The following is a 142439-nucleotide window of genomic DNA, read 5'->3' as shown; positions in this document are numbered from 1 at the left end:
GCTGTTATAGCTGCAAAGGGTGGTCCAACTCAATATTGAACCCTACGGACTAAGACTGGGATGTCGGTGAAGTTCATGTGAGTGTAAAGGCAGGCGTCCCAATATTTTTGGTAATATAGTGTATCCTGGGAGTAAGCTAGAAATGTCACCAGCACACCATGGATCTCCAGAACCAGTCCAAAGCTTTATTCAGCGATCACATTGTTAGAGCAATGTTTCGGAGCCATGCAGGACCCCTTCATCAGGCTTGTGACGTCACATGCCTGATAAAGGGGTCCTGAGTGGCTCCGAAGCGTTAAACGTTAACGCTTTGGACTTGTTCTGGAGATCCATGGTGGGCTGGTGACATTTCTCACTCTGACTTTTCACGGTTCCAGCCGGTGGTCGCTTCAGCACCCACTTATATACTCAGTCATTTCTATAGGAACGTGTGCGTTGGGAATAGTGTGTAGAGATATTATGGGGTGTTGCTCCTCAGATGGCTGTTTATCACACATTGTAATGTTGCTGTGTTTTCTCTGCAGTCAATGAATATCCTGTACTAAAGGCAGATGGGATCAAATATATCATGATTTTCAGGAATCAGGTGAGCGGTTTTAAAGGAATCATCTCATTCCTGCTTTATATCATCATTATTATTATTATTATTATTATTATTATACAGTATTTATATAGCGCCAACAGTTTGCGCAGCGCTTTACAACATGAGGGCAGACAATACAAATCAATACAGGAGGAATCAGGCCTTATCATAAACACGAAGCACTGTGTCCAGCTGTGAACTCAGAAACTGACACTGGCTGGAAAGAAGTATGTACACTGGCTGTAAAGAAGTATGTACACTGGCTGTAAAGAAGTATGAACAACCAATAGGATTCTCTTTTTTATGAAACACATCTTTCGCGGCAAAGGCACATAGGTATAAAATGTACCTAAGATTTACCAAAGATAAATTGTACAGGAGGTTGAAATTACTACCGTAAATCATAAAAAACACACATGGGCATATCGAGGAGAAACCAGAAAATTGCTGTGAGTTCCCCTGTTAGTTTATTTACAACTTTAGTTGTATCTGCTTATCTATTGCCTTCCCTGCCCTCCCTTCTCCACACCCCAATTAACAAGCTAATTCATTTTTGTAAATAAAACTTTCTGTTTTTGGATTACATATTTTTAGAGCAAGTGATGTCATCAATGGGTCTCTTTGCTTTTCTTTGCACTGTATACAGATCGTGGCTGGTGGGTGGGAGGGGTCGGCAGGGTGCTATTACAAAACTTACAGAAAACATCACAGCACTCTGCCTCAGCCTTAATGTAAGCAGGGGATTGGTTCTTTGGAAATATTAAAATACCCTAATGGGTGGGTGTCGTTCTGTAGGAGTGGGGGTCCTAGACAGAGTATATTTACATGCAGTCTGCCCTTACCGGCACTTTCACCTCCTTCCTGCCCAGGCCAATTTTCAGCTTTCAGCGCTCTCACAGTTTGAATGACCATTGCGCGGCCATGCAACACTGTACCCATATGACTTTTTTTTTTTTTTTTTTAATGTTTTTATTTCCACATAAATTGAGCTTTCTTTTGGTGGTATTTAATCACCGTTGGGTTTTTTTTTTTTTTTTTGCTAAAAAAAAACTAAAATAGACCGAAACATTTGATGAAAAAAACGGTTTCATAGTTTGTTATAAAATTTTGAAAACTGGTAATATTTCTCCTTCACTGATGGGCACTGATGGGTGGCATTGATGAGGCACTGGTGGGCACTGGCAGGTGGCACTGCAGGCAGCAGTGCCTCTCACTGATCAGGCCCGATGTCCCTCTGACAGAAGCTGCTAATCGGCTTTTTTTTTCTTCTCGCGCTGTCAGCATGAGGAAAAAAAAGCCGACTACGTTGCTCTGTTTACATCAAGTGATCAGCGGTCGTTGGCTGACAGCTAACCACGTGGTAAAGGGTCGGGATCTCATGGACTTGCTGATTGTAGAGTGTGGCACACGTGCCCCATTTCCGGGAGGACGTGCATGGACGCCCTTCCAGCAATTAAGGCCTGCGCTGTAGCCGTCTTTCGGCTATAGCGCTGGCAGGAGGAGGTTAAAAGAACTGCAATCTAATTTATTAATAGGAGTGGGCCAGGGACAGGCTGAGGAGGAAAAGTTGTTTACGTAGGCAGATCCCCGTTCTGAGTCTCTGCCCAATGATCGGTGAGTGCCGGTGGATATCGAGTGCCCAGCACCCGCAGATCAGCTTCTGCTGTGAAATCTCACAGCAGAAGCGTCACGCTGGCGCCGTGCGCCCCCTGCAGGTGGGAGTGCAGGATAACGTGTATATGCGTGATCCTGCACCCGTAAAACTGCTATAGGGCAGCAAACCTTACAGGCTCATGTTGGAATTTGCATAATAGATTGTCCCAAGTTTTGGGGCTTCCGATGCGCCCTCAAAGAGAACTAAATCTACATGTAAATGTCATTTTACATCAAGCATACTTGTGGGCTTTTAAAGTGAATCCTGACTGGTTGTTGGGTGGGCACTTTAGCTTTACACTTTGATTATATTGCCGTGTAATGTGATATGAGGGGGGCTGGATCCAGCTGCGCTGTTACCATATTGTCTGCTGTTATCAATGTCACACCTTCCCTAAAGCCCCTTTTAGACTTGTACAACCTGAAAGTTGCGACTTTGACGTGACTTGAAGTAATGCCTGTGTATTCTTGAGTTGTATTTGGACCTCAAGTCGCATCAAAGTCTGACCAAAGTAGTGCAGGGACTACTTTGAAGTCGCACAGATATGAGTGGTACTCATTGGAAATCATGGGGTACGACTTTGCAGTCCCAATTTACACAAGTGTGAAAGGGGCCTAAAGCAGAATCCTAATGTCTTTGTGGCAGGTACCTAAAGATCAGGTATTGGCAGCCCTTCCCCTCCTGATTTCCCATCTGCAAGCGGAGAGCGTTGTGGTTCACACGTATGCAGCGCACGCCCTGGAGAGGCTCTTTACTATGAGAGGAGGATCCGCCAACACCACCCTGTAAGCATATCTCCTGCCCCGTTTATAAGACTGCTGCGCTCTCTGTGAATGTCATGTCATCACATTCTCCCCTCTTCCTGCAGCATCACTGTAGCTGACATGTTGCCGTATGTGGAGGGGCTCCTGTCCAACCTGTTCAAAGCTCTGTCATTACCTGGCTCCTCAGAGAACGAGTACATCATGAAAGGTAGGAGATGGGGCGGAGGAGGGGGGGGGGGGGGGTGTTATATAGTTATATTATATAGTGTGTGCCATAGTGCAGAGATGATGTATTGTGTCCTTCTGTCCCAGCAATCATGAGAAGCTTCTCGCTGCTGCAGGAGGCCATCATCCCCTTTATCCCTTCTGTCATCTCTCAGCTCACACAGAAGTTGCTGGCTGTCAGTAAGGTAAGTCCTGACCTACCATATTTCTACTACAGCCGTGGCCAAAAGTTTTGAGAATCACACAAATATAAATTTTTTACAAAGTCTGCTACTTCAGTGATTTTAGCTCCTTTTGTCTGATGTTACTATGATATACTGAAGTATAATTACAAGCATTTCATAAGTATCAAAGGCTTTTATTGACAATTACGTGAAGTTTATGCAAAGAGTCAATATTTGCAGTGTTGATTCTTCCTTTTCAAGACGTCCGCAATTGGCCCTGGCATGCTGGGAATCAACTTCTAGGCCACATCCTGACTGAAGGCAGCCCATTCTTGCATAATCATTGCATGGGTTTTTGTTCACCCTCCTCTTGAGGATTGACCACAAGTTCTCAGTGGGATTAAGGTCTGGGGAGTTTCCTGGCCGTGGACCCAAAATTTTAGATGTTTTGTTCCCCAAGCCACTTAGTCATCTCTTTTGCCTTATGACAAGGTGCTCCATCATGCTGGAAAAGGCATTGTTCCTCACCAAACTGTTCTTGAATGGTTGGGAGAAGTTGCTCTCGGAGGATGTTTTTGTACAATTCTTTATTCATGGCGGTGTTCTTAGGCAAAATTGTGATTGGGCCCACTTCCTTGGCCGAGAAGTAACCCCCTCACATGAATGGTCTCTGGATGCTTTACTGTTGGCATGACACAGGTCAGATGGCAGCGCTCACCTTTTCTTCTCCAGACCAAGTTTTTTCCAGATGTCCCAAACAATCGGAAAGGGGATTCATCAGAGAAAATGACTTTCCCCCACTTCTAGGGCTGGGGGAAAAAATCGATTTTAATCTTGAATCGAGTTAAGAGGTCAAATCAATTCAAAATTTCAGCAAATTGATTGTTTTAGATTTTTTTTTTTTTCCACCAGGACTAGCGGGCAGGAAATTTTAGGTGAGGCCGCGGCTTCGGCCTAGTCCGTGCGAGGCCGCACACCGCGGACTAGGCTGAAGGCGCGGCCTCGCCTAAAAATTCCTGCCCACAGCTCCTCAGGACCGGCACGGTGTCCAAAAAAAAAAAAAGAAATCGTAGATTTTTTTTTTTTGAGAAAATCTCCCAGCCCTACCCAGTCCCCAGCAGTCCAATCCCTGTACATTTTGCAGAATATCAGTCTGTCCCTGATGTTTTTCCTGGAGAGAAGTGGCTATGCTGCCCTTCTTGACACCAGGCCATCCTCCAAATGTCTCCTCCTTCCTGTGCATGCAGATCCACTCACACCTGCCTGCGGCCATTCCTGAGCAAGCTCTGCACTGGTGGTGCCCCGATCCTGCAGCTTAATCAACTGTAGGAGACGGTCCTGGCACATGCTGGATTTTCTTGGGCGTTCTGAAGCCTTCTTCACAAATGCAATTTTTTTTTTTTTTATGGGATTAAGTTCATTTTCATTGCAAAGAAAGGGAAGGGACTTTGCAATTAATTGCAATTCATCTGATCACTCTTCATATTAGGGTTGTCCTGATACCGATACTAGTATCGGTACCGAGCATTTGCCCAAGTACTTGTACACGGGCAAATGCTTCTGCCGATACCTGGAAGACAGCTTTGATCGGCGCATGGGGGAGTTACAAGATTCTCCCCCAGCGGCTTTCAGCGGCTTTAGTGACATACAGCGGTGATCGCGGTGTCTCTGTGCCTCTCCGGTGTCCCCCTCCGTTGTCCCCTCTGTTCCCCTCTCCTTCTCTGTCCCCCTCCGTTCTCCCCCTCCATTCCGCCGTCCTCCTCCTCCTTCCTTTGTGTATGGACAGAGTCAGCTGACTCTGTCTATTCACATAACTGAAACATTGTAATCTCCTGTGATTACGATGTCTCAGTTTATGAATGGAGAGGAGCCGCTGTCTTCTCTCCATTCATTCTCAGTGCAGCTGAGGCTGCAGAGAAAGGGACTGGGGAATCTCTATCCTCGGTCTCTTTCTCTGTCTCAAGGGGGAGATATCAGAGGTCTGTTAAGACCCCTGATATCTCACCAAAGCCCCCCAACAGGGCTGATTAAAAACAAAAAAAAAAAACACATATTGCAATAAAGAATAAAAAAAAATTATTGTAAAAAAATAAAAATTGTAAAAAAAAAAAAACATACACCGTTCACCCCCCCCAAAAAAAAAAAGCACTGTCATGTGACATTAAAAAAAAAAGTATCGGTATCGGCGAGTACTTGAAAAAAAGTATCGGTACTTGTACTCGGTCCTAAAAAAGTGGTATCGGAACAACCCTACTTCATAACTTTCTGGAGTATATGCAAATTGCCATCATACTAACTGAAACAGCAGACGGTGAAAATGTTATATTTGTGTCATTCTTGAAACTTTTTGCTATGGCTGTACGCGCTTCTTGGTCTTTATAACTACCTACAGATCCAGAATTACATAAGAAGTAATTGTTATAAAATGTCATACTGACGTCTCACATTGTGTTATAACTATCTTGTGATCACCATCATTCAAGGAATAAAAAACAAATAAATCTGCTGATTTGTCTTGGATGATTTGTTTTACCCCCCCAGAATCCCAGCAAGCCTCACTTCAATCACTACCTGTTTGAATCCATCTGCCTGTCTGTGCGCATCACCTGCCGCTCCAACCCCGGCACTGTGAGCAGCTTCGAAGAGGCCCTGTTCCTGGTCTTCACTGAGATCCTGCAGAGCGATGTACAAGGTACATAGTCAGTCAATGTGATAATAGCTGCAAATTGCTACCGCTGTGAATCTGTTCCAGGCCATATTATTGAACTAGTAATTGAATAATGAAATAATTAAAGTATAACAAGGCAAAACTTTTCTTTAGTTTTGAATACAGTGGTGAGGATTTGAACACCTGTTAGGGTTTTATTGTGGTCTGTGCCCCTCTGTATTTGCCCCGTTTACTGTGGTCATCGAAAGTATATGATAATCCTAAAATTTGGGTTGTTCCCAGAACAGGAATAGAGAGGAAATGTTCCAGTGGGGACACTAGTTCTGTTGACAACCAGGGATTTCTTCACTTGGCGGGATTTCCTTTCATTTCCTGTTTGGCTAAGGGAAAGGAAGTGAAGGGAAATTTCTCTAATGGGACACAGATGGGCTAAAAAAAAAAATACCTGACAGGTTATACACCTCTTTATTCTATCCAAAGGTAAAGGATAAGTTCACTTTTAATGCACACTTTTAATTTCACTTTTTTTTGCAGGTAAAAAAATTAGCATTTATTTATTTTGGAGCCTGTAAAGCATCAGCTGATCACTGGTGCCATGCGGGTCTCCTGCAAATTTGTCACTTTTTCTGTGTGCTCGTACATCCCATCCAGGCAAGCAGATACACTGACAGAATCAATTAACTACCATAGTGCTCTACAGCAACCCGGTAGTTCATTGAGAACTACAAGCAGACAACCACAAAGGACACGGGGACTTGTAGTTCATTCACACACAGAGCTCCGGTAGATTTACCCCCTTCTTCATGACCAGGCCATTTTTTTGCGATACAGCACTCCGTTACTTTAACTGATTATTGAGCAGTCATGTCATGCTGTACATAAATTTACATTTTATGTCCCTTTTTTCCCCCCACAAATAGAGCTTTCTTTTGGAGGTATTTGACCACCTCTGCGGTTTTTATTTTTTGCACTATAAACAAAAAAAGGCTGACAGTTTTTGGGGGGGGCAGCGGAGACTATTACTTTCTGCTATAAAACATTTTAAAAATCAAATTTCTTCAATTTAGGCCAATATGTACTCTAATACACATTTTTGGTTTAAAAAAAAAACCCACTGGTGTTTTTATTTATTTTTTTACTAGTAATGGCGGCAATCAGCGACTTATAGCGGGACTGCGATATTGCAGCGGACACTTTTTGGGGACCAGTAACATGAATACAGTGATCAGTGCTAAAAATATGCACTGTCATTGTACTAATGACACTGGCTGGGAAGGGTTTAGACATCTAATGCGATCAGAGTGTTAAATGTGTGCCTAGCCAGTGTTTTGGTGTACTGTGCGAGGTGCTTTCACTAAGGGAAGACATGAATTTTATTCCCTGCTTTGCCGGGAAAGAAAATCCATTACTTCCTTGCTGACAGAACAGAGCTCTGCCTTGTTTACATAGGTAGAGCTCTGTCCTGTGTGTCTTCACGACGATTGTTGGGGGTCATCCTTTGGCCTGCACCCGCTGATCGGCATCTGCTGTGTATAATCCCAGCCCCAGCACAGGCGGGTAGCCTGGCGGCGCGCCTTCGCGTGTCCTCGACTCCAAAAGTGCCAAATCACATACCTAGTACATGATCCAGCACAGGAGAGGCGCCATACATGTAAGTGATACGGTTGGCAAGCGGTTAAACAAGCAGTCTGATGGTAGCTGACAGTGTGTCTGTATGATATGGCGACAGGAGCTATAAATCTGACATAAAACATTGACCGACATGATTGAAACCATATAGACACCAGGGATTACAGATTTATTTCACTTCTCCCCTTCTATGCAGAGTTTATGCCGTATGTCTTCCAAGTCATGTCACTGCTCCTGGAGATGCACAAAGATGAAATTCCCAACTCCTACATGGCGCTCTTCCCGCACCTCCTGCAACCTGTTCTGTGGGAGAGGACGGGCAACATCCCGCCTCTCGTCCGACTCCTACAAGCTTACCTGGAAAGAGGATCCAACACCATAGCAGCCAGCGCCGGCGATAAGATTGTAAGTGGTCGTTTACTCCCCCTCGGTGATTGCATGCAGAGAGGCCCACTGATTGGCCATGATAAAACAGAGGGGCCCCGCCCGAGCGGCCTCGTTACTGCAGAGGCGGGGGCCTCACTCGAGGGGCCACATTAGGGCAGAGGTGGGGGCCCCTCCATATGCTGGAAACACATTACATGCTGTGTTCTACAGTATATGCCTCTATGAACTATACAAAAACATTCTGATTCTGTATGTTTTTTTTTTTTTCAGCCCGGCCTTCTTGGAGTCTTCCAGAAACTCATCGCCTCCAAAGCCAATGATCACCAGGGCTTTTATTTGCTGAACAGTATCATCGAGCACTTACCTTCGTAAGTAGCACCCTGGGGCAGACACCATCATTCCTCCAATGTTCAGAAACGGGTGTATACACCATGCTGGAATCAGGCGAGCTGCATGTCAAAAACCAGCACCATCTCCTATGCAGGAGATTCCGAATCCCCATAGAGTGTATGACTTGTTCAACTCAGAGACTCAAGTGTCAGCACTAGTAATTCACCCATCAACAATTCAATCATAGGCACTAATCAATACCATTTTTCAATCCGTATTTGCATGACTGCTATGTCTCCTCCGTCTGCAGTGTGTACCTGGGCTGTCGCTGAAGCTTCACACTTCAGGACAGAGGGCATGTCAGCCAGTGATGTCACAGACTGCCAACACAGGTCAGAAAGCACATGGAGCTTTGGCATGGCTCCCTGCAATCACTGAGGGCATGATGGTGACAACACTGCAATGACATTAGCTGCCTGGGGTTAGTGTTGTCAGCTTGGAGTAGAGCTGCACAATTAATCGTTAAAAAATCAAGATCTCGGTTCAACCCCCCTGATGATCTCTTTTGCAGTGTTTGCCGATTCTTTCATATAACAGGTGGAGAGACTTATCTGCTCACTCAGCTGTCAAAAGAAAACATCCAGGCAGTCTGCCAAGTTTTTAACATGAAACATTGTAACTAACTCTTCCTTCTTAGATCAAAGGGATAAACTTCTGTGTGTAAGGCCGGGTTCACACTATAACACGCTGCGGATCGCACAGGAGCGCTGTGAGTCCCTGTTCCCCGTTTCAGGGCCGATTCTATGCCTGAATTCGGACCTAAAGCGGAGCCAAAGACGCACAGCGTTTTTGTGCAGTGCGCTCTGCAGCCGCTCCCGGAGATATGTGAACCGGCTCCATAGGGAGCCAGTCACATTCTCCTGCTATGCGAATTAGATGCGGAGAAACACGCATCTAATTCACATAAGTGTGAACGGGGCCTAAAGAAAAAAATCCAGGCAGGCTGCCAAGTTTTTAACAACGTGTAAATGCAGGAAGTTTAATCACTTAAAGTCTAAATCTTTTTCTGACACTTGTTTCTTAAGTTAAAATCAATATTTTTTGCTAGAAAATTACTTGGAACCCCCAAACATTATATATATTTCAGCAGAGACCCTAGGGAATAAAATGTCAATTGCTGCAATATTTTATGTCACAATGTATTTGCCCAGCGGTCTTTCAAACGCAATTTTTTTGGGAAAAAATACACTTCAATGAATTAAAAAAGAAAAAAAAAAACAGTAAAGTTAGCCCAATTTTTTTTGTTTTAATGTGAAAGATGATGTTATGCCGCGAGAATCGTGATCTATCTTCTAAGCAAAATAATCGTGATTCTCAGAATCGTGCAGCTCTAGCTTGGAGTAGGAAGTGGCATAAGCACCTAGAAAATGGCAGGATCTGCAGATACTGTTTCAAAAGGAGTAAAGAAAATAATAGATTGAACTGTATATAATAAACAAGACCAATGTATATTGAAAGCTTTCATATGTTTTAAACGCACATTGCACATAGTTTGTAAACCCTAGCCTGCACTCTCCCCTGATTGTGATACCATTAATTCTATATAATACACAGTGACAGATCCTCTTTATAGATGTAATCTATAGCTGCATGTTACATAGTGACAGGGCCTCTTTTATAGATCTTATTTATAGCTGTATCATGCATGGTGTCCAATCTCATGTACAGCTATGATACACAATTTTGTATCATACACAATGACCGGTTCTCTTTATAGATCTGATATTTGTCTGTTATGTCTTGCAGGGCGTGTTTGGAGCAGTATAAGAGACAAGTCTTCATCGTACTCTTCCAGAGGTTGCAGAGCTCCAAAACCACGAAGTTTGTGAAAAGTGAGTTGTGTCCCTGACACACAAGGCGGCTTCCTGTTCAGGCCGTGCGCGGCGGTGATCTGCTGTTCACATTGCACGCTGTTTTGTCACATTCACTAGATTAATGAAATGGTGAGATTAGACCAAGGAGACACAATGGGAGAAAGCAGTGACCCCTCCAAGAGAAGCTTTCTGCACTGTGTCCCATTAGCTGATAGTAATAGATTATCACCAGTAAATTACTGGTAAAAAGTTATGGTAATTCTTCAGTAATAGGATTTTTTAACAGTGAAATACTCTGGTGTGATTTACCTTGGTGCAAATATGGAGAAATTAGAAGAGAAATCGTCCAGTGCAACTTTATAAATAGAGTAATCTAACAGAATCCAGAAAAAGCGAAAATAGTTCTTGTGCCCTTCAATGGAGGCACAGTGCCCTGCTGGTAGGAGACGGAACAAGGCTGAGAAAAGATGACCCTCCCCCTTATGGCAAACACCGCCACACCAGACACCCAACACAGTCCATTGGAAGTTGGTCATGGAGGAAAGGTGCACCTGCCCTATGGGCTGTAAACCCTACACCTGGCACTGAGCTCTGCCCTCTAGTAGAGTGGACACTGATAAAAGGTGCCCCTCCTCTGTGGGTCCCATAGAGTCTCGGCAAAACGTATTTTGCTGATTATATTTTTTATAACAGCGGTTTCCAAACTTAACAAGCAAAGGGCCAGATTCCTGTCCTTCAGACTTTAGGGGGGCAGACTGTGGCCAGTGGGAAAATGCCCCAGTGTTAGTGGGAATAAACAATGTCTCAGGTTTGGTTGCTAGAAGTAGAAAGAAAATTTATATAGTGCCTTTGGTCAGGAGGAGGAGGAATAGTGCTCCATCGTTGGTGGAAAGAATAGTGCCCCTCATTGGCATTGTTGGGAGCAATGGTGCCCCATCATTGGTTTTGTTGGGAGGAGTGGTGCCCCATTATTGGTATCAGTAGAAGAAATGGTGCCCCATCATTGGTATCAGTGGAAGGAATAGTGCCCCATCATTGGTATCAGTGGGGGCAATAGTGCCCCATCATTGGTATCAGTGGGAGGAATAGTGCCCCAACATTTGGTATCAGTGGGAGGAATAGTGCCCCATCATTGGTATCAGTGGGAGGAATAGTGCCCCATCATTGGTATCAGTGGGAGGAATAGTCCCCCATCATTGGTATTGTTGGGAGTAATGGTGCCCCATCGTTGGTGTCGGTGGGAGGAATGGTGCCCCATGGTGTCGGTGGGAGGAATGGGTCCCCATCTTTGGTGGGAGAAATGGTGCCCCCATGGTGTCGGTGGGAGGAATGGTGCCCCAAGGGCCGGATAAAAGCAAGGAAAGGGCCACATTCAACCACTGGGTCGCAGTTTGGAGACCCCTGATTTACAACATCCTACTACCTTATTTTCAGCAGAAAAGGGTGGGGAAGGACAACAAATAAATCACATCCACATTTACATGGACTGTTTTTTTTTTTTCTGTCAGCATTATTTCTTCAGGTTTATGATGATGTGATTTGCTGAAATTCCTTTTTTTTCATGCTCTAGGCTTTTTAGTGTTTTTAAACCTGTATTGTGTGAAATACGGAGCCATCGCCCTGCAGGAAATGGTGGACAGTATCCAACCCAAGTGAGTGGGGGGATCTTTTATATGGCTGGGTGTGGGTGGAGTGTGCGTAGTGACGGGGAATGCTTGTATGGGGGGGGTGTTGCCTGAGAGGACAGAACGCCGTCCAGGGCTCTCTGCTGACCCGGTAGAGTAATTGAGTTTTATCCAGGAGTGACCTGTGATTCTTTGTGTGTGGCAGGATGTTTGGCATGGTGGTGGAGAAGATTATCATCCCTGAAATCCAGAAAGTATCGGGTCCCATAGAGAAGAAGATTTGTGCTGTTGGGCTTACAAAAGTCCTGACGGAATGTCCCCCCATGATGGACACAGAGTACACAAAGCTCTGGTAAGATGGCCGCCTCTTCCTGGAGGAAATCTAGTCACTGTTGTCTGATTCCTCTGTGATTGCGAGTAATATGTTCTTGGGCCCCTTTTATCACTCCCAGGACGCCTTTGCTCCAGGCTCTGATCGGCCTGTTTGAGTTGCCTGAAGATGACACCATTCCAGATGACGAACATTTCATCGACATAGAGGACACCCCCGGCTACCAGACCGCCTTTTCCCAACTGGCATTTGCAGGCAGGAAAGAGCATGATCCAATCGGAGAAATGGTTAATAATCCCAAGATCCTCCTGGCACAGTCTCTTCACAAGCTGTCCACAGCCTGTCCCGGGCGGGTGAGTATCCAGAAATACGTGAGGACATAATAGCTACTCATTACACACAGACCCATGGCTTCCTCTGTCCCTCTTACAGAGGAGAAAGAGAACCATAAATGTAAAATTGTGTAGCACTACACATATACCATCATGGTGTACCACAAATCAAAAATCTCATTCTCAAAGTAGCATACTCCAATATTAATAAAAACAATAGCCAATGCACATAACTGAGAAAAATAAATCCAGAAACAAAAATAAAGGAAAAGTCCACAATCTCAGTGCTGTTGGTCGGAGAATAACCATGCAATGAAACGGACCTTCCTAAAATGTAAAAGTACGTACACAGTCCCAGTATTAATAATTTAAACCGCTACCAGCCCTGAGGAAGTCACGTGATCTTGTGACGCAACTCGTTGGAAGGAGCGAGGTGACGTCGCTCCCGGTTTTGGTGAAACCCAGAAAAGAGGTTGTAAGAAGCTGTTTTGCATATCCATGATGTCTTTATGCATTTTTAACGAGCTCCATTTTATGTAAGTGCATCTTTAGCAAATAAAAGGTTTTATGATATAGCATGGGAAAGACGCATATAAAGAGAGGTAGTAGTGCTGAACACCCTAACAATGGTACAATGTGGGCAGGCTCCCCCAGGGGGGGTTTTAGGCAGCAAGGCAAGTCATTTGAGTAAGATAGATAGATATATAGATATATATATAGATAGATATCTATCTATATATATATATATATATATATATATATATCTATATAGATATATATATATATATATCTATATATATATAGATATATATATATATATATAAAAATTATTTCTTTATTAAAGTTTACATAGAATAATACCATGGTAGTTAAAATATGAGCTTTGGTAGGAGAATAAAAACCATTCCAAATACATAAAATGCTAACAGAATTATACATGGCATTACATAGGTTGTATAAACGGCAGACCGTTTCGACCCGCGCAATTAGGGTCTTCTTCAGAGGATTTGTTTGCTGTAAAGACATTTACATATACACATGTCAAATTTTAACAGGTGATTCATAAATCATAATGTCTAAAATATAAATGTAACACATATTTACCCAAAGGGGGTTGTATTCGGAAGAAACCCTCCTAACCAGAATTCCCTTAAAATCTGTCAGATGATCCTGCGTGCTCCCTGACCAAGGTTTTATGGTATTAAGCAATTATATTGCGCTATGTTTTTTGTCTCTGTGTTTTGGTTTGGAGCAATCACGTCCGGCCCTATGTAATGGAAAAGAGGCTTGGTTAATGAGTGTGTTGAGGACCAAAAAAGGAAGTCCAGCCCTGTTCCTAAAGGGAAAACTAAGCGCAAGTAGACCTGTTTTTTTGGGTCTTTGCCCAAGGTGAGTGATGAATTCACAATGAGGTGGAGCACTTCGGTATTCTAAAGTTGTGGACTGATGGTGGCACTTGCTTTTTAGCTTTACACTGGATTTAGCCAGTTCGGCTCCGGAGCAGGTTTTTATTTGTCGCATACATGTAAAAATCCTAATTTTTGGCGATAAAATTATTTAAGACCCACGAACATTATATGTTTTCTGAAAGCAGAGGCCCTGTGGAATAAAAAGGTGATAGTTGCAAATTTTTATATCGCATGATATTTGCGCAACTGTTTGTTAAACGCAAATTTTCAGGAAAAAATATAATAAAATTAATGAGTGTAAAAACACAGCAAATACCTATTTCTGGTTAAAATATAAAAGATGAGGTTGCATTGAGTAAATGCCTATTCCAGGTCTTAAAATTGCATACGCCCGCGATTTCGCCAAAAAACTATGGTGCCCAAAAATCACCATAGGTAAGATTTTATAAGCCTTTACAGCTCATCAGGTTTTTTTTTTTTTTTTTTTTTTAAACAGTAAACAGCTCATCAGTTTAGAGTTAACTAGGAGCTCTTGTGGTAGAATTATTATTCACGGGGTTAATAAACCCCTAGGTCAGTGATGGCGAACCTTGGCACCCCAGATGTTTTGGAACTACATTTCCCATGATGCTCATGCACTCTGCAGTGTAGTTGAGCATCATGGGAAATGTAGTTCCAAAACATCTGGGGTGCCAAGGTTCGCCATCACAGCCCTAGGTGATAGCATTGGGCAGGTGACAGGTACCCCATATTGGAGACATTAGGTGTGAAGGGCAGGGGAGACATTGGGGTCTATTAGACCCCTAAACGGCTTGGTTAGATGCGTCCCCTGGCTGTACTGGCTAGGGCAGTGATGGTGAACCTTGGCACCCCAGATGTTTTGGAACTACATTTCCCATGATGCTCCACTACACTGCAGAGTGCATGAGCATCATGGGAAATGTAGTTCCAAAACATCTGGGGTCCCAAGGTTCATTATCACTGGTCTAGGGAAATGGTGGATCTGAAAGCGGAAGTGACATTATTTCTGGCTTCATTTTTTTGCATGGGAGATTGAGGTATGGATTTGATCAGCCTCGGTCTCACAGCCAGTGGTTGTGTTCCGGGGCTCCGGTAAGAGCAGGAGAGCCGGGGAACCGCAGGACGACGAGGGGGACAAAGCACTGCGCTGCCGGCTCTGAAGGTTATCGGCAGCTATGAAGCTGCCACATCTCTTTCAAGCCAGGAGCCGGCTACACAAAACCCACACAAGCTTCATGACTACTCCTGCCATCCGCTTGTGATTAAAGGATTCTCTCTTTGGACTTGCGTAGTACACCCAGAGAGCTGAACTGGTTAAGGAGTTGGTGGCTGTTTGAATTATTATCACTGGGACTGTGTTGTACGTACTTTTACGTTTCCAAGAAGGAACGTTTCGTTGTATGGTTATTCTCGGATCGACAGCACTGAGATTGTGGACTCACTTTCCTTTTTTATTTTTGTTTCTGGGTTTATTTATTTTTCTCAGTTTTATGTGTATTGTTATTGTTTTTTATTAATATTAGAATATGTTACTCTATTTGATTTGTGGTACATTATGATGGTATATGGGTAGCGCTACACAATTTTACATATAATATTTTATCACTGTGGAAACACATGTTGGTGTTTTAGCAGCACCCTTTAAATATAGAACTATATCATTTTTGAAATGCTCTCTTAACCATTTCAGCCCCGGAAGATTTGGCAGCTCAATGACCAGAGCATTTTTTTTTTGCGATTCGACACTGCGTTGCTTTAACTGACAATTGCGGGGTCGTGCGATGTTGCACCCAAACAAAATTGACGTCCTTTTTTTCCGCACAAATAGAGCTTTCTTTTGGTGGTATTTGATCATCTCTGCGGTTTTTATTTTTTGAGCTATAAACAAAAAAAGCGACAATTTTGAAAAAAACACTTGTACTTTTTGCTGTAATATCCCCAATTTTTTTCTTTTTTAAAAAAAGCTAATTTTTTTTTCTCACTTTAGGCTGATATGTATTCTTCTACATATTTTTTGTAATTAAAATCGCAATAAGCGTATATTGATTGGTTTGCGCAAAAGTTATAGTGTTTACAAAATAGGGGATAGATTTATGGCATTTTTGGGTTTTTTTTACTAGTAATGGCGGCAATTTTTTTTTTTTTTTCATTATTGTGACTGTGACATTATGGCGGACACTTTTGACACATTTTTGGGACGATTATACAGCGATCAGTGCTATAAAAATGCACTGATTACTGTATAAATGTCAGTGACAGGAAAGGGGTTAACACTAGGGGGCGATCAAGGAGTTGACTGTGTTCCCTGACCTGTTCTAACTGTAGGGGGAGGGGACTGACTAGAGGAAATGACAGATCGTAGTTCCTGGCTATTAGGAACTCGCAAATCTGTCTCTCCTCACAGAACAGGGATTTGTGTGTTTACACACACACACACACACACACACACACACACACACACACACACGTCCCTGTTCTGCCTCTCGTGCCCACGATCGCTTGTGGCCGGCAGTCATAGCGACCGTCGGCCACGAGCATCGCCACCCCCGCAGTGCAGTGGGCGCATGCCTGCTATCCCACTTAAAGGAGACAACGTATAGCTATGACAGCTCGTGGGAACGTGCCGACCTGCCGCAGTATAATGACGACGGCTAGCCGGCAAGCTGTTAATATATATTATCTGGTAAACATTTATAACGTAAGTAGGTAGTGGCAGCGCAGGGTTTCTTTCTAGTTTCTTTATTGGAACCACATACCTTTTTTTTTTTTTTTTTTGTTTTTTTTGTTTTTTTTTTTTTTTTTAGTAAGTTTCAAAATATTATTGGCTTTTTCAGCAGCCACTTAACATTGAATGGTCCTGCTGAGATTTCTATTGACTAGTGTTGGCCCAGGTTTGCTATTGTAGTAGTTCTTTGTGTCCAGGGTGTAAGTGATGATCAGTGAAGCGTTCCTGTGCTTCTGTCATAGTTGCGTAGTTGTTTAAAGTCTTACTAAACCCAGGAGCCTGCATTCACTATATCTGATCTCCTACAGTACACAGAACATGCAGATACAATTATTTTAGTAAATATAAATTGTTAAATCCCTTTTCTCATCAGCAGTATATAGCAGTCTTGTGACTTCTATCAGTGTCTGGTTAAAGCTTGTAGGAGGAGCTTTCATGTTGCACTGGCTGTCCTATCAGGATGGCAGGACCCCTGACCCTCTGTCTGGACAGTGCTGATTGGCCCTGTGCTGATCACATGCACCCTCCCAAGAGAAAAAAAAATTCTAGCAATACACACCAAACTGAGCATGTGCAGACTGACTCCAGTAACTGTTTTATCTGGACATGTTTTGGGGGCAATGCAAGAAGGGGAGGATCTGTGCATACAGGATCAAACAGCCTTTTTACACAATGCAGAGCATTAACCCCTTAGGTTCCACAGTGAGTATAACAAGCATGCTTTACTGCATATACAGACTGATTTTACTTTTTGTGGGTTTAGTAACACTTTAAGGTTGAGTAAAGACACCAAGTCCACCCAGTTCAGCCTGTATGTGTGTGATTTTATGTCTCTAATATGTCCCATATCCCTGTATATTGCGATCATTAAAATGCCCATCTAATAGTTTTTTAAATTGACACTCCCTGCTAACACCACCGCTTGTGGAAGAGAATTCCACATCCTTACCACTCTTACAGTAAAGAACCCTCTATGCAGTAAAACCCTATCTTAATATATATTTTTTGGTACACATTTCTAATATTTTTAATCCCATAAGTAGGTAGTGACAGCGCATGGTTTCTTTCTAGTTTCTTGGAACCACATACTTTCATTCTCATTTTTATAGGTTCCAAAGTATTTTATTGGCTTTTTCAGCAGCCACTTAGCATTGAATGGTCCTGCTGAGATTTCTATTGACTAGTGTTGGCCCAGGTTTGCTATTGTAGTAGTTCTTTGTGTCCAGGGTGTAAGTGAGGATCAGTGAAGGGTTTGTGTACTCCTGTCATAGTTACATTAAAGTGTTAAACCCAGGAACCTGCATTTACTATATCTGGTCTCCTACAGTACACAGTTTTAATGAATGGCTGCTTGTCATTTCTCCCTATACTAGAGTCACCATAGCGGTATTTGTGTACCACTATCATATCTCCTCTCAAGCGTCTCTTCTCCAGGGAGAATAAGTTTAATGTTTTGTAGTCGTTCCTCATAATGACTACAGTCCCTTTTATTAGCTTTGTCGTCCTTCTCCGGACGCCCTTCAGTTCCAGCACATCCTTCCTGAGGACTGGTGGCCCAGAACTGAACGGAATACTCCAGATGCAGCCGGACCAGAGTAAAGTGGCAGAATTATCGTTTTTATCTTTGGAGTGAATCCCCTTTTTTAATGCAAGCTAGTATTCTATTTGCTTTGTTAGCAGCAGCTTGGCATTGCATTCTATTAGTGGGTCTGTCCTCTACTAGGACCCCCAGGTCCTTCTCCATCCTGGAATCCCACAATGGTTCTCACCTTGCAGTCGTATTTTTAGTGCATCCTCTGTGTATTGCATATTTACTGTGGATTCTGTATTGAAACAAGAGCTCTCAATATAATGTACAATGTATATGTAAAGCGCTGCGTAAATTGACGGCGCTATATAAGTACCTGAAATAAATAAAAATAAAATAAATATAATATCTGGGCCTTCTTCAGGGTGGAAGAAGGGTCGATTTTTAAATCATAATTTTTAAAGAGCAACTGTCATCTCTGTCCCGCAGCGGCTCCTCCTCTGACCCGCTGTTGACTCACCGACAGTCCCATTCACTTTAATAGGACGGCTGGTGATGCGGCAGTGACACAACAAGGTGAGGGACATGGCGGCAGCAGGTGAGTGGATGCCCACTAACAGGCGCTGCCATGATGGATCTGAAATGACAGGTGCTCTTTATATGTAAGGACTCGTTCTTGCTGGTAGTTCGAATTTTTAATATTTGCAAACAAAGTGAAGGTTTCCTATTTATAATAATAAGCTGTCAGGTTAGTAAAACAGCGATATCAGAACCGATTTAATCATACAGTTTGTAGTGAACATAGATTTGCAAAACAATGGGTTAAAGGAATATTCCTGAACTTTGTTTTATCTCATGGCTACTGTGAAATTGTGTGAATGCATCAATGCAGTGCATGTTATCTCAGCTTGCAGAGCTTGGATTCATTGAATGAGTTAACCAAAAATGTAAATATTGCAGAATATACAGCCTCATGCTACATAATAGCTCATTTTAATTATGTCACCGTATGGAAATTTTTCAATAAAGTAAACTTATTCTTGTGAATACTGACAGTTCCTTTTTGAATTCTTTTTGGGAAATTTCTCTCCTTTTTCCCTCCCTTTTTTTCTTGTATACATAACTAAGCTCCATTTCATGCTGAATAAACTAAATGATTAATGTATTTTAAATAGAAAACTATCTTTAGATAGTTTTTTACTCCAAAAGCATTTTATTAAAATAAATTTGATAAAAATTGATTTTAAATAAACAAAAATCATATTTAAATTTTAAAAAAATCAGATTTTTTTTAAGTTTTATTTTTTTAATCATTGATTTCTATCCACCCTGGTCTTCTTTCCTTTCTCAGGTCCCTTCGATGATTAGCACAAGTTTGAACACTGATGCTCTCCAGTTCCTTCAGGGCTACCTGCAGGCAGCCAGTGTTACCCTAGTGTGATGGCTTTGTCACTGGTTTGTATGAGGAGCCAGGCGCGGACAGTCGGGGACTTCAGATGTGGTCATGCTGTTACTGTAGTGATGAGCATGAATTGGACATGTTCCCATGACATAGCCGTTAATTTATTGTACAGTTTAACCATTTGAGTCTTTTTTTTTTTTTTTTTTTTCCTCATTTGCTGCACTTATTAACAAAACACTTGTAATGTCTGACCCTGTCCCAGGGTGCCGGAACTTTTCTATTTTCAGTCTATGTTTGTGTTTTTTTTTTTTTTTTTTCTTCTCTGAACTGTGAATAAATGAGAAGCATTTGCTTAAATCGGTTTGGCGACGTGTCATTCTTTCCTTCACAATGGTCATCCACTATAAATTATTGTGTGACTTTCCTCATCTGTGCTGTCCTGACACACAATAGTGACGGTAAATGCGCTTGGCTGTACATCTCGATTTGCTGCCGGTATAACCACTTCAGCTTCAGAAGATTTTACCCCCTTCATGACAAGGGCATTTTTTTGCTATTCAGCACTGCGCTACTTTAAATGGCAATTGTGCGGTTATGCAACCCTACGAAGTTTATAGCAATTTTTTCACACAAGTAGAGCTTTCTTTTGGTGATATTTGATCACCACTGGGTTTTTTTTTTTCTGATATAAACGAAAAAAGACCAAAAACTTTGACAAAAAAAAACATTTTTTTTTACTTTTTGCTATAAGATGTATCTAAATAAAATACAGTGGGGCAAAAAAGTATTTAGTCAGCCACCAATTGTGCAAGTTCTCCCAGTTAAAAAGATAAGAGAGGCATGTAATTGTCATCATAGGTATACCTCAACTATGAGAGACAAAATGTGGAAACAAATCCAGACAATCACATTGTCTGATTTTTGAAAGAATTTATTTGCAAATTATGGTGGAAAATAAGTATTTGGTCACCTACAAACAAGCGAGATTTCTGGCTCTCACAGACCTGTATCTTCTTTAAAAGGCTCCTCTGTCCTCCACTCATTACCTTTATTAATAGCACCTGTTTGAAATTGTTATCAGTATAAAAGACACCTGTCCACAACCTCAAACAGTCACACTCCAAACTCCAATATGGTGAAGACCAAAGAGCTGTCGAAGGACACCAGAAACAAAATTGTAGACCTGCACCAGGCTGGGAAGACTGAATCTGCAATAGGCAAGCAGCTTGGTGTGAAGAAATCAACTGTGGGAGCAATAATTAGAAAATGGAAGACATACAAGACCGCTGATAATCTCCCTCCATCTGGGGCTCCACGCAAGATCTCACCCCGTGGGGTCAAAATGATCACAAGAACGGTGAGCAAAAATGCCAGAACCACACGGTGAGGACCTAGTGAATGACTTGCAGAGAGCTGGGACCAACGTAACAAAGGCTACCATCAGTAACACACTACGCCGCCAGGGACTCAGATCCTGCAGTGCCAGACGTGTCCCCCTGCTTAACCACTTCAGCCCCGGAAGGATTTACCCTCTTCCTGACCAGAGCGTTTTTTGCGATTCGGCACTGCGTCGCTTTAATTGACAATTGCGCGGCCGTGCGACGTGGCTCCGAAACAAAATTGATGTCCTTTTTCTCCCACAAATAGAGCTTTCTTTTGGTGGTATTTGATCATCTCTGCAATTTTTATTTTTTGCGCCATAAACAAAATAAGAGCGACAATTTTGAAAAAAAACGCATTATTTTTTACATTTTGCTATAATAAATATCCCCAAAAAATATATAAACAAACATTTTTTTTCCTTAGTTTAGGCCGATATGTATTCCACATATTTTTGGTAAAAAAAATCGCAATAAGCGTTTATTGATTTGTTTGCGCAAAAGTTATAGCGTTTACAAAATAGGGGATAGTTTTATGGCATTTTTATAAATAATTTTTTTTTTTACTAGTAATGGCGGCGATCAGCAATTTTTATTGTGACTGCGACGTTATGGCGGACATGTCGGACATTTTTTACACATTTTTGGGACCATTGTCATTTATACAGCAATTGGTGCTATAAAAATGCATTGATTCCTGTATAAATTACACTGGCAGTGAAGGGGTTAACCATTGGGGGGGGGGGGTTAAGTATGTCCTAGGGGAGTGATTTCTAGCTGTCGGATGGGCTGGTGTGTGACGTCACTGATCTCTGCTCCGATGACAGGGAGCAGAGATCAGTGACACTTGTCACTAGGCAGAACGGGGAGATGCTGTTTACAACGGCATCTCCCCGTTCGTCCTCTGCGTGAGGCAATCGCGGGTATGCCCGCGGCGATCGAGTCCGCGGGACCCGCGACCCGACTCACGGAGATCGCGGCAGGCGCGCGTGTCCGCACACGGCAGCAAATTCAAAGTAACGTACGGGTACGTTACTTTGCACAGCCGTGCCATTCTGCCGACGTAAAAGTACAGGAGCCGGTCGGGAACCGGTTAAGCCAGTACATGTCCGGGCCCGTCTGAGGTTTGCTAGAGAGCATTTGGATGATCCAGAAGAGGATTGGGAGAATGTCATATGGTCAGATGAAACCAAAGTAGAACTGTTTGGTAGAAACACAACTCGTCGTGTTTGGAGGAGAGAGAATGCTGAGTTGCAACCAAAGAACACCATACCTACTGTGAAGCATGGGGGTGGCAACATCATGCTTTGGGGCTGTTTCTCTGCAAAAGGAACAGGACGACTGATCCGTGTACATGAAAGAATGAATGGGGTCATGTATCGTGAGATTTTGAGTGCAAACCTCCTCCCATCATCAAGGGCATTGAAGATGAAACGTGGCTAGGTCTTTCAGCATGACAATGATCCCAAACACACCGCCCGGGCAACGAAGGAGTAGCTTCGTAAGAAGCATTTCAAGGTCCTGGAGTGGCCTAGCTAGTCTCCAGATCTCAACCCCATAGAAAAACTTTGGATGGAGTTAAAAGTCCGTGTTGCCCAGTGACAGCCCCAAAAAATCACCGCTCGAGGAGATCTGCATGGAGGAATGGAGGAAAGTCTTGTGAAGACTTACAGAAAACGTTTGACCTCTGTCATTGCCAACAAAGGATATATAACAAAGTACTGAGATGAACTTTTGATATTGGCCAAATACTTATTTTCCACCATAATTTGCAAATAAATTCTTTCAAAAATCAGACAATGTGATTGTCTGGATTTGTTTCCACATTTTATCTCTCATAGTTGAGGTATACCTATGATGACAATTACAGGCCTCTCTCATCTTTTTAAGTGGGAGAACTTGCACAATTGGTGGCTGACTAAATACTTTTTTGCCTCACTGTATTTAAAAAAAAAAAAAATCTAATTTCTTCACAAATTTTGTCCAAAATGCATTTTGCTACATGTCTTTGGTAAAAAAACAAAAACAAAATCCCAATAAGTATACTGTATATTTATTGGTTTGTGTTTTATCGTCTACAAACTGATAAATACACAAAATTGGACAATAGAAGATTGGAAAAACGTTGCCTGGTCTGATGAGTCTGGATTTCAGCTGAGACATTCAGATGGTGGGGTCAGAATTTGGCGTAAACATGAAACCATGGATCCATCCTGCCTTGTATCCCCAGTTCAGGCTGATGGTGTGGGGTATTTTCTTGGCACACTTTGGACCCCTTAGTACCAATTGAGCATCGTTTATACACCACGGCCTACCTGAGTATTGTTGCTGACCATGTCCATCCCTTTATGACTACAGTGTCCCCATCTTCTGATGGCTCCTTCCAGCAGGATAATGCACCATGTCACAAAGCTCCAATCATCTCACCACTGGACAATGAGGTCCCTGTCCTCCAATGGCCTCCACACTCACCACATCTCATCCAATAGAGCACCTTTGGAATGTGGTGGAACGGGAGCAACTGCATGAGGCTATCATGTCACTATGGAGCAAAAACTCTGAGGAATGTTTCCAACATGAAGAATGAAGGCAAAAAGGGGTCCAACTCTAAACTAGCAGGGAGTACCTAATGCAGTGGCTGGTGAGTGTGTATTGTAATATTTTTGTATACTATTAATGGCAGTGACCCGCAACTTGTAATGGGAGTGTGATACTGAGGCGGGTAATCTGTCGCTGGGGGTGGGGGAGACTAACTGCCACTGATATAACCAGTGACTATAATACAGTAGAGCTGCACAATTCTGGCCAAAATGAGAATCACGATTTCTTTGCTTTAGAATAAAAAGATCACGATTCTCACGGTGTAAAATCTTTTACATTATACAAAAAAAAAAATTGGGCTAACTTTTACTGGTTATTTTTTTTTTTAATTCATTAAAGTGTCTTTTTTTTCCCAAAAAATTGCATTTGAACGACTTCTGCGCAAATACAGTATGACATAAAATATTGCAACAACCACCATTTTACTCTCTAGGGTCTCTATTAAAAACAAAGAAATATATAGTGGAGACCCTAGAGCAGTGATGGTGAACCTTGGCACCCCAGATGTTTTGGAACTACATTTCCCATGATGCTCATGCACTGTAGTTCCAAAACATCTGAGGTGCCAAGGTTCGCCATCACTGCTCTAGAGAATAAAATGGTGGTTGTTGCAATAATAAATATACACACACACACACACACACACACACACACACACACACACACACACACATATATATATAATGTTTGGGGGTTCTAAGTAATTTTCTAGCAAAAAGATTTTAGCTTGAAACCAACAAATGTCAGAAAAAGGTTTAGTGTTTAAGTGGTTAAACTTTCCTCATTTACACACCAAAGTGTATTCTTTTGATCTAAAGGACAAATGTTACAATGTTTATATTTAAGTTCCACTGCTAAAGAATGTTGTGGTTCTTGGCAGACTGCCCATTTATTTATTTTTTTTCTTTTGATGGCTTGGCTTCAGCAGAGCAGAGAGAATTCTCTGCATAGAAAGAATCGGGGAAATACTTTGTCAAGATCGCAAGGGGGAAAAAAAATTGCGATAACGATTAATCGTGTAGCTCTATAATACAGTGATCAGTGCTAAAAATATTCCCTGTTGCCGTACTAATGACACTGGCTGGGAAGGGCTCTAACATCCAGGGCGATCAATGGGTTAAATGTGTGTCTAACAATATGTAAAGCGGAGCGCGGCCGAAAAAATTTTTTTTAAAAGTCAGCAGCTACAAATACTGCAGCTGCTGACTTTTAAAACATGGACACTTACCTGTCCAGGGCGCCCGCGATGTCGGCACCCGAGGCCGAAGCGTCTCTCTGTCCTCGGGTGCTGCCGCCTCCATCTTCGGTAAGGGAATCAGGAAGTGAAGCCGTGCGGCTTCACTTCCCGGTTCCCTACTGCGCATGCGCGAGTCACGCCGCGCAATACGAATGCTCCCTGCTGCCTCTGGGACCCGTGTGTTTCCCAGCAGGCAGCGGGGAGGGAGCAGGAAGTGGCGTAAATAACCGCAGATTCTGCGGCTATCTACGCCGGAAGTGGGTACAGATACCTGTAATATACAGGTATCTGTACCCCCCTCCCCCCTGAAAGGTGCCAACTGTGTCACCGGAGGGGGGGAGGAATCTGATGAGTGGAAGTTCCACTTTTGGGTGGAACTCCACTTAATGTGTGGTGTTTTTACTAAGCAATGTGCTGGCTTTTACTCCCTGCTTTGCAGGGAGAAAAAAATAAACATATTGCTGCAGTCTGTAGAGAGCACTGTGTTGTTTACCTACACAGGGCTCTCTTCTGTCATTCGCTCAGCGGTTTCTGGCCATAAATCATTAGCTGGGACCCGCTGATTGGCCTGTGCTGCAACAAATGATTGCACAGCCGGGGCGGCAGGCGTGCCCCCTACCCCGACATATCAAATCACATACATGTGTGTGTTTTGACACAACGGGGTTGCCCTGTTTAAGTGCGGTGGGCTAATCTGAAGCGGTTTATAATCTGCTCACACACAGTTACAACTAAGGACACACGACAGCTGTCCAACAGAGTCCCCGAGGGTCACAGTCCTCCGTCAGTTATTATTTCTGTATTGTATTACCTCAATGAAGCTAAATGTCTTGGCTGTCCAAATCCCCCCCACCCTGTAAGGTCTCTACTATTCCCAGCGTTCATCTCTTTTTCATTATGATGTTCTTTTATACTGTATGACTAAAAAGTAATTTTTAGGAACCAATCACAAATCACAGTAAGCTGCCACTGGTCAGTCTTGCAAGCGGGATTCTGCCTCGGACTGCTCTTGCCTGGAATGAACACCTCTTCTGGGGATTCCTCAGTGCTGGATGGAAGACTTGGCTGTAAGAAGGTTTGAGAATGTTTTTCAATTTCATTCTTCCACTGAGCCAAGACAGACAGAGCACATTACACATCGAGGCCCCCTAGCCCTGGACACTCTCCATTCTTCAGCTGGCTGATACATGTCAGCAATCATCAGTCACAGGCTCATTTACCTTAAAGCGCAATGCAACACTGCAAGAGCAAGAATTGGCCAAACCAATGAAAAAAAAATCCCAATCATCACAGCCCATCTAGTTCTAGTATTTATCTGAAACGTTCACAGTGCCTAAAGATCATCAGTGCAATGATATGTACAATCCCCGAGGTGAAAAGGGTGCAGTGGCACATGAAGCCTCTCTAGCTCCCTTCTTACCTCCTCCAGGACTTTTTCAGAACCTCTCCCATCCTTTGGAACTCCCTACCCCAGTATGTCCGGTCAGCCCCTCCAATGGTCGCCTTTAGGCAATCCTTGAAGGGAAGCCTACCCCACCTCCACCTAAGAATCTGTACTATCACATCATCACTTGCAGCTATTACCTTTTGTACCATCTCTCTTTAGATAGTTAGCTCCATGAGCAGGGCCCTCTTCTTCCTTCTGTATTAAAGAGGAAGTAAACTCTCCCACTCTGACGCTTCTTTTCATTTAGTCCACTATAATAAGTAATTATCAAACTACAGCCACTGTAATCCAGCCCAAATCGCATATTATTTACTGTTTAAAGAAACTTTAAAAAACTTGTTTCCAGGGGTAAGATAGCGCCATCTTAAGTATTGTTTTCTGAGTCCACAGTAGAGTGTATTTCCACCCTTACATTGAGCACTTCCTGTACTGTTAACCAAGCCTCCTTCTCAATCCAACGTTTCTATGGCAACCCTGCTTCCCTGCTCATAGCTGACTTGTTTTATTTCATAGTATTTACTTGTGCCGATTATCTAGTGTTTGCCTATGTCAGTCTTATCAGCTTCAGCTGATAAGACTGCAGTAATGCTGTCTGATGCCTTTTTTTCCACTCCATGTGATGTCACGTGGGGAGTAGTAGGAAGCTCTGAGTGATTATGCAGTCTTGTTGGATTTCAGTGTTGTGCCGTGTGCAGTGTTGTGCCGTAGGAAGTCCTGATAATAGATAGACAAGCACACAGAGTGTGCTGTAAATCAGGGGAGATATGGGCCATGCTCAGTGACGTCATTCTAAAGAACAAAAAGGATTACAACAATACTATGCAAGTAAGGAGATATCTACAAGCGATGTTCTTTAGGGTTTTTTATGCTGATTCACATGGGGCCAAGTTGTGGGGGATAGTTTACAACCACTTTAAGCTGTGTTGTAATTGTACTGTCCCCCTTTATATTGTAAATTGATGTGCAAACAGATGGTGCTATATAAATCCTGTAAAATAATAATTTTAAGTGAGATTTCTTGACAATTTGTCTTTGAATTTGCTCCAGCAGATTTGGATCAGGATCGCTTTAGCTATGAAGCAGGACCTCTGGTGGTGGACACCGCCCATGGAAATATTTAGGTCCATATATATTTGGACACAGGCACAATTTTAGTTTTTTTTCAAGTAGTTACTAAAACATATCCAAGCTATAGTTAGATAATGGATATGGGCTGAAAGTGCACACTCCGGTTTAATTTGAGGGTATGTACATCCAAATCTGAGGAAGGGTTTAGGAATTACAGCTCTTAAGGACAGTCCTCCCCCTTTTTTTCAAGGAACCAAAAAATAATTGGACAATTGAATCAAAAGCTGTTTCATGGTCAGGTGTGGGCTATTCCTTTATTATTATTCCTTTATTATTTCGTCATCAATTAAGCAGGTAAAAGGTCTGGAGTTGATTCTAAGTGTGGTATTTGCATTTGGAATCTATTGCTGTGAACCTACATCATGCTTCCAAAGGAAGTTTTAATGTAAGTAAAACAAGCCATTGTAAGGCTTCAAAAACGAAACAAATCCACCAGAGAGATAGCAGCAACATTGGGAGTGGCCAAATCAACAGTTTGGTACGTTCTGAGGAAAGAAGAATGCACTGGTGAGCTCAGCAACATAAAAAGGCAGAAGACAACAGTGGTGGATGATCTCGGGATCCTCTCTATGGTAAAGAAAAACCCATTCACAACATCCAGACAAGTGAAGGACGCTCCAGGAGGTTGGCGTTTTCATTGTCAAAATCTACAATCGAGAGAAGACTTCACAAGAGCAAATACTGAGGGTTCACCACAAGGTGCAAACCATTCATAAACCTGAAGAATAGAAAAACCAGATTAGACTTTGCCAAAAAACATCGAAAAAAGCCAGACCAGTTCTGGAAAAGCATTCTTTGGACGTATGAAACTAAGATTAATCTGTACCAGAATGATGGGAAGAAAAAAGTGTGGAGAAGGCTTGGAACAGCTCATGATCCAAAGCACAACATCTTCTGTAAAACATGATAGAGGCAGTGTGATGGCATGGGCATGCATGGCTTCAAGTGGCACTGGGTCATTGGTGTTTATTGATGATGTGACAGAAGCACCCGGATGAATTCCGCAGCGTTTAGAGATATACTGTCAGCCCAGATTCAGCCAAATGCAGCAAAGGTAATTAGACAGTGCTTCACAATATAGATGGACGATGATCCAAAACACACTGCAAAAGAAACCCAGGAGATTTTGAAGGAAAAGAAGTGGAATATTCTGCAATGGCCGAGTCAATCGCCTGATCTCAACCCAACTGAGCATTTCACTTGCTGAAGGCAAAACTAAAGGCAGAAAGACCCACAAAGAACAACTGAAGACAGCTACATTTAGAGCCTGGCAAAGCGTCAGAAAGGAGGAAACCCAGTCTTTGGTCATGTCCATGGGTTCCAGACTTCAGGCAGTCATTGCCAGTAAAGGATTCTCAACAAAATATTAAAAATGAACATTTATATTTATGATTATATATTAATTTAATTCTGGCGGTATATAGAGCCAAAAGTATGAAAATTGTGTCTGTGTCCAAATATATATGGACCTAACTGTATGTCACTTACTTTGGCCAATATATGTAATACTACACCAGGGGTCTCCAAACTTTCTGAAGAAAGGGCCAGTTTATTGCCCTTCAGACTTTAGGGGGGCCGGACTGTGCCCAGTGGGCGTAAACAATGCCCCATCTTTGGTATTGGGGGGAGAAATAGCTAGTGTGAGTGGAAGGAATAGTGCCCCATAGTTGGTGTCACTGGCAGGAATTATGTCTCAGTTAAAGAGCCGCAGTTTGAAGACAACTGGTCTACACGGATGGGGTGCACAGTGCTACAGGAAGTTGATGTAAGTTCGATGGCCTATCAGTATCGGAAACAGTGTCCAAAGTTCCGGAAATGTGGGTAGTCTCTGTGTTCTATATATCTCAGAGAAAAGGCAATAAAGTTACAGATGGAAAAGAAAGGTGGTACCCAGTCTTTCTTTGGAAACAGAATCCCATAATAATCTGGGCATAACACCGCCTATCTAACAGCAGTGTGTATCCCAGAGATCCGGATCGTGGAAGAAGGCCGCCTTTCTAGACAATTCTCCTGGAGGTTTTTTGTCAGTCTGACTCCTAAGAAATGATGGGGATCCCAAAGGGGATTTGTTTGCTTCCAGCATAAACCGCAAACTGCCATTTTCTTGCCGACATTCAGCAGCAACAGATGAGCGGATCTCCCTAATGTCTCCTTTGCCTTGCGCACATGTTCCCTATAGTCCCATTAATAGCCAGGTTTTTTTTTTTTTGAAAGGCGACAAAACAAGATCCGTTATCTCAATAATTCCATTTTGGTTTCCCCTTTTGTGGAAGCCGACTCTACATAATGTACTGACTCTCCACTTTACTGTTTAAAGTGGAACACGGCTTATTTGTAATCTTTATGCTGCTAGGATTAGCAAATAAGAAAGTATATCATGTTTAATTGTTTTAACCACTTCAATACCGGGCACTTATACACCTTCCTGCCCAGGCCAATTTTCAGCTTTCAGTGCTGTCGCAGTTTGAATGACAATTGCGCGGTCATACAACACTGTACCCAAACGAAATTTTTATTATTTTGTTCCCACAAATAGAGCTTTCTTTTGGTGGTATTTGATCACCTCTGCGATTTTTATTTTCTGCTAAACAAATAAGACCGAAAATTTTGGAAAAAAATTATTTTTTTAATTTTTTTGTATGTTACAAAACTAAATAAGTAAGTTTTCTCCTTCACTGATGGGGCTGCACTGACGGGCACTGATATGCAGCGCTGATGGGTACACAGGTGGCACTGATGGGTGGCATGGAAGGGCACTGATAGGCGGCACAGATGGGCACTGATAGGTGGCACAGAGGGGCACTGATGTACACTAAAAATGGTACTGATGGATGCCAATCAGTGATGCCCATTGTGGGCACTGATTGGCATCCATTGTGGGCATCCCTGGTGGTCTAGGGTGCGCTGATAATCAGCACAGACCCCCCCCCGTCAGAGGAGCAGCCGATCGGCTCTCCTCTACTCACATCTGACAGACGCAAGTGAGGAAAAGCCAATCAACGGCTCTTCCTGTTTACACCTTGATCAGCTGTGATTGGACATGGCTGATCACGTGGTAAACCATCTTCGTCAGAGGCTCTTTACCTAGATCGGAGTTGCGGTGTGTCAGACTGACACACCGCAACAACGATCGCCGCTATGCGCTCCCCTGGGGGTGCGCAGCGGCTTGATATCCTAGCTACATCATATGACGTCCGGTCAGGGTATTGAAACCACTTTGCCGCCGTCATTTTGCTATAGGGCGGTCGGCAAGTGGTTAAACTTCTTTTTTTTTTTTCTTTTTTTTTACAAGGCTTCTGGTTACTTCCTGGTTTCGTGCCTAGGCAAATTATGTCATATATTCCTGGAGTCTTCAGGAGAGGAGGAGGGGTTTTCTTAGCTCAAGCATGCAGGAGAATGTGCTCAGCTAAGGGCAGATGGATTCCAGGAAGTAAATGCTATGAATCTTTTGACCTTACTCAAGAAGCCAATAATGCTTAGGGGGTTATTTTTCAAAGTGATTTCTCAACAAAATAAAGCACGGAGACATGGATGGGTGGGGGAGTTTGCGTTGAATATTGACCGCTTGCCAACCAGCCGCCGTCATTATACTGCGGCAGGTTGGCACGATCCTGCGAACCGTCGTAGCTATACGTCAGTCCCTTTAAGCGGGATAGCAGGCGCGTGCCCGCTGCATCGCGGGGGTGCCGATGCTCGTGACCGGCGATCGGGCACGAGAGGCAGAACAGGGCCGTGTGAACACACAAATCCCAGTTCTGTTCTGTGAGGAGAGACATTGTGTGTTCCTAATAGCTAGGAATCATCATCTGTCATTTCCTCTAGGTCAGTCCCCTCCCCCTACAGTCAGAAACACACACAGGGAACACAGTTAACCCCTTGATCGCCCCCTAGTGTTAACCCCTTCCCTGCCAGTGCATTTTTATAGCACTGATCACTGTAAAGATGCCAATGGTCCCAAAAATGAGTCAAGTGTCCGATGTGTCCGCCATAATGTCTCAGTCCCGATAAAAATCGCAGATTGCCGCCATTACTAGTAAAAAAAAAAAAAATGCTATAAATCTATCCCCTATTTTGTAGACGCTATAACTTTTGCGCAAACCAATCAATATACGCTTATTGCGATTTTTTTTTTTTTATTACCAAAAATATGTAGAAGAATACATATCAGCCCAAACTGAGAAAAAATTTGCTTTTTTTTTTTTTATTATAGCAAAAAGTACAAAATAGTGTTTGTTTTTTTTCAAACTTGTCGCTCTTTTTTTTTTTTTGTTTATAGCGCAAAAAATAAAAACCTCAGAGATGATCAAATACCACCAAAAGAAAGCTCTATTTGTGGGGGGGGGAAAGGACGTCAATTTTGTTCGGGTACAGCGCCGCACGACCGCGCAATTGTCGGTTAAAGCAACGCAGTGCCAAATCACAAAAAAATGGCCTGGTCATTCAGCAGCCAAATTTTTTCTGGGGCTGAAGTGGTTAAAAGTATGAAATGGTGTTCTTGGTGCTCAGATACAGTGATGACCCTCTTGAATATCTGACCCCAAGGGGCCAGTACTTCATTCATGTGCAGCCAACTGACATATAAGTGGCATGGCTGCTGAAAGGCAATTGCTAACACGTTTTTTGATAGTCGGGTAAGTTGGTTTCCAGAGCAGTGAGTGCTAACAAGACCTACACGAAAATGTGGGCAAGGTTCAGCAAACAGGCCAGGAACGACACCTTTGTCTGAATCTTGAGATTCATAATGTGTTGCACTACTTCCAGCGGGGGTTAGATAAAGACTTTAGCCCCAGCTCCCTGAAGACCCAGATTTGCACCATATCAGCATTCACTAATGCATGGAGGACAAAGCACAATCTATGTTTACAGTGGGTATAAAAAGTCTACACACCCCTGTTAAAATGTCAGGTTTCTGTGATGTAAAAAAAATCAAAGATAAATAATTTCAGAACTTTTTCCACCTTTTAATGTGACATATAAACTGTACAACTCAGTTGAACAACAAACTGAAATCTTTTAGGTGGCAGGAAGGAAAAATATAAAATATGGTTGCATAAGTGTGCACACCCTTATACTAATACTTCGTTGAAGCACCTTTTGATTTTATTACTTCACTCTGTCTTTTTGGGTATGAGTCTATCAGCATGGCACATCTTGACTTGGCAATATTTGCCCGCTCTTCTTTGCAAAAATACTCCAAATCTGTCAGATTACGAGGGCATCTCCTGAGCACAGCCCTCTTCAGATCACCCCACAGATTTTCAATGGGATTCAGGTCTGGGCTCTGGCTGGGCCATTCCAAAACGTTATTCTTCTTCTGGTGAAGCCACTCCTTTGTTGATTTGGATGTCTGCTTTTGGGTCGTTGTCCTGCTGAAAGATGAAGTTCCTCTTCATGTTCAGCTTTCTAGCAGAAGCCTGAAGGTTTTGTGCCAACATTGACTGGTATTTGGAACTGTTCATAATTCCCTCTACCTTGACTAAGGCCCCTGTTCCAGGTGAAATAAAACAGCCCCAAAGCATGATGCTGCCACCACCATGCTTCACAGTGGGTATGGTGTTCTTTTGGTGATGTGCAGTGTTGCGCCAAACATATCTTTTGGAATTATGGCCAAAAAGTTCAACCTTGGTTTCATCAGACCGTAACAAATTTTCCCACATGCTTTTGGGAGACTTCAGATGTGTTTTTGCAAAATTTAGCTGGGCTTGGATGTTTTTCTTGGTAAGAAAAGGCTTCCGTCTTGCCACTCTACCTCGTAGCCCAGACATATGAAGAATACGGGAGATTGTTGTCACATGTACCACACAGCCAGTACTTGCCAGATATTCCTGAAGCTCCTTTAACCGCTTCCGGACTGTCCACCTTAGATATACTGCGGCAGGGCGGCCCAGCTGCGCAAAATCAATTACCTGTACGTGATTTTGTGCACTCGGTGTAGGGAGTGCGCGCGTGCAGCGGGAGCCAATCAGCGGGTCCGATGGCCGCCGCAACCCACTGATTGTTCACAGGAGACACGGAGCAGCAGTGTGCCTATGTAAACAAGGCACGCCGCTGATCTGTCAGTGAGGAAAAGCTAAGCTGAAACACGATCTCTGTTTTCCCCCAGTGTAACACTGCTCCCCACAGTTAGAAAGCACTCCCTATGACACACTTAACCCCTTGATCGCCCCCTACTGTTAACCTCTTCCCTGCCACTGTCATTAATACAGGGATCAGAGCATTTTTTATTTTTTTAGCACTGATCACTGTATTGGTGTCACTGGTCCCCAAAAAGTGTCACTTGGGGTCAGATTTGTCCGCCACAATGTCACAGTCCCGCTAAAAATTGCCGATCACCGCCATTACTAGTAAAAAAAAATAATAAATAAAAATGCCATAAATCGAACCCATAGTTTATAGGAGCGATCACTTTTGCACAAACTAATCAAATGCTTATTGGGATTTTTTTTGTTACCAAAAATATGTAGCAGAATACATGTTGACCTAAACTGATGAAGAAATTTTTGATTTTTTAAAAAAAATTTTAATTGGGAATGTATAGCAGAAAGTAAGGAATATTGTTTTATTATTCAAAATTCCTGCTTTTTTTTGGTTTATAGCACAAAAAATAAAAACCGCAGAGGTGATCAAATACAACCAAAAGAAAGCTCTAGTTGTGGGGAAAAAAATTTTATTTGGGTACAGCTTCGCACGACCGCGCAATTGTCAGGTAAAATAACGCAGCGCCATATCGCAAAAAATGACCTGGTAAAACCCTCCGGGGCTGAAGTGGTTAATGTTGCTGTAGGCCTCTTGGCAGCCTCCCTGACCAGTTTTCTTCTCGTCTTTTCATCAATTTTGGAGGGACGTCCAGTTCTTGGTGATGTCACTGTTGTGCCATATTTTTTCCACTTGATGACTGCCTTCACTGTGTTCCATGGTATATCTAATGCCTTGGAAATTCTTTTGTCCCCTTCTCCTGACTGATACCTTTTAACAATGAAATCCCTCTGATGCTTTGGAAGCTCTCTGCGGACCATGGCTTTTGCTGTCAGATGCTACTTAGAAAATGTCAGGAAAGACCTACTAGAACAGCTGAACTTTATTTGGGGTAATCAGAGGCACTTTAAATGATGGCAGGTGTGTACTGACTCCTATTTAACATGACTTAGAATGTGATTGCTTAATTCTGAATAAAGCTACATCCCCAGTTATAAGAGGGTGTGCACACTTATGCAACCAATTTATTTCAGTTTGTTGTTCAATTGAGTTGCACAGTTTATTTATCTTACTCATTTTTTTTTACATCACAGAAACCTGACATTTTTATCGGGTCTGTAGACTTTATAAGAGAGCTTTGTTCCAGAAATGGTATTTCTTGTCTATTGAGGGACACAGGATGCCATGAACTCAAGTTTATGGCATCCTGTCAAGTTATACTACTGCCTACAGGGGGATTGAACACTGGCAAACAAACTGTAGGTTATCCCGGGATAATTCCTACTACCAGCCAGCCTCAGTTTTTTTTTTTATTGTGTCCTAGGAGGATGAATGTCTTTCCTTCAGCTCCACAAGGGAAGTCTCATTTTTTTTTTTTTTTTGTTCTCTAGTCAAGGCTTTTCATTACACCGCTCCTTAAGTTGATCTCCAACTATCTGAATTGGCCTTTCCTTAGCTTTGTAAAGGCCTCTTCCGTTCCACACAGCTTTCATTGAATGACATCTGTTTGGGTCTGCTCTGTATACCATCAAAGATGCCCTTGGTGGAAAAAGCGCCCATCTTAATCAGCTGCAGAAGCCAGAGGCTCATTCAAGGAAGGCCTATCCCTTGTCGGAGGTTAAGAAAAGTCCATTGCGTCACTCTGCTACCTTAGCTCCCGGTCCTACCACAAGATCTGAAATTCCAAGTCTACAAACCTTCTGACAAATTATGTTCTGCATAAAGGTGCCCGGGGTCGACAACCCGCTGATCGTGATCTGGGCTTGCTGACCTGCCATTCCAGAGCATTAAAGTGCATTAAGCTTCCGCTGTAGCACTGGCTCCTGTCCCAGGTGATACCAGGGGCACTTCACCTGGGTGCTTTCTAGCAGCCTGCAGAGAGATACCAGCAGAAGCTGGAAGAGGAAAAAAAGGTCTTTTGCAATGGGCATATTAGCATCTATAAAATGGTTAACAATAATTAGTCTGATTCCACACTGATTCAACCCGCATTGCACATGCGGTTTAGCTGCGCTTTACATAGACTTCTATTATATCTTGCGGGTGTGTTGCACTTTCTGAAACCGCACCAACATTGTTCTTCTGTCCCTCGGTCCGGCTCCAGGTTTAACAGAAGCTTTCCCTCCATTCCCTGGACATAGGGCTTTGCATGTATAGGTAAAACCACAATTTCCTGGTTGCTCAGAAAGACCATTATCCAAGCTCATGATCTTAAGGAAAGGGTCCCTCCTTTTTCCTTTAAGGCACCCTCTACCAGATCTGCAAGTGCCCTTTGGGCTCTTTAGTATCAGGCTACTCTTTCCCAGATTTAGAAGGCTGCCACCCAGGCTTCTGTTTAAAGTCTCCAAGTTCTACCAGGTAAATGATCAGACCCCATCTGGTGCCAGCTTGGGGTAAAGTTCTTCAGGTAGGTCATTCGTTTTCTGGTGTTTTTTTTAGCGATTCTGTTAGTGTTTTGTTAATGACTTCTAGTGTCCCTCAGTGGACATGAGAGGTTTTGCCAAAAAACTAAGCCGTGCAGAAGGAAGTGCTTGTAAGCCTTTTTTTTTTTAGTGGAAGACAAGTCAAAACCTAAGTTTAAATCTACTTCCACCCCCATTTAAGCCTATTCTATCTACCCTGTAAAAGGAAGATGCCTATACTTGACTATTCTGAAGTCACTCCGGTCTGATCACATGATCGAGTAAAGGAGGGACAGCGAACAATGGTTGTCCCATAGTAAGCCTATGGGTGACGTCATTGCCCAGGCTCTGCAGCTGTTGGCTATCTCTCCTCTACACTGAAGCCAGCACTGGAGAGCACACGTGCAGACTCGATCCCAAGCCAAGCTGTGTGTGTGTCTATAGACTTACACAGTGAGGATCAGCACAGCACAGACCCCCCCCCCCCCCCCCCCCCCCCACTCTCAGGATTTGACTGACAGAGCCAATGGCTCCTGCTGCTCTCAGCTAACCTTGTGAGAGCATGAAGAGAAGAACAGGAGCCGGGCACAGCAAGTTCCAAAATTCTTATTTTCTCTTTTGACAAAGCCACATCCCTTGCTGCCATTGCAACAAGAATGATCTCAGAAATTAGAGTTCTGAGTTGTAAGGAACCCATTTCTCCCCTCTTGGATAGAGTTTCTGTCTTCCTAATGTTTTTGTTCCTCCCAAGTGGAATCCTCCTCTTACATCAACTAAGAGTGGTTTCTTCCTACATTCTGCTCTCTGAACCAATCCCGATCACGTTGATCCTCTAGTTCAGCGGTTTGCAGCCCGGGCGCCGGATGTGGCCCTTTGCTTGCCTTTATCTGGCCCTTGGAGCGCTTTTCCATCCACTGACACCAACAATGGGGCACTACTACTCACACTGACGCCAATAAAGTGTACAATTTCTCCCACTGACACCAATGAGGGGGCACAATGCCTTCTATTGATACCAAGGAAGGGGCACAGTTCCTTCCATTGACACCAACAATAGGGCATAATTCCTCCCATTCATACCAACCATGGGCCACTATTCCTCCCACTGACACCAACAATGGGGCAGAATTTCTTCAATTGATACCAATGATGGAGCACTATTCCTTCCCTTGACACCAATGATGGGGAACTATTCCTTCTACTGACACCAACTATGGGGCATTGTTTACTCCCACTGGATGTCTGGACATTTTCTACTCCCCCTGGCCTTAATCCAGCCATCAGTAAACTGGTCCTTTGTTTAGAAACTTTGGAGACCCCTGCTTTAGTTGTAGGAAAGGTTTTCTCTGCCTATCTTGAAGCCAAATCCTCCATCAAAACATCTTTGTTATCCCTCCATAGAACAGTTATAGAAAAGCAGCCTCCACTGGAGTTATAACAGGGTAGGTTGTGAAAACTATCCCTAAGATCTACATGGATAAAGACCTTCTACTTCCCAGTGTGGTGACCACACATTGGACTAGGCCTGTGTCTTCTTCTGGGTTCGCCATATCTGTGGTTTCACCTGTAGTTATTTGCAGAACTCCACCATTGGTTTCTCTGCCCACCTTTACGCCTCCTGCACACAGGATGGTTTTTTTTTTTTCCATCTTCTGAACGCCTTTGCTCCAGCGGAGGAAAAAAGCAGCGTTACAAATACGCCTAAAGCTACAAAAGCATCTGGCCGTTAATTCTATTGGCAAGGTTATTAATTTACTCTAACCATTGGAATAAATAAAGTCATGTTTACATGCAAAGTCTCCTCTCCTAAAGGCATTGGCCAGATGGGGGAGGGATTTGCCCATGAACGCCTGTAAATGCCTATGTGTGCAAGGATGCATAGGCTAATATAGAAGAGTCTTATAGTGCATTAGTAGACTGAGCCAGCAGCCTTCTCTACTGATGACTTTTGGTGGAACATTGTTTCTTCTGCTCTCGCTCATCACAGGGATAAATTACCGTATTTATCGGCGTATAACACGCACCCCAATTTAGGAGGGAATTTTAAGGAAAAAAAAACTTTTAGGAGGGAAGTTGAAGGGAAAAAAAACTTACATTTAAATGCCAATCATTGCAGCCTTCTCAGTGCAGCCTTGCCCCAGTGCAGCCTTCCCCAGTGCAACCTTCGATCCTCTAGCCGAGTAGGTTCGGATAGCTCCGCTTGGGACTACGAGTGGAGCCGAAAGTGAACGAGAGCCGCCGGGAAGAGCTGAGGACCAGCTCTGTGAATTTCGGCGCCTGCGGCGCCATTTTCCCCTGATTTTAAGGGGAAAAAAGTGCGTGTTATATGCCGATAAATGCGGTAATAGATTTGTGTCATTATCCAATGCCTCCTGTTGTTGGCACTACAAATTTTCCAGCAGTATACTGCCATAGAGGAGTCAGGGAAATGGGAAAGTCCATCAATGCTTTATACCATAATTTTCCTTACCAGACTTGTCTCCATAATTTCCTCCTGTTCTCATAGTTGGATCAGACATGGGTGAGCGTGTTCTTCAGAATTGTCTAGGCACAGGTCCTGGTGTAGTTCTGCATGACCTACTCATTAGAATGTTGCCATAGAGAAATTAGGAAAGGAAATGATGTAATTGACAGAATTTTCAGTTTTCCAGGCTCCTCCTTATTTTAGCAGGAATGGTTTAGACTTGTAAGGGTAGGGTGCTGTGGTGGTCATTGCGTCCTACATGTTTCCCTCCTCGGGTGCCAAGCAAGGGTCACGTGAGAGGCCTATCCCAGGGTTGGTTCATCTGGCCTATGCTAGGCACCTGTAGCAGGGTTGACTTTGATTATACATGGGGTACCTTTACTCTTTCCATCAATGCCCTGGGACAAGGCTAAGGCTGCTGTGGGGGAATACTTGACATTAAGGTGGGCCTCTACTTTAAGAGATGAATGAACACTGTGTACACTTGCAATGTAAAGCTCTGTTCACATATGCTGTGGCTGGGGCTCACAGCATGGGGTTTGGTGCATCCCTGTTCACCAATTCAGGGCCAAATTTTTGTGTGAGCCCGACCTAACTGTAGAGCCCCCCTGGGTCTACTGAAGGCAGGGTATAACCTCAAGAGGCAGAGGGTGAGCTAGCATTTACCCCAGGGCTGCATCCATGGTTATAATGGGGAGTTTTGAACAAATATTGGGCGCCAGTCACTTTTGGTCTTTTCAAAGCTTTAATGCAGAACTTGAAAGGAGGTAGTAGGAGAGGGGGTTAGGGGTCTCAGATACCAGTAGCAGATAACTTACAAACTCTTCAGATCCAGAAAAAGTACAGTTTCACGGGTACCATAACCTTTCCGCTGACACTGCAACCACGTTTTCCGATTGTAGAGCAAGATTCAGCTTCACAGTATCAGAACCTTTAAGCCGACCCGGCAATACTTTAAGCACGTTTTAGCTGTAGATGCATCCACCAAATGAGCCACCGGGCACTCCTGAGAGACCAGCCTTCATCCTGGCTCTCTCCAGCAAGGGTCCTCTTTTCAATTTTGCTTGGCTTCTTCCACGCTGGGCAAGACAGCCTAAGGACCACCCCAGGATTAGTAGGCCCCAGACAGGCGTCTGGGCCTACTTGCAGAGCTCACTTCAGCAGCACGACCCCAGGCCAGGAGGGCCTGAAGCAAGAGAGCGTGCCCAGTCTAAATATATATTCTCTCCCAGAATGCACCAGTGGCCAAGAACCTCCTCCTGGGCTGGCTGGAAAAAAAAAAATCTTCATAACTCAACCTAGTAGTACTATCTCATACTGGCCTGTGGTACTAGTGACGCCGACTGGCGACAGTGAGAAATGCACAACCTGATTGAGATTAGGGAAAGACCATATAAACTGTACAATCAATCTGAGCTGGCAAGTGGCTACAGCCCAGCCAAAAACCAAATTTACATGACAGCTCCAGTTTAGGAACAGGGGGCTACATAACTGTTCTCCAGTTAACTCTCGGTTCTTAGTGACAATGTACACCTTCCCTGTAACTTGCATTTAAGAGGGACACACTGAGCCTTGTTCATATCCATCTGTCCAGCATATTCCACTACCTCCCCCAGTAGCAGAATGGGCCCCACCGTGCATCTAGCCTGGGCTCCATGCGTGCCCTTGAGCTTCCATACCTCTGTACAGGGTGGGAACCTCTGCAGGGCAGATCCGCTCCCATTGCTATGGAAGGCAGGGTGCTGGTGGAAGGAGTGCTGACAACATCTCCCTTGCTGCTAGAGGCTATTCCACCTGTAAAACAGGTACACTCTACCAACAGGCTGCTTGAGAACCTTCCATTACCCTAGGTAACCCTTGTGTCTTGCACTGGTATCTAAGTACCTTAGCGCCTAAACCATGGGATGGGGCCAGTTACTTAGATTACACCCCTTTAGTAACTTCAGACCAGGCAGGAACAAGGCTTCAAAACTTTACTTGAAAAAGCCTTTACAAAGTCCAGCATGCAGAGACATTATTCTTCCGTACATCCCTAACCCTAAGTCAGGCTATGTGCTGCCCCGGCATACCTGCAAAGGTAGAGTCCATGTGAAATACAGAGTCCATCGGTGGCATACACCAGCAACTGGTGTCTTCGGGGCGAACCCCAAGTTGTGATGACCTTTACATGACAGCAGTGGTAAGTGACATTCTTCTGCTCCTCAAGGGTGGCTCTCTGTACTGGACCACTGTCCCTTTTTTATAACAAAGGATCACTGGGTTGGACCCCGAGGAAAACCAAAGAACTGGGAAAGCGTTAACCCTTACCCTCCCATCTGGGACAGCACCCAACTAGCTATTTCAACCCCGCTTACAAGCTCATTTGCTAGGGCCTTTAGGACTACCTCTTTGTGTGACCCATAAAAGTATTCTTTCCCCTACCTATTTGGTAGCCCATGAATCACGTCTGGGGAGCACAAGGCTGATATGGGGGGTGGGGGTATGAGGTGCTCCTCGGCTTTCCTGTGGTGGATGGGCATGTGGCGCCTTGATCTGACCTTTGGAGGGTGGGACTCGAGGTTGAAAATGGGGCTGACCTTTGAGGAAGGGGGGGGGGGGGGGGGGCTGACAGGGAAATGTTGGGGTAAAGAGCACAGAATTACCACAGAGGTACATTGAGCCGACCTGGAGTTCTCTGGGCTGACCTGGAAGGGTACATTGGGGAGCTCTGGGTTGACTTGATGGGGAGCACCAGGCTGAAATGAGGGGTACACAGAGCTGACATGGATGGAGTACAGGCTGAAATGAGGGGTTCATGGGGTGCTCTGAGCAGAGTTGACATAGGGCTTACATAGGAGGGCCGTGGGGTGTTTTGGGGGGGGGGGGGGTCATCATGAAAGGTACATTGGGCTGACCTGGGGGGGGGGTTCATGGGGTAGTTGGGCTGACCTGGTGGAGGTTCATGGGGTGCTCTGGGCTGACCTGGGGGGGTTCATGGGGTACTTTGGGCTGACCTGGGGGTGGGGGTTCATAGGGTACTTTGGGCTGACCTGGGGGTGGGGGTTCATGGGGTACTTTGGGCTGACCTGGGGGAGGGGTTCATGGGGTAGTTGGGCTGACCTGGGGGGGGGGTTCATGGGGTAGTTGGGCTGACCTGGGGGGGGGGGTTCATGGGGGGTGCTCTGGGCTGACCTGGGGGGCAGGGACAGAGTTGACATGGGGCTGATCTGGGGGAAGAGGGCCATGGGGTGCTCTGGGAGGGGGGGGAGCTCAGGGTTATCATAGGGGTTGGGCCAACTGGGGTGCCCTGGACTGAACTGGAGGGATATATTGGGGTGCTGTGGGCTGACCTAGGGGGGAGGTGGGCCATGGGGTGCTCTGGGGGGGAAGGAGGAGCACAGGGTTATGATGGGAGGTGCATTGGGTTGACCTCGGTGGGGGGGGTACTTTGGGTTGATATGGAGGAGAATACAGGGAAAGGAGGACAGTCCCCGGGTGTCTGCGGTGCTGGAAGCTGTACTCCAAGAGGCGGGGCTCCGCACACACTTGGCCGTTTCAGATTAGGGGTGTGGCTAAGCGCAAAGGGGAGGAACACCCAGAAAGGGGTGTGTGGCGAAGCCAAGAAGGGGAGGAGCCGGGCGGACGCCGAAGGGAGATGTACAGGTCCCGCCTCCTCCGCAGTGCCGGGTGACGTCACTTCCGGAAGGTCAGGCTGCTCTTCTCTTTAGTGTTTGCCGTGTTCCCCTCCTCCACCGCCCGAACCGGATCCTTCACCGACACCGCGCCGCTCTGTGTATGGACACCGACAGGTGAGAGCGGAGACCGGCCTACAACCCTACATTGCAGGGTTACCAGGGGCAACACCTCACGTCACCATGGCAACCACTACTAGACCTCCCCTTCCCCCCCATACACATCTCCTTTATTCCCAGTTATTGTACTGATCCCAAGAGCTGACACTCCACTCCGATCTTCATATATAATATATACACCCCTCCCCACCCTGTGTATGATGTATAGCCCTCAGTTTTCCCATACAGTGTACTGACCCCAAGAGCTGACACTCCACTCCTCTCTTTATATAGAATATATACACTCCTATATTCCCAGTCTTTCCCCTGACCCCAAGAGCTGACACTCTTCTCTTCATATATAATATGTATACCCCCCCTGTATTCCCATTCAGTGTACTGACCCCAGGAGCTGACCCTCCACTCTCCTTCTTATATATAATATGTATACCCCCCCTCTATTCCCATTCAGTGTACTGACCCCAGGAGCTGACCCTCCACTCTCCTCTCTTCATATATAATATGTATACCCCCCTGTATTCCCATTCAGTGTACTGACCCTAGGGGCTGACACTCCACTCTCCTCTCTTCATATATAATATATATCCCCCCCCCCCCTGTATTCCCATTCAGTGTACTGACCCTAGGGGCTGACACTCCACTCTCCTCCTTATATATAATATGTACGCCGACCCCAGGAGCTGACACTCCACTCTTCATATATAATATATACCCCCCCCCCCCCCCCCGTATTCCCATTCAGAGCACTGACCCCAGGAGCTGACACTCCTCTCCAAGTACTGATTTATTAATTTTTTTCCTGCTGCAACTCCCCGCAGTCTTTGTTTAGGTGATGGGATCTTTAGCCCCACAGCCTCCTGGAACACTGACCATGTCTCGGGAGGCCGCAAGCACGATCATTCGCAAAGTGCTGGGGGAAGCGGCCCGGGGTCCCTCTGGATGCCGCAGTGGGGGAAGCGGCCCGGGGTCCCTCTGGATGCCGCAGTGGGGGAAGCGGCCCGGGGGCCCTCTGGATGCCGCAGTGGGGGAAGCGGCCCGGGGGCCCTCTGGATGCCGCAGTGGGGGAAGCGGCCCGGGGTCCCTCTGGATGCCGCAGTGGGGGAAGCGGCCCGGGGTCCCTCTGGATGCCGCAGTGGGGGAAGCGGCCCGGGGTCCCTCTGGATGCCGCAGTGGGGGAAGCGGCCCGGGGTCCCTCTGGATGCCGCAGTGGGGGAAGCGGCCCGGGGGCCCTCTGGATGCCGCAGTGGGGGAAGCGGCCCGGGGTCCCTCTGGATGCCGCAGTGGGGGAAGCGGCCCGGGGTCCCTCTGGATGCCGCAGTGGGGGAAGCGGCCCGGGGTCCCTCTGGATGCCGCAGTGGGGGAAGCGGCCCGGGGTCCCTCTGGATGCCGCAGTGGGGGAAGCGGCCCGGGGTCCCTCTGGATGCCGCAGTGGGGGAAGCGGCCCGGGTCCCTCTGGATGCCGCAGTGGGGGAAGCGGCCCGGGGGCCCTCTGGAAACCGCAGTGGGGGAAGCGGCCCGGGGGCCCTCTGGATGCCGCAGTGGGCGAAGCGGCCCGGGGGCCCTCTGGATGCCGCAGTGGGCGAAGCGGCCCGGGGGCCCTCTGGATGCCGCAGTGGGCGAAGCGGCCCGGGGGCCCTCTGGATGCCGCAGTGGGCGAAGCGGCCCGGGGGCCCTCTGGATGCCGCAGTGGGCGAAGCGGCCCGGGGGCCCTCTGGATGCCGCAGTGGACGAAGCGGCCCGGGGGCCCTCTGGATGCCGCAGTGGGCGAAGCGGCCCGGGGGCCCTCTGGATGCCGCAGTGGGCGAAGCGGCCCGGGGGCCCTCTGGATGCCGCAGTGGGCGAAGCGGCCCGGGGGCCCTCTGGATGCCGCAGTGGGGGAAGCGGCCCGGGGTCCCTCTGGATGCCGCAGTGGGGGAAGCGGCCCGGGGTCCCTCTGGATGCCGCAGTGGGGGAAGCGGCCCGGGGTCCCTCTGGATGCCGCAGTGGGGGAAGCGGCCCGGGGTCCCTCTGGATGCCGCAGTGGGGGAAGCGGCCCGGGGTCCCTCTGGATGCCGCAGTGGGGGAAGCGGCCCGGGGGCCCTCTGGATGCCGCAGTGGGGGAAGCGGCCCGGGGTCCCTCTGGATGCCGCAGTGGGGGAAGCGGCCCGGGGTCCCTCTGGATGCCGCAGTGGGGGAAGCGGCCCGGGGTCCCTCTGGATGCCGCAGTGGGGGAAGCGGCCCGGGGTCCCTCTGGATGCCGCAGTGGGGGAAGCGGCCCGGGGTCCCTCTGGATGCCGCAGTGGGGGAAGCGGCCCGGGGTCCCTCTGGATGCCGCAGTGGGGGAAGCGGCCCGGGTCCCTCTGGATGCCGCAGTGGGGGAAGCGGCCCGGGGGCCCTCTGGAAACCGCAGTGGGGGAAGCGGCCCGGGGGCCCTCTGGATGCCGCAGTGGGGGAAGCGGCCCGGGGGCCCTCTGGATGCCGCAGTGGGCGAAGCGGCCCGGGGGCCCTCTGGATGCCGCAGTGGGCGAAGCGGCCCGGGGGCCCTCTGGATGCCGCAGTGGGCGAAGCGGCCCGGGGGCCCTCTGGATGCCGCAGTGGGCGAAGCGGCCCGGGGGCCCTCTGGATGCCGCAGTGGGCGAAGCGGCCCGGGGGCCCTCTGGATGCCGCAGTGGGCGAAGCGGCCCGGGGGCCCTCTGGATGCCGCAGTGGGCGAAGCGGCCCGGGGGCCCTCTGGATGCCGCAGTGGGCGAAGCGGCCCGGGGGCCCTCTGGAAGCCGCAGTGGGGGAAGCGGCCGGGGTCCCTCTGGATGCCGCAGTGGGGGAAGCGGCCCGGGTCCCTCTGGATGCCGCAGTGGGGGAAGCGGCCCGGGGTCCCTCTGGATGCCGCAGTGGGGGAAGCGGCCCGGGGTCCCTCTGGATGCCGCAGTGGGGGAAGCGGCCCGGGGTCCCTCTGGAAGCCGCAGTGGGGGAAGCGGCCCGGGGTCCCTCTGGAAGCCGCAGTGGGGGAAGCGGCCCGGGGTCCCTCTGGAAGCCGCAGTGGGGGAAGCGGCCGGGGTCCCTCTGGATGCCGCAGTGGGCGAAGCGGCCCGGGGGCCCTCTGGATGCCGCAGTGGGGGAAGCGGCCCGGGGTCCCTCTGGAAGCTGCAGCCGGCTCCTATATCCAAGTTGATGGTGCTGGCACCTCCCCAGCCCTTTAAGAGCTTCTAAATACCAGGAGGCGGGCATTTGGGTCATGTGACCCCTGTGATTGGCTGTCACATGATCAGAAAGCTCCCAATCAGAAGTAAGCATCGTGAGCTTTCTGGTCCCTTCCGGTGACTGCTGGGGGTTGTTGCTCAGTTTGAAGTCGCCAAGCGGACATCTTTTTACACCCATCCGGAGTCTGACATTTCACTCTTATTTTTACCAGTAAACTGAGCTTATATCGTCAAATTAACTATTTAGAAGTCTGTGTGACTGTTTTGATGCTGAATTTTAAAAGTGGCGGTCTTCTGTCAGATTAGCAAACCTGTGAGATCAGCGGGCTTGCCGCTGCTTTTAAAATTCAACATGAAAACAGTCACGCGGACTTTTAAATAGTGTATTTCACTATATAAGCTCAGTTTACTGGTAATAATAAGTGTGAAATGCAAGACTTCGATGGGTGTAAAAAGATGTCCGCTTGCCACCTTCAGAATGTATCCTCACTGTGGCCAAGTGCGGGGTGTACCAAGATGGCCATGATGGAACGTCACTTCCGTTATGAAATCTGACGGGTCGCCTAATCTGACCGAACAGCAGCACCTGAAGCCAATTTGAAGAATCAACTCAGGTGATGACATCACTGGGTCCCTGGACGGGTAAGTGTCCTTAAAATAAAAGTTAGCAGCTACTAGGAAGCTGAACTCTGTGGGTCGCCCCCGGACCCTGATTCGCCTTCGCACTGCCAATGGGAACATCTCATTCGCGACCTTCTTAGCCTCTCTCTATAGCCGTCCTTCTCCCTTCCCTACTGACCTCATGGACCAGTTTTTTCGGGACCTTCAACTCCCACCTCTCACTGACGCGGCTCGGGCCTTATTTAATGCGGCTATTTCTGAAGCGGAGGTCACACAGGCCATCAAGTCTATTCGCATCTCTAAAGCTCCTGGTCCAGATGGCTTCTCTGGCCTATATTATCACAAATTTTCTCCACCAGCTCAGCCTCTATTTGACAGCTTATTTTAATAGCCTGAGACAGGGCGCCCTTCCTGCCCCAGACACATTGCAGGCCCATATAGCTGTGATTCCCTAGATCCCCAAGCATTCAGGCCAATCTCTTATTATTATTAAATGAAGACGTTAAACTTTTGGGGAAAATGCTAAGCTCCCGCATTAACAAATATCTTGTGACTCTAATTCATAGAGACCAGGTGGGCAATGTTCCCGGCCATCAAGCGGGGGACAACATCCGCAAGGTGATTCGCCTAATACATCTTCAACACCGTAAGATCCCAGGCTTTCTTCTTTCAGTTGACATTTATAAGGCGTTTGATTCGCTTTCCTGGGACTATCTGCGTTACGTCCTGGAACGTTGGGACTTTGGGGAGTCAATCGTCCTGTGGATCTCGGTGCTTTATTCTTCCCCTTGGCTAAGGTTACTTATGCTGGCCACCTTTCTGCCTCCTTTCCGATCTACCGAGGGACTAGGCAGGGATGTCCCCTCTCACCGTCCTCCTTCATTCTGGCCCTTGGCCATTGCCCTCAGAAACGGCCCTGATATCCTCGGTATTCAGTATGCAGGCATTCACCATAAAATCAGTCTCTTCGCTGATGATGCCCTGCTGACTTTGACCAACCCCCTGACCGCCCTCCCTAATCTCCAATCTCTCCCTTCCCGTTTTTCTACATTCTCTGGGCTTTGAATCAACTCTCACAAGACCACTGCCGTAAACATTTCTTTACCACCCTCTACGGTGGTGCAGCTGCAAGCCTCTTTACCATATCGCTGGAACGCCTCCTCCGATTACCTTGGCATCAAGCTGACTCCCCATTACTCATCCTTTTTGCCACTAACTACTATCCCATACTGTGTTTACTTACATCTTTAATGTAATCCTGGCAGTTCGCTTCTTTGTCATGAATAGGCCACATCCATGCGGTCAAGATAACTATCCTCCCCAAAGCTATCTACTATTTTGGTACCCTTCCGGTCCATGTCCCTTCCTCCTTTCTTCGGGTATTGCAGAATAAGATTCTGGCTTTCCTCTGGGCCCTTCAGCATCCCCATGTGGCAAGATCCACCCTTTATAAACATAAAATGGGAGAAGGCCTAGGGGTCCCTAACCTAGCCAAGTACTATCAGGTGCCTCAGATCTCCCAATTAACTTTGCTCCATGCTACTTCTGACATCCCGCTGTGGGTGCTTCTTGAACTCCCTACTAGGGCCCACCTTTTCTTGGTGGTTCACTTCACTGAGGTCTGACACTTCCTTTCGTCCCAGACCCTCCCTCCTTGGTCTTCCTTCCAGGACACCCATGACGCTCCGGCGGTGGAATTGTATCGTTGCGCACAAATATGCCACTGGGTTTCCTCATTGTGGCGCAACTCTTCCTATCCTTTTCAAAAGACATTTTTTGAACACTTCTGCCTTCATTCCCCTGGTGCTATTTCACTTATCTATTCTTCCCTTAATGCTATTGACTTGCCTGGGGCCACGAACAGAATCTAGGGACCCCTATTGAGCTCGAGGACTGGAACAAAGCTCGGCCCTCTGTGGCTAAGTGCTCCTTCAACACGGCTACTCTGGAAGTTGCATACAAAGTCCTTCTACGGTGGTACTGGGTCCTGGCCCGGATCAAGAGTTCAAACCTGGCTTATAGCGATCGGTGCTTTAGGGGATGCGGCCGACGTGGTGATGTGGTACACACTTGGTGGTCTTGTCTGCGCCTCATTGGGTTTTGGTCCAGGGTGTTTGGGCTCCCACACTCCCTATTTCACATACCCATACGCAGAGATGCTAAAATTGCGTTGCTGCACTGCCGATTAGGGGCCTGTTCCCATACCAACAAAAACTGGCATCTTATCTATTCATTGCATCTAAAAGGGTTATAGCCAGAGCATAGAAGAGGCCCTCGGTTCTGTTTACAATGGTGAAGAGCACCCTAACCGACCCTATGGTTAACGAGGAAATGTCAAGTATCTTAAATGATTCCCGCTCCAAATTCCTAAAGCTATGGTCACCTTGGTGGTTCTATGCCCATCCCACATTGCATCCGGACAGTCTTGGCCTCTCCTGAGAGCTAACTGATCACTGCTGCCCCCTGCTGCAGGACCAACCCCCCCACCCCCTTTTTTTTTTTCCTTCTCTCTTCTTTTCTTTCATTATTCTCATTATTCTCTCATCTCTTTCCTTTCCTTTTTGCTTCTTCTTGCTACCAGGGATTATACCTTGGGCCGTTCTTGGTCCTTTTTGGCCTTGGGATGACCCTGGATGGAAGGTTGCCTTCAGTTGCTATGCGGCCATTGCCCCTTTACCGCACATTTTCTGTATCCCATGATCGAATGTTTGCATCGACTTGTGTCAGGGGTATCCAAGGGACCAGTACATGCAACTCCCTTCGTTGATATTCTGTGGACCCGAATCTAGGGCCTCAGTAAGATGGCCCTTAGACTCTGGATTTAAGCTGGACCCCTTGGTTAGCCCATGTGGTCGCCTGGTGGATACTGGATAGGTAATCTTAAATTAGTTACATTATTTTTTTCCTTACTGCACTATACCCCTGCACTGGTGACTACTTGCCAAAAGCTGGTTGTTCTTTTATTATTACAATAAAAATGATTGTACCAGAAAAGTCAGCAACTACAGTATTTGTAGCTGCTCACTTTTCGTTTTTTATTTTTTTTGAGTGAGCCTGGAGCTCCTTTTTAAATCTTAAAATAAAAACATCAGACCTCCCTGCAAGCTAATGACATAATGTGCTATTATCACATACTAGCACATTATGACAGACTTGCCTATAAAGCTGCCCCCCCCCCAGCTGCATACTGCACTGCTGCCAGTGCTTCCATCTTCACCTGGTCTTCCTTCTGTGTTTGCGAGCTTCAGCCAGGGGAAGATGAGGGGAGAGCCCCCCTTGCTGCCGGGGGGAGATGAGGGGAGAGCCCCCCTTGCTGCCGGGGGGAGATGAGGGGAGAGCCCCCCTTGCTGCCGGGGGGAGATGAGGGGAGAGCCCCCCTTGCTGCCGGGGGGGGATTTGAGGGGAGTGCCCCCCTTGCTGCCGGGGGGAGATGAGGGGAGAGCCCCCCTTGCTGCCGGGGGGAGATGAGGGGAGAGCCCCCCTTGCTGCCGGGGGGAGATGAGGGGAGAGCCCCCCTTGCTGCCGGGGGGAGATGAGGGGAGAGCCCCCCTTGCTGCCGGGGGGAGATGAGGGGAGAGCCCCCCTTGCTGCCGGGGGGAGATGAGGGGAGAGCCCCCCTTGCTGCCGGGGGGAGATGAGGGGAGAGCCCCCCTTGCTGCCGGGGGGAGATGAGGGGAGAGCCCCCCTTGCTGCCTGGGGGAGATGTGGGGGAGAGCCCCCCTTGCTGCCTGGGGGAGATGTGGGGGAGAGCCCCCCTTGCTGCCTGGGGGAGATGTGGGGGAGAGCCCCCCTTGCTGCCTGGGGGAGATGTGGGGGAGAGCCCCCCTTGCTGCCTGGGGGAGATGTGGGGGAGAGCCCCCCTTGCTGCCTGGGGGAGATGTGGGGGAGAGCCCCCCTTGCTGCCTGGGGGAGATGTGGGGGAGAGCCCCCCTTGCTGCCGGGGGGAGATGGGGGGGAGAGCCCCCCTTGCTGCCGGGGGGAGATGGGGGGGAGAGCCCCCCTTGCTGCCGGGGGGAGATGGGGGGGAGAGCCCCCCTTGCTGCCGGGGGGAGATGGGGGGGAGAGCCCCCCTTGCTGCCGGGGGGAGATGGGGGGGAGAGCCCCCCTTGCTGCCGGGGGGAGATGGGGGGGAGAGCCCCTCTTGTTCCCGGGGGGAGATGAGAGGGAGAGCCCCCCTTGCTGCCGGGGGGAGATGAGGGGGGAGCCCCCCTTGCTGCCGGGGGGAGATGAGGGGGGCGCCCCCCTTGCTGCCGGGGGGAGATGAGGGGGGCCCCCTTGCTGCCGGTGGAGACGAGGGAGGGCCCCCCTTGCTGCCAGGGGGAGATGGGGGGGCGCCCTCTGCTGCCAGGGGGAGATGAGGGGACCCTTATGTCAGTGCTCGGTGGGGGGCTTGGTCCACCTGCAGACATATGAACAGGTTGGAAATTGGTGGCGTTGGCTACTTTCCTAAGACAGGAAAAAAAATGTCTATCAGTATTGCTCCTCTGCCGAATAAAGTTGGCCCTGGAACTATGGCGGCTGTCATAGTTAGGAGACCAGTCCATCAACCATTAACGATCCCCTGGCAACTTGTAGTGGAGAACTGTGCGATATTGGCTGCAGTGGCTCACTGTTGTGTGTCTAGACTCTCTTCACTTTTACATGAGAATTGTTAGTACTTTATTATTCAATATTCTTATCCTGTATAGAGGGGGATGCCCTCCCTATGGCTGTATGGAACCCCTCTGTTTATTTATCTATAGCTGTCATGTTCAGGCTGCACCTGAGTTGTACTATAGGTGGCGCTAGAGTGCAGTGCAGGGGATGTCCAGCAAGTCTGCTAGGTTGACCTGATAGGAAATGTTTTTTTCTTGCAGATAATCCCTTGACTCCAGTCTGCACTCAGCTTCACTCTGCACTGAACACCGTTTCCTGCCAGCAGCCATTTCTGATAGACGCCATCATGTCACAAGTCCAGAACGCACCCGCCGCCCTCTCAGGGAGCCTGCTGAGCAAGAAGCCGCACTCTGCCCTCCCACAGTCTCTGGGGATCCCGCCCACTGCCATCCCCTTGCCCTCTGAACATGCAGGAAGACCACACCAGAGCTCCGCCCTGCCGCCTTCGTCTGTCACCTCTGGCAATGCTGTTGCAGGTAAGGCCTTTTCCTGTATGGTCACCTGGGCACCTGTCTGCACACTGTTTACAGGGACGTTAAAGTGTTATTAAACCCAGGACCCTGCAGTCACTATATCTGGTCTCCCACAGTACACAGAACATGGAAATGCAATAGTTTTAGTAAATATAAACTGCTAAATCCCTTTTCTCATTAGCAGTATATAGCAGTCTTGTGACTTCTATCAGTGTCCAGCAGTGCGCTGGTTAAAGCTTGTGAGAGGAGTTTTCATTCACTCTGATTGTCCTATGAGACTGCATGACACCTGACCCTCTGCCTGGACAGTGCTGATTGGCCCTGTGCTGATCACATGCACTCTCCCAAGAAAAAAAAAAACCTCTAGCAATACGAACCAAACTGAGCATGTGCAGAGTGCCCCCAGGGCTCTGTTCTATCAGGAGATGGATTGGGGACAGTGGAAGAAGGAGAGGATCCGAGAAGACAGGATCAAACAGCCTTTTTACATAATGCGGAGGATTAACCCCTTAAGTTCCACAGTGACTGTTAACTGTTGTGGCTTTAGTAACACTTTAACTATATTAACATTTGTGCAATTTACAGAGTTTGCAGGTATTGTTTAAGGGCCGCCATCTTGGCGACATTAGAAGGTTACTGTACTATGGTCTCCATTGACTGGCAGCCATGATGGGTACTCTGTGTAGGAGTTGGAGCAAATGCATTATGTGATCACCATATCCTTTATTCATAGATTATCTTTTCTACCCAAGGGACAAACTTTATTTCTTTTTTGTTCATTACTGTCCTAAGAGAAGAGGGCAAACTGGTTGTAACCAGGATATGAACAGAAGAGGATAGACCAGATAGACCCCAGGAGGAGCAGGATATCAGCAGCTGCAGTGTGGCAAAGGAGCTCCTTAGTTGGTGACTTCCTAAAACTGATACCTCCCTTCCCAGGCACTTCCCTCCACCTTAGCACAGTCTCGCCTTTTTCCTACTGCTCCATTAATACCGGACACTCTAGGGCAGTGATGGTGAACCTTGGCACTCCAGATGTTTTGTAACTACATTTCCCATGATGCTCAACTACACTGCAGAGTGCATGAGCATCATGGGAAAGGTAGTTCCAAAACATCTGGGGTACCAAGGTTCACCATCACTTCTCTAGGGTGAGCATGTTATTTGGCATATGTAATAGGATAGCCGGCAACCAGGTATCTCCCAAAATAGAGCAGTTTTTATTAGCTGCATTGTCAGTACAGGATAAAATATGCAAATGCGTTTCGGCTTTCAGAAGTCATAGCACGTGACGTGAGCATGTGATTTCCTTCCATTCATTTAATGTGACTGCCCTAGGTTCTTTGTGATTGGCCCAGCACTGTCCCATGCGGACAGTATATAGTCCATAGCCCTGAGTGAGCTCCCTGTTTGGCTCTACATAGGAACAACAGTCATGTTGGAACAGGAAGGGGCCGTCCCCAAACTGTTATCACAAAGTTGGGAGCATGAAATTGTGCAAAATATCTTGGTATGCTGATGTTTTAAGAGTTCCCTGGAACTAAGGGGCCCCTGAAAAACAACCCCACACCATAATCCCCCCTCCACCAAATGATTTGGACCAGTACAAAAAACAAGGTCCATAAACACATGGATGAGTGAATTTGGGGTGGAGGAACTTGACTGGCCTGCACAGAGTCCTGACCTCAACCCGATAGAACACCTTTGGGATGAATTAGAGCAGAGATTGCGAGCCAGGCCTTCTCATCCAACATCAGTGCCTGACCTCACAAATGCACTTCTGGAAGAATGGTCAAACATTCCCATAGACACACTACTAAACCTTGTGGACAGCCTTCCCAGAAGAGTTGAAGCTGTTATAGCTGCAAAGGGAGGGCCAACTCAATATTGAACCCTACGGACTAAAAATGGGATGTCATTAAAGATCAAAAGGGTTGGAAGCCAGATCCCCAGTCAGGCGACCAAAAACAGGGGCATATTGGACTATTCCGGTACAATAATAGTGGGTAATAATATGAAGCATATAACGATAAAAATAAAAATATGATAGTTTTTATTGATGCAGAAGACAAAACAAAGGTAATAGAATAAGACATAATAAAAGTACAAGTATATCACCAGTGGGATCATTGGTATACAGTACAACACAAAATCTCAGATATCATGTTCCTCGACTAGTTTCGCGGACATAAACCGCTTCATCAGGAGGGAATCTAGAGATGATTATATTCTGACTAAACAGTCTGAACCTGACAAATAGAAAAAATACAATGGAATTTACCAAAATACATAGTGAGTGAAATTATATTCCAGCATCAACATTTACACCAGGGTAATACAAATTGGAGGGGGGAACAAAGGCGAGTCTGCTTACCCAGGTCCCAACAGGCCCCAGGCGCGTGGCCCCACCACCCGAGGGAGATCTCCCACGGCGACCTGGGGGGACTAACAAAATGACGGGGGTAATTGGCATAGGATAAATATTGTAGGGTAATAAGTGACCTGGATAACCACACACCGGAAGTGAAGCATAAGATGTGGAGGTAATAATGGAAGGTTAAAGGTGATAAAGTGGGTGACTGGTGAAAAATGTGAAAGGTAGCATAAAGTGAAACTACAGTGTGCAAGGAGTAAAAAGGATTGCGTATGGTGACCAATTGGGTTGAAGAATATTGCTGAAACATAGAAGGCAATAGTGTTGGGTGGTGTGAAAGTGCAGAGATGAAAGGTTAAAGGATGGGAACAAGGGAAGGGGGAAGAGGGAATAGGATGGGGCTGGGGACACAAGGGGGGGGGAAAGGGGGAGGAGGAAGGTAGGGGGGGATTGGGAAGGCGGGGGGGAAAAAAGGGGAAGGGAGGGGGGAGGGGAGGGATGGAAGGGGAGGAGCAGGGAGAATTGGAGGGGGGGGGGGAGGCGAGGGGGGAGGGAAGAGGAGGGATGGGGGGAAGGGAGGGGAAAGGGGGGAAGGAGAGGGGGGTAAAGGGAAAAGGGGGAGGAAAGGGAAGGGGAGGGGAAACAGAGGGGGGTGTGACAGTGTGAACTAAGGTGAATGGGAGGTACGAGTACCTGGTACTAGTGTAGGCACAGATGAATTCCCAGGGGAGGCATCCTGCCAGGGCAGATGCCATCATAAGGTAAATGGGGAGATAATACGGACTGTAAGCGATGGGTGAACACAAAACAAAGCGTGTTCACCTAGCCTAGGGCAACTGCAGGGAAACAAACCAGTATGTTAGATAAGACCAATGTTAATGCCCAGGGGTACGGGACTTAAGTGAAACGATAGGTAAGTACTAACCTCAAACTGGCGCTAGGCTGGTAAGCATACAGAAACCTGGGGGTCAAGGACCGACCGTCAGACTGACAGGCAGGCATAGCCTGCCATTTATAGCTCCCGACCCTGCGACGCTGCGCCGCGCTCCAATGGGGCGCCGGCACACAACGTCACTGGGTCAGAGGTTCCACAGGGCGCGCGCGCGCGAGGGGATCGCGCGCGCACGCATGCGCACCGGCCATCTGGCCATGGGAAAGACGTCCCTGCCAGGACCAGTGCAAGAGGAGGGGGCGGTCCCGTGTCCGAGACCGAACCCTCCACCAGGGACCTCACCAGGCCGCCGAGGGAAGACACTGGGGGAGGGGCCGCGCCTGCGCCCTGGCCAGGACCAAGAATGGGAAAGCAGAGTCACCATACAAAATATAATAAAAACCAATGATTGGAAGGTTAATAGAACATGAACAAAGAGGTTAATAAAAATAGAAGGAGCTTGAAAAACATGAATAGGTGGACTAGGGATTGGTAAATACCCTAGGAACCGGTGCAGTAGCCCCTCCGAGGCATAAAACCCATAAACACCTAATTGCACAAATTGCATATAAGTTAAGGAGGGCCAAGGACAAAACCACATGATTGGGTAAAAGCATGTGGACAAGAGGGCGGGTAGCCAAGGTAAAGATGTCTAGGCCAACCTAATGGGCATCTGTCTCGGAGGATTGCACCGGGGGCTGATAATTAGCCATAATGGTAATAAAGTAGGGTACGATTACATGTAAAAAGAGGCCTTCCTCAGAGACACACAGTGTATGTGTCAGTGGGGGTAGATTTAAAAATGAAGAGTGGGGTAGCTGGGGTCTGCGGAGTGAAGGGCAAAGGATAACCCATCACTAAAACAGCCCACTCAGGTATCCCACTCAACATAGTTCCGGGTGTGTTATCCACCCAATGTATACGATCAGTTAAGTGACCTCTATAATGAAATGTTGAAGTAACAAATATAAATGTACCATCATCCAGAAATCAATAATCAAAAGGGTTGGAAGCCAGATCCCCAGTCAGGCGACCAAAAACAGGGGCATATTGGACTATTCCGGTACAATAATAGTGGGTAATAATATGAAGCATATAACGATAAAAATAAAAATATGATAGTTTTTATTGATGCAGAAGACAAAACAAAGGTAATAGAATAAGACATAATAAAAGTACAAGTATATCACCAGTGGGATCATTGGTATACAGTACAACACAAAATCTCAGATATCATGTTCCTCGACTAGTTTCGCGGACATAAACCGCTTCATCAGGAGGGAATCTAGAGATGATTATATTCTGACTAAACAGTCTGAACCTGACAAATAGAAAAAATACAATGGAATTTACCAAAATACATAGTGAGTGAAATTATATTCCAGCATCAACATTTACACCAGGGTAATACAAATTGGAGGGGGGAACAAAGGCGAGTCTGCTTACCCAGGTCCCAACAGGCCCCAGGCGCGTGGCCCCACCACCCGAGGGAGATCTCCCACGGCGACCTGGGGGAACTAACAAAATGACGGGGGTAATTGGCATAGGATAAATATTGTAGGGTAATAAGTGACCTGGATAACCACACACCGGAAGTGAAGCATAAGATGTGGAGGTAATAATGGAAGGTTAAAGGTGATAAAGTGGGTGACTGGTGAAAAATGTGAAAGGTAGCATAAAGTGAAACTACAGTGTGCAAGGAGTAAAAAGGATTGCGTATGGTGACCAATTGGGTTGAAGAATATTGCTGAAACATAGAAGGCAATCCCCCCTCCACCAAATGATTTGGACCAGTACAAAAAACAAGGTCCATAAACACATGGATGAGTGAATTTGGGGTGGAGGAACTTGACTGGCCTGCACAGAGTCCTGACCTCAACCCGATAGAACACCTTTGGGATGAATTAGAGCAGAGATTGCGAGCCAGGCCTTCTCATCCAACATCAGTGCCTGACCTCACAAATGCACTTCTGGAAGAATGGTCAAACATTCCCATAGACACACTACTAAACCTTGTGGACAGCCTTCCCAGAAGAGTTGAAGCTGTTATAGCTGCAAAGGGAGGGCCAACTCAATATTGAACCCTACGGACTAAAAATGGGATGTCATTAAAGCTCGTGTGTATGTATGTATGTATGTATGTGTGTGTGTATATATATATATATAAAATGTGCAGGCGTCCCAATACTTTTGATGTGTGTGTGTATATGAGCATATATATATATATATATATATATATATATATATATATATATATATATATATATATATATATATATATATATATATATATATATATATATATTATATATGTAAAATTATACACACCATAAATGTATCACCTGTGTAATATCCGGGTCCTGGGATGTAGATCTGTTTCTCAACTCCAATCCTCAAGTACCCCCAACAGGTCATGTTTTCAGGCTTTCCATTATTTTGCACGGGTGATTTGATTAGTTTCACTGCCTTAGTAATTACCACCTGAGAGAAATCCTGAAAACCTGACCTGTTGGGGGTACTTGAGGACTGAAGTTGAGAAACATTGATGTAGATGATTCCTGATCATATCTCTGCTCTCTCTCTCTCTCTCACAGTCTCTTCTAACATGGCAAACCCCAAAGAGAAAACCCCCATGTGTCTAGTGAATGAATTGGCCCGTTTCAATAAAGTTCAGCCTGAGTACAAACTTCTGAGTGAACAAGGTCCGGCGCACTCCAAGGTAAGTGACCGTCCCAGGGGGGTCATACATATCATCGGTAGAATGGAGGGAGATCACTAATCAGAAAGTAGCTTTCCTTACTCCTTTTAGCTATGAGCTGTGGAAAGCTGATCTGTGATTGGTCAGGAGGGGGGTGCCTTTGCAAAGAAGTAACAAGTCCTACTGGAACAGGAAAAGGTTTGATCGCACTCACAGGTTTGAAGCAAAAATGAAGACTTTATTGAAGATAAAAATCATCAGACAACATCGTAGACGACATGACATCAATGCAGACCTGGCAGAGATCAATGCGTTTCAAAAATTAGACTTCACTTAGTCATAATCTGCAGTTTCGGAGGGGGGGGGTTACTTTTTTTAGGGGAATGTATTGCACATTAGGATTCTGTTCGCTGGAAAACCTCCCCCCCCCCCCCCCTCCCCATTTGAAGCTGTGTGCGGGGAATGGGAATGGTATTCTGTGATGCATGCTGGGAGTTCAGTACGGGTATATAGTGGAGCACAGTGAGCTTGATCCTGCCAAGGTGCAGGTTAAAATTATACAGTTATTCTTCAGGTTGGTAGTAGAGGTGTACCGAAAATTCAGGATGCATTTTGCCCAAAAAAAATTATAATTTTTTATATATAATGGTGTTCTATTCAACCTTTTAATTATTACATTTAAATTACCATGAATTTATTGTCAGCCGTTATCGGCACCTTTTAGCAGCAAAAAAGCTCAAGAAAAATGCATCTCTTTAAATTCTGTGTATGTCTTCACACTGGTCTGCTTCCGTGATGTTTAAAAATCTTGATTGCTGCATTTTTGGTCAGTTAAAAAAAACCATCGCACCAAACGTGCACCTCGCATTGAAAAACGCATTGATAACGCACCCGTGTTATGTTTTTGATGCGATTTTTGAGTCACATGACGTATGATAAACACACCGTGAGCACAGTAAAATTGCGTCAAAATCTAGTGCGTTTTCGTCACCATTTAACAGCACCCTTTTCTCTATCGCCAATATGCAGAAAACTCCATTTTTGGCCGATATGTTTCGGTGCATCTCTAGTTCTGTAAGGAGGTCCATATGAGAGTGGAGCAATTTCAGCCAGGTCCATGGCTCACACTAGACAAAGTGATTTGTATAATGTACTGTTCAGATGACAGGTTCTCTTTACCATGACAATACTTACCTGAAATAATTCAGAAGATATCTGTTATGTTTTCTGCAGATTTAAAGAGAGCTGCCAGAAATTCAGAGCTCTCTTGCACCTCTATGTTGTACCGCATGTCCCTTCTAGTTCTTAGCTTGGGCTACAAAATGATTGACCTTTATGTTGTGGGAGTGGGTTTCAGTAGTTTGACAAAAAAAAAAAAAACTGGGCAGGGCTGACACCACTCAATCCACTGTAATGCTTGTCAGCCCACAATAGAATACATTTTTGGCAGGTCAACAGGTATTTTTCTGTATTTGCAATGAGTAAAACACAGTAAATGTGCATGTACTGCAGAGATGTATGGCTAATTTTTTATTATAATTTTTTTTTTTTTTTTGCCCTGTTTTAAGCATTTGAGAAGTGGCGCTTGGCTGGGAAATGGGGTGGAGGGAGGAGTAAGGCCTGTATATGTGAGAACTTATCTCGCTGTACAGTGAGTATAGAAAAGAAAATAAACACATTTTGTTGCTTTGCGGCCTGAAGAAATACCGTTTTTGTTTTATCCAGCTGTATTTACTTTTAACATCCAAGTGAAAGATATAACACCAACATATCATAAACAAATTCTAAAACAGAAATCACTGAGCTGGAAAAAGGATCATCCCCCTCCCTCAATTCGGGTGTAGCTAATCACCACCTCAATGGCACACAAAGCCATTTCACTTTCAACTATGATCAGCTGTGATCATTTTGATTAGTTCAGCATGTAAAGAGCTTTCCTGAAGCAAACCATCAACTATGGGTGGCAAGGTACTGTCAAACGATCTCCTGGATAAAGCTGTGGACAGGCACTAGTCAGGAGATGGATATGAAAAAAAAATGTAATTATCAATGCCTAGAAGTACAGCGAAGTCTATTAGGAAGTTGAAGGTATTTGGTACAACAGAGACCCTCCCTGGATCAGGACGTCGCTCCAAACTGGGTGGAAGATCCAGGAGAAAACTGGTCAGAGAAGCCACCAAGAGGCCTGAAGAAGTTGCAGGGATTTGACAAAGAGTGGTCATTGTGTGCATGTGAGAACAATATCACAAGTTCTCCACAAATGTGGCTTGTATGGGAGGGATGCAAGAAAAAAGTCGCTCCTCAAGAAAGGCCACATGCAATCATGACTGAGCTTTGCCAAAACTCACCTTGGAGATTGAGGCCACATGGAAAAAGGTGTTCTGGTCAGATGACGCTAACATTGAATTATTTGGCCTCAACAGCAAACGATATGTCTGGCAAAGTTAGTAGAGACAAATCCCAACAGACTAAAGGCTGGAATTAAAGCAAAAGGTGTTTCAACAACATATTGACATTAGGGGGTGATCCTTTTTCCAACTCCGTGATTGTTTTTAGATTTTTGTTTTTTTTCCTGACATGTTGGTGTTATATCTGGGATGTTTATAGGTTGCACTAGTAAATATAGCTGGATAAAACAAAAGATGTGTCTTCATTTCAGGCTGCAAAGCAACATTTTTTTTTTTTAAGGCAACATTTTTTTTTTTTTTAAGGGGGGGGGGGGGATTCTTTTCTATGCCCACTGTATGTTGATGCATCTTCCTGCTGAAAATTAACAAAATTTTCCTTTATTGGAATTCTAAATTGAAATTAAAGTTTTAGGCACATGAGTGTGATATTCAAGCACCGTAAATGCAAGATTCTGTGTGTTTCGGGGTTGTAGTCTGGTTTTGTATGGGAGTATTAGAGGAAGAGTTGTCTGGGGTGGGGGAATATGGTATACTATGGAACTGATTGTACTATACGTACACAGTTATGGAGGGGTGTGATATAGAACTGATATATAAAATCTCATTTTCCTTACACAGCCGTCAGCGGGTCCTGTGGGTATGTTAATTCTGTGGAGGGCGGGGGAGGGAGGGCACTGTTAGGGGGACTGCTGTCGGTGAGGTTTTGCAGTACTGATCATGACGGAGGGTTGTTCTCTCGCACCCCCCAGGTGATACGGCCAGGACGCTGGCAGGATTACAGCCTTCTTGAGAGAGTGGGAGAAGATCGCCCAAACCAAGTGGGTATCCGTCTCTTCTACTCGCTCTTCTATGACAATTTTTCTGTCCTGTTCTTTTGGGCCTTCTGTCCCCTCTTTACAAGAATCTGTTAGTAGTTGTCACCTCTCCTTTTCTTTGGGGTCACCGTCTAGTCATTTTGCTATACTCCAGACTCCATATTGGTTTCGTCATTTATGTGGAGCTGCTGTGGGTGGAGATAAGAAACGTAACCTTTTTATATGAAAACTCCAGTTAAAGGTCAAGGAAATATATATTTCTCTTAAAGTGGAAGTAAACCCTTCTATTGTTTTCAGCCAAGGAAGCTGCCATCTTTAACTGCCATGATGCTGCCCATGTGATCAGTTATTAAACCAGCCATTGGATGGGTTGACCGTTTTGGTTGAGAGCAAATCCAATGTGACAGTTACATTTAACTGTTTTTTGAAACTGTTAAATCTATGGGTTTACTTCAGCTTTAAGTAAATATCAACCATGGCAGTGGTACTGAATTTGTAGGCTGCCTTTCCAGAATTCTTGTTATGGACCTGGAGTTTAAAGGACAGCTTATAGTGGAAGTAAACCCATTGATTTAACAGCTTCAAAAATAGTGAAATTTCCGGCACATGCTGGGAATGTAACTGTCACATTGGTTGTGCTCTCAATCAAACTGTCAAATCATCAAATAGCTGGTGCCATAACTGATCACATGTGCAGCATCATGGCAGTTGAAGAATAAACCGAGGCCAAGATGGCGGCTTCCTGGGCTGAAAACGATAGGAGGGTTTACTTTTAGGCCTCTTTCACACTGGGGCAGTTTGCAGGCGCTATTGCGCTAAAAATATCGCCTGCAAACCGATCCTGAAACTGCCACTGCTGTGTCTCCAGTGTGAAAGCCCCTCGGGGCTTTCTTCACTGGAGCGGTGCGCTGGCAGGAGAGAAAAAAAACTCCTGCAAACAGCATCTTTGGAGCAGTGAAGGAGTGGTGTATTCACCGCTCCTGCCCATTGAAATCCATGGGGCAGCGCGGTTATACCGCCAGCATAGCGCCGCTGTAATGGTGCTTTGCGGGCGGTTTTAACCTTTTTTCGGCCATTAGCGGGGGTTAAAACCGCCCCGCTAGCGGCCAAATACCACCGCTAAAAGGGCGGTAAAGCGGCGCTAAAAATAGCGCCGTTTTACCGCCGTCGCCCCCACTGCCACAGTGTGAAAGGGGCCTTAAAGTGGATTTACACCCTCCTAACCTTTCAGCCAAGGAAGCTGCTATCTTGGCCTCTGTTTGATCTGCAACAGCAATGGTGATAACTCTGCCTCTTTTGACAGTTTGGCACAAGCAGATGTGACAGTTAGCAATCCCAGCATGCTAGGAATGTTTACCTTTTTCTTTTTTTTTAACAGTTTAGTTCCGCTTTAAGAGCCCTTTTTACACTGAGCCCCCCCGGGCGTTGTCGGTAAAGCAGCGCTATTTTTAACGGTGCTATTCGACCGCTCCTACACTGCTGCAATGAAGCTGCTCGGACTTTTTGTGACGCCCTGCCAGCGCAGCGCCCCAGTGTAAAGCACTGGGGCTTTCACGCTGGGTTTGCAGCTGAGGCTTTTTTCAGGCAATATTTTTAGCGCTGTAGCACGTGAAAAACGCCTCCAGGATGAAAGGGGTCTTACCCTGAGCGTCCATCCACACCTAGCAGAATACTTCCCTTGTCCACCATGTGGCACTGCCTAGTGCCTCACTCTCTCTCTGTAGGACCAAAATCCCGAATGGGCCCTCTAGCACATCCTCATTCATTCCCATAGCTGTTTGTACTCATGGTGGGCCATCTGGAAGAATTCCTCCAACCATGGGAATGAATGAGCCCGCAGCACAAGGCCCATTCGGGGCTATGGTCAGCAGAGGGTGTTGAGGCACCAGGCAGGGCCATCTGGTGAAGATCTTCAGATCAGGGTAAGTATTTTACTACGAGGGAATGGGGCTAAAGCTTAAATTATTGCAGATCTGTCACAACAGAAAACACCCGTTTAAGAAGCCTCAGATGGAAGCTGATTCTCCTAGGCAGAAAACTTGTTTTGGAGCAGTGGCCTGTTGTAATGAAGCAGACTATTTTTAAGGAAGTATGGCCAAAGCTCTTTTAAACCCTACTTTTTCTGTAGGTCACAGGAGTGCACTTCGTTCTGTACTTCTGTGACCTGTTTTCAGCCAACAGCATGCTAAAGTCTGCTGTCGGCTATCATCACTCAGCCAATCCAGGCTCTGGAGAGATCCCAACTTTAATGTCAGGATCCACCCAGAGTCCTAGACTGACAGCTGACTCTCAGTGGGCCGCTGGGAGACTGAACCAGACGCTCCCACCACCCTCCACAGAGTCATCTGAGAACTGAGTGATCAGCGGTCTTTGATCGCTCAGTTCTTGGTCTTCTAGGCGGCAGATCGGACTGATGCTGCACCTACCAAGGGGAGTATGTTTATTTTTTTCATATCCCGCACTTCTCTTTTCATTCGTAGCCCTGGGATTGAAGAATGGCAGCTTCCACCAGAGGCTTTTTACACAGATGTCTGGCTTTGTACCTCATTACTGTAGCGGAAACATTTTGAAAGTTTTTTTCCTAGCAGAGGATCACCTCCGCTGATGAGGCTTGCAGTGATTTCCACTATGTTGTTGGTAAACTTTTACAGTTATGTGATCTCTCTCCACCTACATAGGTTCTCAGATGATGAGAGGCAACCATCTCTTTGATTCAGCACTAGCAGGTTTATGGGAAGGGGGTGGAGAGGGATTGCTTAGATGTCATTTGTCAGCTTTTCCTGTCACTGTGACAACCTGACTACTGTTTTTGGCCCCACAAAACACACTTTTCTGATTGGACTCTTCCTTTCTTGTTGTTGCCCTGTCTTGTCCTGTGCTGTCTATAGCTGCTCCCTCTAGTGGTGATGTTTGGTGCTTTCTCTGCAGACCTTCACCGTACAGCTCACACTGGGAGACCAGAACTGGGAGGCCGAAGGGACGAGTATTAAAAAAGCTCAACATGCTGCTGCCGCCAAAGCTTTGGAGGGGACTAAATACCCGAAACCTACTGCCCGCCCATCTCGCGGTGAGGGAAAAAACCCAGGTACAGGTTTATACCTCTATGGCATGTACACGTGTACTGCAGCGTGTCACGTGCAGCTGAATTGTGAGAGTAGCACAGGACAACACACGGCATTGAGGATATCCCAGATGCTGCACATCATACAAACCCGTCCGTCACAAAAGTAATAGCAGTCTCAGACTAACTCCTCCTAAGACACACTGATGCATTTTGCCCATAGGACTTGGTCATTGAGGACTCACACCAGCCCTATAATAGTGAGAGGTCACTCGTCACCACACAGAGGTCTATGGAAAGTTTTCAAAGAGCCAATTGTACAGTTTAGTGGCTGGTAACGTCCCCCACCCTCCCACCACCTTTGACGTCTCTCTCTGGCTCTCCCGTCCCACCGGCAGACCCGAGCTACTATCCGGCTGGCCGAAGACCTATACAAAGCCGGAATCGGCTTTAATCGGGTCTCCGTTATGGTAACCTGGAAGTAATCACATGATAGCGCTTCCGGTTTACCTGGCTGGCATCGGTGGCATTTTTTGAAAATATCTTGGTGTTTTGAATGCTTTCAAGTGCAAAGGAGGCAATTGGGGTCTTTTTGACCCCAGATCTCTCCATAAAGAATACCTGTCATGTCCCTATTGTCACAAGGATGTTAACATTCTTTGTGACAGCAATAAAAGCAATTAAAAACGAAATATAAAGCAACAGTTTAAAAAAAAAACAAAAAAAAACTTAAAGTTTCCCCCCATGCTAGTAAAACAGATGCCCGGCGTGCAAGGATAATAATAATATAATGTATGCACTACTGCCATTCATGTTCTTACTGGTTATCTTGGAGGTTATTCCCTGGAATTGGGGGGGGGTTCAGCAAACGGCGCTCTTCCAAAACATGTGAGGAACGTCCGATCGTGGGCAGTAATTCTAGCACTAGACCTAACCCGTAGCTTTAAAGTGGTAACCTGTAAAGGCTTTTAAAGCGTCGCCTATGGATAATAAAAATGACTTTGTCGCCATTGCACGGGCATGCGCAGTTTTACAGCTTGACATGTTTGGTATCCATTTGCTTGGCGTGACATCCTCTTATATTTTACAAAGGTCTGGTCCTTAAAGAGGAAGTAAACCCTGATGGGTTTTATGTTTTTTTTTTTTTTTTTACCTGCAAAGTAAAAGCATAATGGGCTAGTATGCATCGCATACTAGCCCATCATGTGGCACTTACCTGCAAACGAAGCCCATGTTGTTCCCAACTGGTGGCCACATCCATCTTCGCCCCTCTTCCTTCCAGTGCCCTGGACTCCGGCTCTGTGACTGGCCGGAGTCTGGAGCCATCAGACATGGCACATGTTAGTAAAGAAACGGCACGGAGGGCTGTTTATTCACAGTGCATGCGCTGACGACGTTGGCGCAAGCGTATATGGTAAATATCTCCTTTATTATAGGGGAGGGGGGTTCTCACTGCAACAGTGAAATCATCTATTGCAATATGCACTGTGTGGATATATCCCTGGGGATAATGTAGGTACCCCAAACTTACCTTGTGACCATTTCAGAGGCTGTGAGAACAGGGTGGATGTTTCCCTAGAAGGTAAGGTATGTTTATAATCTGACCATTTACAGACCTAATACCCGCTACCAGGACCAGTTTCTGCCATTGTGATAGAGAATGCCAGGGGCATGCTGAGACTTTCTGAGGAGCTGGAAATCCCTTCTCCCTTTCTGCTGATCTTATGTCGGGTACACCAGGGATCAGGAGAGACCTCTCTCAAGGCTGGTTGTATATTGGTGTGTCCCAGACTTTGGTCCGCATGTAGCAGCAAAATCCATCCCATAATATATTCATCCTGCAAGTCTTTTACTGCTCAAAAGGAAGCAACGGTATCCTGCACTTTGAATCTGTTCACCAGTTCTGATGCACAGCAGATCGCTCTTCAGAGAGAGCAAAGCTGGTGTGAACAAGTGCTAAAGACCAACTCCAGCCCAAACATTTGACTTTGATTTGTCTGTGCCTCTGTTCCTCCTCTCAGGGCAGGATGGGTACACAAACAAAACCATATTTTACGGAGCACGGAATTGTTGGAACTTCTAGAAATCTCCCTAGTGGGTCTTAGGCCAAAATAAGAGTCTGACAGAAATCCAAAATTTTAGTATTTCCTGACATCTTGTTTTGAATTCTTCCTTTCTCCTGGCCATCTTTCCACAACTTCCTGGGTTGCCTGCATGCTTTGCAGCCTGTCCTCTGCTGTTCACTTTAAATTTCTAAGGACTACATATCCCATGGTATCTTCTGCCTGCAAGCAGTGATTCCTCTACTGACTCCTCCTCTTAGCACCTCTGTAGTTCAAAAGGCGGGGTCTGTGAAATGTGTAGCACAGTAGTGCCTACTCACGGGGCATGCATGTCACAGAATTCTAGTACATACAGTGCATTCATAAAGTATCCGTTAACAACCAGACCATGTAGCTTTACTGATACAGATTGGCCGCCCTGCGCAGAAGTGCCTATATATAAATTGAAATATAGTGTGGAAATGGATTCATGAATTTAAATTTTGACCATAGATATGCTTAAAGGATAAAGCTAGATGTCCGTTATCTGTTCTATTTATGGAGCTCCAACTGCCTCATGCCACCCAGAGAGGTTTTCCACTGTGCTACTCATTCCTTCTGGCATGATTAATGTATTTTACACAATGTTTTGTGACGTTGTTTAATGTGTGTTTATACTTCACAGACAGTATAACCCCCACTGTGGAACTGAATGCTTTGTGTATGAAACTAGGCCGGAAACCCATCTATAAACCCCTGGACCCTTATACAGGAATACGTTCCTCGTACAGCTACAACATGCGGGGTGGAGGTTATTCCCCACGGTACGTCTTGACAGGTTCTTCTCTGTATGTGCTAGCAGACTGTTAGAGCAGCTTATAACACTTATTTCTCTTCTCCCCAAGGTACTTCTATCCATTCCCCATGGCTCCTATGCTGTACCAAGTCGAGCTTTGTATAGGCGGGCAACAATTTCCTGGTAAAGGTAGAACGCGGCAGGCCGCCAAGCACGACGCAGCTGCTAAAGCTCTGAAGTTCTTACAGCATGAACCCCTACCCAGCAAACCCGAGGTAAGAGCTGTACTTTGTATAGGAAGGGTGGTTAATATAGTTTGTATACAAAAGGTGATCATATGTAACGAGATGAGATATATATATAATGTGTGTGTAATTAGAGAGATATCTCTGTATGTATGTATGTGTATATACACACACACACACATACTCTGTCTCTCTCTAATTACACACACACAACCTTTTATATACTTGATGGGCAAGTAGGCACACTAGACAAGGGTAAACCGGTTGAGGAGACCAACTTGTACCATCCGCATCAGGCAGAGCGTTCAATTTTGGCATCCTGATGTGTGCCAGCTGCTGGCTCAGTGAATAGTGTTTCTACTTTTCTGGACACTGTGTATGTGTGTCCATCGTATTTTTATCGTGTTTGTTTTTTTGTTTTTTTTTTCTGCCAGATGAATGGAAAAGCATCGGATGAAGAAAATTTAAACAAGTCAGAAATAAGCCAAGTGTTTGAAATTGCACTCAAAAGGAACTTACCTGTGAATTTTGAGGTGAGGCCTGGATCGCATGGAGGGAATGGCTGTGGTGTACTGTCTTGCTTAGTCGGGTTCTGTGTGCGAGACCTCAGCCTGGGTCATGTTCTGCTCTATAACAATGTCTGCACTGGCCCAAAACAATGAAAATAATACCTCTCAAATGGCCCTCAAACCTAGATCAGCATGTGAATAGTCGGGTTCAAGGATGCAACCAGCTTGTCGGACTCTAGTAGACTTCAACCAAATGGCAGCCGTCTGCACACACCCCAACTCCTACTGTATGAATGTAAATAAAAGATTGCTTCAACTCCTGTTCTCTACCTGTAGAGAACTCAGACGCGGTTTGCCCTTTTTGGGGCTTGATCGTAGAGTCCTGAAAAGGGCGAAATGCGTCAGTTCTGTACAGGTGGAGAACAGGAGCTAAAGCCATCTTTGCTCATTTTATTCACCTACAATAGGGGAGTTGGTGTCTGTGTGCAGATGGCTGTCATTTTTTTGTTATCTGCACTGGGGTTAATTCTGAACTGAATCTAATTTACTTAATACAGTCTCCCCAAAACCCATCTGTCACGGAACGTCCCACACTCCGCGGAGGTCATTGTGCCTGTGAGGAGGGGTAGAGCCATTTAAAGAGCTAGGATGGTAGCATGTTGGATGCTGTTATAGTTCAGGGTCAATATGGGGTTGGTGTCGGGGCACTGAAGAGGCTGCAGGTGACACTATGTAGCAAGTGTTAGGGCTGTTATGGGGTGCCTATTAGGGCACTGGAGTGATGGGTATTTATGGGTCCGAGCACTGTAATGGTGGCGAGTTGTGTTCTTTTGTTTGCAATTGCTACATTGTTTTGTTTCATTATAATAGTCAAGTTTGCATATTTGACCGTTCCAACCGTTCAAATTGCCGCAACTCCAAAAAAGGTTCCTCCCCTTTTTTTTTTTATAATTTCATTGTGACTTGCATAAACTTAAGTTGCAAAGAAATCAGAGGTGCAAATCACACTGATCTGCAACTTTGAAATCGCGCTGAAGTAGCACAATCTCTGGGTGTAAACCAGGGCTAAAACCAAAAAAAAAAAAAAAAAGTTTTCAAAATTAGAGCAAAGTTCCTATAGTGGCAAGTCACAGCTCAATTGACATGACTGGTCTTTCTCAGGTGACCAAGGAAACAGGTCCTCCTCATATGAAGAGCTTTGCCACAAAGGTGTCCGTTGGAGAGTTTGTTGGGGAAGGAGAAGGGAAGAGTAAAAAGATTTCAAAGAAGAATGCTGCCATGGCCGTCCTTGCTGAGCTGAAGAAACTGCCTCCTCTTCCCACAGTAGAGAAAATGAAACCACGAATCAAAAAGAAAACTAAGTCCATCGTGAAGGTGAGATGAACCGACTCCCAACCCCCTCCCCCCCCCACCCTCCATAGGGATTTCCTGCTCCAGAATGTGTCATTGATGGTCTTTCCTGGTCTTGTAGCTTCCTACCAGTCCGGAGTATGGGCAGGGCATGAACCCCATCAGTAGGCTAGCTCAGATACAACAAGCTAAGAAGGACAAAGAACCTGAATACACCCTCATCACTGAACGAGGCCTACCCCGGCGCCGGGAGTTTGTCATGCAGGTGTGTGGGGGACAGTCCACCTTTTTAAAGATTGGGGTTTATTGCTGTGTTTGCAGACTTTTATTTTGACCCTTCTGTATTCCTCTTTTTTTCAGGTGAAGGTTGGGAATCAGACAGCAGAGGGAATGGGCACCAACAAGAAAGTGGCCAAACGCAAAGCTGCTGAAAACATGTTGGAGCTCCTGGGGTTTAAAGTTCCTCCAGCACCTGCCAAACCGGCCCTGAAGAATGACGAGAAGGTGAGTAGAACAGATGCCCGGCGTGCAAGGATAATAAAGTGTATGCACTACTGCCATTCATGTTCTTACTGGTTATCTTGGAGGTTATTCCCTGGAATTGTGGGGGGGGGGGTTCAGCAGTAGTGTCACTCCTTTAACCACTTCAGCTCCAGAAGATTTACCCCCCCCCCCCTTCATTATCAGGCCATTTTTTGCAATACGGCACTGATACTTTCACAGACAGTTGCGGGGTTATGCAACGTTGTACCCAAATAGAATTTGTCCTTCTTTTCCCACAAATAGAGCTTTCTTTTGGTGGTATTAGTTCACCTCTGCGGTTTTTATTTTTTGCTCACCTTTCTGCTATAAAACATCCAAAAAAAATCACATTTCTTTTTGAATTTAGGCAAATCTGTATTCTGCAAAATTTTTTGGGTAAATAAATCCCAATGAGCGTATATTGATGTGCGCAAACTATGGGAGACTATATAAATACAATTTTTTTTTTTTTTTTTTGCTAGTAATGGCAGCAATCAGCAACTTATAGCACGACTGCGATATTGTGGCGGATATTGACACTTTTGGGGACCAATGACACTAATACACTGATCAGTGCTAAAGATATGCACTGTCGCTGTACTAATGACACTGGCTGGGAAGGGGTTAACATCAGGGGCGATCAAAAGGTTAAAGCGGAGTTCCACCCAAATTTTGAACAATATCTGTATGTATTCTCTTCCTTGCCTAGATGCTGACATGCCGTTTAAAAAAAATTTAAATCGCCGTAATTACTTTTTATTTTTCTATTCTTCTTTGCACTTCCTGGTTCTCCTCCCATGGGAGTAGGCGTGTTTCTAGCCTCTCCCAGACTCCTGGGAGCTAGTCTCAGGCTTCCCAGGATGCCACTGAGCATGTGCGGGAATGAGCGGTGAATGTTGGGAGCACAGCATTCAGGAAATAAATGCTTGTGGGCTTCAAATGCCCACAATGAAGATGGAAACCGCCTGCAGTGAATAATATAAGTTATTCTTTCCAACGAAATCTGACACAGGCGGACATATTACACACAATATGTGAGTATGTAATGCTGAGAAGAAAAGTTTGTGAATTAACTCAAAAAAAAAAAAAACGATAGGTAGGTGGACCCCCGCTTTAACTGTGTGTTTTGCACATGTGTTTGTGTACTGTGGGAGGAGCTTTTACTAGTAGACATGGATCCTTGTCCCTGCTTTGCAGGAACACAGGATCCATTCCTCCCCTATTGACAGAACGGTGATCTGCCTTGTTCACATAGGCAGTTTGCCATTCTGCCTCTGTGCTGAATGATCGGCAGGTACCAGCGGACATAGTCTGTGGTACCCGCTGTGTATAATCATGACACTGGCGGGTTACCGGCAGCGTGCATGCGTGACCTAGACCCGGAAGTGTCGGTTTATGTACTAGGTACATGATCAAGCACAGTAGTGCCACCTTGCCATCAACTAAATTTTACAGGCGGCAAGGGGGTAACATAAATGAAGTGTATGGATAGTTTGACATAATTCTTGTGACATATAATGTATATAGTGATGCCACTTTTGTAATTTGTGTATAGCATAGAGATCAGTGATTTGACATGACTGCTCACTGGTGTAATATACAGTGTGGGGGAGAGTATTCAGACCCCTTTAAATTTTTCACTCTTTGTTATATTGCAGCCATTTGCTAAAATCATTTAAGTTTATCTTTTTCCTCATTAATGTACACACAGCACTCCATATTGACAGAAAAACACAGAATTGTTGACATTTTTGGAGATTTATTAAAAAAGAAAAACTGAAATATCACATGGTCCTAAGTATTCAGACCCTTTGCTGTGACACTCATATATTTAACTCAGATGCTGTACATTTCTTCTGATCATCCTTGAGATGGTTCTACACCTTCATTTGAATCCAGCTGTGTTTGATTATACTGATTGGACTTGATTAGGAAAGCCACACACCTGTCTATATAAGACCTTACAGCTCACAGTGCATGTCAGAGCAAATGAGAATCATGAGGTCAAAGGAACTGCCTGCAGAGCTCAGAGACAGAATTGTGGCAAGGCACAGATCTGGCCAAGGTTACAAAAAAATTTCTGCTGCACTTAAGGTTCCTAAGAGCACAGTGGCCTTCATAATCCTTAAATAGAAGACGTTTGGGATGACCAGAACCCTTCCTAGAGCTGGCCTTCTGGCCAAACTGAGCTATCGGGGGAGAAGAGCCTTGGTGAGAGAGGTGAAGAAGAACCCAAAGATCACTGTGGCTGAGCTCCAGAGATGTAGTCGGGAGATGGGAGAAAGTTGTAGAAAGTCAACCATCACTGCAGCCCTCCACCAGTCTGGGCTTTATGGCAGAGTGGCCCGACGGAAGCCTCTCCTCGGTGCAAGACACATGGAAGCCCGCATGGAGTTAGCTAAAAAAACACCCGAAGGACTCCAAGATGGTGAGAAATAAGATTTTCTGGTCTGATGAGACCAAGATAAAACTTTTTGGCCTTAATTCTAAGTCCAATACAGTCCCAACAGTGAAGCATGGTGGTGGCAGCATCATGCTGTGGGGGTGTTTTTCAGCTGCAGGGACAGGACGACTGGATGCAATCGAGGGAAAGATGAATGCGGCCAAGTACAGGTATATCCTGGACGAAAACCTTCTCCAGAGTGCTCAGGACCTCAGACTGACCGAAGGTTTACCTTCCAACAAGACAATGACCCTAAGCACACAGATAAAATAACGAAGGAGTGGCTTTACAACAACTCCGTGACTGTTCTTGAATGGCCCAGCCAGAGCCCTGACTTAAACCCAATTGAGCATCTCTGGAGAGACCTAAAAATGTCTGTCCACCAACGTTTACCATCCAACCTGACAGAACTGGAGAGGATCTGCAAGGAGGAATGGCAGAGGATCCCCAAATCCAGGTGTGAAAAACTTGTTGCATCTTTCCCAAAAAGACTCATGGCTGTATTAGATCAAAAGGGTGCTTCTACTAAATACTGAGCAAAGGGTCTGAATACTTAGGACCATGTGATATTTCAGTTTTTCTTTTTTAATAAATCTGCAAAAATGTCAACAATTCTGTGTTTTTCTGTCAATATGGGGGGCTGTGTGTACATTAATGATGGAAAGAAATGAACTTAAATGATTTTAGCAAATGGCTGCAATATAACAGAGTGAAAAATTTAAGGGGGTCTGAATACTTTCTGTCCCCACTGTATTTCATTGAAGGTGAAAGACATTTGGATTTGAGAGTTTCAGCTAACACTTCTCACCCTCCAGCTAGGTCTTGCACAGTGTTGCTACTACTAGATAGTCAGATGAACTGTGCTTCATGTAGTCGAGTCTAGCCTTACACACATACAGTTCCAGCTGTACACACTGTGCTCACTGTGTATGTTTTTAGGCTCCGATGAAGAAACCAGTGGACGGGCGGAAGGTGACATTCTTCGAGCCTGGATCTGGAGAGGAGAATACGAATAGTAAGTTGTTACCTCTCTGTTTCCTGGGTATATGCTGGCAAATCTGTTTTTCCTTCTACCAATCACTGGAATATCGTAGCACCACACTGATTTTCCATAATCTTCAGCAGATCAGGGGGTCACACAGTGTATAGATAAAATGTTGCCCTATCAGGGTGGACACTGCACTTCAGGATATAAAAATCCTCATATTAACACAGCTGTTTGAGACCTCATATGCTGATTTTCAATTTTTTTTTTTTTTTTTTTTTTTTCCTTTTCGCCTTCAAGATTACATCATTAAATGTATTTCTTTCCATTGAGGAACACAAGAAGTCTTAAACTTTCAGGCTCTCCTGCCACCTACAAAGACTGGCAAAGAAAAAAACCTGTTGAACAACCCAGGATAACCCCTCCCACTATTTGTCCAATTAAAACTATTCTCTACAGGGCTGCTGGAGGCTCCTCCTGCGATTCTGTGATCTAGCACAGTTGCTTCAACCTAGCTTTGGACCGCTCCGCATTCAAACCTCGCTGGACTGGATGTTGCAGGGCTAGCCTGGAAGTAACCTGGTTTCCTTGAAGTGCTTTCTCTGCTAAATCCGCTATAGAGTGCTTTCTATGTCCAGGTTCTAAGGCATTACTTAGGTGTGCAGGGCACCTACTGATGGTACCAACGTCTGGAGCCTTGGATCATGCTGTCCTTTGCTGATAGTCTCTCCAAGGAAGCCTTCTTGGCTCCCTTGGGTGTGGCTTGGTCCTCTGCCCTTTCATCTTAGGTTTTTTGCACTGCCAGCTGGACTGTGGAAGAGGCCACAAATGCATTTCTGCACCTTCTCCAGCAGATTCTGTATTTGATTTACCTATGACCTTAATGGCAGCAGAGGCATCAACCGCAGACAATCTGATTCTGAGTTGCTCAAATGTTAGATTAGCTTACCCCTAAGGAGTCGAGGATCTTAAGGACCAACTTGTTGCTTCTATCAGTGCTATCTCAAGCCTTGGGTCTCTATGGGTGCACTTACACTGGGCAGGGTTGAACTGAACTGTGCCAGAGTTTTTGTCCCCCCTCCCATGTTGGTCTGCACACAAACTGGGCATTAACCACTTGGCACCTATAAGGCGTTATATGACGTCTTTAGAGGTTCAGTTGCTATCTGCTATGAAGAAATGACCGCACTCCAATAAAATCACTTTTATTGAATCAAAAACATACAACAATCCATACAGCAAGTGAGGGAAGATGATACAGCATACAGTACAGCTAACATCTTTCACACCATGCTTTGTGCTTAATCATCTTAATCATAGGGCTTGCTCTATGGATTTTCATAGGGCTTGCTTATGGATTTTCATATGTTTTTGATTGAATAAAGGTGATTTTATTGGAGAGCGCCCATCCAGACATTTCTTCATACCAGATCATCTGCTACGTGCAAGGCCAGCACCCTCTGTTTGTGCAGTGGAGGTGGAACACATAAGGGTGACTACTTTGAGCGGTGTGCTATTTTACTCACCAACCCCCCACCCCCACAGACATTCCCACCCCCTCTTCTGTGAAGTCAGAAACCGGAATCAATGAGTATTTCAGCACTTCTGGTTTGTTTGACAAGCCGTTACCGACTTGTACAGCATTTGATCAAACTGATCATTGGCATACTGAGTCTGCCAAGTCCTCAAACAAGCCTTCCATTAAAGGTGCTAGCATTCCAGATGTGTGGGTGAAGGAGGTGGTCTCTTGTTGGACAAGTGAGGAGTGCTTGGGGCAAATCAGTTCTGTCTCTGGACTGTCTATATCCATTGACACACAAGACCAGGCTAAGCCTGGTGGCTCCCCAGGCAGGGAAGTGGTCCTGGGTCATCGGCAGAATCCCGCCTTCTGCTAAACATTCTGCTTCAAGCAAATTGGCAGTCTTTGCAGCGTTGGGCTAACCTACTGGAGGGTCATCCAATCCGGATTCAGTTGGACAATGCCATTACGGTGATGTACATAAGCCATCAGAGCGAAACCAGAAGTCTCGCTGTGGCAACAACAGGTAGAACAGATCCTGTCCTAGGCAGAACTGCATGTTTCAGCCTTTTCATTTGTGCACATAGTAAGGCATAAACAGTTGGCAGGCAGATTCCCAGGACAGTGATCCCTACAGGCAGAATTATTCTAGGACCTGTGTCACAAGTAGGAGATGCAGGATGTGGACCTCCAGGTCAACAACAAACTGGACAGGTTTGTACCCAAGTGTGCAGACATCCCCTGGCGGAAGCATTAGATGCTCTGGTCGCTCTGTGGGATCAGTACACTCTGAGCTTAGTTTTCCTTCTCCTGAAAGTTCTTCCTCATTTGCTCTGCAGGATTGAGATGGAGAACATCCAAATGATTTCCATTACTCTGGATTGGATCAAGCGGATGTGGTAGGCCAACCTGATAAGGCACATGGTAGTTGCACTGTGGGCCCTGCCATACCACCTGGATCTATTGATCTAAAGGCCAATTTTTCCATCCTGTTTCAAGGGATAGAGGCATCTCCAAACCTGTAAATCCTATGATGTTGAAATCTAGGAAGTCTACTTTCCTGCAAGATCTGTCATCAGACATGAAAGACATACTTGGTGTAAATCTCAGGGCTGCCACCCAAGGAGTTTTTCCATGGGATGAATCTTTTGTTCCTTGCAGCTGGGTTATGACTTTTATACAGGCAGTTTTCACTGTGGCTCCTCAGTGACTCAGTGGGATCTGTATCTGGCTTTCCCCGTGCTTCAGAAACTTGTTTGAACCCATTATAAATATTCCTCTCTCTATTCTCCCTGACAGTTGTTTTTCTTGTGGCCACCATCTCTGCGAGGTGAGTGTCTGAACTGCGTGGACTTATCATTCAAAGAACCCTTTCTGGCTTTGCATAAGTACAAGATGCTTCTGAGGTCCAGGATGTCCTTCTGACCTAATGTAGTTTCTGCCTTTCACTTCAATCAGGACATTGTTCTCCTGTCCCTTATTTCAGTTCATTAAAAGGAAACTTCCATTCACTGTCGGGATGTGGTTCACGTGGTGCGATTCTTTTTCAGCCACTGCTTCTTTCAGAAAGACTGGTTCTCTTTTTGTTATCCCAGATGGAATCCGGAAGGGTGCAACGGCTTCTCAGTCTACCATCTCTAGGTGTCTCTGGCAGACCATCATTCAAGCTTATGGCCTCAAGGACCGGGTCCCCTCCCTTTCCTGTTAAGGCTCATTCTACTAGAGCTGCGAGTGCCTCATAGGTATTTAAGAATTGGAATATGTTTCCTAGATTTGTAAGGCTACCCCTGATCTGTACACACGTTCTATCACATGGATGTTCGGGCCTCATCTTACGCCAGCTTCACACATAGGGTCCTTCAGGCAGCTTTGAGAAGCAGGCAGCCCCCACTTCTGTACGAGTTTGTTTGCTGTGTTGCCCAGCCCTAAGTTGGACTGCTTTCATGGACAAAAAAGAATATAGGATTTTTGTACTCCCTGTAAAATCATTTTTTCAAAGTCCATTGAGGGAAACCAGTCCCATCCCTATGTATATGACCTAGTTCTGCTTCACTACAAAACTGAGGCTTGCTGGTAGCAAGGTGGGGTGTGGGGGTATCCTGGCCTACAGTTTGTGTTTGCCAGTGTCCAATCCACAAGCAGGCAACAGTATAATTCCAGAGTTATAAACTACCTGTGTCCCTCAGTGGACTCCAGGAAAAGGTTTTTATGGGGAGTATAAAAACGTGTGTGTACAGTGTCCTCTGTAATTTATAGAAAATGGTTGAAATTGTAATTTAATTGTGTAAACTGAGTTGTTCCATCAAAACAATGAGCATAAAATTTTGTTTACTTCAGACAATAAAGAAGACGAGTTTCGAATGCCCTATCACAGCCATCAGCAGCTGCCAGCCGGAATTCTACCCATGGTCCCTGAAGTAGCACAAGCTGTAGGGGCCAACCAAGGACTTCACACCAAAGAATTTAATAGGGTGGCTGCAAATCCCGCTGTGGCCACTGTAACCGCAATGATTGCACGAGAACTGCTGTATGCTGGAACTTCCCCGACGGCAGACACAATTATGAAGAATAACCATGGCCCCGCCCACACGCTGCACGGTCCACTCACTCGGCCCTCGGAACAGTTAGAGTACCTGTCCAGCGTGCAGGGAATTGAGGTGAGAACAGCCAGTCTCAGGGTTTTTTGGTATTTGCAACCTCAAATGAAATGTGATTTGGATTCTGCGCTTTAGTAAATGCAATTGGACAATGCGGTTTCGTAGATGATGGGATGTGATTGGACAATGCGGTTTTTGGTGAATGATGGAGCTGGTTTGATGTGTAACTTTTTGTTTTGCAGGTGGAATATAAAGACTTTCCAAAAAACAACAAAAACGAGTTTGTATCTCTAATAAATTGTTCCTTCCAACCGCCACTAATCAGCCACGGTGTGGGGAAAGAGGTGGAGTCCTGCCATGATATGGTAAGATGGCTGCTGGCTCTGCAGAGGGCGTGCAGTAGGCGGAGTCATGACGACATTCATTTATAGTGTTGGTTAAAGAAGAGCTGACATTTTATTTTATTTTTTCTCTGCTTCAGGCTGCTTTGAATATCTTGAAGCTGCTCTCTGAGATGGACCAACAAAGTCCTGAGGTGCCGAGGACGGGGAATGGACCAATGTCGGTGTAAGTTCAGGAGCTGCTCTGCCCACGTTGCTGCCCATCTACTTTATACTCTGCTGACCACAGATATCCACCAATCACTCTTCTACCCTGACAAACCAATAGATTTGCCCATTCATATCCTAACCCTGCTGATCACAGAGACCCAACAATTCCTATCCTACTCTGTCAATCAGAGAGCCACTCTTTTCTCTCCTACCCTGCTGACTACAGAGACCCATCCATTCCTATCCTTCTGCTGACCTGAGACTTGGTCATTCCTCTCCGATCCTGCTCACTTTAGAGACTTGCTAATTCCGTTTTTACTCTGCTCATTGTATAGACCTGGTCATTGCTCTCCTACCCCGCTAACTGTATAGACCTTACTTGGTCATCCCTCTCCTACCCTGCTTACTATAGAGACTTGGTAATTTCTACCCTACCCTGCTTACCATAGGGGCTTGTTTATTCCTCTCCTACCGTGCAGACTATAGGGACTTGCCCATTCCTATCCTGCTGATCAGAGATTCACTCATTCCTCTCCTACCCTGCTGACTACAGTGACCTGTCTATTCCTATCCTTCTGCTGACCTGAGACATGCTCATTCCCTCCTACCCTGCTGACTATAGAAACTTGGTCATTCCTCACCTACCCTGCTGAATATAAGGACTTGGTCATTCCTCTCCGACCCTGCTGAATGTAGGGACTTGGTCATTCCTTTCCAACCCTGCTGAATATAAGGACTTGGTCATTCCTCTCCGACCCTGCTGAATATAGGGACTTGGTCATTCCGCTGCTATACTGCTGACTATAGGGGCTAGGTCCTTCCTCTCCAACCCTGACTATGGGGACTTGGCCATTCCACTCCTACCCTGCTAACTATAGGAACTGGGTCATTTCTCTCCTACCCTGCTCACTATAGGGACTTGGTCGATCCTCTGCTACCCTGCTGTCCACAGACCTATCCTTTCCTCTTTTATCCTGCTGACCATAGAGACCCACTCATCTTTTTTTTCTACCCAGCCAATCAGAGACCTGCCTATCGTGGACACCCACCAATCTCTCTCCTGCCCCCACTGACCAAAGAGACTCACCCATTGTTTTCCTATCCTACTGATCAGAGACCCACCCATTCCTGTCCTCCCTACTGGTCATCCTTCCCCACCTTTAACCCTTATGTTGGTTGCTGACCCCTCCAGCTGAATCTGCAGCCCTCTGACTAATGATCCACTATGTATATTGTAGAGATGGACATAATGATGGCCAGATGCCATCTAATGCTCTGTATTGTCGCTCTCGCTCCTATCCCCTCAGGTGTGTCAAACCCGAAATGGAAAGCGACTCTCTCCTCAAACCAGCTAGCTCAAACACTTTGGGACAAACACTGGACAATACAGCCTGATGACTGCCGCAGACGGAACTCCAAAGCACCAGAGAAAATCAAAATGTTTGTTTTTTTTTTTTTTGTTTGTTTTTGTACTTGAACGAGTCCCGTCTCCTCTTCCCACGTCTCTTTCCCGCCTGTAATTTCAAATGATGATTTTTATAGTTTTTGTATCGGTTCCATCACTTTTTGAAACATTTCATGAATTGATCATATCCTCACATGTAGTCATATATGGATGGATTTTTTTTTCCTTTTTTAATGAGGCATTAGTGGCGATGAAGTTTTGTTTTCAGTTGTAAAATGCGCTACCACTAAATGCCAGTTCTGCCAGGTAGCGATGAACTAATTATTGTAGGAATAAATATATGAATTTTTTTTTATTTTATCATTAGCGATAGACAGTGTTCAATCATTTGAGTGTTTACTTTTGTGTTTGTATTAAGGAGTTTAACATGAAGTATGTGAAAGGTGTGCAGCCTATATCACTGCATCACAGGATATGATCCGACCGGCGTGCCACCAGCTCATTTGATTTTCTTTGTGTGCTTTATCCCGTGGATTTACATCTCCATGTTGGGCTGAAAAAATGCCTTCGTCCGTGTATGAGTCGTGTTGCTTTAGGTGTGTTGGTAGCGTGCCCGCGACACCTGCAGTACATTTTGCATATTGTCTATTTAAAACGCATCATGCGTCGCCAAGTTCAGTATCGCTTCAGGTCATTGTTTACCCGGAATTTTTTCTCCCCATGGAATGTAACTAGTGTTTGTCACAAGAAAAAAAAAAAAAGAAAATACAAAAAAATAAATAAATAGATAAAAAAAAAAACATGAACCATCTTGGCGGAGAGTTTTGTTTGACACTGCTGGACCAAGGTGTCTGGAATTGGCATTGAGTTTGCATTAGTCATGTTGAGAACTTTCATGTGGGTTGCTATTTTCCCAAATATGTGAAGTTGGTTAGAGAACTGCTAATATGACACTTCACAGCTGTATCAGTCTGGAGGTCCCCTCAATTTATAATCATTATTGCTGGGTCCATCAAGCTTCACTGTGTTCTGCATAGTGTCAGCTCAGCCCCCCAAACCTCATGATTCAGCCTATAGCCTGAGTTTCTCCTTTATGGCAGCACATAAGAGATCCAGGACAGATCCACAGACGACAGGTTCACCTCTACTCTGCGATGGATCTGCACACCTGACGCATTCACCTCTACTCTGCGACTGGTCCACACATCTGACATGTTCATCTCTGCACTGGGACACATTCTCACACACACACACACACACACATGACATGTTCACCTCTACTCTGAAACGGATCTGCACACCTGACACATTCACCTCTACCTTGCGACGGATCCGCATTCATGACATGTTCACCTCTGTTCTGGAACGGATTCACATGCTTGACATGTTCACCTCTACTCTGGGACAAATCCACGCACGTGACATGCACACCTCTGCTCTGGGAGGGTTTCACGACCCAACATGTTCACCTCTGTTCTGGGACGGATCCACACACCTGATATGTTCACCTCTACTCTGGGACAGATCCATGCACGTGACATGTACACCTCTGCTCTGGGACAGGTCCACGCACGTGACATGTACACCTCTGCTCTGGGACAGATCCACGCACGTGACATGTACACCTCTGCTCTGGGAGGGTTCTACTCACCCAACATGTTCACCTCTGTTCTGGGACAGATCCACACACATGACATGTTCACCTCTATTCTGGGACGGGTCCAAACACACGTTCAACTCTGTTCTGGGATGGATCCACGCACCTGACACGTTCACCACTGTTCTGGGACAGATCGAAAAAAACGACATGTTCACCTCTGTTCTGGGACGGATTCACAAACCTCACATGTTCACCTCTGTTCTGGGACGGATCCATGCACCTGACATGTTCACCTCTGGGACAGATCCACGCACACGACATGTTCACCTCTGGGACAGATCCACGCACACGACATGTTCACCTCTGGGACAGATCCACGCACACGACATGTTCACCTCTGGGACAGATCCACGCACACGACATGTTCACCTCTGGGACAGATCCACGCACATGACATGTTCACCTCTGGGACAGATCCACGCACACGACATGTTCACCTCTGTTCTGGGACATCTCCACGCACCTGACATGCTCTGGGACAGATTCACAAACCTGACATGTTCACCTCCTGTTCTGGGACCGATCTATGCACACGCGATGTTCACCTCTGTTCTGGGACAGATCCATACACATGCCATGTTCACCTCTAGGACAGATCCACGCACACGACATGTTCACCTCTAGGACAGATCCACGCACACGACATGTTCTCCTCTGGGACAGAACCACACACACGACATGTTCACCTCTGCTCTGGGACAGATCCACACATATATTCACCTACATCTTTTATTATATGTTCACGGTACAGAAAAGGGCAGATAATCAGCTTTTTAGTGTCTACAAAACATAAAATAAGATGTGTTTGTGGATACCGTAATAGAGGGTGAAATTCATATTTTGAGTAACGGGGGGTGGAAACATCTGGCAAAGGTATTGATGGAGTCATTTTGTCCTTTTCTCTCCTTCTAGAAACTTGTAGCAGAGGAGCTGCACCTCCCAGGGCACAACACTGGGGAGAGAAAACACAGATCATAGATATTCCTACATCATGTCTTTTCACACTGCACCCACATTATGTCTGCATGTCCTGGGCTTTGCTGCCATAGAGAACTGGTCACCTCTACCCTGACTGTGCTCACTAGGCATCATATGATGGTTTGGCTAGTCTGTGTGATCTCAGTCCCACCTTAGAGGGGAAAGTGAGGTTAATCTACTAAAACTGGAGCGTGCTAAATCTGGTGCAGCTGTGCATGGTAGCCAATCAGCTTGTTTAGTTCAGCTTTGACAATAAAACCTGGAAGCTGATTGGTTTCTCTGCAGAGCTGCACCAGATTTTGCACACTACAGCTTTAGTAAATCTCCTCCAGTGTGTAGAGTCGGGTCACGTATTTGCCACCAAGCTTCCGCACCCCACCCTGGCACAGAGCGCTATATGCAAACTAAACAACTTCCCTCCTGCACTCTAGGTTCACCATTGCCAGTATGGAGATCTAATCTTCAGCAGCTTGATGCTAGGCAAGACCTTGCAGCCCCCTAGGAACTGGAGGGAGTCCAATAGAAACAATAGCACAACAACAACAGAGGACGCACCAGGCTTGTGTATTACCTTTATAAAACCTTTTACCGAAGAAATAAAACCGTTGTATCCCCGCAAACGGCATATAGTATTAAAAGCGAAGTAAAGGAATTTTTTCCCTTATCGTCTTTCAGGACAGCACCTTGAGAGCGTGGCTCCACCCACTTGACAGGAAACACACCTCCACCAAACTTTAAAAGGAGGCTCCTTCCCACTTATCATCAGTTTATGTGTTTCCTCCGGCGGGAACACATGTGGGAGTTTGGAGCTCTCAAGGTTCTGTCCTGAGAGAACAGGCTACCTACTCCACTATTTTTACCTACCTCAGGAGAGCCGATTCCTCCCATTTTCCACAGGCTTACGGGTGCCGGGTGGATGGGCTCCTTCTCCCTCGTCAGTGCTCGGGGAGAGCCAGGACTGCTCCGGGTATTGCTGCTCCCAGGCGGAGGCGTCGGGCATGTCAGGCATTTCTGTTTGTTTTTTCTTGCCTGCACATGTTTTTTCCCTGACGCCGCCGCCATCTTGGGAAGGGCAGTCAGAGGACTGCATCCGCCGGATGTGAGGTATCCGGAAGTGGGGCGGCATCCATGGAGCAGGCGCCAGGCGTCATTTCCTGCCGGAAGCGCAGGGGGAGGAGGGAGGAATAGGTCTGGTGCCTATTTATTGCCGGTTCCGGTCCGGCGCACAGGTGCTATTGGAGTCCGGAACCGGCGTTTTCGCCACAAGCATCACGCTGCTGCCTCAGCATGGATTCAGGAACCGCAGCGAGTGGAACAGGCACAGGCACCAGCAAGGCCCAGGTAAGGAGCAGACTGTAGTTTCTGCTCAGCTTTACTGTGGGGTCTCTCTCTAGCCCTCTTCTCTCTAAATGTTAGTGAAGTTTGAGGGTATTTTTTCCCCCTGGTGGCGGAGGGGCCTGTCAGGGCACATGAGTCTGATAGCTTTTCTCACTGTGCACCTGTGGTGAGCAACCTTGAGTAATCAAGCTGACTCTAAAAGATGGTTTGTCTTTTTTCTCTCTCTTTTTTTCCCTTATCATGGCAGGCCAAGAGCTCTGACCCTGGGATTAGAAAGAGATGCCCTTCATGCAAAATTAAGTTAAATGAAGGCTGGAAAAAGGCTTTATGTCAAGCATGTATTGACTCCTTGGTGAGGGAAGAAACCACTTCCGCATGCAGTGATCTAATCGCATCTGCCAAAAAGGAATTGGATGCTACCATTCAATCCTTCAGATACTCACTCACCTATCCATCTGCAAGTCAGCCCACTACCTCACAGTCCTCTCAAGGCTCACTGTTAGTCCCGGCAGTAGAGGCGGAAATGGGTCCTCTGAACCGGGAAGGGCTTTCCCCATCCCATTCTAATGAATCGAATGAGGATAGTGATGAGCTGGAAAATATGTCTTCCAAGTATAAATTGTCTTTGGATCAGGTGGATGGCCTTTTAAAGGCTATTTATGCTACTCTAGGCCTTGAGGAAGAGCATAAGGAGATGTCTTTACATGACAAGATGTATGCAGGGCTTAGTGAGTCTAAGTCCCGTACCTTTCCAGTCCATGCAGTGATTTCTGAAACAATCAGAAAAGAATGGGCTGACCCTGCTAGGAAACCATTTTTCTCTAGGGCTCATAAGAGAAGGTTCCCTTTTGATGAAGACCCAGCAGCTCTTTGGAATAAGGTTCCAAAACTTGATGCAGCCTTTTCTCAGGTGTCAAGATCTACTGATCTAGCATTTGAGGACATGGGGATCTTAAAAGACCCCATGGATAAAAAAATGGATCAACAGCTCAAGCGGACTTGGCAATCCATTATGGGCAACCTTAAGCCAGCAATGGCAACTACTTGCATCTCCAGGAACTTGGAGTATTGGGTAAATCAGCTTAAAGCTCATATAATAGCAGATTCCCCTAAACAAGAAATCCTTGACTCCTTTTCTACCCTCTCAGCAGCCGTAGCCTATGTCTCTGATGCCTCAAGCAGAGTCTATCAGGATGACAGCTAAGGCGGCAGCCCTTGCTAATTCGGTTAGACGGGCTTTATGGCTAAAGACTTGGCAAGGGGACACAGCATCTAAAAACAAATTATGCGGGGTCCCTTTTCTAGGAGACTTACTGTTCGGCCCTGATTTGGATTCAGTTCTGGACAGGACTGCAGATAAAAAGAAATCTTTTCCTGTCGAAAAGAAGAAACAACCAGTCAAACGGTTTTTTCGTCCTCAAAGGGCTCAGGAACAGAACAAGTCTCAAGAGAAAAAGAAAAGCTGGTCAGGGCAGAGGGGTAAGGGCAGAGGAAATGTCCTTTTCCATCCTCCTGCATCAGCCAGCAAGACGCAATGACAGTCGGTTACAAGTAGGGGGAAGACTACAAGACTTTCTCCCCTATTGGGCAAGCATAACAGAAAACCAGTACATCCTGAATATGCTAGCCCAGGGTTACAATATAGAATTTTCAGATCTCCCCCTAGAAAGGTACTTGGTGACAAATCTTCCAAGAGATGTAACAAAATCCCTGGCAATGAAGAGCCTATTAAAGGATCTGATAGATCAGGGGGTTATGACTTACGTCCCTCAGGGGGAGCTTTATCAGGGATTTTATTCCCGTATATTCCTGATAAAGAAACCATCCGGAGATTTTCGGTTAATCCTAAACCTGAAACCGCTGAACAGATCAGTCCAATACAAAAGGTTTCGTATGGACTCCATCTTCACGGTCAAGAATCTATTGACGAGGGAATGCTTTATGGCATCAATAGACCTTCGAGATGCCTATCTGCATATCTCTATAGCCCCGCAGTCCCAAAAATTCCTAAGATTGGCGATAAATTTGGGAAAAGAGGTTCTGCACTTGCAATTCAGGGCCCTCCCCTTTGGCCTGTCTTCTGCCCCACGAATTTTCACAAAAATAATGGCAGAAGCGCTTGCTCCTCTTCGCATGCAGGGGATTGCGGTAATTCCGTACTTGGACGACCTACTCCTTTTTGCCCCCTCCAGGGAAAGACTGCTAGACAACCTCGGAAGGACCCGAGGTCATCTAGAAACCCTGGGTTGGATCATAAATCTGCAGAAGTCAAATTTCGTTCCAGCCCAGAAAATACTATTCCTGGGGTATCAGATTTGTTCAAGGGAACAAAAGATTTTTCTCCCAGAAGAGAAGAAGGGGAAAGTCCTGAAGGTGGTAGCGTCCTTGCAGGCAAGCCAGCAATTATCAGTCCGACAAGTGATGTCATCCCTAGGAACCCTAACAGCAACCATACCAGCCATTCAATGGGCAAGGTTACATTTCAGGCCTCTCCAGAGCTTTCTCCTGAGAATATGGAATCACAGGTCAGAATCTCTGGAAGCAAAGGTAAAGATACCCACCAAAGTCAAGAGATCACTTTGGTGGTGGAGAAGACAGGAGAATCTGTCAGAAGGCCTGCTCTGGTCATTTCCAATAGAAAAAGTGGTAACGACAGATGCCAGTGTATGGGGTTGGGGAGCTCACTTAGACCAAGACTTCGCGCAAGGAATGTGGTCTCGGACAGAGGCAAGGAGGTCCTCAAATTGGAGGGAACTAAAAGCAGTCGCCTTAGCTTTAGATGCCTTCTCTCCCATCCTTCAAGGTTCTCATGTCCGGGTCCTCTCAGACAACGCCACTACCATAGCCTACCTAAACAAACAGGGGGGTACAAGAAGCAAAACACTTCAGTTGCTAGCTTCAAAGATCCTGGTTTGGGCAGAAAAGCATGTTCGGTCCTTATCAGCAGTCCACCTCAAAGGCACCTTAAATGTAGTGGCAGATTATCTAAGCAGAAGGCGGATTCAGGAATCAGAATGGAGCCTGAATCCGGAAATCTTTGCAATGATTACCAGGGCCTGGGGTCAACCGCAAATAGACCTATTTGCATCACAGGAAAATACACAACTCCCAGTATTTTTCTCTATTCACAGAAACGACAAGGCCCAGGGGACAGATGCGTTAATCCAGCCCTGGAACTTCCATCTGGGTTACGCATTTCCTCCTTTCCAACTTATCCCGTTGGTGTTAAGGAAGATACAGAGGGAAAAGGTGGAAGTAATCCTAATTACTCCATTTTGGCCAAAAAGGGCATGGTTTTCCACCATTCTACAGATGGCAGTCAAACCATTTTGGCGGCTGCCTCTCCGGCAGGACCTGCTCCTACAGGGTCCAATACAGCATCCGGGAGTGGCCAGTCTAAGCCTCACGGCCTGGTTTCTGAGGAGCAGTTGTTAAGAAACAAAGGTCTGTCACAACCCTTGGTAACTACCTTGCTTTCCAGTAGGAAAATAGTGACCAGAAAAATCTATGCTAAATATTGGAAGGTCTTCAACTCTTTTTGTCATTTGACTAAGAGAAAAGTTAAAAATTTAGTGTCAATTTTGGAATTTCTTCAAGAAGGGGCAGACAAGGGATTGTCAGTCAGCACCCTTAAAGTTCAAGTAGCTGCTTTGGGAGTATTTCTAGAAAGACCAATCTCTTCTGAGCCCTTGGTTATAAGATTTTTCAAGGCACTTACCAGATCTAGACCAGCTCCGGCTAAGCACTTTCCCAATTGGGATCTATCAGTGGTCCTGCAAGCCCTTACAAAGGAACCTTTTGAACCACTACAAGGAATCTCTCTAAGGAATCTTACTCTTAAGACCTTGTTCTTAGTTGCAATAACGTCAGCAAGGAGAATTGGTGAGCTGCACGCCCTATCTGTTAAGAGACCCTTTTTAACCATCTACACAGATAGGATTATACTTAAAACCGATCCAGGTTTTTTGCCAAAGGTAGCGTCAGCACACAATAGGTCGCAGGAAATCATCCTGCCAACCTTTTGCTCTAACCCTTCGGGGGAAAAAGAAGGCAAATTCCACAATTTGGATGTAAGAAGGACTTTATTACAGTATCTGGAGGTAACAAGTAACTTTAGATCCTCGGATTCTCTATTTATACTTTTTTCAGGTAAAAAGAAGGGCCAACAAGCTTCTAAGGGGTCTATAGCTAGATGGCTTAAATCAGCTATTCTAGCAGCCTACGCTCAGTCGGGGCTATCTCCCCCGCTGGGAATTAAAGCACATTCTACCAGGGCTCAGGCCTCTACATGGGCAGAAATGGCTGGTGCCACCCCAGATCAGATTTGTAGGGCGGCTACGTGGTCAAGTTACCTTACGTTTGTCCGTCATTACAGACTGGATCTTCTGTCAGCCAGTGAACAGGCTTTTGGCAGAAAGGTCCTGCAGGCTGTGGTCCCTCCCTAAGTGGGTAAGTCTCTGTTATCCTCTCAAGGTGCTGTCCTGAAAGACGATAAGGGAAAAATCAAGTTAGACTTACCGGTAACTTGTTTTCCATGAGTCTTTCAGGACAGCAGCAACCCGCCCTTATTGTATTAAATTACTATGCTGTGACTAACCATATTCTGATTATGTGTTCCAGCTTGGGCCGGAGGTTCTCTACTACTACTGATTATAAGTGGGAAGGAGCCTCCTTTTAAAGTTTGGTGGAGGTGTGTTTCCTGTCAAGTGGGTGGAGCCACGCTCTCAAGGTGCTGTCCTGAAAGACTCATGGAAAACAAGTTACCGGTAAGTCTAACTTGATTTTTTTTTTCCCCCTATTAATACTTACCTAGGTGGATGCAGCATGGGTTCGATGCTGCATCTGTTCCTTGGTGCCTCTGCACTGAGAGCCGAGTGATCCAACATCACCGATCGCTCGGTTTTCACAGCTCCGTGAGCAGAGAACTACAGACGGTCAGTCACAGCTCTCTGCTCATCTTCCTCCTCGCTCATTGGAGCGCTGAGCTGTGGAGGGGGTGGAACAACCATCTCAGCAGCTCGCTGAGCCTGGCAGATCCAGACTCCATGGTCGGGATGACGCGGTGCCTGGATTGACATTTGCTGACGTCAGCAGAGCGTGAAAAACGAATTGCACTCCTGTGATCCATAGAAGTACAGCCAAATGAACTTTGGCTGAACTCCTCCTCTAAAGTGATTGTAAACCCTTACAGCCCACTTTTCCCTACAGGTAAGCCTACAATAACGCTTACCTGTAAGTACTGGAAATATCTCCTAAACCTGCATGGTTTAGGAGATTTTTACCATATACGCTTGCACCAACGTCATCGCCGCATACGCACTTTAGATCGTGCCGTTTTTACAGGGCCCATGCTGTGACCATCGGCTTCCGTGCGCATTGCATGGCAGTGACATCACATGACTCCGGCCAATCACAAAGCCGGAGTACACGACCCCGGAAGGAAGAGGGGTGAAGATGGATGCTTCCACCAGCGGGGACATCGTGGACTTCGTTTGCAGGTAAGTGCCACATAATGGGCTAGTATGTGATGCATACTTGCCTATTAGGCTGGGTTCACACTGGTCCGACAAACGCTCCAACATTGGGAGCTCATGTCGCATGACGTGTGAAATTCAATGTTTCCCTATGGGAGCCGTCCTAACTGGTCCGACACAAGTCGGTCCAACTTTGAAAATGTTCCCTGTACTACTTTGGTCCGACTTTGATCCTACTTCAGCTCATTGACTATCATTGAAGTAGGATCAAAGTCGGATCCTTGTCCTAACCATCCGACTTTGGCATCCGACTTTGGCATCCGACATTGTGTTATTTCCTGCCCCCTGCTGTAGCCCCTCCCATTGTGTGTTAGTTTTGATTGGTCAAAGGACAAGTGTACTATCTGAAAAGTCGGATCAAAGTAGTATCCTGTTCATGAAAGTTGGATGGATGTAGGACGAATGTAGGACTGATGTCGCAGAGCAAAATAGGATGAAAGTCGTACTACTGTCGTGTAGTATAGTGTGAACCCAGCCTAATGCCGCGTACACACGAGCGGACTTTACGGCAGACTTTGCCCGGCGGACTTTTCGCCGGACTTTATGACAGACTTTCCGAATGAACGGACTTGCCTACACACAATCCACCAAAGTCCATCAAATTCGTACGTGATGACGTACGACCGGACTAAAACAAGGAAGTTCATAGCCAGTAGCCAATAGCTGCCCTAGCGTGGCTTTTTGTCCGTCGAAGTAGCATACAGACGAGCGGACTTTTCGACCGGACTCGAGTTCGACGGATAGATTTAAAACATGTTCCAAATCTAAGTCTGTCCAACTTTTGAGAAAACAAAGTCCGCTGGAGCCCACACACGATCGAATTGTCCGATGAAATCCCGTCCGCCGGGCAAAGTCTGCCGTAAAGTCTGCTCGTGTGTACACGGTATTAGGCTTTTACTTTGCAGGGGAATAAAGATGAAGTAAAACCCATCAGGGTTTACGTCCTCTTCAAGTGTGTTTCGAGGGTAGGTCCCCTGTTCCTCAGACCCAAAACATTCTGCCTCTGAGGAAGAAAGGACCCACCCTCGAAACATGTTAGTCATTTTTAACATCTTCCCTATGTTGGGATTGGAGCAGTGGGGCACTGTGAATTTTTATGAGCTTAATACTATATGCAATGAGCAAGGATGGTGCGCCCTCTGTTCTTGTACAGAGAACCTCATACCAGAGTACACAGTGGAATCACAGGTTCCTTTTAAAAAAAATATGTAAGTTACAATAAAAACACACACTAGGCCATTTTGGAGCGTATTTCATTCTGTTGTCCCCATGATACTTTCTCGCTGATAGTAAGACCTACAAAGATTGCTGTATATTTATAAGGGTGTAAAGGGGGGGGGGGGGGGGGGGGGTAGTATATTACACTGGGACTGATAATGGGATGATTGTAAAAGCAGAACCTTCCCCTTAGCACTCACAAAAATTGCAACTGCTCCAATTTATAACTTGCTGTTAGAGTAAGGTGCACATGGAAGGGCTTTGCACAGGACAAACAAAACATTTTGTCGCAGCATACTGGGTTAGATGGTTAGGGTTTCCCCTTGAAGAACAAGGTTAGGACTCAGGGATTGGAATAAGGACCTCCTCCAAAGGTCAGCAGGCGTGTCCCCAGAGGTCAAAGGTCAAGAGGCGTGGCTGACCCACACCCACCAAAGTGTTCCGCCTACCCCAACTAAGTCGGGGAATGCACAAGTCGGGGAAAGCGCTTTGACTAAAAGTTGTCATACAGTGGTCACCTGGTTTGAGTCGGTCTTCTCTACAAACCTGCTGTTTTTCTGAAATAAAACATTTGATATCACGACTCAAAGCTTAGTGCTTGGCCTGTGCTGTGATGTGAAAGGCTGCTTTCAGAAAAGGTAGCTATACAAAGACCTTATGCAAAAAGAAATGTAAAATACAAATGTAAATATAATCATCTGCAACATCACACCATCTAAATGCTAAAAAAAGAATCAACCAATATATATATATATATTGCAGATGATTATATTGATATTCATGACTGAGTATGCTGATGACAGATTGGTTACTTCACTGCCACAACAAATCAATAAAAATCCTATGAAAGTTTTCAGCAATGTGCAAATCCCACGTCCCACTAATTGGCCGTTTGTGTTCCTGGACCCCAGAGCTCACAATTCAGAGCCCCAGTGTAGTAACAAAGTGACATTGACACTCATCTTCCATTGTAGAGCGGTTTATGTCTACTCACTGTTTGAGAAGAGCAGCAAAATAGAGAATTCTGGGAGTGCAGACCATGTCCTGTTCACTAAGAATCCCTCCGACAGCCTTCCTGATATCTCTCTCCTGAGATGCCGATGAAAAAAAGGCTTCTAATTCCGGTCTAATGACAAAAAAAAAAACAGGGCAGAGACACACTTGTCACATTTACTCCCATATTTATATAGCACTTACATTTTCCATAGTGCTGTACAGAGATTAGTGAGCCAGTGGTATCAGTGTTTGTAGTAGAGGAGCTAATATTATACTGTCCATCCACAGCCACAAACTATTAAAGTGGTTGTATACCTTTTTTTTAAACTTTTACCTACAGGTAAGCCTATAATAAGCCGCCGGACTTTGCCGGAAAAAAAAGTCTCCTGCACGCATGCGTGGAAGTGACGACATCGCGTCTCCAGCCACTCACAGCGCCGGAGCCGCAATACCCGGAAGGCACGCCGAGGGAAAATGTCAGCTCCCTCGGCATGGACAGGGTGAGATGCCGACGCCTCGTTCTATCTCATATTGAGCTAGTATGTGGTGCATACTAGCTCATTATGCCTTTTCCCTTACAGGTGTAGGGGGGAAAAAAAAAGTCAGTGGGTTTACTACCGCTTTAATATTATTATGATACATTTATATATCTCTGTCATATTCCACAGCGATGTACTGCAAACATAGCCATTCAAACCAGTCTCTGCACCTGAGGAGCTTACACTCGAATGTCTCATTACTAATATTATTTATATAGCTTTGACATAGTCCACAGTGTTCTGCAGAGAATACTGAGCCAATCACATTAGTCTCTGCACCAGAGGAGCTTACACTCTAATGACACCACAGTCACACACTATTATAATTATACAATTACTGTATATAGCTCTGACAGATTCTGTAGTCCTGTACAGAGAACACTGAGCCAGTTACATTAATCTTTTAATCTAAGGAGTTGTTAAGGGGTCTAATATCCCGCCACAGTCACACAATTTTATTATACATTTTTATATCTCTGACATATACTGCAGTGCTGTACAGAGAACACTGAGTCAGTCACATCAGTCTTTGCACCAGAGGAGCTTACATTCTAAGAACTGGTTCACACCAGGAATTGCACAGGAATGCACGCTCACCCCCGAAAGGAGCCAAATGTGGCACGAGAGGGGGGGGACAGTTAAGCGGAGCTTCTCCTTTTGGGTGGAGCTCCGCTTTAAGCCTAGGATCACACTGATGCGATGTGGGAAACATAACGAATCCTGAGCGTTTGAACTGGAATTGAAATTACACGCCATTTATGCGATCTGCTGCGGATGCCAATGTTAAATTAATGACACTCTGAAACTGCTCGCAAACTGCAGTGCGATTGCCAGAATTGCTGATTCAGGTGCAGCAAAAAAAAGAAAGTTTACTGCACCATTTTGATGCGGATGCGGTGTGATTTGAGCCATGCAAAATGAATGGCTCATATCACACCGCACAGACATTTCACGATATTTGCACTGGAATGTGGTGCAATTCCTGTGCGATTCATATGCAGTGTACCACACCGCACGAGTGTGAACCCAGGCTCAAAAGCACGCTGCGACCAGATCGCATGGTTCTTCTGTACCATGCCATCCAGTGCAGGCAAACGCTCTGCGTTTGGGGTGTCATTAGGAGTGCACCGACATCTGCTGCAGATCGTCAGTGCAGTGCCATTTGAACGTGGTGCAGGAAATGCGCACAAAACGCGGGTTTCCCGCACCACGTTCTGGTGTGAACTGGCCCTAATAGTACAATCACACACACTGGACTGTTACCGGGGTGAAAAAAAAAATCCATATTGATTTCCCATACATCAGGCGATCATCACTGACAAGAGAACCTGTCACCTGAGCCGTGCCCACCTGATTGAGGGGATGTCCGTAGATGTGTGGGTGGGGAGATATGGGCAGATCAGGGTTGTCTTCACTCCATCAATGTTCTTGGATTTCAGAGCATGGCTAAGCGATTCATGGAGGCCGACTGCGGCAAACTGACTGGCACAGAAATCCTGAAATGGAAACAGCATTATGGTCATAACAAATACTGATTAAACACACAGATAGGGTCCCTGTCTCCTCCCCTTCATTTACATACAGCCTAAGGAGTCACCATCTTCTCTCACTCATTTACATATCAGCAGTCAATGTCTCCTCCCCTATATTTACATATAATATCAGCAGTCAGCATCTCCTCCCCTATATTTACATATAATAGCAGTCAGAATCTCCTCCCCTATATTTACATTTACATATACTATCAGCAGTCAGTGTCTCCTCCCCTATATTTACATATAATATCAGTAGTCAGTGTCTCCTCCCCTATATTTACATATAATATCAGTAGTCAGTGTCTCCTCCCCTATATTTACATATAATAGCAGTCAGAATCTCCTCCCCTATATTTACATTTACATATACTATCAGCAGTCAGTGTCTCCTCCCTTATATTTACATATAATATCAGTAGTCAGTGTCTCCTCCCCTATATTTACATATAATATCAGTAGTCAGTGTCTCCTCCCCTATATTTACATATAATATCAGTAGTCAGAATCTCCTCCCCTATATTTACATATAATATCAGCAGTCAGAGTCTCCTCCCCTATATTTACATATAATATCAGCAGTCAGTGTCTCCTCCCCTATATTTACATATAATATCAGCAGTCAGTGTCTCCTCCCCTATATTTACATATAATATCAGCAGTCAGAGTCTCCTCCCCTATATTTACATATAATATCAGCAGTCAGTGTCTCCCCCCCAATATTTACATATAATATCAGCAGTCAGTGTCTCCTCCCCTATATTTACATATAATATCAGCAGATAGCATCCACTTTCCCTTATTTCCATATTGCAGCAGAAGTCACCATCTCTTCCCCTTCATTTACATATAATACCAGTCAGCATCTCCCTCCTCCCCCTTATTTACATATAATATCAGTATCTCCTCCCCCTCATTTACATACAGCGCCATCTTACTTTTTACACCACTACACTGTTGGCTCCCCCTGGTGATCTCTCATTGTGCAGTTAGCGGTAATGGAGAAGACACTGACCTCCTGGTATGGTGCTGCCACAAGTCCCAGGTGGCTGGACACGGTGACAATGTGCCCCTTCTTCTTCTCCATCATCCGGGGAAGGAAACATTTCACCATCTGCTGAGAAACCGCATCATTATATGTGGAGCCTAGGGAGCTTACACTCACAGCCTGTATGCACAAGCCCTACCTATACATATACACTCTCCTATGGGTAGGGATATGTGTGGGGAGGGTCAAGCAAAGCAGGACATTTTCACAAGGTTTAATGGGTGCTAGAAAGACAGTTCTGACTGCGGGTTCTATGATGCTTCAGCTCACGATTATCACAGACGTAACATGGCAGGGCAGTTGGGTGTAGCATGTTGCTAAATTAGCAGATGTCAACGGGTATCAACAGGTGTCAGCAGATGACAATGGAATTCAGCAGGTGTCGTCAGACATCAACAGCTGTCAGCGGGAATCAGTAGCTGTCAGCAGACATCAACTAGTGTCAGTTGGAATCAGTAGGTGCCAGCACATCAATAGGTGTCAGCGGACACCAACAACTGTCAGTGCATCAACAGGTGTCAGTTGGAACCAGCAGATACCAGCATGTCAAGAGATGGAAATGGCATCAGCCAGCAGGGGATATCTGGGATCGACAGTTGTCAGCAGGGATCGGTAGCATCATGAGACATCAACAGGTGTCAGCACCTCAACAGGTACCTGTAGGAGTCAGCAGACATCAACAGATGTCAGCAGGAATCAGGTTATCTGTGGAAGTCAGCAGGTGTCAGCAGACATCAACAGGTGCCTGTGCATCAAAAAGTATCAGTTGGAGACAGCAAGTACCAGCACATCAATAGGTGCCAGCAGGTCATATCAAAAGTCAACAGTTGTCAACAGGATTCAGCAGGTCTCAGCAGGCTTCAGTAGACATCAACAGGTGTCAGTTGGAGCCATCAGGTGCCAGCACATCCACAGGTGTCAGCAAGTGATATCAGCAGTCAACAGTTGTCAGCAGCAATCAGCCGGTGTTGGTAGACATCAGCAGACATCAACAGGTGTCAATAGCTCAAGAGGTGCCTGTGGGTGTCAATGGGCAGCAGCAGGTGTCAGCAGTCACCAGCAGTTGTAAGCGTGTCAACAGATCTCTTTGGGAGTCAGCAGGTACCAACATGTCAAAAGGTGTCAGCAGGTGATATCAGACATCAATTGTTGTCAGCGCCTCAACAAATATCTGTGGGATTCAGCAGATGTCAGTCAGTGTCAGCAGACATCAGCAGGTGTTAGTAGCTGATTTTAAACATCAACAGTTGTCAACAGGAATCAGCAGGTTTTAGTGGGTGTCAGGAGGCATTAATATGTATGAGCACATCATCAGGTGTCTGTGGGAGTCAGCAGGTGTCAGCAGACATCAACAGGTGTCAGAGCACCAACAGGTGTCAGAGCACCAACAGGTGTTAGTCGGAGTCAGCAGGTGCCAGTATGCCAACAGGTGTCAGCAGGTGATATCAGACGTCAACAGTTGTCAGCAGGAATGGTGATATATTGACAACACAGAGCTCCCCCTTTGACCAGGATTCCCTCATACATAGGATAGATCTCTGCGGATCACACACAGTACATTACCAGTGACCCCCCCATCCAAATTTCACCATCTCTACCCTCCCACAGAGTTTGGAATTGCAAGCTGCCAATTCCACATTAATTTTTCATTAACAATTTGTTGGGCAGACAGAGTATACCCAATAGAAATGATGATATGCAAAGTGCAGTAACCCACACCAAATCAGATGTCAATATACTGATGCTGGATTAGTGAACGATCAAATCTCATTGAATGTTTTTTTGTCTTTTTGAATATTCAAAAGTATTTGTGTTTCTAGAGCGCCGCCTACACACTGACTTCCCCTCTGTGGTTGGCAGGATTGCAGGTGGACAGCGGCCCCTGATTGGTTACGCAACAATGTACATACATATATGTCAGCATTCTGCTTTCTGAGCCTACCCAGAAATGAGCGTGGCAGTTCATCCTCATCCTCCTCTCAATAACGTCATCCTCACATTGGAAGAATCGCTCCCTGGGCACAATGCTGCCATTGTTAACTAAGATGGCGACGTCTCCCACCTCTCGCTGCACTCTGCGGGCTGTGGCGTAGACTTCATTCTTCTGGCTCATGTCACAGGTGTAGGGGTAAGCGCGGACCCCCAGACCCTTCACCAGGCGCACTGTTTCCTCCATCCCTGCTCTGTCCTCATCCCACAGTACAAGTGCAAGTACCCCTTTCCTGGCAAATTCCAGGGCAAAACGTCTCCCAACATTACCGGCAGCTCCGGTCACCAGGCAGATGGCACCTGACACGTCTTTTTGTTTGGGTCTGACCACCCATCGCATTACTGATGGAACGATACAGCCACATACTTCCCAGAACATCAGCAGAAAATCTCGAAGGACCTCCATGGCACAGCCTGTCTGTTCTGCTTTCAGCACCGGCGTAGCCCTGATTATATCATAGGATTAAAGGATCATAACCAATCCCTAACAATAGCACCTTTCAGGAAAATTCCTGATCATATAATGTGGATTTATAGACTACCGATTTTACCAAGCAGAGAGGGCTGATGAATAATATCCAACAGAAGACAACCATTGTGCCTCATCTGATCAATATACTGATCCACAGCAACTGTCAACATCTGCCATGGCCTATCTGCTCATGCGACCATCAGTGCCACGACCATCTGGTCACCAGACCACAGGGGAAAAATGTTGGAAGGTCTTCCCTCAAAGCACTGGGCCAAGGATGCCATGCTACTGAGTCTGCTGGTACACCTCAGTTCCATCACAGCGGATCTCTTTTAAATATTTTCTCACATTTTCAGACCAAATCAGACCATTTTCAACATCCAGATAATGAGAACTGAACATTTCTAGATATTGAACACCAGGGAAAACTTCACCAAAAAATCAAAGCTTGTCACTGAAAGACAGACAGGGAACCTGGGTGCTTGCAGTGCCTGAAATACGAAGTAAGGTAGCATGGGTATTTGTAGTTTCCCTGGAAGTCATGTGACCTTGGTGATTGAAGTGTCCCTGAAAGTCAGAAGACCTGGGTGGTTGAAGTGTCCCTGGCAGTTAGGGGGCATGGGGGGGTTGGACTGTCCTGCGAAGTCAAGTTACTCAGGTGGTTGAAGTATCCCTAACAGTTAGGGGACATGGGTGGTTGGGGTGTCCCTGGAAGCCAAGTGAACTGAATGGTTGGAGTGTCCCTGGAAGTCAGGTAACCTGAGAGGTTAGAGTGTCCCTGGAAGTCAAGTGACCCAGGTGGTTGAAGTATCCCTAGCAGTTAGGGGACATTAATGGTCGTAATGTCTCTGGAAGTATGGGTGGTTGGAGTGCCCCTGAAATCAGATGACCTGGGTAGTTGAAGTGTCCCTGAAAGTCAGGTGACCTGGATGGTTCAAGTATCCCTATCAGTTAGGGGACATGTGTGGTTGGAGTGTCCCTGGAAGCCAAGTGACCTGAGTGTTTGGAGTGTCCCTGGAAGTCAGGTGACCTGAGTGGTTGGACTGTCCCTGGAAGTCAGGTGACCTGAGTATCCTTGGAAGTAAAGTAACCCAGGAGGTTGAAGTATGCCTAGCAGTTAGGAGACATGAATGGTTGGAATGTCTCTGGAAGTCAGGTGGCTTGGGTGGTTGGAGTGCCCCTGAAATCAGATAACCAGGGTAATTGTAATTTCCCTGGAATTCAGATGCTTCAGAAAATAGGTTCATGGCGCAAGAACCCTGAAGTATAATTAAATGATTTCCATTGTTGTTGTCATCCAAAGGTATGATGGTAGAATTAAGGATCTGAATTTTGGGCCGGGGGAGCTTCTCCACATGAATGATTTTCACAATCCCCTTTGGTTGAGATGCAGATGAGTGAGTCTAGAATTAAGGAGCTACATCATAATATTTGAGTCCAGATATAAATTTATTCCAAAATCCAGCACACACATAAAAGTAACCTAAAACTCTAAAATCAAAAACTAGTTTGGGCATCATTAAAATAAAAAATAAAAATAATAAAAAGTTGTAAGCTGAAGAAAACTGGATGTATGATCATAATAATAATATTAAGAAGAAGAAGAAGAAGAACAAGAGAAAGAAGAAGAATACTGAATTGATGATAATAAAAATATGGTTTTTGTACTTACCATAAAATCCATTTATTGGAGTTCATCAACCGACACAGAATCAGTAGAATCAGGAACATTGGGTTATACTGCCAGTAGGAATTGGACACCGGCAAACAAAAAAGCTATTGGCAAGCCAAGTATAACCGCTCCCACTAGCATGATGTTTCATTTTTTTTTTTTGGAAAAGCATATAAGGAGAAGATCGTACCCACAGAGAGGGGGGGACCAATCTCCCTCGATGAAACCCAACAAAAAGACTTTATGGTGAATACAAAAATCCTACTTTTTTAATTGTTCATCACAGAATCAGTAGAATCAGAACATTGGGACAACTTATAAGAAGTCCAACTGTGGGAAGGGCAACCCAGCAACACAACATTCAGGGGCAAAAGAAGGACAGTGAAAAGAGCTACAGTATATCCATAGCTTGTATCTGCAGATACAAAACTCACCTAGTAAAACTCAAGAGATTGTGTGGAAGACCAGGTGGTGGTCTTGCAAATCTGGGAAACAGAAGCTTAATGCTGAAAAGCCCAGGAAGCAATCACAGATCTTGTGGAGTACACCTTGACTGGAAAAGCTGAAAATGTATTCTTAAGCTGATAAGCTTTAAAAATTACATGCTTGAGTCACCGAAACATGGTGGAACAATAGGCAGTCTGTCCTTTAAAGGGACCTTCAGGAATGACAAACAAGGAGTCAGTCTGTCTGAAGGAAGATGCAGCTGAGAGGCAAACACAACCGCTGGAGGGATATCCCCTTAGGATGTACCACAGCAGGATAGTGAGATGGAAGAATAATGTCTTAGTTAAGGTGAAAAGCAGAGTCTACCCTAGGGAGAAATGAGGCTCTGGGTCCCGTACACACAATCAGAATATCGTACAAAAAATACTGCTTTTAACGCGACTGTACGATAATCTGATAGTTAGTACATAGCTTGTATCAGAAATTTTACGAAGGGACAAACACGAACATTTTTCTCGTGCAATACTAGATCGCATGATTTTCGTTTAATCAGAACAATTTTCATCCAAAAGTACAATACACCTTCTTCTGAATTTTTATTCTGTCAGATGAGAATTTTTGTTCTTTAGTAACCTATTCGTTTTCGATATGGAGACAAGCATGCAAAAAACAAACAAAAAACAAACCGGACGATCATTCATCCAATAATCTCATAGCTTGTACTAGGCTTTAGGTTAGTTTTACCACTATGAAGCATAGGACAAGATAGATCCTCCAACTCAGAAAGCTACCATATAAGTTATAGTAGAATAAGGGTTATCTCTGATGGGTTCAAATTGCGGTCTTTGAGCTGAGGAAACCAGGCTGAGATGCCACAAAATCACTGGAGGTTTTACAGGTGGAACCATGTGAGCAACACCTTGTACAAGGGAATGAGAAGCAATCGGTCTTGGAAAGAAGATCATGTGGGCCGATATTTGCTGTTGATGGTATTCAAGGCCAGACGCTAATCCAGCCCTGACTGGACAAAGCTCAGTATCTGTTCCACAGAGTATTTTTGTGTGTGTAATTTTTTGCCCTTATACCAGGCATAGTATGCTGTTCATGTATGGTGGTAGCCCTTGCATGATGAGGACTTCATAGTTTTCAGGAGTGTAAGAATGGCCAAATCAGGAAGACCCCTATCTGTAAGAAACTGGGCTTCAACCACCATGCCAACAAAAACAGAGACGGTGAAGCAGGGTGCTAAACCAGCCCTTGAGACAGAATACTGGGAAAGCCCCTGTCGTGTCTATAATGGTCCAATTCTGAGCCAGATGAGAATCACAGGAAAGCCCTCTATCTCGATCCTGCAGAGCAGGTAAGGAAGGAGATCCAGAAGGGGAACGGTATAAATCAAATTATACTGATCCCATGGAGTCACCAGAGCATCCACTGCTTCCACTTCCACTGGGTCCTTGTACCAGGAGACAAATCTGTTAAGTTTGTTGTTGAACCTGGAGGCTAGGAGATCCACATCCAGCATCCCTCACCTAAGACACAGGTCCTGAAACACCTCTGGGTGAAGACACCATTCTTCTGAGTCCAGGAACTGTCGGATTAGGTAAACCACTTTCCAGTTGTCCACACCTTGAATGTGGATGGTGGACAAGGCTGGAAAGTAAAGTTCTGCCCAAGACAGAATTTGTGCCGATTCTCTTTTTTCTGCAGCCAGACTTCTCGTTTCTCCCTGATGTATGCCACTACTGTGGTTAGGTCCAATTGAATCCAGATTGGATTACCTTGCATTTAAGGAGTCCAGTATTGAAAGGATAGACAAATCATTTGGAGGTAAGGTATGTTGACAGGGAGACAAGCTTCTCCTGGGAAACCAAGTTCCCTGCACTGTCAGGGTGTTCATGATGCCTCTCCAGCCTTGCAGGCTGACATCTGTCATGAGGACCTTCCAGGATGGGTGAAGAAAATATTTTTCAAATCCAGGGATGGGTTAGTGAGCTGCGAGACTAGAGACATTCTGATACTGTGCTACAGGCACATTGGTAGGTCCAGTGACTGGAGCTTATTGTCCCACTTAGCCAAAATGTTAACTTGCAATGGTCTGAAGTGGAACTGGGCAAATGGGACTGCCTCGAAGGAGGCTACCATCAGATCCAAAACTCTCATGCGGAAGTGGAGAGTTGGATGACCCTTGGACTGAAGTGTCCTGGTCTGGGAGTGAGAAGTTAGTAGTTTCTCTTTTGGAAGAAAAACTCTGGAGTGAGCTGTATTCAGACCTAGGTATTCCAAGTGATAAACCAGGTCCAGCAATGACTTTTGAAGGATCTCACCAAACCCTCATAGAGACTGGACAGTATGCCTGACATTCTCCAACAAGGTCTGTGCTGACTGCTCTCTCAGTAGAAAATCATCTATGTATCCTACTATGGGAACACCCTGTGAGTGTAACTGTGCTAGCACCAGAGCTTAGACCTCGGGGAACAAATTGGATGTAGAAGACAGACGAAAAGGAAGGTATTAGTGTTGTGTGCCCACAGCAAATGCAGGAAGCATTGATGTGCTGGAATATTAAATATAATACTAAAAAAAACATAATAAATACATGTATGTATATTATGATAATATTCGTCTTGCAAAATGTGATTCTGAAACCGTTAAAAGAGAAGTATGGCTAAAGCTTTTTTGCCCACACTTAATGGAGTGCACTTACATTTGCTCTCCTTTGACATAGAATCAGCCGACAGCTGTCAGCTGATGTCACAGAGCTGCTCCAAGCTCAGGAAGGATCCCGGCCATATTATCAGGATCCATCTAGCTGCCTGATTGAGAGCTGGTTTTGGCTCCCAGCATGTATCCGAGCTGAGCAACCATCCCCTCTCCACCTTGGTGCTCTAGTGAGCGCTGGAAGGGAAGAGCGGAGAGCGGTGACTGACAGTCACTGCTCTGAGAAGACTTAGAACTGAGCGATCAGCAGTCATATTATCACTCAGTTCTCGGGCTTTGAGCCAAGGGGGGATAGCTGCAGTATGATATTGATGTTACAGCACGGAGATGATTATGTATATGTGTTTTTTTTTTTAATAACCCCATACATCTCCTTGAATATACTGAATATGGATTATGAATAATACTATAAGTGATTATAAAGCCTTGGGGCTTTTTTTCTTAAAATAACAAACATACTATACAAAGAAGTGGAAGAGTTTCCCCAAGGGGTTTTTTATCAGCAAAATATTTCTAAAACCGTAATTAGTAAAACATTTTTTTTATTCTGACAAGAAATGAATTCCATTTGTTCAATCAATTTTGAATATAAATTCTGGTTGGGGACACAAACAATAGCATAAACCATCGCTCAAGGCAAACAATACACCAGTTTAACAGTTACATTACAATATTGCTATCCACATGAATACCCCATGAATACCCCGATGCATTTCGACCCTTTTCAGTTCTGGTCTTCTTCAGGGGGATTTTTTATTCTAAAGAGATATATCAGAAAATTCTAGTAAGAACTTTGTACAGTATGCAAAACATAATTGGACGTTTCATAATATTTTAAAAAATACATCTCCGTATGTATGGTGAAATATTTACCATTCAGGGGATGGGAAAGTGGGGATGTATCGCACAGCCAGGGTTATTAAAAACAGTTGCATTCGGTGGTCCCACAATGTCCAGATCTTCCCTCCGCCCCCTCCAGGCGGGTCCATAGTCCACGGGGCTTACAAGGAGCCATGCTCTTGGACCCAGTGGGGAAGGTATGGGGCGAGGCACCTATAATTCGATATTTCTAAAAATCAGTATATGATCAGCAAGTGTTAGGTAAGTATTCAGTGCTGCCTTGTAATGCCAGACTGGCTGGTATTCAATCAAATGTTGGAAATATATCAACTAGTGTTACTAATTTGTTTGTATTTGGGTTTATTCATTTATTTGATTTGTAATGATATATAGTAGAATGAGAAATGGGTGTACTGTGTGTTTTTACCTAATAAAGCAGATTACATGGGTGATAGTGCACTGTGGTGAGGTGGTGAGTGTGAAGATGACTAAGTAATAGAATCGAATGTGAAAAAATAACATGAAAAATATATATATATATTTTTTTTTACAAACATACTATACTTACCTGCTCTGTGCAAGGGTTTTGCACATAGCAGCCTCAAACCTCCTCATCTGGGGTCCCCTGCCAGCACTTGTGCGTGCTCCCTCCAGAGCCGGATCTGAGTGTCCATAAGACCCTGCTCCCTGCTCCCTCATCACTGGCTCTGATTGACAACAGGGGGAGCCAGTGGCCCCTGCTGCTGTTATTTGAGCCAATCAGGAGGGAGAGACCTGGGAGAGCCTTGGCTCTTGTGCACATCGCTGGATCAAGATCGGGTTCAGGTAAGTATTTAGGGGGGGGGGGGCGTTACATGCAGAAGGTTTATGGAGTAAGGAAAAAACTTTCTGCCTCTAACAAACACTTTAAAGCGGAACTTCATCCTAAAATGGAAGTTCCGCTTTATGTCTGCCTCCCCCCTCCGCTAACACTTTTGAACGTTTTTATTTTTTGGATCAGAGCAGGTACTTCGTACTCGTTCACCAGAAGTCCCCCCTGCTTTCCCCACAGCCTTCTGGGAGGAGTCACAGGTCCCCGCAGGCTGCAGTACCATTTACACAGCACATCTTGCGCATGTGCAGTATGAAGCCGCAAGGAGTCACACCCAGCTTCCCACACTAAGCATGCCGGCGCCCTGGACCCAAAGACTGGTGAAGAACTGGCCCGGGTGAGCATGACGCTGGATCCCTGGACAGGTAAGTGCCCTTTTATTAAAAGTCAGCAGCTATGGTATTTGTAGCTGCTGACTTTAAAAAAAAAAAAAAAAAGCCTGACAAACCCCTTACTAAACATAAAATCTACCAGCTGCTGGGTTTGATACATTGATAATGAGCTCATGAATTAAAATGAAGGTAAAATACAATATATATTTGTGTAATCATTTAAGTAGTAATGGTGATAAACATAATAATAAACATGGCTCTGCCCACTATAATGAAATGAGGAATGATGTTATTTTGGGGATATATGATGGAATGAGATGTGAATGACTTTTGTTTTGAGAAGGTTTTACTGTGCTACACATTGATTCTTTGGATGACTTTTCGATTGCTTTAGGACCCATTCACATCATTGTGTAACGCAGTGGTTCTCAACCTGGGGGTCGAATGACGATTTGCCAGGGGTCACCAAATCATGGGCTGTTCCTGGAGCCTGCACCGCTTTCCCAGCAGGGCTGTCCCTGGAGCCTGTGGCCACCCAGCAGGGCTGTCCCTGGAGCCTGTGGCCACCCAGCAGGGCTGTCCCTGGGGCCTGTGGCCTCCCAGCAGGGCTGTCCCTGGAGCCTGTGGCCACCCAGCAGAGCTGTCCCTGGAGCCTGTGGCCTCCCAGCAGGGCTGTCCCTGGAGCCTGTGGCCACCCAGCAGGGCTGTCCCTGGAGCCTGTGGCCACCCAGCAGGGCTGTCCCTGGAGCCTGTGGCCACCCAGCAGGGCTGTCCCTGGAGCCTGTGGCCACCCAGCAGAGCTGTCCCTGGAGCCTGTGGCCTCCCAGCAGGGCTGTCCCTGGAGCCTGTGGCCACCCAGCAGGGCTGTCCCTGGAGCCTGTGGCCACCCAGCAGGGTTGTCTTGGAGTTTGTGGCCACCCAGCGGGGTTGTTCCTGGAGCCTGTGGCCACCCAGCAGGGCTGTCCTTGGAGTCTGTGGCCACCCAGCAGGGTTGTTCCTGGAGCCTGTGGCCTCCCAGCAGAGCTGTCCCTGGAGCCTGTGGCCTTCCAGCAGGGCTGTCCCTGGAGCCTGTGGCCACCCAGCAGGGCTGTCCCTGAAGCCTGTGGCCACCCAGCAGGGTTGTCCTTGGAGTCTGTGGCCACCCAGCAGGGCTGTCCTTGCAGTCTGTGGCCACCCAGCAGGGTTGTTCCTGGAGCCTGTGGCCACCCAGCAGCCGCCCATTATGTTTTTTCGGCATTGTCTGCGGACAGAGACTAGAGGTCTGCTGACTGGTGAGGAATGTGAAGTGGAAGGGGCTGGAGGAGACCCTACATCCTGATTTCGGCATAGGTGTCACTGCTACAAGACACCACAAAGTCGGAGACACAGAGAATCCGGAGACATAGTGTGTAACACTACCTGTCATTATAATTGCCATTAAAAGTCCCCAGTACAGTCCCCAGATTAGCAGATGACCTTGATCAAGAGCACCTAAGCTGGCTGATCAGAACTCCCCCCAGCATTGCCACTCACCCCCCCCCCCCCCCCAGCAAGGACTAAGAGAGGGAAAAGAGGGGGAGGAACAAAGAAAAAGGGAGAGAAAGAGTAATGCCGCGTACACACGACCGGTCGGAATAAACTCTGGAGGTTTTTCCGATGGAGTTCCGCTCAAACTGTCTTGCCTACACACGTTCACCTGAAAGTCCGGTCGCATAGAACGCGGTGACATACAACACGTACGACGGGACTAGAAAAAGGAAGTTCAATAGCCAGTAGCCAATAGCTTCCGTCTTGTACTTGCTTCAGAACATGCATCGTTTTTGGTCCGTCGGAACAGCATACAGACGAGCGGTTTTCTCGATAGGAATTGATTCCGTCGGAAAGATTTAAAACATGTTCTATTTCTAGGTCCATCAGAATTTTTGAAGAAAAAAAGGTCCGATGAGGCACACACATGATCAGAATGTCAGATGAAAAGATTCCGTCTGACTTTTCTTGCCGGAAAGTCCGACCATGTGTACGCGGCATTAGAGAACAAGAAAGACGGCTAGAGAGAGGGATGGGTGAAAAAAACAAGCAGTTAGGATAGAGAGAGATAAAAGGGAAAGAAAGGAGAACAAAGAAAAAGAGTGGTAAATCCTAAAATGTACCATAAGGGGTTTTAATACTGTATGAGTGGAAGGGACTCAGGGAGAGCTAAATGTCCATGGGTTAGGGGTGCAAATTACTTGTCTTGCCTTGGGTGCTGACAACCAACGCTACGAAAATTTTACTAATAGGGGTCCCCACAACTTGGGAAATTTTATCAAGGGGTCATGGCACTAGAGAGGTTGAGAACCACTGGTGTAGCGGGAACTGCTGTGCAATTTTGTGGCGCGATTTGCACATGATTTTGCGTGTCACATAGGGCCAGCCCATTCACTTGCCCTACGTGTGTTTGTCGCCCAAAACGAAGTTACTGCTCTCTTTTGGGCAACAAGCTTCACGCAATTTAGAAAGATTCGGTTTGCCGTGATTTCCACACAATTCTGTCAATCGCCAATCATGGCAGAATTGCATTGTGTTTAGGGTGCCATTAAGACCCCTTTCACGCTGGGGTCGCGGCCACGTTTGTGGTAAAGCGATGCTCGTTTTAGAGGCGCTTTACCCCTGTTTAAGCAGGGCTTTGCAGCACTTCTGCGATGCTTTTCGGCCGCTAGTGGGGTGCTTTTAACCCCAAAGAAGAGGTTAACAAATCCCGTGTTGCGGCGCTTCCGAAGTGCTTTTCAGGCGCTTCCAAAGCGCTGCCCATTCATTGCAATGGGCAGGGAGTTTTGGAAGCGCTGTATACAGCGCTCCCAACCAGTGGTGTATTTAGGTTTTGTGCTGCCTGACTAAACGCATGCACCCTCCTAATTTAAATACGACCCACCCCATCCTGCCAAGGCCACACCCCTTCCTGTTTAAGACCCACCCTATCATCTGTAAACAACACCCCTTCCTCTTTAGGCTCATTTGGCACCTTTCAGGGGGGAACGGGTACCTGTTTCTGACAGGTACCCTTCCCCACTTCCGGGAGACTGTGCTGTCCCCTCTGAAGTTTGCCCCCCTCCTCCTTCCTCCGCTGGGCCATTGAGAAAGTGCAACGCGCTTCGCACATGTGCAGTAGGGAACCGGTCGGTTTCCCTTACCATGAATGATAGTGGCAAAACCCGAGAGCCAATCCGAAAATCAGCTGAGGTGTCGACATCGCTGGATCCCTGGACAGGTAAGTGTCCTAATATTAAAAGTCAGCAGCTACAGTATTTTTAGCTGCTGAGTTTTAATGCTATCACGGGGGGGGTCTCACTGTGCTATCAAATGCAGCCACTGTGCCCATCAAATGCAGCCACTGTGCCCATCAAATGCAGCCACTGTGCCCATCAAATGCAGTCACTGTGCCCATCAAATGCAGTCACTGTGCCCATCAAATGCAGCCACTGTGCCCCATCAAACGCAGCCACTGTGCCCCATCAAACGCAGCCACTGTGCCCCATCAAACGCAGCCACTGTGCCCCATCAAACGCAGCCATTGTGCCCCATCAATCGTAGCCATTGTGCCATCAAACATAGCCATTGTGCCCTCAAACGCAGCCACTGTGCCCATCAATTGCAGCTACTGTGCCCATCAATTGCAGCCACTGTGCCCCATCAAACGCAGCCACTGTGCCCCATCAAACGCAGCCACTGTGCCATCAAACGTAGCCACTGTGCCCATCAAACGCAGCCACTGTGCCATCAAACGTAGCCACTGTGCCCATCAAACGTAGCCACTGTGCCCATCAAACGCAGCCACTGTGCCATCAAACGCAGCCACTGTGCCCATCAAACGCAGCCACTGTGCCATCAAACGCAGCCACTGTGCCCATCGAACGCTGCCACTGTGCCCATCAAATTCTGCCAGTGCCCATAATACTGATATACTTTATTAAATGACTGTACCTGCTGTCCTGGGGGTTTCCCTCGTGCTCCTCTCTCTCCTCCTGACGTCACAGCCCCAGGGCCGAGGAGAAGATTCACTGCAGGAAAGCAGTGCAGGGGAGGGTAGGTGGAGCTTAAGGCTCCACCTGTCACCTGTTGCATATGGGGGGCGCGAGTGACACACGCCGCCCCCCCGCATGAGAGAAAGCCCCCCCACCCGTCTGACTGATTCCCGGCTCCCGCTGCCGCCTCCCGCACACTTGCAGCCCACAGCGGCCGGCTTTCTGTAGCGGCGCCGCGGTGTATGGGCGTGCCTTTCAGAGGGTAGGGGGCGTGAGATACACGCCCCCACCCTCTGCCAAGCACGCCCATACACAGCGGCGCCGCTACAGAAAGCCGGCCACCGTGGGCTGCAAGTGTGCGGGAGCCGGCAGCGGGAGCCGGCAGCGGGAGCCGGGAATCAGTCAGACGGGTGGGGGGGCTTTCTCTCATGCGGGGGGGCGGCCTATTTTGCCGCCCCCCGCAAAGTGCCGCCCTAGGCCTAGGCCTTGTCGGCCTAGGCCAAAACACAACCCTGCTCCCAACCCGCCCCAAAGAAGCTGCCTGCAGGACTTTTCCGAATGTCCCGCAAGTGCACCGCCCCAGCGTGAAAGCACCCATTGCAGAGAATGGGAGGCAGTTTTCAGGCACTTTACAGGCGCTATTTCTAGCGTTAAACACCTGAAAACTGTCTCAGTGTGAAAGGGGTCTAAGGGATAATGGCACCCAAATGAGTGTTGGTCAGCGATCATCACCCGACCCGCGGCGATTCTGCCTGCGATTCCAAATCGTGAATGGAGCCTAAGGCTCCTTTTACATCTGGCGTTTTGGGATATCAGGCAGAATCACTGTGTTTCTGCCTGCAACCCCAAATCGCACTGCAATAGTGGCAAAATTCACTACGCGTTTCAATGTCACCTAAAGGGGGTGCGGTTTTGCTGCGATTGTCACACGATCAACTGTGGCAAACCGCGTCGCCAGAAGCTTGTCAATCAAAAAAGAGCGACCAACTTCACGCAATGCATTTTGTCATGATTGCAGCACAATTTATTGTGTGACAATCAGAGCAAAACCACGCCACATTTAGGTGCCATTGAAAATGAACAGCTCCTGAACACGGGTAGTGAATTTTACCACTATTGCAGTACTGATTCGGAATTGCGGGCTTAGTCCCTTCTCACTAATCTGCGCAGTTATAGGCCCATTTTACACCAGCGGACTGATTGGGTCCGCCTGTCAATTTTTTCAGGTGGACCCGATCGGACCACCCATTGTTGTCTATGAGGCCGGGGGTATCTGCTGATACCTGCCGAGCATCCGACCTGATAAAATCCACTAAACATAGACGCATGGCGATACGCTTGCCTCCCATCCAGCGGATCGGATGATAATTGGATGGGAACAGGCTAGGGTTGCCACCTGTCCAGGATTCACCCGGACAGTTCGGGTTTGGAATCATGCATCCGGGTTTCAGACTGCCTGAAACCCGGACACATTATTCAGACTGGACTATGGCTTCCCAGCAGGGTTGCTGTCTGCAGTTGTCTAAGCTGAGAGTGTCTGTTACACTGTCTTTTACACTTCCCAAAGCCGGCACTAACACCCCCCCCACAAACACACAAACACACAAACACACATACAGACGGGAGAGGAGAGAGGGCTCGATCTGTTCCTCTTCCTCCCACCCCTACCCCTCTGTGTCTGCCCACACTCCAATCCACGGCACTGTGCATCAGAAAAGGAGAGTGGGGGCCGGAAATTTGAAGTCCAGCAGCCTCAGATACATCTGGATGAGAGGTGCTGACTACCAAGGGGTGAGTGAGCTCACCTTCCATCCCTGTTTGTGACTGAAGTCTCCCTACCTCTGAGTACACTAAGGTAAATCAGGGTTCTCAGAGCACCCCTTACATCGGAGTTTCCCTTTACCCCAGAGGCCGCAGTGTTTCCCCTTACATCAGAGTCCTCTCTGTAGATCAGAGTTCTCACTGTTCCCCCTTAAATCAGGGTTCCCAGAGCATCCCTTATGTTAGAGTCCCCAGAGTTCTCCCTTACATCAGAGTCTGCAGAGTCCCCCCTTAGGCCCCTTTCACACTGTCAGACTGTTCAGGTCCGCCTGTCAGTTTTGTCGGCGGACCTGAACGGGCGCTCCATGCTAGTCTATGGAGCGACGGATGTCAGCGGTGACATGTCCGCTGACATCCGACCCGGTCCGATCCGCTAAAATCAGACGGATGCCCCTACATTTAATAAGTAAATGTAGCGCTAATACTTAAAAAGTGAAGAAATGATCAGTGAAAATGACTCACTGCGACAAATGAGTATATATAAAGGTAATAGGAAGTGAATAAAATTCAATGGTGAAATAAAGTGCCCATAACAACACAATGTAATAGTCCCATAATCAAAAATTAAATTATATATGGTGAATCCAACGTGTAATGGAAAATCTTCAGGTCTGTGTGTCATCAGTTAAAAGATCTTGAACGGATAACAGATAAGATACGCTTACCAGATTTGGTGGATTCGGATGCCGGTGACACCGAATCAAACAGGCTAAGAGATCCAAGATGGAAGTGGTCATCCGGGGAACCCCGGATCTCAAGGGTAATCCCTCCTCTGCTCTGCCAATCACGACTGCCAGTCCGGAGAGACCAAGGGGAAGATGGAATATCCAAACGTCATGGAAGTCCCGGATTTGTGTAGAGCTCAAAAAAATTTAAAATGTGCCAATGGTGCAGATCAAATGGTATATTTATTGGATGACACCAATAATCCAAAAAACAGTTAAAAAGCGTGATCATGTAAATAAGTAAAAATCAACTGTAGGGAAGAGTGTAGCTCGCCCGCCACGTTTCGTCCAATTGGACTTCAGCTGGGGCATCAAACTCCCCTACATTTTCATCCCTCCCTGGCGGATCGGATCGGGTGAGATCTGATGAAAGAGGACATGCTGTCCGTTTTCGTCCAATCTCTCCATAGTAACTAGCGGCGCTCGACAAGCCCCTCCCCGCTCAGTGAGCAGAGAGGGACCTGTCATCCGCCGGCTCAGCGGAGATCAAAGGAGAGATCTCCCTCCCGCTGAGCTGGCGGACAGAGGCGGACTCCGAGTCAGCGGATCCGGCTCGTCAGAATGATGCCTTACAGTGAAAGGGAATTCTGTGAGTTCAGATGTAAAAGAGGAGGAACTCTGTGGATTCAGATGTAAAAGAGGAGGAACTCTTGTTATTATTTGATTAGAAATGTTATTTAATATCAAAATATATGTATAGTTTATGCTATAAAAAAAAATTTCCATGCGCTGCTAAAGTGTAAAGTGTTCGGGTTTGACTTGAAGAAAAAGTGGCAACCCTAGAACAGACTGCATGTCAATGTCCATCCAATTGTCATCCGATCCGATCCGCTGGACAGATGGCAAACCTCCCCATAAAGGAGAGCGGGCTGTGTCTGCATAGCGGAGCGGACACGGAGCTATCATCCGCCTGCTCAGCGCAGAGACCCCTCCCCCGCTGAGCAGGAGGATTCTGCTTGGATGGATCTGCTCCATCTGAAAGGGGCCTTACTGTCTAATAATAGAAATATATTTTAGGCTCTCAAATACATCGCAAGCTCCCCAATTGCATTCTATTGACAAGAAAAAATGGTATGACCATCCCCCATATGAAATTGATACATACTATCTGTATCACTATATACTGGCTCATAGCTTTCCATTGGAAATCCACCTCAGTGCCTATAGATCAATCGAAAACCAGGATAAACACCATCAATCTTATGGAGAAGATATCCCATACATAATAATACTATGCAATTTTATATAAAAAAATGGAATCCTTGGTTTATTCACGGTGATGTTTTATTCAATTTGATTGACCGCTGTTCACGGATTATTCCTCCGTAATTTTATACATCAACTATTTGTTACTAAAACTTTCTTGGTATCGTAGCCCTTTGATATATTAACTTTTTCACTTTTGTACCAGAATTATCGAAAATAACCTATGTAGGACTTATATTTTATTCATTTACATTTGAATATGATGTATACATTTCTCTTTATACCGTATATCGTCTCATTTTTTTAACACAATTTTTTTCTCAAATAAAAGTTTGTAAACAAAAAAAAATAAAACTAAAATATTAATAATAGAAATAATAATAGTAGCAATTTAATAACAATTTGAATTGTATTTGCGGTAATAAAGAGCAGACAACGCTGAACCTATGAATAATTAAATGTAATTATTGTATTATAGCCCCTTCTACAAGGCAGAGTGGGGGGGGGGGGGGGGGGACTTTGCTCAGCTACTTTTGTGCATGGACTATTATTATGGGATAGCGCTGTGAAATTGGTTACTGAGCAACCACCAGCAAGTTTAAAGTGAGATAGAGTGTCTCTTCCTGCCCCTGCTGACTTCTGGAAACCCTGTAGCTGCTCTTGCTTCCTGGGAGGGGGAGGGGAGCACAGCAGAGCACATGTTCTCAGAGTGAGCTGCAGGGTGAGTAAGTATGGAGGGTGAGCTCTGTGTGTGGCCTGTGATTTAGGTTTGTTCTCCTTTGACCAGGAGGGGGTTTACACTGGGGATTCACTGTAGGACTGGGGATTCACTGTAGGACTGGGGATTCACTGTAGGACTGGGGATTCACTGTAGGCCTGGGGATTCACTGTAGCATGCCAGTCTGCTCACCATACTTCTCAGTACTTGAGGAGATCAGTGTCCTCTTATGTTGTGTCTTACTACTAATCATGATCTTTTCTTTGTTTGTTTAGATCTTTTCTTTGTTTGTTTAGATCTTTTCTTTGTTTAGATCTTTTTATTTACTTTTTGCAAGTTTTCATCTGATCTATTTTTTTTTTTTTCTGGACTTCATTAAGGGGGATCTAGAGAGCATATCACATCTGTAGTTTACAGCGCCCCTTCCTGTCTCTGAACAGTACTACACAGCCCATTACTATTCTGATACAATGTGCATAAACTTTTGTAGATTATTAATAATATTATTATTATACGCGATTGATATAGCGCCAACAGTTTAAGCAGCGCTTTACAATGTATAGGGGGGGACAACACAAGTACAAAAAGTACAGGAGGGCCTGGCTGTAGAGCTTACATTCTAAAGGGAGGGGTGGTGGTGCAAAAGGTCATAGCTGCAGAGAATGATTTGATGGGGGTGGCTCCGCCACAGTTATGTGGGTGTGGGATAGATCTATTGGATTTATAATACAGAGCTCAGTTTGGATGCTCTCCGGCCATGCTGGTCTGATCACCATCTTGGCTCCTGAAGCCCAGACATATTGGGGGGGGGGATGGGGTACGAGAGATCAGTTGTCTTAGCCAATAGTGGCTAACCAGATATTTTGTAGGACTGTGAGCAGGTTTGGTTCTCATTTATAGCTGTATATTGTCTCTTGCAGGAAATGGAGTCTTCTGGCGTTAAATGGAGTCCTCCAGCGTTCAGTAAAGATCACCTTCCAGGATAATATATTAACAGGTATGATCATCCTCTGTGTGATCTCTCGTAAAATGTGTTTAATAAAGAAGAGAAATGAATAGGGAAAATGTATTGAGCCTGGGTATGCCCAACAGCTCTGTTTTGTATTTAAAAAAAAAAAAAAAAACATTTTTTTTCTATTACCGTATATACTCGAGTATAAGTCGAGGCCCTAATTTACCACAAAAAAATGGGAAAAACTTATTGACCCGAGTATAAGACGAGGGTGAGAAATGCACAGCTACTGTAAGTGGAAAAGAGGGTCAACAATGCCCATTGGCATGCCTCACTGTGCCCATTTGCAGCCATAGGTCCCCTGAACTTCAAACTCGGTAGTTAAGGGTTCCTAGATGCCCCCTAGCTGCAAAGGGTCCCGAAATGACATTGCTGCAGATGGACACAGTTGAACGAATTTGGGGCCCCGTATCTCGGGGCCACTTAGTGCTAAGAACCCCAAATTTGGTGTGCAAACCCAGTGGAACTAGCTCCATAAAATTTCCAAAACTGGAACTGGTACCATAACATATCCAAAGCTGGGGTTTCTAGCACCAAGTGGCACCGAGATACAGGGCCCCAAAAATCAGTAAAGAAAATGTCAAGCACTTTTCTGCAGCAGAGAATGACATTTTCCAAACCGGTTTTGGGGCCCCGTATCTCAGGGCCAAATTTGGGGTTCCTAGCACCAAGTGGCCCTGAATTATGGGGCCCCAAAGTCAGTTCGAAAAATGAAATTTTGCAGAAAAGTGCTTGACTCGAGTATAAGTCGAGGGGGGCACTTTCAGCACAAAAAAATGTGCTGAAAAACTCGACTTATACTCGAGTATATACGGTAATAAAAATGAATGAATTAAAAAAAAAAAAAAAAATCTCCCGTTTGCTCCGGTTTGCTGGGACTTGTCTCTGGGTATTCTCAGTCTCGGCTCTTGCTGGTCATGTGATGACAGATTTTTTTCCCCGGCAGATCGACCATGTTGATAATTGCATGCTCTAAGCCAGTTTTGTCTGATACACCAGCAGTGCTGATCTGTGATCAGGTTTCAGGAATGGTAGATTGATCTGAACTGGGTGAATACACCAGTATACAATGTGCTATTATATTATTAGTAGGGACTGTTGTTGGTTTTTACTGTCATTTTAAAGCTTTATACGGTCTCTTGCAGGGAATGCAGTCCTCCATTGTTCAGTGAAGATCACAAAGCAGCACACACAGGTACGTTCCTCCATCTAATCTCAGTTGCCCTGGTTTGCTGGGACTTGTCTCTGGGTATTCTCAGTCTCGGCTCTCGCTGGTCATGTGATGACAGAATTTTTTTTCCCCGGCAGATCGACCATGTTGATGATTGCATGCTCTAAGCCAGTTTTGTCTGATACACCAGCAGTGTAGATCTGTGTGCGGTGATGTATGTGGCTGCTGTGATTTATAGCTCTACAATGTCTCTTATAGGGAACGGAGAGGCTTTTGACCACAATGGGACGGACCATCATGTAGTACAGGTACGGTGTACACTTTTGCCATCCCATTAATATGGTCCTGTTTGCTGGGACCTGTAGCCCTCCTGAGTGCAGTGATTAGAGGTCATCTCTGATATTGCTGGTGTGTGTGATGATTGAACTTTTTTCCCTGACAGATCGACTCTGTTGATTGATAATATAAGCCAGTTTAATCTGATACATCGTTGTTGGGCCTTTTACACTGCAGGGGGAGGGGGTACATTGTGTAGCAGGCCCTGTATGGGGGGGGGTACCTTTGGGAATGATGGGTGACTGGCGGGGACAGGTCATCATGTTTCCTTCTTTGGATGCATTATATGGGATGTATTCAGATCTATGATACAGAGTACAGCCAGCGCTACACTGATTCAATGTATGAGAAAAATGCCCTTCTGTGTCTGTGCCTGGTACTGTGCACACTACAATATTCTGATATAATGCATGGGGAATATCATATGCAGTGCATAGGATCTATAATGAATAGTGGACCCTGTGTCTGTGCCTGGTACTGCACACCTAGCACTGTTCCAGTACAATATATGGGGAATATTATATGCAATGCATAGGATCTATAATGCACTGGAGCCCCCCTGTGTTTGTGCCTGGTACTGCACACCCATCACTATTCCAGTACAATGTATGGGGAATATTATATGAAATGCATAGGATCTATGATGCACTGGAGCCCCCCTGTGTTTGTGCCTGGTACTGCACACCCATCACTATTCCAGTACAATGTATGGGGAATATTATATGAAATGCATAGGATCTATGATGCACAGTGCCCTCCTGTGTCTCTGCCTGGTACTGCACACCTAGCACTATTCCAGTACAATATATGGTATATATTCTATGAAGTGTATAGCATCTATAATGCACAGTGCCCTCCTGTGTCTTAGCTTGGTACTGCACACTTACTATTTATGTCCTTAATGCAGGGGCTTATTTCCATTGTGGGCTGCATCAGCATTATAGTTGCCCTCAAAGGGCCACTTCTTTCTGCAAGACCAGTTGTCCAGAGCATCCCACTCTCCCCTTAAATTATTGTCAAGAGTCCCCTCTCTGGCCAAAAGGAACGCGCAGGATCTTGAGGAGACGTTCTGTCATCCTCTCTGCTGGTGACTGTTGAGAGCGAAGGCGGAGACTAAGGGGGTGCCGCAGGAGAGGTGCGAGGGCCAGTTGAAATGGCCTGGTGGCTGGATTTGGCCCACAGGCATTGGGGTTGATGTGCAGCAGTGCATGGTAGCCAATCAGCTTCTATCTTCAGCATGTAAGCATAAGCTATGACAAAAAAAAACCTGGAAGCTGATTGGTTTTCAATTAGAGCTGCACCAGATTTTGAACACTCCAGTTTTAGTAAATCAACCTCCTTGTGTTTTGAAACGTGTTTAAAGGATCTGTAATATACAGCACTCCCTGTGTCTGTGCCTGGTACTGCATACCCAGCACTATATAATGTATGGACATTATTTTGGGATGTTGTAATATTTTATAATACAAAAACGAGATGGGGAAGATCCTTTTGGTACTACCTTCTCACTGTATTTGTCTTTTAGACAATAGTTAGCAGCAATTGGGCTTCAAAAATTATCAACAGATTTGAGCTGGGTGATTAGACCCAAGGGATATTGGGAAGGGACTGGTGACTAGGTTTAGCATCTAATTTTATAGCTTTGTATTGTCTCTTACAGGAAAATTGAGTTCTCCAGCGTTCAGTAAAGGTCACCTTCCATGAAAAAAAATGGACAGGTATGATCATCCTCTCTGTTCCTCTTAGTTGCTCCGGTTTGCTGGGACTTGTCTCTGGGTATTCTCAGTCTCGGCTCTCGCTGGTCATGTGATGACAATTTCTTTCCCCGGCAGATCGACCATGTTGATGATTTTCATGCTCTAAGCCAGTTTTGTCTGATACACCAGCAGTGTTCTGTTTTTAGCTTTAGGAATGGCAACAGATTGGTCTGAACTGGGTGAATACACCCAATAATGTGCTATTAGGTAATTGGTAGGGACTGTGGTTGTTTTTACCGTAACTTTTAAAGCTTTTAATACCTTCTCTTGCAGGAAATGCAGTCCTCCATTGTTCGGTGAAGATCACCAAGCAGGATAACTCTGGTATGTTCATCCTCCGTCTAATCTCTTGACTGCTCTGTTTTGCTCTCTGACTTGTCTCTCTGGGTATTCTCGGTCTCGGCTCTCGCTGGTCATGTGATGACAGAATTTTTTCCCCGGCAGATCGACCATGTTGATTGCATGCTCTAAGCCAGTTTTGTCTGATACACCAGCAGTGTTGATCTGTGTGCGGTGATATATGTGGCTGCTGTGATTTATAGCTGTTCTATATCTCTTGCAGTGAATGGACCGGCTTTTCACCACAATGTGACAAACCATCATATAGTACAGGTACGATATTTACTTCTGTCATTCTATTTGCTGGGACTTTTAGTCCTCCCAGCTGCAGTGATTGCAGGCCATTTCTGATGTTACTGGTGTGTGATAATTAACCCCCCCCCCAGATTGACTCTGTCAGATGCTGTATGCCAGTTTAATCTGATACGTCAGTGTTTGGCCTTATACATTGCAGAAATGGAGGAGGGGGGGGGGGGGACATGTGATGTGTATAATGTAATCAAAAACACAATACTAATCCAGCGCCAATGTGTGTAAACCCAGGGACCTCAATCAAGGCATGTAGAAAATAAACAAATAATACAAATGTATACCATATACCTTATAGTCAGTCATCCATGTGACACATAACATGTACTGAGTAGATTGACAAGACTTAAAATGGGGGAGGGGGGGGGGTTTGGGGGAAAGGGAAAGGGAAATCAGTGCAGCTGGACTAACCGTAACTGATAGATACAGATTTAAAACAATAACCAAAGAATGTCCAGCGCTCTGAATGTCTCATAAACAGTTACCAGCAGTCCAATAATAAAGGTTAAGAGATTTAATGTTTGTGTGTGATAAAAACACTGTAATAAAAACAATAAATGAACAGTATGTCATCCTATGTTAATAACACTGTAGGACACTTGAATAAGGAAGTTTCTGACAGCCAGAAGTTCCAATCAGCAGCAGGCAGTTTAAGACTGGAGATCCATCCAAAAAACCTAACCCCAAGCTGGGAAGCAGATGGAAGAGAGTTGGAGGGGAGATGGAAGCCCCATCCCGCCAAACTCAGGGGATCCACAATGTAAAAATCAGCTTAAGATGGAGAGGCTCACCGATTCCGGAGGACAGATCTGTGAATGTGATATGAAGGCAGGCTGTGAATCCACCGGGAGGGAAAGGTCTCGCAGACGCTCTGTGTCAGGGGATGATGACGTCAGCCCAGCTGGAAGATGAAGGCGCGGCTTCACACAGGGGAACCGCCGGAACAACAGCTGACAGCGCTGTCAGCTGTTGTTCCGGCGGTTCCCCTGTGTGAAGCTGCGCCTTCATCTTCCAGCTGGGCTGACGTCATCATCCCCTGACACAGAGCGTCTGCGAGACCTTTCCCTCCCGGTGGATTCACAGCCTGCCTTCACATCCCATTCACAGATCTGTCCTCCGGAATCGGTGAGCCTCTCCATCTTAAGCTGATTTTTACATTGTGGATCCCCTGAGTTTGGCGGGATGGGGCTTCCATCTCCCCTCCAACTCTCTTCCATCTGCTTCCCAGCTTGGGGTTAGGTTTTTTGGATGGATCTCCAGTCTTAAACTGCCTGCTGCTGATTGGAACTTCTGGCTGTCAGAAACTTCCTTATTCAAGTGTCCTACAGTGTTATTAACATAGGATGACATACTGTTCATTTATTGTTTTTATTACAGTGTTTTTATCACACACAAACATTAAATCTCTTAACCTTTATTATTGGACTGCTGGTAACTGTTTATGAGACATTCAGAGCGCTGGACATTCTTTGGTTATTGTATAATGTAATGTGCACTGTATAGAGGAGAATTGGCAGGAGCCAGTGATTCCTTTTTATCACCTCTACTTTTCAGTATTATACATGTCAAGCACTGCTCTGATATAATCTGAACTTCATGGAGAGGATATCACATCTATAGTTTTTAGAGCGTCCCCATTTGTCTGACCAGTACTGCACACCCATTCTTCTCATACAATGTACATAAACCTTTGTAGAGAGGACATTAGATTTAGAGTACTCAGCCCCCCCACAAAAGTGATACTTTCAGGCCATGTTGGTCTGCTGCTCACCACCATCTTTGCACCCTCTGTCCCAGACTTGCGGGCAATGGCGGATCTGGTATAGTACAGTATATCATGGTCTTGTAGTGTTTACTCTGGATTTGTCTTTAGAAATCTATAGCCATGTGCAAAAGATTGGTCTAAACTGACTGAAATATCCAAAACTTCCTGCTGACAGATAATCAGTAGGGACTGATTCAGTTTAGTATCTTATTTATAGCTTTACGCTGTCTTACAGGCAATGGAGTCCTCCAGCGTTCAGTAAAGATCACCTTCCAGTGCTGTAAAGCAGACGGGTATGTTATGTGTTCTTCCTGTTTAATCTCTCAGCTTGTCTCTCTGGGTATTCTCAGTCTCGGCTCTCGCTGGTCATGTGATGACAGAATTTTTTCCCCGGCAGATCGACCATGTTGATAATTGCATGCTCTAAGCCAGTTTTGTCTGACACCAGCAGTGTTGATTTTGTGATTAAGCTTAAGGAATAGTAACAGATTGGTGTGAACTGGGTGAATAAACCCAATAATTTGCTATTAGATCAGTAGGGACTGTGATTGTTTCCAACTGGCCTGGTCATGGGAGAGGAGGGTGGGGTAGATACTTCAGATCAGTTATAGTTCAGACTAAAGATGGCGGGTAGTGTTCATACTGGGTTGATCCATTATCGATTTAATCTATTGCAACAAATTGGGCTTCAGAAATGGCAACCAATTTAGTCTGAGGTGGGTGAATGTGCTATCAAATATTGAGTTGGGACTGTGTGTAGGTTTAGTGTGGTTTTTTTTTTTTTTTTTTTTTTTTTTTTTTTTTTTTTTTTTTTTTTTTTTATAGCTGTATACTGTCTGTTGCAGGAATTGGGAGTCCTGTGACATGGAATGGCGTCTTCCAGTGTCCGGCAAGGATCACCTTCCAGGATATTAAATTAAACGGGTATGATCACGCTCTGTAAAATTTCTTGGCTGTTTTGCTGGGACTTGTCTCTGGGTATTCTCAGTCTCGGCTCTCGCTGGTCAAATGATGACAGAATTTTTTCCCCGGCAGATCGACCATGTTGATAATTGCATGCTCTAAGCCAGTTTTGTCTGATACACCAGCAGTGTTGATCTGTGATTAAGCTTTAGGAACAGCAACAGATTGGTCTGAGCTGGGTGAATACACCCAATAATGTGCTATTAGATAATTGGTGGGGATTGTTTTTACTGTCATGTTTATAGCTTTATACGGTCTCTTGCAGGAAATGCAGTTCTCCAGTGGAGATCACCCGCAGGATAAGAATGCAGACAGGTATGTTCGTCTTCCATCTAATCTCTCGGTTGCCCTGGTTTGCTGGGACTTATCTCTGGATATTCTCAGTCTCGGCTCTCGCTGGTCATGTGATGACAGAATTTTTTCCCCGGCAGATCGACCATGTTGATAATTGCATGCTCTAAGCCAGTTTTGTCTGATACACCAGCAGTGTCGATCTGTGATTTAAGCTTCATGAATAGTAAGATTGGTGTGAACTGGGTGAATACACCCAATGTACTATTAGATAATCTGTAGTGGCTTGGTCAGAGGAGAGGAGGGTGGGGTAGATCAGATCAGTTATAGTTCAGACTAAAGATGGCGGGTAGTGTTCATACTGGGTTGATCCATTATCGATAATCTATTGCAACAAATTGGACTTCAGAAATGGCAACCAATTTAGTCTGAGGTGGATGAATGTGCTATCAAACATTCAGTTAGGAGTAGGTTTAGTGTCACCTTTTTTATAGCTGTATACTGTCTCTTGCAGGAAATGGGAGTCCTGTGGCATGGAATGGAGTCCTCCAGTGTTTGGCAAGGATCACCTTCCAGGATATTATATTGAACAGGTATGATGGCGCTCTGTAAAATTTCTTGACTGTTTGCTGGGACTTGTAATCTCGGCTCTCGCTGGTCATGTGATGACAATTTCTTTCCCCGGCAGATCGACCATGTTGATGATTGCATGCTCTAAGCCAGTTTTGTCTGATACACCAGCAGTGTTTAAGCTTCAGGAATGGCAACAGATTGATATGAACTGGTGTGAATACAGCCAATGTACTATTATATCATTTTATAGCTTTATATGGTCTCTTGCAGGGAATGCAGTCCTCCAATGTTCAGTGAAGATCACCAAGCAGAATAACGCACACAGGTATGTTCATCCTCCGTTGAATCCCTTGTCTACTCCGGTTTGCTGGGACTTGTCTCTGGGTATTCTCACTCTTGCTGGTCATGTGATGACAGAATTTTTTCCCCGGCAGATCGACCATGTTGATTGCATGCTCTAAGCCAGTTTTGTCTGTTACACCAGCAGTGCTGATCTGTGTGCGGTGATATTTGTGGCTGCTGTGATTTATAACTGTACAATGTCTCTTGCAGGGAACGGAGAGGCTTTCGACCACAATGTAAGGGATCATCATGCAGTACAGGTACACTTTTGATGTCCTAGAATGTTTCTTTTTGATGGGACTTGTAGTCCTCCTGAGTGCAGTGATTTGTGATCATCTGATATTGCTGGTGTGTGATTGAACTTTTTCCCCCCGACAGATCGACTGATACTATAAGCCAGTTTAATCTGCTACTTCATTGGGCCTTTTGCACTGCAGGGGAAGGGGTTGTGTAGCAGGCCCTGTATGGGGGAAGTACCTTTGGGAATGATGGATGACTGGCGGGGACAGGTCATCATGTTTCCTTCTTTGGCTGCATTATATGGGATGTATTCTGATCTATAATACAGAGTACAGCCAGCGCTACATTGATTCAATGTATGAGAAATATATGAGTTATTAGATCTGTAATGCCTGTGTCTGTGCCTGGTACTGCACACTCTGCAATATTCTGATACAAGTTACAACGTATAGAGCATCTTATTGCCCAATGCCTGTGCCCAGTACTGCACACCCAGCACTGTTTCTGTTACAAGGTATGGGCATTATGAGGTGTTGTAAGGTCTATAATGCACAGCGCTCTCTGTGTCTTTGCCCAATACTGCACACAATATTTAGAAGTCAAGCATTGCTGTGATATAATGTATCTGGACTTAATGAAGGGGTAATTGAGAGGCTATCACGTCTATAGTTTCCCTGTCTCTGACCAGTGTTGCATACAAATTATTCTAGGAGTGTGGAGAACAGGGCGCTCTGGATAGCAAGGAGACTTTAACAGTACATGTCTGGCTCTAGAGATGTGATTAATGCACCACAGTGGCACTTCAGAAGAGGGAAGCACACTCTATAGACAAAGCAGAGAAGAAGGTGCTTCTAAGTGCAGTAATAAAACGCGTTAATGAAAAGGAAGGGTTAAAAACACTTACAAGATGGCAGTGAAAAACAGGCATATAAATGAATCCATGACATCCTGCCCTTTTGTCCTGCCCTTGGCTCTCGTATAAACCCCTTGCATTGGTTTGAAGGAGCGACTGGGCATGCTCAGAAACATGTAATCGCCCATTCTGATGTCACTTCCGGTTGCCTGGATTCCATGCTGGCCCAGACCACACAGCTCCATCTTGGATCAGAGAGATAGGGTTTATCAGCAGGTCGGCTGGAACTTCCACCTGCAGCTATCTTTACTCGCTGGATGTTATGGATTCATTTGTTATGCCTGTTTTTCACTCCCATCTTGTAAATTATTTTTAACCCTTGTCATTAGTGTTTTATTACTGCACTTAAACGCTTACACGTTGACTTTTGTAAAAATGTCCTCAGGCCATGCTGGTCTTTTGTTCACCATCTTTGCTCCCACTAGGCCTAGTCATGGGGGGGGAGAGCGAATACTTCAAATCGGTTATAGTTCAGACTAAAGTTGGAGGGTAGTGTTCACACTGGGTCGATCCTTTTATCTATCCTCTATTGCACCAATTAGGCTTCAGAAATGGCAACCAATTTAGTCTGAGGTGGTTGAATGTGCTATCAAATATTTGTTTGGGAATGTGAGTGGGTTTAGTGTCTCTATTTTATAGCTGAATTCTGTCTCTTGCAGGAAATTGGAGTCCTGTGGCAGAATGGAGTACTCCATTATCCAGTGAGGATCATCTTCCAGGATATTGAACAGGTATGATGGTGCTTTGACCTATTTCTTGGCTGTTTGGTGGGACTTGTCTCTGGGTATTCTCAGTCTCGGCTCTCGCTGGTCATGTGATGACAGAATTTTTTCCCCGGCAGATCGACCATGTTGATAATTGCATGCTCTAAGCCAGTTTTGTCTGATACACTAGCAGTGCTGATCTGTGATTAAGCTTTAGGGAATGGCAACAGATTGGTGTGAACTGGGTGAATACCGAGAATATGCTGTTAGGTAATTGTTAGGGACTGTGGTTGTTTTTACTGTCATTTTAAAAGCTTTCATATGTTCTCTTGCAGGAAATGCAGTCCTCCATTATTCAGTGAAGATCGCCAAGCAGGATAACTCTGGTATGTTCATTCTCCCCTCCATTTAATCTCTTGGCTGCTCCGTTTTGCTCTCTGACTTGTCTCTGGGTATTCTCAGTCTCGGCTCTCGCTGGTCATATGATGACAGAATTTTTTCCCCGACAGATCGACCATGTTGATTGCATGCTCTAAGCCAGTTTTGTCTGATACACCAGCAGTGTTTGATCTGTGTGCAGTGATATATGTGGCTGCTGTGACTTATAACTGTACAATGTCTCTTTCAGGGAACTCAGAGGCTTTTGGCCACAATATGACGGACCATCATGTAGTACAGGTACGGTGTACACTTCTGCCATCCCCTTAATATGGTTCTGTTTGCTGAGACTTGTAGTCCTCCCAGGTGCAGTAATTAGAAGTCATCTCTGATATTTCTGGTGTGTGTGTTTGAACTTTTTCCCCCTACAGATCGACTCTCTTGACGGATGCAATAAGCCAGTTTATTCTGATTCATCATTGTCATGAAGAAGGGAGGGGGGCATTCATTGTGTATGATGAACAAGGCCCTATATAGAGGAGATATATGAGGACTGATGCTGTATTGGCAGATTTTTTTTTTTTTCTTTTGTCCTTTACTTTTCTGGCTGAGTTATTATAGTAGCGATAATATAGTGTGACTCCTGTGTCTGAACCACAGGCTGCACACTCAGCAGTATTCTGATAGGTTGTATAGGAAATATATTGGGTGGTATAGGGTCTGATTTATACAAAGAATCACCTACTACTGCACACCCAACACTATTTACAATACAGTGGAACCTTGGATTACGAGCATGATCCGTTCCTGGAGAATGCTTGTAATCCAAAACACTCGCATATCAAAGCGAGTTTCCCCATGGAAGTCAATGGAAGCTAACATAATTCGTTCCACATTGACTGACTTCTATTGCATGCAGTGCCAGAGGTGGGGAGCCGCCGGAGAGACTCGGAAATACTCGGAGACCGCTTGGATACACTCGAAAATCCTTGGAAAGGCTCGGATGCACTTGAATAGAGTGTTTCTGAGCCACTCCGAATGTTTGGCCAAATGCGGTACTGCACACCACAGATGCTGGAATCCTGCTTCTTTTGCGATAACACTTGCAAACCGAGTCAGAATTAAAAAAAAAATAGCTCGTATTGCGAAACGCTCATTAACCTCGTTACTCGCAATCAGAGGTTCAACTGTATATATGGGATGTATAGGATGAATGCTACAGTTCCATGTATTTGTGCCCGATATTGCACACACCATATTTGCAGGCCATGTATTGCTCTGATGAGATGTATCTGGACTTTATGGGGGGGGTTACTGAGAGGATATCTCATCTCTAGTTCAGTGTCTTTTGGTCCGTATCGCACACCTATTATTATGTACATTGTTATCAGAATAGACTTGTAGAGGGGGCATTGGATTTTTGATGCAGTGCCTTGAAGATGTGATGCTCTCAGGGTATGCCAGTCTGCTGATCACCATCTTTTGCTTCCCCTGCCCCAGACATAGAGGAGGGAGTATGGTGGTGGATACTTCAGAGTTGTTATATTTCGGTCTAGAGTTGTTTGGTAGTGTTAAAACTGGATTGGTCTCTTTGTAATAATCTATAGCAACAATTGGGCTTTAGGAAAGTTAATGGCTTGGTCTGAACTGAGTGAATACTCCCAATAATAAGCTATCAAATATTGGGCAGCATGAGAAGGTTTAGTATCTCACTTAGAACTTTTATACTGTCTCTTGCAGCAACTGGAGTCCTCCTGTGTTTAGTAAAGATCACCTTCCAGGATAAAGTCAGCAGGTATGACCGTCCCCTCTCTCTTACTAATCCTCTGTTTTGCTGGGACTTGTCTCTGGGTATTCTCAGTCTCAGCTCTCGCTGGTCATATGATGACAGAATTTTTTCCCCGGCAGATCGACCATGTTGATAATTGCATGCTCTAAGCCAGTTTTGTCTGATACACCAGCAGTGTTGATCTGTGATTTAAGCTTTAGGAATGGCAACAGTTTGGTCTGAACTGGGTGAATACAGCCCCAGTAATGTGCTATTATATATTTAGTAGGGATTTTTATTGTCCTTTTTATAGCTTTATACGGTCTCTTGCAGGAAATGAAGTGCTCCAGTGTTCAGTAAAGATCACCCGCAGGATAACACACAAAGGTATGATCATCCTCCATCTAATCTCTATTCTCAGTCTCGGCTCTTGCTGGTCATGTGATGACGGAATTTTTTCCCCGGCAGATCGACCATGTTGATGATTTGCATGCTCTAAGCCAGTTTTGTCTGATACACCAGCACTGTTGATCTGTGATTTTAAGCTTCAGGAATAGTAACAGATTGGTGTGAATACACTCAATAATGCTAAATATGGCAGGTAGTGTTCATACTTGGTTGATATATTATCCATATCCTATTATATATTTAGTAGGGATTTTTCTTGTTTGTGTGGGTTTTTTTTTTTTTTTTTTTTTTTTTTTTTGTGTTTTTATAGCTTTATACGGTCTCTTGCAGGAAATGAAGTCCTCCAGTGTTCAGAAGATCATCAAGCAGGATATTAATGCACACAGGTAAGAGCATCCTCCATCTAATCTCTCGGCTGCCTCGGTTTGAGGGGACTTGTCTCTGGGTATTCTCGGTCTCGGCTCTTGCTGGGACTTGTCTCTGGGTATTCTCAGTCTCGGCTCTCGCTGGGACTTGTCTCTGGGTATTCTCAGTCTCGGCTCTCGCTGGTCAAATGATGACAGAATTTTTTCCCCGGCAGATCGACCATGTTGATGATTTGCATGCTCTAAGCCAGTTTTGTCTGATACACCAGCAGTGCTGCTCTGATTAAGCTTTAGGAATAGCATCCAAAAATATGCTATTAGATAATTGGTAGGGATTATGATTGGTTTTTCCAGTGTTCAATTGGCCTGGTCATGGGGGGAGGGGGGGAGATACTTCAGATCAGTTATAGTTCAGACTGAAGTTGACGATTAGCGTTCACTGGATTGGTCTTTCGGCAATAATCGATTGCAACAATTAGGCTTCGGGAATGGCAACCAATTTAGTCTGAGGTTGGGGGAATATGCTATCAAATAACGTGTGTGTGTGTGTGTGTGTGTGTGTGTGTGTGTGTGTGTGTGTGTGTGTGTGTGTATTTATATATATATATTTTTTTTTTTTTTTTTTTTTTTTTTTAGCTGGATACTGTCTTTTGCAGGAATATGGAGTCCTCCAGTGTTTGGCAAGGATCACCTTCCAGGATATTCTGTTAAACAGGTATGATCGCACTCTGTAAAATCTCTTGGCTGTTTGGTGGGACTTGTCTCTGGGTATTCTCAGTCTCGGCTCTCGCTGGTCATGTGATGACAGAATTTTTTCCCCGGCAGATCGACCATGTTGATAATTGCATGCTCTAAGCCAGTTTTGTCTGATACACCAGCAGGGTTGATCTGTGATTTAAGCTTTAGGAATGGTAACAGATTAGTGGGAACTGGGTGAATACACCCAATAATGTGCATTTATATATTTAGTATAAATAGAAAATGGTGCATATATATTTAGTAGGGATTTTTACTGAAAATTTTATAGCTTTATACGGTCTCTTGCAGGAAATGAAGTGCTCCAGTGTTCAGTAAAGATCACCCGCAGGATAACACACACAGGTATGATCATCCTCCATCTAATCTCTTGGCTGTTCCGATTTGCTGGGACTTGTCTCTCTGGATATTCTCAGTCTTGGCTCTCGCTGGTCATGTGATGACAGAATTTTTTCCCCGGCAGATCGACCATGTTGATAATTGCATGCTCTAAGCCAGTTTTTGTCTGATATACCAGCAGTGTTGATCTGGGATTTAAGCTTCAGGAATAGTAACAGATTGGTGTGAACTGGGTGAATACACTTCAATAAAGCTATTGTATAATTTGTAGGGACTGTGATTGTTTCCAACTGGCCTGGTCATAGGAGGGGGAGGGGGTTAGTAGATACTTCAGATCAGTCATAGTTCAGCCTAAAGATGGCAGGTAGTGTTCATACTTGGTTGATACATTATCCGTATCCTATTGTATATTTAGTAGGGATTTTTATTGTCCTTTTTTATAGATTTATACGGTCTCTTGCAGGAAATGAAGTCCTCCATTGTTCAGTGAAGATCACCAAGCAGGATGATAACGCACACAGGTATGATCATCCTCCATCTAATTTCTTGGCTGTTCCGATTTGCTGGGACTTGTCTCTGGGTATTCTCAGTCTCGGCTCTCGCTGGTCATGTGATGACAGAATTTTTTCCCCGGCAGATCGACCATGTTGATAATTGCATGCTCTAAGCCAGTTTTGTCTGATACACCAGCAGTGTTCTGTGATTTAAGCTTTAGGAATGGCAACAGATTGGTCTGAACTGGGTGAATACACCCAATAATGTGCTATTAGATAATTCGTAGGGACTGATTTATTTATTTTTTTCTTTTGGTCATTTTTTTTTTTTATTTTATATCTTTATGCGTTCTCTTGCAGGAAATGTAGTCCTCCAATGTTCAGTAAAGATCATCCACAGGATAACACACAGGTATGATCACACACACACACGCGCAATGCAGCTGTGCCCACACTGCACAGGTCAACTGCCTGTTTTTGTCTAGTAGTTCAGCGAGCCGAGATCTACTGGCCCAATCCTCCCAGTGCAAGTGCAAGACCAGTCACTTTGGCTCCTGCCAACACTTCCCGTTTCTGATGTCATCACGCCCATAGACAGGCTCTGGATGTGAAGAAGTCAGGAACAGTCCACCTCTGTGGGGAAGTGCTGTTTTTCAGCAGATGGAAGGATTGGGCGAGTATAAGTCCTGTGTTCACCCCTAGAGCAAATGAGCAGTTGGCCCATGTGGTGCAGCCACTGACCCCCACTGCATGGGGGGAAAAAAAATTTGCTCAGAGTTGGTGTTTAGTCACTTTTTTTGTCCTGTGTTTTAAACACTGTCACAAATCCAATTCGGAAGTGGCTTACACGAAGTACATATTCACAAATCCAAACTGATTCTCACCAGTGATGGTACAGGCAATATATTACCGTACTATGCTATTATATTAGATTGTTGGCTATTTCCATATAAACCATTTTTAATACTCTTTAGACCAGTGGTCAATCAACCCTGTCCTCAGGGCCCACTAACAGGCCAGGTTTTATGTATTACCTTGGAGATGCAGACTAGAATACTGCAATCACTGAGCAGCGAATGATCTCACCTGTGATGTATTTCAGTTATCTTGCAAACCTGGCCTGTTAGTGGGCTCTGAGGACAGGGTTGATGACCACTGCTTTAGACCATTCAGATGTGTTGGCATAAATGTAATTTTATAGGCCTGAAATTAAAAGCGCAGAATACCAGAACATATACAAGTATGTCCATGTCCCTCATAGGGAGGATAGTTTTGGTCCCCTGGAAGTGTGCTTTATCCAGACAGGAGGCTCTGGTCCTCCATTGGTAATATGCATTCTCGCTTTCATTATGGTAATCTGTGTTGGGCCTCCAGATTACTTCAAATGGACACCTTACCCATTTCCTGTTTATACCCATCACATAGTTCTGTTCCTGACCTCTCATCTCTTTACAGGGTAACACGACTCTGGCACACAGGCTGGTCTCCTTGATGCCCGTTCTAGTGTGCTTCATTGTACACAGCTCTGGGGGGAGACACGGGGGGTCCGCTCAGTGATACGACCGTCTGTTGTGAAAGAAGAAGCTTGACGCACCCTGGAAGGTGGAGCCAGGTGAGCGTTGTTGCTGAAAATATACAGACACTTCAATACTGGTGTCTTCTGTTCTAGCTCTGTGCTGGATGTTCATGTGGATTTTTTTTTTTTTTTCCTTCAGGAATTAAGAGTTTAGTGATCGGCTAATGAAGATCTTGAGACTTCTTCAGCTAAATCATTTTCCCAGCTGCTGCTTTTTGATGTTTTGGGGAGAACATTTTCTGATTTTTAACCTTCATCAGGATGACGACGCTGTTTTATTTTGCTGTAAAATCTCTGCGGTGTTTGTTGCCCTGAGGAGGGACCTGTGTCCTTTATATGGCTTTATTTTTCAGGGGGGGGTTCAAGTCATATGAATAAAGTTACTTTAACTGCAATTGCACAGTCATGCAACGCTGTACATCAATTAAAGTTGTTTGGTTTATTTTTGTCCCCCCACAAATAAAGCTTTCTTTTGGTATTTGATCACCTCCTGTGGGTTTTTTCTTTTTTTTTTTACGCTATAAATCAAGACTCAATTTTGAAGAAAAAAAAAAAATTTTTTTACTTTTCTGCTGTGAAGCACATCCAATAAGATATGTAAAAAAAATCAAATTTCTTCATTAATTTAGGCCAATATGTTTGCTACTACGTATTTTTGGTAACAAAAATCCCAATAAGCGTATAGATTGGTTTACACAAGTTATAGCGTCTATAAATGTGTGTGTAATAGATATATTTTATATTTATATCTCTCCCTTGTAATGGTGGTGATCAGCGACTTAAGTGTGACTGTGATTATTGCGGCTGACAATTTTGACGCTCTGGTAATCAGTGACTAATGGTGATCAGTGCTAAAAATACACACTGTCAGCACAGTGGTGTAGTGGTTAGCACATTCACCTAGCAGCAATAGGGTCGCTGGTTCAAATCCCGATCACGACACCATCTGCCTGGAGTTTGCATGTTCTCCCTGTGTCTGTGTGGGTTTCCTCCGGGTACTCCGGTTTCCTCCCACACTCCAAAGATATGCTGGTAGGTTAATTTGATCCTGTCGAAAAATTGGCCAAATATGTGTATGTTGTATGTGTTTGTAAGCGTGTCAGGACCCCATGGGGCAAAGGACTGTGCTATACTGCAGATGGACACCGGCAGCAAAAAAGCGCCCTGAGGCGATTCAGTTTGCATAGGTAGCGCTATACAAGTCTCTCATTCATTCACTGTACTAATGACACTGGCTGGGCAGGGGTTAAACAGCTAGGGCAATCAAAGGGTTACAAAAAGGAGTTACTCTTTAAAATTTAAGAAAGCGGACAGATGTTTACATTACGAAACACTAAAAAATTCAGTGAGCGAGTTGTCAGTAAATTCTCTTTTGGAGAGCCAGGTTTGAATTCCGGCAGGGGTGTTGGACTTCCTAGTTCTGGTCTTGGCTCCTTGGAGTCACTAATCCTTATTAATGAGGATGATTAAGGACTATACAATATAAAGTGGCTGTGACCTCGGCTCTTGCATTTTATGGTCTGAGAACCCCCCCCGTCTGACATAAGGGATGCTCTGAGAACCCTGATTTAAGGGGGAACACTGTGGACTCTGATGTAAAGAGTGCTCTGAGAACCCTGATTTACGTTGGTGTACTCTGAGGGGGGAGACTTCAGTCACAGACAGGGATGGATGGTGAGCTCACTCACCCCTTGTCAGTCAGTCGGCACCTCTCATCCAGGTGTATCTGTGGCTGCTGGGCTTCAAATTTCCCGCCAACTCACGTCTGTTGGGGGGGGGGGAGAGACTGTTGGCTTTGGGCAGTGTGAAAGAGTGTTAACAGACACTCAGCTTAGACAATTGCAGCCAGCAACCCTGCTCGGAAGCCATAGTCTGGTCTGAATGTGTCCGGGTTTCAGGCAGTCTGAAACCCAGACGCATGATTCCAAATCCGAACTGTCTGGGTGAATCCTGGACAGGTAGCAACCCTACCTCCAGCTGTTTTGAAACTGCAAGACCCTAACAATCGCAAGCATGACTTGCAGAGGCATGATGGGATTTGTAGTTTCACCACAGCTGGAAGGCCATGGTTGCCTACAGTTCTGAACTGTATTGGGCTGAAAGACAGACCTCTGCACTGGATGATGTCATCCACTTCTCGGTGCCACATGAGGGAGTTCTCCATTTACTAACCAACACTTCAGAGTCAGCCCCCTATACATTGCCTAATTCATATCAGTCCCCACCCCCCCCCCTTTCACAAATAGCAACGAATGATACCATGCATCCTGGTCTGCACCATGGAAACAATTGGCACAGTGTGGTGGATAGGGACTGGGCAGCCATACCAACTTGGCTGTGTGCCGCTCCTCAGCCCCTCTACTTCCTTATACTTATGTCACTGATCCTGAGGGGAGCACCAATAAAATCAGGGAGAAGGGAGCAAATCCCACCCCAGCACTCCCTGGTCCTGGTGAGAAGTAGCAGACTGCAGAATTGGATGGAGGGGGTAAGGATCAGGGAACCACAGTGGGATATGGGGGGGGGGGGGGATTAGGAGCATGACATCAGTTTTGAGGAACAGGGGACTGCAGTGTGGGATTGGGGGGGGGTGACAAGGGACAGCAAAGCAATGTAAAGTGGTAAACTGCACAGTTTATGGAGAAGCAACAGTGGTGGGAAGTGCAGTTTTGGAAGAAGTGACAAACCACAGACTGCCTTTGGCACAGGGGAGAAAATGGCATGCTATTGTCCCTGAAATCTGAGCACCAAAAACACTATTTAATTCATTGTTAATATTCCAAGTAAACTCCCCCATTCATCTATGTCTCTCTGCTTTATTTTGCGAAATCATTTTGAAAGACAAGCTAGCATTTCTAGCTGCAGCCATCTTGAGTAAGGGCAAATGATTCATGCAGCGCAGGGATATGCAATTAGCGGACCTCCAGCTGTTGCAAAATTACAAGTCCCATCATGCCTCTGCCTCTGGGTGTCATGCTTGTGGCTGTCAAAGTCTTGCTATGCCTCATGGGACTTGTAGTTCTGCAACAGCTGGAGGTCCGCTAATTGCATATCCCTGATTGTAGCGTTTACTACCTGGAATCCATATTCCTTTAGCTCAAGCATGCACGCAGGAGTGTGCTGAGAGAACCCTTGCTCCTTTCCTCCCCTCCTGAAGACTCCTGGGTGGTATGACATCATTCATCTTGGCAAAAAACAGGAAGTAACCAAAGAATTGTAAAAAAAAAATTAGAACAAGTAAATATGATATACTTCCCTAATCTATTTACTAATGCCAGCAGCATGAGGATTAAAAATAATAATGTTGATTGGGAGAGTGAATTTTCACTTTAAATCCAGCTGGCTGATACTGTGTCTGAGCATTCAGTCTGCAAGCTGCATTGGGAGATGTGCGTAATTCCCAAATGTCCCTGATTTGGAGCAATGTCCCTCTGTCCCCCTCATTTTGGTCTGATCTATAGAGTTGTATATAAAATGCCCTTTTTGTCTTTCAAAAAGTGTTTCCCAGTGCTAAACCTTTCATCTAATTTCTAAATTGCTGCATTTGTAACATTTAAAAGCCAATATAAAGGAATCGTAGTGGTAAAAAAAGTCCCTTGTAGATTTGATCCTTTTTTTTTTTTTTTAGGTTAATTCTCCTTTAAGGGGGTGTGTCAGGGGGCGTGTCCTATGCCTACATACATTTTAGGTGTCCCTCATTCCCATCTCAAAATGTTGGGAGGAATGGATGTGCACTGTCCTATGGCCGTTTTTGCCACTCGTTCTATTTCTTCTATACAGATGTAAGAATATTTTCTACAATTATGGATACATTTACACTCACCGGCCACTTCATTGGGTACACCTTGCTAGTACCGGGTTGGACCCTCGTTGGTCTTCAGAACTGCCTTCATTCTTCGTGGCATTAGAATTCAACAAGGTGTTGCTCCATAGTGACATGATTGCATCATACTGTTGCTGCAGATTTGTCGGCTGCACATCCATGATGCAAATCCACATCCCAAAGGTGCTCTATATTCAATCACGCCGCCTGATAAACTGTAAAAATCGAAAAGTATAATTTAAGAAAAAAAAAAAAAAAAAAAAAAAAGCTCCGTCTGCTGTCTCTTGGCTTTGATAGCCGTTATATAGGCAAGGGCGGGGCCACCCGATGATGTAACCGAGTGACCCTGCCCCCTTCTAATTCATGTGACATCACAGGGGGCGGGGTCATCTGGTTATGTCAGCAGGTGGCCCCATCCTTGCCTATATAAGAGCTGTCAAAGCTCATTGAGATGTGGTGAGTGTGGAGGCCACTGGGGTACAGGGACCTCATTGTTCAGTGGTGAGATGATTGGAGCTTTGTGACATGGTGCATTATCCTGCTGGAAGGAGTCATCAGAAGATGGGGACACTGTAGTCATAAAGGGATGGACATGGTCAGCAACAATACTCAGGTAGGACGTGGCGTTTAAATTGGTACTAAGGGGCCCAAAGTGTGCCAAGAAAATATCCCCCCCACCATTACACCCCCACCACCAGCCTGAACCGGTGATACAAGGCAGGATGGATCCATGCTTTCATGTTGTTTACGCCAAATTCTGACCCCACCATCTGAATGTCGCAGCTGCAATCCAGACTCATCAGATCAGGCAACGTTTTTCCAATCTTCTATTATCCAATTTTGGTGATCTGTGAGAATTGTAGCCTCTGTTTCCTGTTATTAACTGACAGGAGTGACACCTGATGTGGTCTTCTGCTGCTGTAGCCCATCTGCTTCAAGGTTGGATGTGTTGTGCATTCAGAGATGGTATCCTCCATACCTTGGTTGTAACGAGCGGTTATTTCAGTTACTGTTGCTTTTCTATCATCTGGAACCAGTCTGCCCATTCTCCTCTGACGTCAACAATTTTTCTCCACACAACTGCCGCTCACTGGATATTATTTTCTCTTTTTCCCACCATTCTCTGCAAATCCTAGAGATAGTTGTGTGTGAAAATCCCAGTAGATCAGCAGTTTTTGAAATACTCAGACCAGCCCGTCTGGCACCAACAACCATGCCACGTTCAAAGTCACTTAAATCCCCTTTCTGATGCTCAGTTTGAACTTCAGCAAGTTGTCTTCACCATGTCTAGATGCCTAAATGAATTGAGTTGCTGGCATGTGATTGGCTGATTAGCAATTTTTGTTACCAAGCAATTGATCAGGTGTACCTAATAAAGGGGCCGGTGAGTGTGTAGAGCTCTGACATATTCCGTAGAGCTGTACAGATCTGCATCAGTCTCTGCACCAGAGGAGCTTACACTCTATATCCCACCATGGTCACACATTATTATTACTATTCCAGATAGCACTTCTGGTGTCATTGCGGGATTATCTTGTCCGGATGGAGATAATTACTACACTATGTCTATAATAATAGTCAATGATTGAGCGTCTCACCTCATTATCCAGCCTTTCATCTGTGACTGTACAAGCGGCACACTGCCTGCGACATCTAATTTATTCCAAATAAATTGCAGTGACAGATCGCTTTTTCTATTATGGAAGGGTGATGTGTATACTGTCCAGCACAGACATGCCACGCTGCACTGTGATAATTACAATTTATGGCAAGTAAATTGTTCCTGGACATTATTCTGCTGCTGACAAGGTGCACCGAGTGATGTCAATGTCACTGCCAGTATTTGGCTCCTTAAAGGAAAACTCCAATTCTTCCAAAAATGTAATTAACATAAATAACTGAGGCACTGAGGTGCATTAGCAGCCCATTGGAAATGACTGGGCTGCCTTAATGCAATGTATGTTCATGCACTGTATAGCTAGGTTCACACCTATGCCATGGGATCGGGTCATGTTTGCACACATTTTTAAAATCGCAGCCGTGTAGAAATTGCATGCGGCTTATGCACCATGCGATTTCCATCATGTGAGCAGAGATGGACCTGTCATCCGCTGGAGCAGCGGAGATCAACGCAGCGATCTCCTGCTGAGCTGGAGGACTCCACTGAGCGGATCCGCCTCGTGTGGAAGAGGCCTTAGGAAATATCTGTGACACTCGCTGCCACACAGACAGGAAGATAACAGAGTGTAAAATAGTGTAGTATTCTTCAAAAGACAAGGATTCTTTTATTTTTTATTTAAATTGGTATAAAAGGTTCTGATTTTTTAAAATTTAAATAACAAACATGTCTTATACTTACTTGCTCTGTGTAATGGTTTTGCACAGAGCAGCCCCAATCCTCCTCTTCTTGGATCCCCTGCTGGTGCTCCTGGCTCCTCCTCCTTGACCAGTGCCCCCAACAGCAAGCCACTTTCTATGGGGGGGGGGGGCGCACTGGTGCATGCTCGCTCTTGAGCCCTGCTCTACACATCCATAAGATACATAGAGCCATGGCTCAGCCTCACCCCCCACAATCTCTCCTCATTGGCTCACTGGATGTGATTGATCTCAGCCAATAAGGAGAGGGAGTCCCGGGACAGCCGAGGCTCTTGTGCACATCGCTGCATTGCAATGGGGCTCAGGTGAGTGTTAGGGGGGCTGTGGGGGGAGCAGCACACAGAAGGTTCTTTACCTTCATGCATAGAACGTATGAAGGTAAAAAAAAAACTCCTGCCTTAAGAACCACTTTAAAGAGGCGCTCCAGGTTCCTTCCGAAAAAATTAAAAGTCAGCAGCTGCAAATGCTGTAGCTGCTGACTTTTAATATTAGGACACTTACCTGTCCACGAATCCACAAATTTTTCAATCGGCTCTCAGGTGCTGTCGCCATCGCCATCTTGGGTAAGGGAAACCGGCAGTGAAGCCTTGAGGCTTCACAGCTAGTTCCCTATTGCGCATGCGCACAGCCCGCTTCACCGTGAATGGCCGAACTTCCGGATGAGTTTTCCACAGCGAAATCAGGCAGAAGTAGAAGCGGGTATCTGTCAAAACCAAGTACCCCCTCGAAAGGTGCAGAATGTGGCAGCGGAGGGGGGGAGGAGGAAAATAAGTGGAGCTTCCCGTTTTGGGAGGAGCTCCGCTTTAATGTTAGTTTATACTAGTTGTGATGGGCTTTGGGGTCCAGTGCAGACATGCTGCATTTTTCTGCAGTGCAGTGAAGAGCACCACAGGTCACCAAAGACACATCAAAAAAGTAAAAAGAAAACAAAAAAAACAGGTACTCTTAACCTCCCTGGCGGTATGATTATTTCGGATTTTAGGTGCTGAAAGCGGTACAATTATTTTGCATGGAAATTTGGCGTTTTATATTGTAGGTCTGTAATTCTTAACAATAACACACTTAAATCTGTCCAAACAAGAGTCTAGTAGATATCCCCGGGTATGATAAAGTTTGAAACACAAAAACATGAATTATAATATAATAAAAAAAAAAAAAAAATTAATAATAAAATAAATTTCCCCACGATTCACTATCGCTCAATTCTGCAAGTGTTCTAATTTACTATCGCTGTTTTCTAGCTGGTCTAAAGCCACTTTTGATGTAAAGGGACACTTTTTGGTTGCTATGGACAATCTCCAGTTTCCAGGCAGAAAGAACAGTATATATAACATAAAACTGCATGCAGGGCACAGGACAAAGCACTGGGGACAAAAGGGATGTGAAATAATTTCATACAGTACTGTTATCTGTAAGATTACAGTACTGTATGTGTTATGATTTTACACTTTTTTGAATTTGCCGCCAGGCTCCGCCCCCGTGCGTCGCGCCACTCGCAGGGAACAGAGCCTGGCACGGAGAGGCTTCGGAGGAGGACGGAGCCTGCAGACACTGCGGGGGACATCGCAGGTTCCCGGGGACAAGGTAAGTAAAGCCACACCAGGATCCTGCGATGTAATCCCAAGTGTGGCTCGGGGTTACCGCTAATGGTCCTGAATTTTAACCCCGAGCCACACTCGGGAAAACCGCCATGGAGGCTACTGGAGACATCAGTGGTCTATTCTCTACTGATGCTAATTAAGCACAGATCGTGCTGCACTCAGCCAGCAATGTATAAGCGATCAGGATGCTATAAGAGCCCTTGCATACTGGGGCAGGGGCGGCGTCGGCGGTAAAACGCCGCTATTATTAGCGGCGTTTTACCGTCGGTATTCGGCCGCTATCGGGGCGGTTTTACCTGCCGCTAGCGGCCAAGAAAGGGTTAAATACCACCGCAAAGCGCCTCTGCAGAGGCGCTTTGCCGGCGGTATAGCCGCGCCGTCCCATTGATTTCAATGGGCAGGAGCGGTATACACTCCGCTCCTTCACCGCTCCGAAGATGCTGCTGGCAGGACTTTTTTTACCGTCCTGCCAGCGCACCGCTCCAGTGTGAAAGCCCTCGGGGCTTTCACACTGGATACACAGCAGCGGCACTTTCAGGTCGGTTTGCAGGCGCTATTATTAGCGCAATAGCGCCTGCAAACCGCCCCAGTGTGCAAGGACTCTAAAACCGCCTGGATCACTTTTACATAAAAGCCGGGAGCCAGCTGAACAAAACACATACAAGCTTGTGGCAGACATGAGTTCGTTTTAAGACCACTTTCACACTGGGGCGCTTTACAGGCATTTTAGCGCTATAAATAGTGCCTGTAAAGCGCCTCTCCTGTCACTATCACAGATGCTGCTTGCAGGACTTTTTCCTGCAAGCACACTGCTCCAGTGTGAAAGCACTTGGGTTTTCACACTGGAGCGGTGAGCTTGCAGGATGTTAGAAAAAGTCCTGCAAGCAGCATCTTTTGCCCATTGAAATGAAGTGCTTCGGCAGCGGCTCTACAAGGGTGCCATTAACCCTTTCCTTGGCCGCTAGCGGAGGTTATAAGCGCCCCGAAAAGCACCACTAAAACAACGGTAAAACGCCACTAAAACTAACAACGCTTTACTGCCGACGCCCTCACCGCCCCAGTGTGAAAATGGCCTAAACCTTTCAGACTCTGGGTGGCATGTACTACTTAAAGTAGTCAATATATTTTTAACCCCTTCACGATGGAATGAAAACAGGGTAATGAAAGGAAGAAAACAGTGCAAGAAAAATATTTACAGGAAAAAATATTACAAAACAGATAATAGCAGCAATAAAATAAGCGGGAAAAAAGGAATTAAACCCACAACAGTAAAATCAGTCTGTATATATGCAGTAAAGCATGTTTGTTATACTCACTGTGGAACCTAAGGGGTTAATCATAGTGTAAAAAGTTTGTTTGATCTTGTCTTCTCTGATCCTCCCCTTCTTCTATTGTCCTGATAGAACAGAGCCTTGGGGGCACTCTGCACATGCTCAGTTTGGTGTGTATAGATAGAGAGGCTTTCTTTGGGGGGAGGTGCATGTGATCAGCACAGGGCAATCTGCACTGTCCAAACAGAGGGTCGGGGTCCTGCAGCCTCATAGGACAGTTAGAGGAGAATGAAAAACTCCTCCTACAAGCTTTAACCAGACACTGATCAAAAAAGGTATTTAACAGTTTATAGTTACTAAAATAATTGTATTTCCATGTTCTGTGTACTGTGGGAGACCAGATATAGTGAATGCAGAGTCCTGGGTTTAGTAACACTTTAACAAGGTCTCTGATTGTCTCCTGTAGTGTGTCAACAGTCTCTGAAGACAACAGGAGATAGTGGGACACTGCAGACTGGAAAGAAACTGCAGGGGATGGTCAGTCTCTAGCAATCTCTTGTTATATATCTGCAGGCTCTGACCATCTATTATATCACATCTGCAGTCTCTCATCATCTCCTGCAGTCTATCCTATGTCTTTGAACATCTCCTGTAGCCTATCCCTGCTCTCTGATCATCTCCTTTAGCATTTCCCCAGTCTATGACCTTTCCCTGTAGTCTGTCCCCAGTCTTTAAACATCTCCTTTAGCCTGTCCCTAGTCTCTGACCATCTCCTGGTGTATATCCCCAGTCAATGAGTGTCTCCTGTAGTCTGTCCTCAGTCTCTGACAGTCTCCTGTAGTTGTCTCCAGTCTATGAACTTCCCCTGTAGTCTGTCCTCAGTCTTTGAACATCTCCTTTAGCCTGTTCCTAGTCCCTGACCATCTCTTGTAGTAATTGCCCAGTCTCTGACCATCACCTGTAGTCTCGAGTGTATGTCCCCAGTTTTTAACCCTCTCCTGTAGTATCTTCATAGTGTCTGACTATTGTCTGTGTATCATGTCCCCAGTTTCCAGCACTCCTTCAGTACTTCCCACAGTCTCTGACCATTGACTGTGTAGTTGCTCCAGTCTCTGTCTGTCTTTTGTAATATGTCTTCAGTCTCTTAATGTTTATTGTAGTATTTCCCCAGTCTCTGTAGCATGTCTGCAGTCTCTGACCATCTCCTGTAGTATGTTCCTAGTCTCTGACCATTTCCTGTAGTATGTTCCTAGTCTCTGACCATCTTCTGTAGTATGTTCCTAGTCTCTGACCATCTTCTGTAGTATGTTCCTAGTCTCTGACCATCTTCTGTAGTATGTTCCTAGTCTCTGACCATCTTCTGTAGTATGTTCCTAGTCTCTGACCATCTCCTGTAGTATGTTCCTAGTCTCTGACCATTTCCTGTAGTATGTTCCTAGTCTCTGACCATCTTCTGTAGTATGTTCCTAGTCTCTGACCATCTCCTGTAGTATGTTCCTAGTCTCTGACCATCTTCTGTAGTATGTTCCTAGTCTCTGACCATCTTCTGTAGTATGTTCCTAGTCTCTGACCATCTTCTGTAGTATGTTCCTAGTCTCTGACCATCTTCTGTAGTATGTTCCTAGTCTCTGACCATCTTCTGTAGTATGTTCCTAGTCTCTGGCCATCTTCTGTAGTATGTTCCTAGTCTCTGACCATCTTCTGTAGTATGTTCCTAGTCTCTGACCATCTTCTGTAGTATGTTCCTAGTCTCTGACCATCTCCTGTAGTATGTTCCTAGTCTCTGACCATTGCCTGTGTAGCATATCCCCTGTCTCTGACAGTTTCCTGCTGCAGTCTCAGACCACTGACTACGTAGCAAGCCCCAATCTCTGTCCATCTTTTGTAGTATGTTGTTAGTGTTTGATATCTCTTATAGTATGTCCCCAGTCTCTATCAGGTTTTTGTAGCATTCCTGCAGTCTCTGACCACTTACTGTTGTATGTCCTCAGTCCCTGTCTCCTGTAGTATGTTTCTCTGACATTTGTCTATAATATGTCCCTGGTCTCTGACTATTGCTTGTATAGTATTGCATCATATTAGAGCTGCACGATTCTGGCTAAAATGAGAATTACAATTTTTTTGCTTAGAAGATAGATCACGATTCTCGCGACGTAACATCATCTTTCACATTAAAACAAAAAAAATTGGGCTAACTTTACATTTTCATTTTTCAAAAATTTTTTAAAATTGCGTTTGAAAGACCGCTGGGCAAATACAGTGTGACATAAAATATTGCAGCAATTGACATTTTATTCCCTAGGGTCTCTGCTAAAATACATATAATGTTTGGGGGTTCCAAGTAATTTTCTAGCAAAAAATATTGATTTTAACTTAAGAAACAAGTGTCAGAAAAAGATTTATGCCCCGTACACACGGTCGGATTTTCCGATGGAAAATGTCCGATCGGATCGTGTTGTCGGAAATTCCGACCGTGTGTGCTCTCCATCGGACATTTTCCATCGGATTTTCCGACACACAAAGTTGGGGAGCAGGAGATAAAATTTTCCAACAACAAAATCCGTTGTCGGAAATTCCTATCGTGTGTACACAAATCCGACGGACAAAGTGCCACGCATGCTCAGAATAAATAAAGAGATGAAAGCTATTGGCCACTGCCCCGTTTATAGTCCCGACGTACGTGTTTTACGTCACCGCGTATAGAGCGATCGGATTTTCCGACAACTTTGTGTAAACCGTGTGTATGCAAGACAAGTTTGAGCCAACATCCGTCGGAAAAAATCCTAGGATTTTGTTGTCGGAATGTCCGAACAAAGTCCGACCGTGTGTACGGGGCATTAGACTTTAAGTGGTTAAACTTCCTGCATTTACACGTTGTTTAAAACTTTGGATTTTTTCTTTACACACAGAAGTTTAACCCTTTGATCTAAGAAGGAAGAGTTAGTTACAATGTTTCATATTAAAAACTTGGCAGACTGCCCAGATGTTTTCTTTTGACAGCTGAGTGAGCAGATAAGTCTCTCCACTTGTTATATGACAGAATCGGCAAACTCTGCAATAGAGACCGTCAGGGGGATTGAATCGAGATCACAAATTTTTAACGATTAATTGTGCAGCTCTACAGCATACCTGCCAAAAGAAGGTTAATTTTTTAACGAGATACTGTCTACGGCAGAAAAAAATCAGTTACTAATATAGGGGTCTATTGTCTTTACCTGGCAATAAAACCTGAGAGGGGTTCTAATCCCCCCCTATTTTATCCAGAACTAAAAAAACAAAGTTCTACCTTTAGTTATACTTTATTGTGAGATCCTTTATAAGTAATTGGGATTATTGGAGAGATTTATGAAGTATGGTGACCACTCCTATAAACCATATCTATGCTGTAGATCAGGGTTAGGCATCCTCTGCACTCCGGCTGTTGTTGGAATACAAGTCCCATGAGGCATTGCAAGACTGACAGGTACAGGGATGACTCCTGGAGGCAGAGGGATGATGGGATTTGTAGTTTTGCTGCAGCTGGAGTGCTAGGATTGCCTTCCCCAAGATGATTGATGAATTCATATTGTTTTATTATAAACTCCATTATTTAGACCTCCACCCCCCCCCCCCCCCTTTGTATGTATCGGTGCGCAGACGCGCTCAGAGTATCTAATTGCTCGATGTACAGAATTCTATTTTCTTTGTAAATTCTACAGATTAAATGATGACATTATTTGATACATGTGTAGAAGTGTTCTGTAAATGTATATTAATGCACTTTAGGTGTAATGTATACAGTCTGCACTAGCCCAGCCTGGCCCCCAGCAGTGACCTCATCTACAATGGACGGGGTGAGGTGATGGCAGTTGGAAGGTCACACGTGGCAGTTGGACATTACTGGATACTGGCAGGCTGAGTGAGAGCCCAGCAGGACTTGCTCCAGAGAAGCCAAGATGCCTCAGCCAGAATATCACAACTACACCCCCCGCCAGCTGTCACTCAGGTATGGGGTCACTCTGCCCATGGCACAATACATTGCAGCCAGTCGAGCCAGGCCTTTGACAACAGAACACGGGGAATCTGAAGGCCCCTCCATGAGCAAGGCGGATAGCAGCACGCCGACTGGTGATCCTGAGCTAACTGATCAGGCCATGCAGACCGAGTCGATTGCCACAGAGGACAGCAGACCACCAGCTGATACCCTACTTAGGATGGCATCAATGGGAACAGAGCAGAGCACGCAACGCACTGGCACCCTGCATAGTATACCATCGACTGGATCAGGGCAGAATACACAAAGGACTGGCATCCTGGATAGTATGCCCTCAACTGGATCATGGCAGAGGGAGCCACCTTTGGCCACCACATATCATGTGTCACAACCTAGGACCATGCAAAGGCCATCACCACCTAGGACCATGCAGAGGCCCTCACCACCTAGGACCATGCAGAGGCCCTCACCACCTAGGACCATGCAGAGGCCCTCACCACCTAGGACCATGCAGAGGCCCTCACCACCTAGGACCATGCAGAGGCCCTCACCACCTAGGACCATGCAGAGGCCATCACCAGCTACTAATGAGCAGAGGACATTAGCAACTGGCACTGCACAGAGCCCACCACCACCTAACGACTCCAGAACATCAAGAGTCTTGGGTTTTCTAAGACACCTTTGGAATTTCATTTGGAACAACGATGACCCGGGGGCCGAGGAATCAAACTTCACATGGAGTATAAGAATGTCACATTAAGGATTCCCTGACCATTGGGGGTCGGCCATGAGGGAGTCTACAGTAATCTCCGATAAACATCTTGCTATCCATACATGTGTTGCATTTTATTGATTTAGTAATTATAACACTGGTATGGGGTGTATAAGATAACGGTCATTGGAAAATGCCTACCCGTCACAGGCTGGGGGTGGGTCTAGGATGACCTGGGCTCAGAGAAAGTGGGTTGAAAAATGATGGTCAGTGGCAAAGAAAAAGTATCACGGGGGTAATTTTTGGATTGAATATGAATTTTGCAGCAAAATGTGTTATTTTATCTTTTTAATGGTCTGTTCATTTTGATCTTGTTATAGTTGTATGGAGTTCTGCTCTAAGCTAGTGTTGTCACACATGTCCCCCCCCCCCCCCCCCCCCACCAACAGAAACTCCAGAAGGGCTGCAATTATCCAAAAGTGTTATGGGGTTTGAAAAGCAGTCACATCCGCTGCTCCCCCACCCAGGCAAGGGGATAACAGGAGAGGGGCAATTGTGGCCACATGGTGCTTAGTAATCATTTTATTGCTTTCAGTTTGTTTATCACTTTGGTTTACAGTAGAATGCAGTGCAGGAAATGCGCACGGATCGCACTCAAATCGCACTGCCCCTGCGATCTGCTGCAGGTCTCAGTGCAATCATAATGACACCTCAAATGCAGGTCACAAATGTAGCGCATTTGCCTGCACCGGATCGCATGGTACAAAACGGCAAT

General features: G+C 45.6%; 3 protein-coding genes, 1 long non-coding RNA gene, 18 other non-coding genes and 1 pseudogene across 31 annotated transcripts in view; 22 read left to right on the top strand and 1 right to left on the bottom strand.

The window, feature by feature from the left end:
• Positions 1-20008, top strand: part of CSE1L (chromosome segregation 1 like) — a gene marked incomplete at its 5' end in the record, with an annotated part of 35578 nt that extends 15570 nt beyond the window's left edge. The window contains 12 exon segments of the mRNA XM_073606775.1: positions 525-586; positions 2883-3022; positions 3106-3209; positions 3314-3411; positions 5932-6082; positions 7884-8092; positions 8345-8442; positions 10211-10296; positions 11849-11930; positions 12109-12255; positions 12356-12587; positions 19601-20008. Coding sequence (XP_073462876.1) covers positions 525-586; positions 2883-3022; positions 3106-3209; positions 3314-3411; positions 5932-6082; positions 7884-8092; positions 8345-8442; positions 10211-10296; positions 11849-11930; positions 12109-12255; positions 12356-12587; positions 19601-19690 — 1499 coding nt within the window.
• A 22130-nt stretch (positions 20009-42138) lies between these two features.
• Positions 42139-78832, top strand: STAU1 (staufen double-stranded RNA binding protein 1). 6 transcript variants are annotated; one of them, XM_073606768.1, is made up of 16 exons: positions 42139-42292; positions 50949-51224; positions 57121-57245; positions 60382-60450; positions 63376-63514; positions 66236-66374; positions 66456-66621; positions 67026-67124; positions 68262-68474; positions 68572-68715; positions 68811-68954; positions 72355-72430; positions 76257-76576; positions 76759-76881; positions 76998-77083; positions 78375-78832. In XM_073606768.1, the coding sequence occupies exons 2-16, from the start codon at positions 51035-51037 to the stop codon at positions 78460-78462; spliced, it is 2121 nt and encodes a 706-aa protein (XP_073462869.1). In that variant the 5' UTR covers positions 42139-42292; positions 50949-51034; the 3' UTR covers positions 78463-78832. The 6 variants fall into 6 exon arrangements, with proteins under 6 accessions (XP_073462869.1, XP_073462868.1, XP_073462873.1 ...); XM_073606767.1 differs by having other exon boundaries at positions 63376-63532; XM_073606772.1 differs by lacking the exon at positions 60382-60450.
• Positions 78833-80847: 2015 nt separating this feature from the next.
• LOC141113578 (retinol dehydrogenase 10-like) lies at positions 80848-95725 on the bottom strand. The gene is made up of 5 exons (XM_073606774.1): positions 95258-95725; positions 93283-93381; positions 92086-92231; positions 90195-90326; positions 80848-81084 (listed from the first exon to the last, which is right to left on the bottom strand). The coding sequence occupies exons 1-5, from the start codon at positions 95708-95710 to the stop codon at positions 81018-81020; spliced, it is 897 nt and encodes a 298-aa protein (XP_073462875.1). The 5' UTR covers positions 95711-95725; the 3' UTR covers positions 80848-81017.
• LOC141113579 (uncharacterized) lies at positions 90632-128386 on the top strand. Of its 5 annotated transcripts, none has more exons than XR_012236789.1 (25): positions 90632-90696; positions 112030-112106; positions 113267-113316; positions 113551-113600; positions 115289-115346; positions 115659-115709; positions 115948-115997; positions 118034-118091; positions 118644-118722; positions 119027-119076; positions 119567-119645; positions 119896-119950; positions 120178-120227; positions 121780-121851; positions 122160-122210; positions 122453-122502; positions 123943-123997; positions 124304-124357; positions 124709-124764; positions 125380-125458; positions 125791-125844; positions 126302-126359; positions 126693-126744; positions 127788-127944; positions 128048-128386. It is a non-coding gene; the product is annotated as an uncharacterized lncRNA (long non-coding RNA). The 5 variants fall into 5 exon arrangements; XR_012236791.1 differs by lacking the exon at positions 90632-90696 and adding an exon at positions 111019-111112 and having other exon boundaries at positions 125400-125458; XR_012236787.1 differs by lacking the exon at positions 90632-90696 and adding an exon at positions 111019-111112.
• On the top strand, positions 113032-113121 carry LOC141114724 (small nucleolar SNORD12/SNORD106). Its single transcript, XR_012236991.1, has one exon. It is a non-coding gene; the product is annotated as a small nucleolar SNORD12/SNORD106 (small nucleolar RNA).
• Positions 113392-113483, top strand: LOC141114718 (small nucleolar SNORD12/SNORD106; annotated as a pseudogene).
• On the top strand, positions 113697-113784 carry LOC141114714 (small nucleolar SNORD12/SNORD106). The gene has a single exon (XR_012236983.1). It is a non-coding gene; the product is annotated as a small nucleolar SNORD12/SNORD106 (small nucleolar RNA).
• Positions 115426-115515, top strand: LOC141114725 (small nucleolar SNORD12/SNORD106). Its single transcript, XR_012236992.1, has one exon. It is a non-coding gene; the product is annotated as a small nucleolar SNORD12/SNORD106 (small nucleolar RNA).
• LOC141114716 (small nucleolar SNORD12/SNORD106) lies at positions 115794-115880 on the top strand. The gene has a single exon (XR_012236985.1). It is a non-coding gene; the product is annotated as a small nucleolar SNORD12/SNORD106 (small nucleolar RNA).
• LOC141114731 (small nucleolar SNORD12/SNORD106) lies at positions 118160-118247 on the top strand. Its single transcript, XR_012236998.1, has one exon. It is a non-coding gene; the product is annotated as a small nucleolar SNORD12/SNORD106 (small nucleolar RNA).
• On the top strand, positions 118798-118887 carry LOC141114715 (small nucleolar SNORD12/SNORD106). Its single transcript, XR_012236984.1, has one exon. It is a non-coding gene; the product is annotated as a small nucleolar SNORD12/SNORD106 (small nucleolar RNA).
• Positions 119157-119246, top strand: LOC141114723 (small nucleolar SNORD12/SNORD106). The gene has a single exon (XR_012236990.1). It is a non-coding gene; the product is annotated as a small nucleolar SNORD12/SNORD106 (small nucleolar RNA).
• LOC141114727 (small nucleolar SNORD12/SNORD106) lies at positions 119706-119794 on the top strand. Its single transcript, XR_012236994.1, has one exon. It is a non-coding gene; the product is annotated as a small nucleolar SNORD12/SNORD106 (small nucleolar RNA).
• Positions 120024-120110, top strand: LOC141114728 (small nucleolar SNORD12/SNORD106). Its single transcript, XR_012236995.1, has one exon. It is a non-coding gene; the product is annotated as a small nucleolar SNORD12/SNORD106 (small nucleolar RNA).
• Positions 121926-122015, top strand: LOC141114729 (small nucleolar SNORD12/SNORD106). Its single transcript, XR_012236996.1, has one exon. It is a non-coding gene; the product is annotated as a small nucleolar SNORD12/SNORD106 (small nucleolar RNA).
• LOC141114713 (small nucleolar SNORD12/SNORD106) lies at positions 122298-122384 on the top strand. Its single transcript, XR_012236982.1, has one exon. It is a non-coding gene; the product is annotated as a small nucleolar SNORD12/SNORD106 (small nucleolar RNA).
• On the top strand, positions 122599-122683 carry LOC141114733 (small nucleolar SNORD12/SNORD106). Its single transcript, XR_012236999.1, has one exon. It is a non-coding gene; the product is annotated as a small nucleolar SNORD12/SNORD106 (small nucleolar RNA).
• Positions 124075-124164, top strand: LOC141114719 (small nucleolar SNORD12/SNORD106). Its single transcript, XR_012236987.1, has one exon. It is a non-coding gene; the product is annotated as a small nucleolar SNORD12/SNORD106 (small nucleolar RNA).
• On the top strand, positions 124403-124493 carry LOC141114726 (small nucleolar SNORD12/SNORD106). Its single transcript, XR_012236993.1, has one exon. It is a non-coding gene; the product is annotated as a small nucleolar SNORD12/SNORD106 (small nucleolar RNA).
• Positions 124923-125013, top strand: LOC141114717 (small nucleolar SNORD12/SNORD106). The gene has a single exon (XR_012236986.1). It is a non-coding gene; the product is annotated as a small nucleolar SNORD12/SNORD106 (small nucleolar RNA).
• LOC141114722 (small nucleolar SNORD12/SNORD106) lies at positions 125533-125622 on the top strand. The gene has a single exon (XR_012236989.1). It is a non-coding gene; the product is annotated as a small nucleolar SNORD12/SNORD106 (small nucleolar RNA).
• Positions 125927-126017, top strand: LOC141114730 (small nucleolar SNORD12/SNORD106). The gene has a single exon (XR_012236997.1). It is a non-coding gene; the product is annotated as a small nucleolar SNORD12/SNORD106 (small nucleolar RNA).
• LOC141114720 (small nucleolar SNORD12/SNORD106) lies at positions 126440-126529 on the top strand. The gene has a single exon (XR_012236988.1). It is a non-coding gene; the product is annotated as a small nucleolar SNORD12/SNORD106 (small nucleolar RNA).
• Positions 128387-142439: the final 14053 nt, after the last annotated feature.

The sequence above is a fragment of the Aquarana catesbeiana genome, linkage group LG12 (assembly GCF_042186555.1).
Source record: "Aquarana catesbeiana isolate 2022-GZ linkage group LG12, ASM4218655v1, whole genome shotgun sequence".
In the NCBI taxonomy this organism is placed as follows: Eukaryota; Metazoa; Chordata; class Amphibia; order Anura; family Ranidae; genus Aquarana; species Aquarana catesbeiana.
Note: the sequence above shows the minus strand (reverse complement) of the source record. Positions and strands in the feature narration are given on the sequence as shown.

Bases quoted from the DNA above. Each gene is read 5' to 3' on its own strand.
- STAU1 (XM_073606767.1), top strand. From the start codon at position 51,035: ATGTCACAAGTCCAGAACGCACCCGCCGCCCTCTCAGGGAGCCTGCTG. The intron at 68,955-72,354 runs GTGAGTAGAACA...GTATGTTTTTAG, and splicing joins CCCTGAAGAATGACGAGAAG to GCTCCGATGAAGAAACCAGT. The intron at 72,431-76,256 runs GTAAGTTGTTAC...TGTTTACTTCAG, and splicing joins TGGAGAGGAGAATACGAATA to ACAATAAAGAAGACGAGTTT.
- LOC141113578 (XM_073606774.1), bottom strand. From the start codon at position 95,710: ATGGAGGTCCTTCGAGATTTTCTGCTGATGTTCTGGGAAGTATGTGGC. The intron at 93,382-95,257 runs GTAGGCTCAGAA...GTTTCTCAGCAG, and splicing joins ACTGCCACGCTCATTTCTGG to ATGGTGAAATGTTTCCTTCC. The intron at 92,232-93,282 runs GTCAGTGTCTTC...TTTCCATTTCAG, and splicing joins TGGCAGCACCATACCAGGAG to GATTTCTGTGCCAGTCAGTT.